Below are 123,526 nucleotides of genomic sequence, written 5' to 3' on the forward strand. Positions count from 1 at the left end.
TTGCGTAGAGTTGCGTAGAGTTGCGTACCGACTACGCGGATCGTACGCAACCCTACGCCGATCGTACGTAACCCTACGTAACTGTACGCGGAGGGACGCGAAACGGTACGCGAGATGAACGCAAAAAATTAAACATGTTTAATTTTTTTTTTTTTTTAAACATGTTAATTTTTTTTCGCGTACCTTCTGCGTAGACATTTTACGCAGACAGTGCGCAATTTGTACGCAAGTCTACGCAACACTACGCAACTGTGCGCCTAGCCTACGCAACAATACGCTACCCTACGCCAGTCCGACGAAGCATTAAAAACGTATAAAGATTTTTTTGTGTATATACCTTGATGTAAACTTGGCAGGTATTGATCATTATTTTTAAGGGAAATGATATTTTTGTTTACATGTGTGCGTTCTCACATTTATTCTGTTTATGAAGAAAAATGTTTCTTTGACTTTATTTTGTATTCTTGCTTGTAATTCTGTTTTTACTACTACAAGATATTTCAGACTTACATGTTTTGTTTTGTTATGGTTTATTCAATTTGTGATGTTGACATCTCAGGCTATTGATATAATAAACAGAGATAACATTCACAAACTGATGCCTCATGCGAAATGTTATTATGTTTTGTGGAAATCTGTAGGTATTTGTGTCGGTTTGTTTGCTTGTGTGTACATTTGTGGCCCTGTTTGTATGTTTGTAATATAATTTTGTTTAATTGAAATGAGCAAAGAAATAATTTTGTCTCACTCTGTTGGTGAGACTGAGTGAGTGTGTATGTCAGAAGTAATAGATGACTAACATTTATATCATTACATTGTCACACACACGCTGCGGACAAAGGAAAACAGCTATCGTCTTCAAACTTTCAGGAAACTGTTATGGAATGATATTTAACAAATGAGTAAAAAAAGGGACAACAAATATCAGACTTCTGTCTACATTTATTCACAAATCAAAATAAACGCTCTTTTGTAGGCGTTTTGAGGTATCGAATCACATCACGTGACCTTGCAATGTACATACAAAAAAAGTTCATTTATTACCCTTTTGAATGATACATAGTACAATAATGTAGTACATCCACAAAAATGTCTGCATTTTTTGGAAAATAATATCTTGAACAAATTAACATTACTGCAAAATAGCCTCAGCAGTTGTTAATACCTACTAAAAAATTGAAAATAAAACGGTCAAAAACGTGTACCAAATGCCACTTTTTACTATTAAAACTTATGGCAGGTTTATAAATGTTATTTTCTTCACTCACTATTTTACGCAAATTGGCGTTTCAGCCCTATTTCACGCATGCAAAAGAGACCCACTGCCCCTTGGATGTCACAGTTTTTTATAACGCTATTATTATACTAAGATCAAGTTATGTTCACGTGAAATAACATGTACAATTCTTTGTACACTGCACAGTTCGTTTATACAATAAATTGAACTGTCTTTTTAACATATTTTTTTAATATATGGTTTATAAAGCGCCAATGGCTACACTCGCGGCTCCTACGAGCGTCTATTGTATTTTTACATGGCGTTTTCGCACACAGTAAGCAACCCTATGCCAGGCCTACGCAAGCGTACGTAACCCTACGCCAATTGCCTACGCCGTAGGTACGCGGTGCCTACGCACAGGGTACGTAACTATACGCCATCGTACGCAAGCCTACGCATAACCTACACAGGGACTACGCCGAAGCATCAATTTATTCATGAGTACGCAGCTTCACTTCGGCGTAGTCGGTACGCAACACTACGCAACTCTACGCAGATCAGGTGTGAAAGGGGCTTTAGCTCAAGTTCTCAAGTTCCTACCATCTTTAAATTTAGGTAAAACGTACACGTACCTTTTAATGAAAAAATTGCTGTTCACTACACTTCCTCTCGACATTAACTCATGTATGAAACCAAGAAATTGAAAATGTGAAACAAAGCGAGAGAAGAGTTCATAAATAAACATTTATGAACGGCTTGCTAAGTTTTAAGTGAATCAGACGAGAACACCGGTAACTGGTTAGTAGATATATTATATTTCTTGAAAGAAAACGGTGACGATGATGATGATGATGATGATTAGGAGAAGGAGGAGGTTTTTTGTTTTTATTTTGTTTGTTGAGTTGTTGGTGGTAGTGGTGTTGATGATGATGATGTTGATTATGTTAATGATAATCAACGAAACTGATTATGCTTATACGTTGTTGTCGCTGATTCTGAAAATGATGATGAAAATAATGAAAGCAAACTTTGATAGCAAACTGCACTAGAGGAAACAAAAACATCAGAAAAGTAGACAGGTAAACGTTGTGAGTCTTTCAAAGTTGTAGTCACTACAGGTATAATTTTATGTGCAATTCAAAATGGCTGAATCGGTAATGTAACCGTGATGTATGTGCTGTACAACTTTTGTTCCAACACCAAAATGATTCAAACAAAAATTGTGGAAAATATGAAATGTATGCCTATTTAGAGGACCTTTAATTATATGCTGTCTATAATACATTTTGACGAGTGCCCCAAGCGCTAGGGCATCCAGGAGGAAAAAAATAAATTACTAACATTTTATGTACAAGACAAACGGCAGAAATATCTGCGACTACGTCACAATCCACTGACAAAATTGCCAATTTGAGATTTGCATAGAATAGTGATCTCATATTTCAAACATTCGTACCTTTGTTATTATTCTATTCATCTTATTTATCTGCTTTCATAAAAATTGACTTATCACAAACTTTGGAATGCCCTTTAAAGAAAGAAATATTTTCCACAAAGAGGAAAGGAAATATATAAATATATGGGAAAATACCACAACATTAAAAATATCCAACCCAAATCCTTAAGGGATGAACAACATGTCAAGGATTTCTAGCAAAAAAAAAAGGTCCAACTTAATTCTTCCATCTTTTACTGAATCGCATGGGATCAGCCATAAAGTCAGTAGAGACCATATTATAACATTCTTCTTGAATACATTCTACGGATCGATGCGTTTTTCAACAAGCAACGAAGTAAGAGTGATTCATTCATTCATTCAGTCATTCTTGCAATGGCGTAGTTACCAGGGGTATGGGGAGGGGGGGGGAGTGCTATCAAATGAATGATGACAAAAATGAACAGAAAGACAAGCGGGAAAAGAGAGAAAACGAAAGGGAGAAGGGAAAAGGATTTAGAAAAGAAGTAATATGAACTACCACCGCTCTCTTTCCCCCTCCCTCTCTTTTTCTCCGCGATCAGTAGCCTTCGAAGAGTCAAAATTCATTTTTCACTTTCCAAATAAGACATTGCCCCCCAATCGTGCCAGAGCCCCCAGTGTCAGTGCCCCCATCGTTCCAGTGCCTTCCCCACCATGTCAGTGCCCCTCCCCTTCATGTCAGTGCCCCTCAATGTATATCTCACTCTATGCCCCTTTATTCATGCATTATCGAAAAAGCCCATGAGGGGTAACAAATCAAAACTGTATTGACTTATTATTATTGTATTGACTTATTACAATCATTATTCGAGATTCTTTGACTTTGAAAATGCATGTTTGTTAAATAAAATGAAGAAATGTTCATGATGGTAAGCCCAACATTTACAAACGAATCCTTCATGTTAGACATTTTAAATGGAGCGTTGCTTGATATTTGTTTTTTAACAGAAATCGAGGGATGAACGACAGATCGGACAAGGATAACATCATGTATGACGTAAAACACAAACGAGCAAATGCATAATCAAAATGACAGAACTTAACTCGTGCTGTGCCAGAGAACTTTTTATAAGTGGTTAGTATATTAAATAATTATTTCATACTTGAAACATAAGTCACAGGTTGTCAACTCTTGATGTTTTTACCAAGCGACTCTATACACTTCATAAACAAAAATAGTAATTAAATGAATAACAGTATTCATTTCATAGAAGAAAATGCAAGAACAAGACTGTGTCTCTAACTTCTATAGCTACTACGTTACAATGTGCTATTTCTATAGATAGAGAAAAACAAAACTAATTTTAATGTGCAACACATATCCTTGACAAGGACTACCCACGGAAATGCCAATTTATGAGGTGTCTTCACAACTTGTTATAATCATAAGCATATTATGCATTATCGGATGACACTGTCAGTGATTCAACACATTTACTTTCTGCGTATATTTCTATCTACTTGAGATGCGAGGGTGACTTCCCTTTTTTTTTAACCCAACGTTAGTTCCTCCAGATGAATGGAGAACGTAGCCAGTGAATTGTTATAAGAGAACGACGAAAAAGGGCGAGGAAAGCCGATTCGCTTCCATCAAAACTCCATCTTCTTATTCAAATAATAAAGTTCTTCTCAAATCTCCGATGACGAATAAGACCTTTTCTATTCTGACGTGCACTTTCATCATTTTCTTTTTTGGTCACTAACCATTGATCATTCATGAAAAAGCACAATCATTTTCCGCTTTACCGAAACTGTAGTTGTAAAATGATAAGCGACTGTACATCAGAGGTCCATAATCATATTTGAGCAACGCGTTCATATTTTCTTGAAAGTGTACTAGTCGGGCTATTTGAGAATCTCATTTAAAATCTCATACACTTTAAACTCCGCACCCCTTAAAGGTTATGTGGGTAGATGAGGAACGTAAAAAGGTAATGTGTCTGTAAAAGTTCAAGTCATAGACCTCCTAAACCTGCTAAACATGTAAACAAAAATAAGGGGGAATGTCCAAAAAAGACCTACAATATATGTAATGTTGGGGAAAATATAAATCATCGAATATTTTGGAGTGGATTTTTTTTTAAATGAAGTCCAATATTTTTGAGATATCAGTAGTGACCAGAATTCATAGTAGGTTGAAATCAAATTCACCTTTGTCTTTATACTCCTGTGACTACAGTAAATTGTACCAAATAGAACGACGTAAAAGCCGTTAGGCAAAGTGTTGAAAAAATATTGCCCAACCTTCTCACAGTGTATCTCTCTCTCTCCCTGAATAAATTTAAATAAAACAGGCGATTCCAATCACTCAATCTACTCAACATCTCTCTTTCTCCCTCCCCGCTCTCTTTCCTCCTATTTCTCCGTTGCTCCCTTTATCTCAATCTCTCTCTATCTTTATCTTTCTCTCACTCCTTTGAAACAAAAACACTACTGACAAAAAATAAACTTACGCAAAGAATCCAACCGCCACTAAGACTGTGACGTTGATATTGATTCATAACGGTAATAAATCACGATATAGGATTCATTTTAATCTTCTTAGTCCTGCCCATTTAACCTGGGATGAGAGATCTAAAACAGCTTTACAGAGTGATCCTAAAATGACACTGGCCCGAATGGCAGAGGGTCGGTCGCGTTTGGAGTCGGTATGCAGTCGGTTTTCCAGTGTAATACATCGGTTACACCAACGAAACCAACACACCAGACCGACACTAGAACGTACAACCGAGGACCTTATCCCGAATGGCCCAACATTGATCGGCGTGGAGTCGATTTTCCGTGTGACTGGGTACATTAGATCATTCTGAGAGCATTTTCTTTCATAACAGAAGACTCCGTGGGCGGGAAGATACATGTCAGGAAAGAGCGGAAAGAGGGTAGATGAAGTACATGTATACGAAGCAAACGTCCAATGTTTGCTTCCAAACAAGGGACGTTACATTAAACAGAGAGAAAAACCTCTGATTTAATCGGAATGGAGGGCAATTCCACTGCTAATCATACCTCATAATGACTTTTATCTGGTTTATGATTTATATTCTAATGAAGAAGCCCATCTGCCGTCACTTCTTTTTAGAGCCCGAATTCGATCTTGTTCCAGAGTTAGGGAATAATAATATTGCTATGTTTGATCAGATCTGCTGTTTTACCCTGTCTCACTTTCCTCTCTTCGTCTGTCTCCTTTATCTTTTATAAATATTATTTGTTATACCTTCCTATCTATCTACATATATCTATATATCTATCCATCTTTATACATATCTATCTATCTATCCAGATATCTAGAAATATAGTTATGTTTCTCGCTCTCTCTCTTCCCCTTCTTTCTTTGTTTTTGGCTATCTGCCCCTTCTCTATTTCTGTCTTTCACTTCTTCTCTATCTATCTCCTCTTCTCTCTACTATTTATCGGCTTCTCCTCCCCACAACCCCCTCTCTCTGTCTGTCTCTCTCTCTCTCTCTCTTCTGTCCGCTCCCCTGCTCTCTCCTCCCAACTTTTTTTTAACCCGTCCTTTTTCTCATCATCAATATCCAAAGCTAGGTATGTATTCATATATCTATACCCCTCTCCCGCATCCAAGCAAAGCTATCTCAGTATCGAATCTGAATGACATTATCAGTCCCGACATCATAAATTGAAAGTGACTTGATCTTGATTAAAAGGGCATAAAATGAGAGATTATTCATTTATCGTTGTAATTGTCTAAAGTGGGTAGAATCTCTTTCTGGTTTGTTTTCATCATGGTCGAGTAGACGTACTCTTCTACATCTCATTAAAATATTTTTTTATTTTTTTCGTTCCGCACCTTTGAAGGAAGAGAAGAATGGATAACAAGTTGGTGGATGTTCCATTCAACATCATGGATACATAATTATCATGACTGATGATGATGATGAAACTACTTCAAATACTCCTACTACTACTACTAATACTTCTACTACTACTACTACTACTAGTACTTCTACTACTACTACTACTACTACTACTCCTACTCCTACTACTACAACTTCTACTACTTCTACTACTACTCCTACTACTACAACTTATACTACTACTTCTACTACTACTACTACTACTACTACTACTACTACTACTAATAATAATAATATTAATAATAATAATAATACAAATAATTATTATGATGATAAATAAAAGTAGTAATCTAAAAGATGATGAAAATAATGATAACAATAAGAAAAAGAAGAAGAAGAAGAAGGAAAAGAAGAAGAAGCAGAAGAGATGGTTTTTAGGCAACATGTTAGCCCAAAGTGGGCTTCAAATTACCTAGAAGTTAAGCGGGCATATCATTACCCTGATAGAAATCTATGGTTCAACCTTTTGTTTTATACTGTATAGTATTTGAAGAAGTTTGTTCCATTCATATTAACTCATTGCATACTTGAACCGGGTGACCTTTATGTGAACCCTATGGCAATGAGAGAACTCAGTAGTCAGAGGGTTAAGAACTCCAAGCAGGAAAATAAGTCATATCTAACGCAAGCTTGCAACATTGCAACTTTGGATGGCCGTTGGATCATATAGCGTCCGCCGGGCTTTGATTTGTCAATACCGAGACCGACTTCGCCTTCGTAATCATTGCGATCACCGCCAGTTTACCATCATCATGAAACTTAATACTTAGAAAAGCGCGAATATATGGAACACGCATTTCCGCTTTCTAGACAGGCTAACGATATGTAAGTATTTCAGTCAAGTCTTACATATCAGCACTTATTGATCTTTTTCTTACCCGTTTTTGAGACAATCAAAAAGAGAATCGTTTCACCATCTGCTATACCTTGATTGCTCCGGTGTCATGTAACCAGAAAAATATTCCTCTTTAAATATTTCTCTCTATTATAAAACAAGAAATGAAAGGCCTTGATTTGGGAGACATACAAAGGACGCGGTTTTCATCAAGCATCTATTTCACGCACATTACATCGAATGATGCGTGCTTCATAAATAGAAGGGCGCTTTTATATGAAAGGATAATATCGCTTTCATTTGAATGATAAAAAATAAAGAATTGAAGGATATGATGGACTGGTATTAATTCTAACAATCAAAAAGGAATTCTGAGCAACGGTATATCATGCCATGCTATAAATACGGGACGGTCCAGAGGCAGGAAGGTGTGGGGGGGGGGGCATTACCCCTCCCCTGGCAAAATCTGGTACATCCTTTTTTAGTACAAAACAGTGAAAATACCCGAATTTCGTTCTCGAAATAATTGTGAACGTATAAGTGACCTATTATTCTACTCATTTATGTAATAACTTATTCTTTCTTTCAATTTTTTCTTAAATTGTATGTGTTTAAAAAAAAGGGTTGTCTGTCGGATATTTCTGGACAAAAAAACCCTCACAGGCCCGGCAAAAGAAACATGTATACCCACTCTATTAATCTCACTTTCATGTCAACCTAGAGTTTTAAAACAATCTGTCTATATGCCTCCATCTCTGCTTTACTCACTTCATCACTTTTTATTCAGATATGCTTTTTCTCTTTCATTTCCCCTATAATATATATATATCTCCGACCTCCTTCTCTTCTCTGTCTTTCACAGACACTCTTTCATTCAAAAGAGATATGCACTTCATTTTAATGTCGTAGTGCAAGAAAATGACATAAATTCAATTAAAAATGATCTCATTAGTGCACTATTTAGCAATAAGCTGGCGCTCATTCAAGAAATAAGTTGTTCAAAAAATTAAAAATATAGAAATGAATACCGAGGAATATAGGCCTTAATTCATCACATTCCATCTCTCCTCCACTCTCTCTTTTTTTTTTTCTCTCTCTCTCACTTTCCCCCTCATTTTCTCTCCTTTCTTCTCTTGCTTCCTTTCAAATCCCCCCTTTCACCATAGACGTAATGCTTTCACCCCCTCACTCCCCTTCTCTCTCCCCCTCTCTCTCTCTCTTTCTTTTTCTACCTCCATCCGGTCCATTTTCGTCCGTAGTTATTCTTCAATAAACATGATACTTTTCACCTTTTGATTAGGTATCTTAATTTTGTTAAGCCTCTTTCTATCCTTCTTCCTCACATCGCATGTATCGTGACCATGGATTACGAAACACTCTCCACCAAACCTTTTCTCGATTCAAGATGGCTTCTCCGTCGGAGCATGAAAACATATCTCAGCTAATGATTCAAACCGGTGATTACCTGAAGACCTTGTCATATAATAGTTTATATCGTGTAGCAACGGAGGTTACCGAATGTAATATTTTTCTCGAAATGCGTTAAGTTTAACAACTTTATAATCATGCCCGAAGGTCTTGCCCCCCAAAAAACTGCGCTTTACATGAAATGCTATGAATGTTATTTAACGCACGAAATTATGCATTATTTTTCTTTTACTAATAATGGGAAGAAATCAACCCCCCCACCCCTCTCTCTCTCTCTGTCTTCGGTATTCATAGGCTCACCCCTAATTTTTGTTTAAATCTCTGTTCTCTTTGTTTCTGACGCGTTGCCTGTCCCGCCCTTTCTCTCTCCTTCTCTATGCTCATCTATCCAGTCAAAACAATCAAGGTCCTTTGTTGTATCATTGTGTCTTACTTTAAAAAAAAAAAACCCGGAAATTAGAGAGGTACTAAAATTATAAACTACACCTATCGAGTTATTATACCCTGCTGTGAAAAATAAACGATGTATGAACTGATATATAATACACTTCCCCTTAATGCAGACTTTTGGGTTCTATCAACTAACGATTTCAGTTAACACAGGTTGAGGGAAAAGAGTAATTCCGAGGTTAAAGATATTAACATTTCCTAATATTTGAACAAGAATCTGTAACTTTGTAAATTGTGCAGGATATCTATGTCTCTAAAGATTGAATTGATTAGACACTTGATTAGTATCTTACATGTTATGATGTCTATACCGTCAGACTAAGTTTACTCATTCTATTCATTGTTTTATCAAATGACATGTTTTGGCAATTATTTTAAATGGAAGATTAGTTTAACGATATACCGAAAATCTTTTGCGAGATTTTTATTCCACAAAAGATAAATGGCTTCAGCGTCCTTAAACCCATACGGGGATTATGATATTAAGCCTTACCATGGGCTACTATATAGTATGCGCTTTAGATCTATGACGTCATTGGAGTAAATGAGACTTCGGGAGCCATGCATCGATCGTCAGCGGCCCTCTCTTAAATCATAAAAATGATGAAGAACTAAGAGTATGATTACCCTGCATCAGCCTAATGAAAAGGGTCGATTTATCCGGAGAATAAATCTACCCTGGAAGTCGAATAACTCTCGAAAAGTCAACAACGTTATTTATGTCGCATGCACAGATTGATAGGGATGGAAAGATAAACATCTTTGGGTCAATTAATCCCGACTTCACCTGGGTGTTAAATCAACAAGTGACACGTTTATGCACCGTGCATCTAAATCAAACGTGACACCAAATAGAATGTGTGGGGAAGGTAGATGATAAAAGAACGATTTTGCCCCCCACCCCCGTTCCCATCCGCCCCCCCCCCCTAAAAAAAAAAAAGTAGAAGAAGACTGGACCATAAAAAGAGACCATTGTAGCGGATTTATGATACTAATATTTGAGTTCTAATTATTGCTACTATTCTTGCATGCCATCTTCCCGATAATAAATTTGTCGATTCTCTGATCATTGGGAGTGATATATTTTAAAATCAAAAAGAAAATTATGCAAGCCAATAAACATGCGTATTGTAATGCTAAACTCACGTTCATCAAACGCGTAAGCCCTGCGTCAAGTTACATTTTTAGTAGAATACTAGTTTTCAATGGTAGCTTCAAACACTTCTTTTGGACGTGTTCACCTGATTTATATTTCAATTTGGTTGAATTGTTTTTCAAAAATTAATGTCATAAACTTATTAGACATCTGCATCGACCCAGACATAAAGCAAGTGAAGCAATAAAGGTTAGAATCATTATATTTAAAAGGCAAACAATATCAACAGAAAATAGGTGGAAAATATGAAAGGACCTCATTTAAATTGAATTGTGTTCTGGAGACCACGAACACTGGAGTAAATCATGTAACATTGGAATAAATCATGTAAAATTGGAAGAAATCATGTAAAATTGGAAGAAATCATGTGAGTGATGTATGTTGGTAGAGCTTTAAAGGGATCTGGTATCTTTGCTTCAGGATAAATCATGTAAAATTGGAATAAATCATGTTTAATGATGTATGATGGTAGAGCTTTAAAGGGATTGGGTATCTTTGCTTCAGAATAAATCATGTAAAATTGGAAGAAATCATGTGAATGATGTATGTTGGTAGAGCTTTAAAGGGATTGGGTATCTTTGCTTCAGAATAAATCATGTAAAATTGGAATAAATCATGTTTAATGATGTATGTTGGTAGAGCTTTAAAGGGATTGGGTATCTTTTGTCTCAGATTCTAAAAAGAATCCTGGATTTAGCTCATGCTGCAATCATAATTTAAAACCTTTAGGTCAGTCAGGAATCCCATGACTTTTACAAGCCGATTGTCTGTCTGATTATCAAGATAGGCCTATTTATGATTGAAATTAGAAATACCAAAAACCGTTTTCCCCAACGGTTTTATAACACTACAATCTATGGGGGGAAATGAGTATGGTAAAACCGGTCACTCAAAGATTTTTTGGAGCACTTCATGATCATTTTGAAGCGTAATTACGTTTAGGACTTTAATATTACACCATTTCACAGACACTGATAAGACGTATCTCAAATTTTTAACACTGGAAACATTGTTAAACAATGCCTTTAAAACTGACGAACGGAGAAGAAGGGCGTGGTCATCAATAAAGAAGAATAAAAACTTTCTCATGGAGTGGGACCGGTTCAGATGTAAACAAATAATGAAACGTTTGCCAGAGGTTTAGCCCGATATATGTCGACTGATTATAGGTAAGAGAAAAACAAAAAGCGAGCTCGAGATGGTTGGTGTATATCGCCGCTATCACATTTCGTATGCACTTGCAGAACATGAATCTGTGGATTTCAACATAGATTGACAGATTCTGTTAAGCTGATTGGAATTATGTTTGCTTTCATGTCTCCTTTGGTGCAGGTTTAAGCTATCTACAGCATGTAATTTCCGTTTGAAATCTAAAACTTATCTCCGAATTTACAGACTCGACATCTTTTCCCTTTACTCCGTCTCTTTATTTCGTGCTAATGTCAACCCTCCTGAATGTTTTCTCCTTGTTTTCCAGCGATGAAGACAAAATATTAGAGGTAGTATTAGCCTATACGTGTGTGATATGGGTTAAAGGCCTTATTATGCACAAATTATGGAGTCACGGTTCAGCGTGAGAAAAAGAAGTTTTTAATTATTGAGGAAGATCAACGCGCACATCGATAATGGGGTGACTTAAATAAATATATCTTTATCAAATCAACCGGGTTTTAACCAGAGCTGTCACGCAAGGCTAATACATCTCAGAAAAATTAAGGAAGGAGCATTTTTTATTAAGCAGACCCTTATCAAACATACTATGAAAGCGTAATTCTGCGATGTGCTAGTCTATCGTATGACTATAAAATCTAGAGCATTATAATTGTTAGTCTCATTACATGCATAAAAACGTTTGAGTTCTGTAGGACGAGCAAGGATCACGACCTACGAGACCGAAAGCACACGAGACCAGCCATGGTGATCTCCCGAAAATCTGTTCATGACCTATAAAAACGTTCTCGAGACGTCTCGCTGTCTTGCGAGTTGCAAGTCTCGAGGGATGTCGGTAGAGTGGAATAATCCACCTCCCCTCTCTCCTTCCCCTACCTTCTACCCATTCCGCCCTACTCCCCCTTAGATCTCTTCTCCCTTTCCTCTCTCTGCCTTTCTCCCCTTCTATATATGTCTCTCTCTCTCTCTCTTACACATACGAAATACACGCACACGCTCACACAAACACACTCCGCACACACACGCATATTTCATCAGACTGTCTCTTTCCCGTGTTCCTCCTCCTCTCACCAAATCACGTCATACCCCCTTTCCCTTTCCTCTCCTCCCATCCCCTCTTCCCCTCTCCTTCTCCCGGTGTTACCCTCTTCCCCTCCCCCTGTCTCACATCATGTTATACCCCTTTCTGCCTTTTCACTCTTTTCACCCCCCCCCTCCATTTCTCTCCCTCCCTCCTCATCTCCCGATATTTTCCTCACGACGGTTAATATGCTCATGTCATCATCAATGAACCATGCATGCGATGGTCATGTGATGATACACTATTCAATTAGTTTCTTATCAAACATCTCCTTCGAAGCTATTACGGAGGAGGTTATATTTTAGGAAACAAAATAGGTCCAGAAAACTTCTTCAAGGTATCAATTTCCGCAAGGATAATTTAACAACCCGTTCTGTTATTTGAGATCTTGCGGCCATGATGCTGTTCCTTAATAGTCAACGGCATGCGAGGTTTGTTATAATCTGTTCAATAAACCGAGAAATAAAATGTTGTTGCATAGCGACGTATCCTCGTTTTAAGTGTACGTATATAGCGGATGAAACTAGAAAGAGAGAAGGTTACGATAAACAAGGAGACATTCACTCACTACCACACTCAAATGACGCAACATCAAAAGTACAAAACCACCTTTATTAATACGAGACAAATATACTGTATCGTCAATTCTTTCATGCACGGATCGAAGGTTACATATGATTACATTATTGTTTCAGTTCAGGTCAGTTTCAGTTCAGACCAAATAAAAATAGAACATTTGTACATCATCCTCTTTTTATTTTTACCCAGCTCCCAGTCTTCTGAAAACTAATCATATAAATCAAACTTTATTTTTGTCTCTATCATTAAACGAAGTCTCTCATTTCTCTCTAATAGTCAATACATATAAGTACCAATGCATAAATAATTAGTGATTCATGTCTGCCGCTAACCTCGATTGGTTGGAAAGCAATATGTAATAATTCTTAAAAGCATCTAAAACAATAGCTTCAGAGCAATCTGTAGGGTTTCACCTTCAAGTATTGTATCGCTGTCCTTTACATCACAATGCTTATCACTATTGTGAAGCTGAGGTTTAAAGGCATCCTTTAACAATGTTAAATTGGAGATGCATGGCTCTACGTGTCACCAGTGTCTGTGATATGGTGTAATATTGAAGCCCTAAAGAAGTCGCGCTTCAAAATGAACATGAAGTGCTTCAAAACGAACACGAAGTTACTCAAAGAGTAGAAATCTTTGCGTGACTGGTTTTTACCATACTCTTTTCTTAATGTGTTATGAAAACCGTTAGGAAAACGCAAAATTTGATTTCGATTTCCCATCATAAATATCTTGAAAATCAGACAAGCGATCGGCTTATAAAAGTCACGGGGTTCCTAAAGGTCTATTATCATTGCAGCATGAGCTAAATCCACGATTTTGTTTCAGAATCTGAGACAAAGTTACCCAATCCCTTTAATTTAGCTACGTCTACTCTCATCAACATCTTCTTTTCCAAACGAGTGTGCGACCAGACACTTTTTTTTTCAATAGTTTTTTTTATCGATTCCAAACAATACAAATTAATTTTTAGAAATATAATACAGTCGTTTTTCCTTGACATGAATTCAAAACATTTTCATTACATGAATTGCAATTGATGAAAACAAAAATAAAATCAGTTGTAACATAAAACAAATAACCCCAGACACACAAAACATGAACACACGCATGCACACACACGCACACACACACACACGCACACACGCACACACGCGCGCACGTACACGCGCGCACGCACACACACTTACATGTCCCTCACCATACGTCACTTGCCTCTGGTGTGCGAGTTGTACAGTAAGTCTGAAAAGGCTATGACTAATGTTACAATGTTAGAGAGCCAGGAGTGCCATGACGTGACGGAAATGACTTGTGCACTACGCCCCCTTTATTTATACGAGACAAATACAAATCGAAGGTTAAAAATGATTACATTAATGTTTTTAGGCCTAATAAAAATAGAACATTAGTTTTTGTTGTACATCATCCTATTTTTATTTTTTATCCAGCTCCCATTCTTCTGAAAACTAATCATATAAGTTATACTTTTTTTTGTCTCTATCATTAAACGTAGTTCCTTGCACACACGCACAAGTCCCTCACCATAAGTTACTTGCCTCTGGTGTGCTAGTTAGTCGAATAATCGCTAACTTTATTCATATCGAGGTTCATTTTGATCTTGTTCTATAACTTGGAGATGACTAATGGACACGATGCCTCTGCACATTGGGTATTCTTTCTTTTTTCAACATGAATTGTTATGACATTTACATAAAGTGATGATTGATGACAAAGACAAATAGCCGGAAGAACAAACTTTAAAAAGCACTTGTCTTTTGTTGGAAACATGCAGCAACAATGCATAGGAAAGACCGGAAGAGGAAGGGGAGTAAAAGGAAAAAGAGAAAGAGCAAGAGAAAACTGGGATATCATATGAAAACAGTTACTGAGAGAAGGGAGACGAACACTTAAAGCAAAAGATAGAAACTGATCTAGAAAACGATCAACGGAGAGATTGATTTTGAAAATAAAGAGGCATGTCAAACCGATGGCAAAATTCATATTCAAACAACAAAAAGTTGTTGGGAAGTTAAATAGAAAAAAGCGTCGCAACCGTAATAAAAACAAGTATTCAGTAAGCGAATGTAAACTTCATCGACAAAAGAAACAAACCCACACACTTTTAAATTAGTCGTTAGCAATGATTTCCGGGCAGATGCAATCTCTAAAATCCATTATCTAAATCCTCAAGATTATGGTGCTTATTTAAATGAAGATTTGCAAACCCAATTCAAAAGTAGAGTACATAACTGTGGGCAATATGATTTCAATGTTAAATATGTTTTCTTTATTCCTCGACCTATTTCGCTCTAATGATAGATAGTTGCGATAGTTTTTATTTTTCATGAATACATTATTCGGTCTTCGAGTTTCAGCTCGTATCCTGCCGATTTCAGTTTGGCAATCTTGCAGATTAATGTCTCAAGTACTAAGATTTACAGCAGTGCATATGACCTCCAGCTTCCAGTGAGAACTAATGCATCTTGAATCTCTCTCTCATCCAGGTACTAAAATTGATCCCTCTACGAATATTTGGTAAAGAAGTGATTTTTTGCCCCTCCCACCAGCGTAGATATTCTGGATTTTACTTTCACTCTATTTCCTTGTTTCCTTAATCTATTTCTCTTTCCCCTCTCCCATCGTCAGCATATTCACTCCCTTCACTTTATTCCTCTTCTCTCTCTCTCTCTCTCTCTCTCTCTCTCTCTCTCTCTCTCTCTCTCTCCGTGTGTGTATATATGTGTCTCTCTCTCTGTCTCTCTCTCTCATCCTCAATACAAAAATTAATGTTATCATCATCGTCTTCTTCTGCTACGTCTTCAGCGTCATGGTTATTCTTTCATCACATACACAGGAATGCAGGTTTAATACTTAATGCATGCATTCGTAGCAAGAATGAATTTCTGTAATTTAGATTTCAATTCAGAGTATAATTTAATTAGGCAAATACGAATCGAAAGTAAGCCTATAAATTGAATTTTTATGACATCTATATCATTATCACATGTCTCTATATCTTTACTAGTTGTGCTTTCCAGCTGTGATTACCTACTCTACTATTCTATCTTGATATTTTGATAAGTAATATTTATTTACGGGCAATACGCATCCAAATAATATGAAAAGGTGCGAACGTACATGTGAGTATTGGTTTTGTCATTAATTGCATTGGCAAATGTGCTGGTGTCAGTGTAGGCTTGTGGCCGGACTTTTTCTAACATAGTATAATGGTTTCGATTTTTTTCCTCTTTTCTGTGTCTGTTTCTTTATTCTTTATATTTTCTTTTTCCTTTGGGGGCGAATTCCTACATCTTGTTCATGTTTAAGTGTATTTACAAGGTACATTGAATTGAATTATCTTCCTTTCATTTTTGTAACAAAATGTGAATTTTACATCGCACATTGTGTGTGATCCTTCGTCGTCGTAAAGCTAACATAACGATAAAAGATCAACATTGAAAACCTAAATGCTTTATCACTTTTCCTTCCCCTTTAAGTTATGATGAGATACGAATATGATAATGCCACCAAATGTAGCATGGCTTTTTTGTTGAAAATGATTGGTATATATCACAAGGAATACGGTCATTAGCATTCTATCTTTTACTTTTTGTGTCAGTATGAATAAATCAAGCCATTCATGTCCTACGTTTGCATGTCGTTGTGGGACTGATGCAAAAACATGCGGGTTTTTTTTAATCGGAAAAATAACACGGAGAGTCTCTTTTTTTAAATAAATAAAACATTTTTAGTAAAATGACTCTTTATCGCTTAGAGACATTTCTATCAAGCGTTATATAAAAATTAAATGTTATTATTATTATTATCTAATAAACATGAAGCAAAGAAAAGAATGCGAGAATGAAAGTCTCAATTTTACTCACAAGAAGGACCATTAGCCTTTGGAAATATTACACGGTCGTAAAGGCTTTCTAGAAATCAACTACGCAATTTAAAAAGTATCGTGCCTCATCTATCTTTGTATTCATGCTTCCGCATCCTTCTATGAACATTCAATTATAATAAGCATAATAACTTACCAATGAGCGTTTCGTATATCAATAATCGCACAAAATGAATGATGACCTTTTATTTAAGATAAACAAGGCCGTTATGAAAAGCAATATCACTTCCAAACAAGTGCGGTTTTCAATAATATGGTTTTGATAATCCGAGGTATATTGTAAAGATGATAGTGTTTAATAAAAGTTTCTCTGAATTTCGCAATGTACACATGCACCTATCTCTCACAGTCCGTCATCCTTACGCATTTGTGGCAGTAACGACCCTCTTGCTGGCACCCGACGATTTGGTATTTTGACCGCATGGAATATATAATATGTTTGCCTTTTTGTATCGGGGAAAAATCATCAGCTAATAATGTAGGCCTATGCATTGCGCAATAATGTGGGCAAATCACTTGAAATGTCCATTGTTTCATTTTATTTTCGTATAATTTGACAAGTATACGTGTTTCAAAAAATGTTAAACGATCAACCAAAGAATGCTAAACATCGTGAGCAGAAGGAAGTCTACCGAAGCAAGCAACTTCTGATCATTGAAAAAGAGAGAGGAACAAATTATGATACATAGTAGTAACATATCGTTGCTATATATAGAGACATAGGGAGTGTTTCACAAAGATTATAAGGTCGGCTTTAATTTGGACTTAACTATGGCAGGCCGTTCATGCCACCGTTTGCTCTCACCATTATGATCTGAAGTTAATTTTTTTCGTTCAATAATTAATTATCAAAAAATGTAAATTCTGTATATTTGTTACCATGATTTGTATTCTCTTGAGACCAATGCTAGTAAATGGTGAGAGTAAACAGTGGCATGAATGCTTTCCATAGTTAAGTCCAGCTTAAAGTCGATCTTAGTTTTTGTGAAACACCCCCATGGTCAGATAAGAAGCATTTCAGATCGAGCCAAGGATCCGTCTGTTTTCATCGCATGGATAATGATCCATTCTAGGTCAAGAACCATCGATGGGAATAAGAAAGATATATAGAAGTGAAAGTAATCGAGACTATGATTAAAATGCTCACTCTCAGAACTGATTCGGTATAATATTTTATCTTACCCAAAAGAGACGAGTAATAAACCCATCGCTTTATTGTAGATTTACAGTCTCTATAAAGAAGGATTTTCTTCCGTCCCGCAGAGAGTCACTGAAAGGGAATCTGCATAATTGGTCGAGAGGATTAGGAGCGTTATCCAATCAAATTGGAATATGCAATGAATATGGGAAGGTGAGACGGCAAAGGGCATTGCGTGAAATTCCCTAAACCCTCACTTTTTATGAAGATGTGTAGGAATGTCTGCCTTATTTTGTTGTGTGTGTGTGTGCGTGAGTGTGGTTGTGACGGCAAATGGGGGTGTTTTTTCCCCCTTTATTTCAGAGAATATTGAACGAAAGAGATACATCCCTAAGGATATTTTGTAGAAAGAAGTGATTATCTCTTAAAGCCAGACTATTTAGGTTTCATTCGTTTAGAGCGCCTTTTGTGAGGCAAGACGCACAACGCAAAATAAAGAACATTTTCCAAGATGTTAAAGAGCAGGATATTAACAATTCTAAGCTGCTGTCAAGTTTTTCTCCTCTCAATTCTGAATAATAAAAAATGATTAACCGACCCGAATGTAAATGCCCACTTGCGCCCGGCATGGGTAAAAAATAATGAACGATCTTTTTGGATTCGCACAATTGCCGTAAAATTGAAGTGCTAAATGCGCTTTAAGAGCTTAACGATAGCATTGATTTGGAGTTCCTGACAATTCCCAAAAACATTCGACTATTCAATATGAATTGACTAGTTTCATTCCATTACATAGCTACTAATCAAAGGGTAACATGACCACCCCCATCATTATGAAAATTATGTTATTATAACTCGATTGCTTCGCTATCTCGCAAATGAACCATTTAACCAGTACACGCAATACTTAGAAACACGTCAATATTAAGCATTTATTAGGAGGGAGCCCTGGCTTTACAAATATTTCAAATTATATTTTAACTATCTGCTTTGAATCCACACCTTGCGAGTGTTTTATGGTACCTCACAATGGCCCTCTTTTTTGTATCCCCCCCCCCACGAATGACAGGGAAAAAACTGCCCTTCATTTAACAACTGTCTCTTGTTCGTTTTCTCCTTCTTCTCCTTCTTCTTCTTCTTCTCCTTCTTCTTCTTCTTTTTCTTCTACTTCTTCTTCTCCTTCTTCTCCTTCTTCTTCTTCTTCTTCTTCTTCTTCTTCTTCTTCTTCTCCTCCTTCTTCTTCTTCTTCTTCTTCTTCTTCTTCTTCTTCTTCTTCTTCTTCTTCTTCTTCTTCTTCTCCCTCTTCTTCTTCTTCTTATCACTATTATTATTGGTACAGTGTACGTCCCAGGATTATCATTGGGAAGTTTGTGGAGGTTCTTGAATAATTTAAACGTCTCCTATGCATTAGCCGACTAATATCATTAAATGTAAATCTTGAAAGCTCCAAACTTCATCAGCAAAATTCCTCAATTACATTTAAATGATGACATTATGAGTGTGTATTATATTAATTCGTGTGGGTTAACTTGTCTCCTGGCAAGATTAGTGTTTTATTTCACTTTTGTGTAACCCGTGCCGTTTTGTTGCATGTTCTTTTTTTCTAATGCTTTCAACGTATTTATTTATATACTTATCTCTTGCCACACTAATTGTCAATTAAATGGTGATAATAATGATATCGCTAAACGTAACATCCCATCGCACATACTCGAGGAGCTTTTAACTAGAACTGTTCAATGATACATTATGATTATCATTGTTATGGGGATTAGTTCACCATGTACGTTGTGCAGATATTACACATTGTGCGGCGTCTTTGTTTAAAATTTTTTTTTTTTGGAAAACGAAGCTGAAAATAGATAAATGATGCAGTGTTTTAAAAAAAAAATGTCGAGCGCTAAACGATCTTTTCTTTTTTGAACGGTAGTGCAGTTTACAAACATTCTGACTTAAAGCTGATTTCTCTTTCTTTTATAAAGAAGGGGAAGAAACAAAAAGAAAAAGAAAGATGATCTAGGATAATTATTCACTTGCTATTTTGATACCTAAGGCATCCAAATATGTAATCCGTACCCGGTTTGATATCATATCAGATGATATATTCGGGTTTGCATTTTCTTTTTTTCTCCAGGAATACATGAGATTACACCATTCTGTATAACTATTAAAAAAATCATTACGTTCTAATCCAAGAATTGGCTTACTCATAATGTTTACTGATCTTGGTACGATATCGGGATAGGATTTTAAAAGTGCTATTAAAGAAGAGTTTGATTTGACAGCTTTCCAAAAGCATGAAACCATAAGCAGGAATGTAAGCTCATCGAGAAATCTGTTAATACCCCAATATCTCGCACTCTCTCTCTCTCCTTCTCCCCCTCTCTCTCTACCTCTTCATTTGTAGTCTTGACAAATGCAGTTTTTGTCGTTTATTTTTTCTTAGGCTCAATGGGAGAACTTTCTTCCTATCATTGTGAGGATTTAAATCAAAATAACCTTCAAATGATTAAACTCGATTATCTCTTCGTAGCGTCATCTTAGACACAAATGATTCCACATCACCCAAAAGTATATGAAAGTTTGATCCTTAATTATTAAGGAATAGGCCTTTCCCATTTGTTTAAAAAAATACAGGTGAGCTTTTCACGGTTTTATATTTTTCGCTGCTGTATGCCTACAACCCTTATTTCGTATCAAAAATGTTTGTTCGCTCCAATATATGAGAAAACACTGAAAGTAGATTTTCCGGGTGAAAGATGTCACCCCGTGAAATTGTGCCCGAAGGAACCTGCCAAACCCCCTCCCCGAAGCTTCCACTACCTCCTCATGTTATATCTATCCGACTGTCAAAACTTTTGCTCGCTCCGTTTACTTACTTCCAATATTTGGAAAACTCTTAAAGCTTATTTTCGGTCAACAAACGTAAGCCCCCGGTGATTTTTGGCCTTAGACCCATGCTAGACCCTTCCTGGATCCTTTGACCTTGTTTTCATATTATATCTATCCAGGATACTCGAATGAGATGTGTTTGTTATGCTGAATCGGAGCGATTTGGGAGTGACGCCACCTCAACGTCACCCCGGCTCCGCAATCTTTGACACGTGTGGTATAGTGTCGCCTTTCCAGCCACTTCCAACTGTTCCAGGCAATATACCCTCTTCTTACAGTCTCACCTTACACCAACGAGACACTTCACCTACTAACGAATCACAGGAGAGACAGCAACAGAAAGAAGGAACTGGAGAAGAAAAAAGAAGAGAAAGAGACAGCACCGCTGGAGGATGGGCGGAGGCGAAGAGAGAGAGAGAGAGATGAATGGTTAGCGGCACTTGCGAATTTTACGATGCTTTTTAGAGCACTTCAAGCAAGGCGCTTCAAATTTCAAGTCGCCTCTTGAAAAACATATTCATGGCGAAGACCTTGCCGGGCGACCCGTCGCAGGCTGCCACTGAGGTGTTCGTATCAGCCAACCAAGCCGAATTGTATGCAACGGTATGGATGGACTGAAGAACAGCGGCCCTGCAAACGTAACCTCCGCCGAGACTTGGCGGGGATCGCATACGCGTGAAATGCCCCTCGGTGCAGACAGGTCACTCGAGTTTCTTCCCCGCTACATTATCGCGCCAAAAATCCATAAGACGACGAAAGGAAGAAAAAAGAAAAAGCGTCGATGAGGAGTAAGGATGTCTGGAGAAGGTAAGTGGCAAGCATGTCACTTCGACCAGAATTCTTGCCATTGAATTTCGACTGGAGTGAATTAATTTGAATATAAAATATTGAATGCAAAGAGACAGAACGAGATGAAAGATCATTGAAATCACCGCCTATGAATAAAGACTTCGTTACTTAATAAGTATGGTTATTGGTATCTACAAGCGCCAATATGACAAGAGTAACCTACTTTAGAGAATGATGCAATGGTTTTTCCTAGCTGGTAATTTGCTTTTATTTCCATCTTTAAAAAATGAACAACGATGCAGGAATTCCAAGTGCAAAACAAAATAAAATTTGACAACTGAACGATTATTCTCATTCAATCATCAGTAAGTAAATCATAGATCTCTATTTAAACAATTTGCAGGGCGTTTGATAACTATTGCATCATTTTGAAGTCTCGTTTAAAAATAAATGCGATAATCGAGCATTTACCAACAGACAAGGTTTGATATTAAATATATACTAATCAATTTCAATAGATCGATTTAAAAAAAAATCTCCGGTAGATGAAAGTGTCTGAAACCATGGAGTAGATTTTCCCGTCTCCAAATGCACCTGGGTCGAAACAGTTGAATGGAAGTAAAATGCCTCGTCCGAGGATATAGGCTAAACCCTATGCAAGAGGCAAATGCACAAAGTTATTATCCAAAGTCCCCTTGATTTGACAATGTCTGTTTATATCTGTTTTTGTTCTTCGCCAAAATAACAAGTTTATTAGATATATAGTATCGCAAAATTATCATCTAGAATTACATATTTATAAATCAAAGGTATCTAACAATATTACATTTATAATGTACATTTTAAAGAGATGATTATTTTATTTTAATCAGAATCTTTGAATGTTATAACAATTTTTTCAGGTAAAAATGGTTTTCATACATGCCTTAGCAATATTGAAGCAAACTTTACACAAGCTAAACAGGTGAATTTGTGTATAGCATTGTTAGGGAGGAGTAGGCGGATATAATAAATGTTATTTCCGTGTACATCGTATAATTAATATCCGGTTGTTCGTATTCTGTCCGAAATGATATTCATAACTACACTTTGCATCGGATTGTGCAATGAATCCAGTACAATTGAGGGTTGAAAGAAAATAAGAAATCATACTAACTGTGACTCATAATCTTTGAGTAATTCTTGGAATTTTTCAACAGGATTAATCCATGTACTGATTAATCTATGCATTCTTTATTTTCTTCTTATTGGCACATTTATTTGTGTTTATCAAAATCATATTGTCTGTTTTTATTCATGAATTCTAAGAATTACTTTTACATAAACAATTAATACATGAAGCAAAATGACATCTAAAAAACTATTTATACTAAAGTATACTACATGTATAGAGAAAAGGAAGTTCGTTTAAAAACGAATGTTAATCATTTTTTAGTCACCCACGTGACAGATTTGTCTAATAACAATAACTTGCGCTCTTGAACGTTGTGTACATCGACAATAGGGTACACCTAAGTAGGGGATAATTTGTCCGCTCTCAGTAAAGGGTCATATATATAATTGATCTTGACGTACTGATTATCAATGACGAAATGGGTGTGTAGCTGATTATAATTTAATCACATTAGATTGATATTGCTCAGCGGAGTCAATTTTGTTTCAGTATTAGAATTGACATATGAAAATGTAAAAGTTAAAGGAGCGTACCAACCATATTGAGATACCTGTATGCAGGAATATAAAGTAATCACATTGTGTTGATACTTTTATTTACATTTAGTTAAAATGGTATGAAAATGATTTTAAAAAATGTGCAGTTTTATCTTTTATTCAAGCAATACTTTAAGTATTTGTACATTATCAATTCTGAGCCATATCGTGAGCACACAAAAAAGTGTCCTCTGAATTGCATGATCCGTTATTTGAGTTTGAGCTTTTATTAAATTAAATAACAAGTAAACATCATGTATCATGCATGATTACAAATATAACAGAAGATAAATAACATTACACATGAATAAGATAAACATTGTTTTACAAAGTATGTTATATACGGATGAAATAAAAGTTTTGATGTTGTTGTTTTTAGTTCGGAAATCAGTGGGGTCGATTAGGACATGGTTTCTTATAAATTGGTTTACCGAGTATACAGAGGCCACCGCTGATGACATCCGGACCTCCTTAAACCAAAGGTCCAAGATAATTAAGAAAGAAGGTTGTCATCGTATGGCAGTGTTAAGAGTTGAACGACATTGCATCACATTACGGTATCGTTTTCAAGGAAAGGACACGACTTTACCAAACAAAGTAATTCCACGAAGGTAAACAACATGCCTCAATTTGGAGGCCTAGCCGAAATTGGATTGTACCAGACAAATTACTCGCGTAATTGGAAAGCTATATATCAAAATTTACCCTTAACACGATTGAAGGTCTACAATTATGTAATAATCATGTACAATGTCTGGATGGAAATATTTGATTTATTCATGAAATGAAATTACGGGATAGTAATGCAATTGCGTTCTTTCTCGATATTGTAATCAATGCTTCATATTAGTTGGTGTCAAACCCGCTCTTGCCGATATCCTTTCAGACAGTGCTTCTCACACTGGCGCTATACAGTGCACTGACTTGAGCCACGCCTTGTCTCGCCAAAACCTTATCACATACAATATGTATAGACATACTTTACGGATGTGTATCACTCCAGATTCTTGGTCATTCACTCCAAACTTCTTACACGGCGCCAGCCACGATCCGCACCTTAGCCAACAGAAATGTTCCTTAAAGTCCAAAATGCGCCACCTGTGACCCTAAAGTCATGTCTTTGCAGTCAATAATAATTCTGATACTAGCTCGACATTCAGCCAAAACTCAAGCTATCTTTCCACCCAGTGCTTCTTTAATATAAGGGTGTCAACACCAAACTAGACTTTTGCCACGCCCTGTATTTTTACTGGTGCCATCAACAGTCTAGACATTAGCCACCCCTTGTAATACCCACACCCTTTCAACCCACCCACCATGCCCACTCAATGCTTCTCATACGCTCTACCTACAGTTTAGACATTAGCCAAGCCCTGTACGCCATCAAAATCTAGCTCCATTCAGTGCTCCACAATACTGGCGCCATTTGTTATCCTAACACCATATCGTTCCAATGCAATAATTCTTAATATAATAGCACCCCTTGTCATCCTGTTGGATATCATTCTTTATAATTATAAGTATTGATTCTTTTAATAGTACACCTTGTCGTCCAACACCATATCACTCCAATCGATGAGTTTTATACTGGCGCTAACGATAATCTACACACCAGCCACACCCAGTCATGCAAACACCCTTTCGCTCCAATATTTGTATCATATCGGCACCATCTCCACCCCAAATTATACCCCTGTCATGCCAACATCCAACGTCTAAAACCAGTGTATCTTATGCTAGCATCGTCGAAACTTCTGAGCTTCTTCTTGGAACGATCCATAACACGGGATGGCTTTAATAACCACACCCTTTATCGCCTATACGCCTGCTCTGTAGTGGAGTGTACGCTTAATGGCGCCATTTCCTGTCTAGTTTTTTAGCTCCGCCCTGCTACGATAAAGTAGCTCAAGTCCGAGCAATGTTTCTTTAAAAAATATTCCAAACAAGTTTCCTATGAGGTAGCCGCGCAATCACACCCCAAAAACCTTTCATTTCCACTCTCCAGACGGTCATGTCTCCTTACAATTTCCACCATAAATTATTTATGCAATGATTCAATATGAATGTGTCGAGTATCGCGGGGAAAGTGAAAATGCCATCGCACTGATCTTTTACGGTAAGTGGTGGATTTACATCTAAGCGTATAATAGCCGCCTAAAGTTTAGCGATATTACCTTCCATCAAGTGTTTTATTGCCATAATTGATTAAATAGGCTTTTTGATGATGCTAATAAACACCCAGGAAATTGGCATGATAGTGTTTTATCACAGTTGAGGAAACATCTATATTGGCATTACCAAACAGTCTGACGACTGACGATTGAAATACAAATAGAAAGATATACATATTTTTTTCTTCACTGTATCGAATCTTGTAAATCATTATGTGATTTCCACGATTTGTTTTTTAAATAAAATATACAAAGAAAAAAAAGTCTTTCTATAGGTGTTTCGTATTACGCTTTTGTTTACATCATATCATTCCCAATGCAGACTTCCCCAAGACACACATATTTTAATAATTTTTTTATATCAGGAGAATATTTATTTTCAAAAGAAATAGAAATCTTGGCTAAAGATCCAAGACAGGCGTGGAACTAATAAGACGACGAGGAGTATTCGATCGCGAAATGGCTTTATATATTTCCATTTAGTTGCTGAACAATCGCCGAGACTATTAAGGAAATTAAATCCGCTGAGGGATAATTATATCTTTGCGCAAGTCCAACCTTGGGCCAGCTCATTTAGAGATAGAATCCGCGCACTTCCCCCCAAAGACCTTATATAATTGCCACTAGTATCACGTGAGAAATCTAAGCCCTGATATTGACGTTGATGATTAGATCCTAGAGAGTAATTATTGCTCAATTTTACCTTCGGCAACGAGGATATTTTTGTCGCTAATGCTGGTGGGGAATATATACTTGTGTCAATGTTGCGGACAAACTTTGCTAACTAAGAAAGTAAAATGTAAGACCTTCTTTGTTTTCATGACACTGCTTCAAATGGATGAGGAGGTGGAGTTAAATTTAAAAAAATAAAAGAAAAAATTCTTCTCATCTATGAGACCAATTGATTTCGTTTTATTTATGTATTTACATTATGTATACAATACTTTACCAATCATGTCCATGGGAGTGAAACTCAAATAGTTATTTTAAAAATCTGTTTCTCGGATTTTTTGCCTTTCTCCTTTCCTAACTTTGACAAAAGAATTACGTCCAGCAAAGATTGATTCGGTAAATGCATGATAAACTCGCAATATAGGAATGGTTACAAGATACTAGAAACTGTTCGCATTAAAAACCAATAAAGTCTTCCAAAGTACGTATGATATTTCCTTAATCCAGCTTCCGCAAAGAAAGTGGCTCCGTTATAAAATATAAAGTTCGTAGGATTGTCGCATAATGGACTATTACTTTTATTTAAACAATTCCATTTCAGGGGGGGGGGGGGGGGGGGGTAAGAGGACAATTTTTTTTTGGTCTCGAAATTTGAAACTTTGACATTTTGCTCCGTTGGGGGGGGGGTAAGGTCATCTTTTTTAGGTCAGCCATTGGTATAATTTTTTTCTTTTCTTTTCTTAAAAAAAAAAAAAAAAAAAAAAAATACCAAGGGGGGGGGGGTTTCCTTAAAAATACACACATAAAAAATACCAAAGGGGGAACCCCCCCTGTGTTCGCGCCTGAGAAGGATGAATGTGGAGGGGGGGGGGGGGTAAATAAAAAACAATTGGTAATTTCAATGATGTAATCACGGCTCGGTGTAAAAAATGTCAGTGGTAAAAATGTCAGAGGTAAAAATGTCAGTGGTAAAAATATCAAAGGTAAAGATGTCAGAAGTAAAGATGTCATAGGCAATAATGTCAGAGGTACAACAAAAATGTCAGCTCTCTGACATTATTATTACCTCTGACATTTTTACCACTGACATTTTTACCTCTGACAATTTTACCCCTGACATTTTTACCTGGCACCGTAAGCACCGAGAACGGACTGAACCCAAATGTCAGAAGTAAAAAAGTCAGAGGTAATAATGTCAGAGGTACAACAAAAATGTCAGCTCTCTGACATTACTATTACCTCTGACATTTTTACCACTGACATTTTTACCTCTGTCAATTTTACCCCTGACATTTTTACTTGGGCTCCGTAAGCACCGAGAACGGACTGAACCCAAATGTCAGAAGTAAAAATGTCAGAGGTAATAATGTCAGAAGTACAACAAAAATCTCAGCTCTCTGACATTATTATTACCTCTGACATTTTTACCACTGACATTTTTACCACTGACATTTTTACCCCTGACATGTTTACCTCTGACATTTTTACCTGGCACCGTAAGCACCGAGAACGGACTGAACCCCGGTGCTTCTCGTATGAGAGTCAAGAGGCTTCTCCAAAATCACAATGCTCCCACAATTATTAATGTAACGTTTCGTCTTCCAAAGCTTCCTGTCTTGGAAGTTTCCATAATCAGCTCTCTTTGAATGCATTTAAATTGTCATGGATCTTTGGGAACTGGAAGTGATGACTTCGATCTTTCTCAGGTCGTCATTATAAGATCACCCGATGACGGCAAGCTTATACGTTGAAGTTCATTGTTGTCTTTTAAATGAGGGGCAATATACGTAGCACGGGTGGATTGATGGAGTGGAAACGGGGATGAACTTGTACATGCTGTAGAATTTAACACGCTGCAAACCATAACAGGATGTAATTGGGAAGGTCATGCAGTTTGTCAGTTCTCTACCACGGGTGTGTCACAACGCAATTATTAATTTGAAGAAAAAATAAATAAAATAGAATTATATATTGAAATTCGTGTCAGATATAGAATAAAAAACAACAGCAACACAATTAAAGCAACAACATTTAAATTATAGAAATGTACAGAAATTTAATAAACTTATTGATGACAGAATCGATTTTTTTCCCCCTTTTCTTACAGGGTTTGTATAAAAACATAAATGAATACGTCACAGAGTTGCAAATTTGTCTTCGATTGATCGCACCTTCGCAAATTCATAACTTTCTTATTTTTATTGGTTTTTGCTGAAACTTTCACTGACATGTTCCTCTCATTTTTCTGCTTTCATTATAATCGACTTAATATGAGGGTGGACTTTCCCTTGACTCCATATAGGGTTTACATTTGAACAGATGTTTCGCAATGAGTTTAGAAAGTAATCAGGTTAAAGCTATCAGGTTTTAAAAAACATCTTTAATTTTTTTTTTGATTTCATTTTATTATTAGGCCAAACTAAAGAAACCGAAACTGCGACGAAAAAACTAAAGGCGCGTGGATATGAGAAGCCAACTTACCTTCGGGCTATCCAAGTTAATCTGCCGCAAGAAAATAGTCCCGGGGGACAAAATAGCTTTACGCGAAGACAGTATAATATGCGATATATCGTTACAATTCTAGCGCAAAAGGCTTCAAAACAAAATATCATGAAGATAATTTGTTCACTAGGGAAGTAATATTCATTTCTTACACCATCGGTTGTTCCTAAATAATGGATTATAAACGTCACAATATAATTCGTATCATCCAAACAATATTCGTTTCATCTTGCATTGCGTCTTCAGTACAATAACAGTCACTTACAAAGGGATTGTGTTGTTTTTGTCATTTTTGATTGTTGTTTGTTTTTATGTTTTGTTTCTAAAAAGAGCGACAGTCACTAAAGGTTCGTTCAGATATGGAGTGGTAAACCTCCGCGAGAAAAATAACCGCGGTTAGTGGTATAAAGGAACGGCAAATGTCATCTTAAACACAACGCGGTTTCGTTAAATGGCAAATTTCCCTAAGCTAAGGATACCCCTTCCAAACATCGGTCCACTACAAATTCCCATTCTATACAATTATAAACACGTCAGTGAATTATTCATTTATTTTTTGTACAAATTATTCTATATGGCAATAATGGCGCATAAAACTTGACGCAATGTTTATATACTTCGAATCACCAACTCTCTATTTTTCTGTGTATTTAATACATTTCTACTCTCTCGCTCTCTCCCACTTTCTTCATAAATACATTTATTCTACTGTATTTTATGAAAATGCATGCTCTTCCTACAAGGCATCGCTTTTCTGGCTCAAAAGCTCAGTATCCTTGTAATAATGATACATAATACCAATCACTTTTCTAATCAACTCATGTGAGTCCCTACGGGTAGATGTGTCCCAAAACACTGAACAAAGCGAAATATAATACGAAACATTTACATTTCCTAAGACTCTCTCTCATACAATCATTCCTAAGGGCTATGTTTGATATATCAATTTCATCTTTTTTTTTAAGAATTAATATTTCGTTAAATAGCTTAACATTTCTTCTCTGATTCAAGGCATTTGATCTAGCCTTGAGGTTCCACACTGTGAGCATTCATTGCCATCAACAGCCTTAAGATGCATGAAAGCATGTGAAATGTTATTAACATCCAGCACCACTTTAAGAAATGTTTGCCGGTGATCTGAAAGATTATCTCAGTGGCGGATCCAGGGGGGGGGGGCCCGGGCCCCCCCCCCCCCCCTTGAAAAAAAATCATGTAAAATCACGTGATTTTTACCTTTTTGGGGGTTTGGGCCCCCCCCCCCCCCCCTGGCGCTCAAGGGGGGGGGGGGGGGTGCAAATTGAAATTTTTTTGAGGATCAAAAAAAAAAGTGCTCACTACACCCCCCCCCCCCCCCCCCCCCCCCCCCCCCCCCCCCCCCCCCCCTCCCCCCCAATGAGCGAATTTTTGGCCGGCGCGTTTTTCAAATTTTCGGGAGCAAAAAAAAAAAAAAAAAAAAAAAAAAAAAAAAAATGTGCTCTGTACCCCCCCCCCCCCCCCCCCCCACTGAGCGACTTTTCGGCCGGCGCGATTTTCAAATTTTCGGGAGCAAAAAAAAAAAAAGTTGGGCCCCCTCCCCCTAAGAAATCCTGGATCCGCGCCTGGATTATCTGTTCAGGATTTGTGACGTACTCTTCTTGAAGTTAAACGCAGTCACCCAACCAAACAAACATGAATAATATATAAAATAAGACAGGGGAGTATGAATATATTATGAAATTGCATCTATCTACTTCACACCAGTGGAAAGTTTTACACGGTGGGTCTCTCAATAATCCTACAATCACGTTGGAGAGATACTAGTTTGATCTGTCGACCGTTTCATTTCAATTCTCGGTTGCAGCCGACTTATAACTTTGTGTTTTCTTTTATAAAGTAGGACCTACTTTCGTAAATGTGTTAACTGGCGTAGCCTACACATTGCATTGTTAATGTTTACATCAATTTGAATTTGCTTGACCTATGACCGATGGAGCAAATTAATCCGTTCGTCTTTTCTTTTTCTTTTAATGTCTAAAATATTACGCTAACTTATACCTGATAATGAATTTGTTTTTAAATGCAGCGATTTAATGTGCTTCATAAGAGTGAGACGAACAAAAAGTGACAAATGTATCAAGAAGATAACCAATTTAAGGCCATTCCAGCCATTTTTCACGAATATGATTTAAAAAAACTATATATGAGGAATAAAACACAAGAATTAGCTTTTAATAAATAATTTTCATCCTTTTGAAGCCTTCAGTTTTGTGATTGTACCAATAATCTCATTTTGTAAGATACAGTCTAAACTTTTATTTTATTTTGTTGGTCTGGGCAATCAAAATAAGTAGGTTTAATCATCTATTGAATTAGTAGACCCGGGGGTGTTTCACAAAGATCATATTAAAGTTGAACTTATCTCTAAGTTGGACCTAACAGTTTTGGAAAGCCGATAGCATTCTCTGAACATATTTTGTACAAGTTTTTTTAAAGGCATAAAATGTTGATTCAAATCATTCATATTTTCGATTATCTAGAAGATTTCATGTTCTTGATGCGGAATTAATAAAAAGTCTAAAATACTAGTTGTTTTGCCTTTGATAGATATATTTTTCTTAAGGCTACAAATGGCTCTCCATAACTTTTAAGTCCAACTTAGAGTTAAGTTCGACTTAGGATCTGTGTTAAACACCCCCCCCCCCGGTTGTCATCCAGTGATTCTTTACTTAGTGTCTTGATGTCTGGAGAGTCACTTAAATTTTTCTCTTGACGAATATCTTGAATATATATTTCACGATAAAAAATAAATAGTCATTTTTCCCATTAGTCATCATTTGAAAATCCTGCATCCTCAGTTTACTGTTGCTAACAAGTCATACTTCATGATCTAGCCCTATCGAAAAGACAAGTGGAACCCTCTTTATTATCCCGAAGAGCTTTTAATTTAAATATTCGGGAATATGTCATGATATATCATTGAAATTTATCCTATTCTCATATCGTATTCGTGCCCTAAAAAGTACAAGTTAGTTCCGGTTTAAGATTCCCCAGCCCTCCTAATTGAGAGGGCAGCTGCTGCGTTAACCAGGAGATATGGGGAAATGTCAAAACTCTTCATTTATCTTAACCAAATCAAGCAACCAAATATGATTCCGCTTTTCGCGGAATAGCTCGTTTAATAATTGATACTCTTAAAAGACCTTCTGCCCTTTTACCGACGGTAGGTTCTAGTTTACGCGGTCGATGTGCTTCCTGGCAATTCACAGGTATTGGTTACACTCGATCAATTATATCTTGTCAAATATCCCACCTACCACTCTCATCGCATTACCCTCGCGCTATACCTGAGGGAGAGAGGGGGTCGACATCGCACCCCTTACGCAGGTATTCGACCCGTTAAAGTATTGAGCTGTCTGATACCAGGCGATTCACCGCTTATCCCTGCTAATTAGATCACCCGGATTCTCTTTCCTGCACTCTTCCTCCGCGCCCCCACTCTCTCCCTCTTTCTCTCTCTTTCTTTCTTTCTCTTTCTGTCTCTCTCTTTTCTTTCTCTCTCTTTCTGTCTCTCTCTTTCTTTCTCTCTCTTTTTTTCTCTCTCTTTTCTTTCTCACTCTTTCTTTCTCTCTCTTTTCTTTCTCTCTATTTTCTTTGGCTTCATTTATCAGTCACCTTATCTTGATATGTCTGTCTGTCTCTCTCTCTCTTTAATTATTCTGACTTTGTCTAAATGTTTTATATTATCATTTTCTACTCCCCTTCCCCCCCCTCTCTCTCTCTCTCTCTCTCTCTCTCTTTTTCTCTTTTTTTTCTCTCTTTCTCTCCATCTCTTTATTCTCTTTCTCTTCCTTCTTCTTGGCCTTTCTCCTCTCTCCCTCTCTCTCTTTCTCTCTCTCTCTCTCTCACACACATACACACACACACACACTGTCTGCAATCTCCCCCTCCCACCTCTCGCCCTCTTCTCACCCACCAAACTCTCAGCGCCAATTCTGTTGCCTCTCATCTCTTAACCTTTTCGCTGTGTCCCGATAGACACCATGGTTTGTCTGCAAAGCACACATAGACTCGAGCAAATCAGCTGCCGAGCGAAAGTACCCGTAATCGTTTAAACCAACACTCACGGGTGTATTAATGAAGTGTAAATATATGTTCAGCTTGCATGATAGGCGCGCCTTTTCTCCGGTAGAGAGCGCGCCAAGAGTTTGGAGGAGGGTTTCTTTAGAGGAGCTCAACCCCATTGGTTGGTTTAGCCCGTTATCGAGATGGATGGGGCCTTCCTCTCCTCACTACTAATATTTGTTTGTCCGTCTCCTCCACACCTACTAATTCACTTTAGATTAGAAATATAATCCTTGTCAGCAACCCTTGTTTTGATACTCAATCCTTTTCCATTTAAATACATTTTCCCATCATTTTCTTTAGATTTCTTTTTAATTTTTTGTTCATTTTGACTTCTTCTTCTTACTATCCTCACTCACAGTTCATGTTCATCTTGAATTGCTCTTGCTTTATTCACTAAACGTAAAACATCTTTCTATAAAAAAAAAAATCTATCCGATACGTGCGTAGGGGTATTTCAAGGAGGGGGAGTGGGTAACCATTAAGAATTAATATCGTAACATCAATAATGACAATGATTGACAAATTTACGTTTGGCCTTTACACATACCTGTATCTATAAACAAATACTGTGGCAGGGGCAAGTTTTGTTTATCGATCTTGGTATTAATAAATGTATTAGAACGGTTAATCTGGTTTGATTAGGACCCCGGTGATGTCACTCATCTAATTCCACATCTACCGAAGACGAAAACAAACATTTTGGCCCGAAATATAGATCAAATTTGATTGTTCTGTGACAGAAGATTGGATAGCATCCCATTGTATCCATCGTGTCCATCTGCTCCTCGACAAATATTATTACCACTCATCAATCCGGTCGGTTTTGTTTATATTACGTAATGATTTCCCTAGCAAATAGTGCTAAAATTAGAAGAGCGGAGTAGCATCTTGAGAAGCAGTTTGATTGGAGGAGGTGGAAGACTTCGCTATATGATATGTTTAGCTATTGACCCCTTCTTGAGAAGATGTTTAACTTGCAATTGAGCTTGGCAGTTGAAGTGCAACCACTTGGCTCAGCCATGACGAAAACAGTTCCTCTTTCTCTAGACCTTAACGTCCGTCAAAAAGCTGGGCGGAAACGACGATGGATACGGAATTCATTTACTGCTTCTTGTCTCCCGTAGGTCATAAATGATTTACCCCTGCCATATTCAATCTTCGTGGAAGGCTATTTCTGTAACGAATTGAGATGAATATTGACTGTCTGAGTCAATATCCATCTATATGTTTTTTTCTTTTACGTCGTCGTCTTCTTCTTATTATTTGTATTATTTCTCAGTCTTCTTCTTCTTCTTCTTCTTCATCTTCTTCTTCTTCTTCTTCTTCTTCTTCTTCTTCTTCTTCTTCATCATCTTCTTCTTCTTCTTCTTCTTCTTCTTCTTCTTCGTCTTCTTCGTCTTCTTCCTCTAGTCCGTCTTCTACCTTTTTTCTTCTTCTTCCACTTCTTCTCCTCCTCTTCCTTTTCACCATCATCTTCTTCTCCTTTATCTTCTTCTTCTCCTTCTTCTTTTAAAAAATGTTTACCATTCCTCTTATTATTATCCTTCTTCTTTTCCTTGTTGTTGTTTTTCTTTTCTTTTTTTTTTTTTTTTTTGGGGGGGGGGGGGGGTCTTTTCTTCCCTTTGTGTTTTTCCCTCACACTGTTCTTGATGTATTTCTTCACCGTCCCATAATCATGTGTATTCTCCGTCTCTTTCTTATTAATGATTTCCGCATAACCTTTACTTCTAAAATGATTGTGCTCCCTATTGTTCATTTCGTCTCATGGTTCGTGATATATTCCGACCGATATATTTTACCACGTCCTTGACATATTATCTATATAGTGTTTTTTTTCTTCCTTTTGTCATGCTTTTCTTCAAATTGAATTCCTCTCACCATTGTTCTCAATAGATATCTTAGCTAGTACTTCAATTCTTCTTGTTTTTCTAAATCTTACTCTGAATCATTCTGTTCTGCTTTTTCGTCTCTTTGTCGGTTTCCTCCTCTGTTTCTTTGTGTTATTGTATTTTCTTTTTTGAACTATGAAGAACAAAATCAAAATCAGAAAATTGATTTACTTCATCATAGAGAAGAAAAAATGGAATAACATTATGGCGAGGATAAGACTTACAATACTTAGTATTTGTATTTGCATTTTATTCATTAAACTTCTTCTCAAAATTCTTCGTGTCCAGAAATGTCATGGGAAATTACCATGAAACAAGATAAAGGACAGTTAATCGGATTAACCTTTTCAATTTCATTTAAAAAGCTGAGAAGTCAACTGTGAAATAAAACCAAAAGACGGGATACGACCTGAAAAAGACCCATTAGAATGTGTCAATTTGTTTCATGATATCACCTCCACTTGTTTATGTGTGTAATAGGTTTGTGTGTAAATATAATAATTATAGTGTTGTAATTTGTTCTATTTTACTGCGTTATCATCTAGAAATATCAATAAGAGTGTGTCACTGAATGTCAGCGATATAACACAATTCATAACATCATACAGCTTCTGTCTACTTCAAATATCTTCTTTAATTTTCCTCCCTGCGTTAAAAAAAAAATCCTTTATCAATCATCTTCATTGTCAATGTCCTTAATATTAATAAGGCCCACTTCGGAGAGACCTGAAAACCCGCTCATGGCGTATTTCTACGTGTCCTGCTTTCCTGTATCATTTATTCGTTCGATTTCACTGCCATTTTTCTTCTCTCCAACTGCTATCAATATCTAGACTTACAAAGTCTCGGTGGATACCTTCTCATTTGCTTCATTTTCTTTCCCCATATTCTTGACAAGTAAAGATGATCGGATTACCTTTGCCACTAACTATTCTTTCAAGAATTGCCTAGAGACTGAAACAATAATCGACTTGTAATGACTTCTTAAAATCATAGTTCTGATAGGCATAATGATAGGGCATGTGAATAACACAAGACTCTTGTCTAGGACATTTTGCGAAGGCTCCGAAAAAGTCGTCTGTACTGAGAATCTGAATATTCCAATGAAATAAACACATTGCAGTATTCGAGTAAAAAACAAGGTTATTTATATTTCCATTTCTCGTCGTAAACTCGAAGCAATGTAAGTCGAGCCGTTAGCAATCGAAGAACTCCTAGTTTGATTTCTTAACACATAAAATTCCCTCGAAAAATGAGGATTAATCATGGTAATGAAACGGAACAAAAATTAATTTAAAAAGCACAGTTTCATAAACAATTTACAATTTTTTTTTTGAGAATGAAACATCACACATTATGTTCCGAAATCTAGATGTTAAATGGCTGCGTCACACTAGATAATGCGTTCACACTGAATACTTCTTAAAATATGATTTCTAAATATTCTATCCTCGAGTGACGAAAGGATTAAAATGTGGTCCATCGCTCATGTTACTGGTATAGTCGTGTAATGATCGTGGTGATAATCGGGTAGACATGTTGGAGTCGTGGGAACAATATTTTCAAGACTTTTGATGCGCCCTCGAATATGTTGAGTTCTTCATGACATCGGGGGTGTGAACTTCTTCGTCATCACAATCTTGGAATAAGTAGATACCCTTTTTGTCGGCCTATGTTTTACCGACTAATTTTTTTATTTTTGAAGAATATTTTTTTTGTGATGATACCTTTCAAAGTTTCTCATCGACAAACAAACATATTATGATGGCAATTCCAATGAATTATGAATACCAATTATAGTAAAAAGAATTTCCCTTCCAGCATTTGTGAGCCAGGTAAATGTAGCCGTTATTCATTACGTTTATGATCTCGAGTGGGAGTATTCTACGTCATCTCTTACGTTAAATACCATCCTAAATTATCAAAGTATAGATTTATACTTTCATGTAAATGTAACTGCCTCCATGACATTCATAAAAAAGCAAATTATCTTCCGCAATTTATACTCAATATCAATTTCACTCATTAAAGCATAAAAAAAAAACGACAAGCATATATCAAAATACACACTTTGAAGATAAAGTTGAAATAATAATACGAAAATTAATGATAATACAATGATATCTACACCCAATGCAGTACGACTGTATTTTGTCGGACATCCGTAAGACATGGCGGATGTACTTAATATGCAGGTATTTTGGAGTTTGAGAATAGGGGTGGGTGTAGGGGCTGGCCTTGGACAGTTTTCAGGAAATCGCTGGAAGCGCGAAACCCAATCACATCCATGAACGTATCTAACGTTCAACTTTCTAAGAGTGCTTGCCTGAATGCCCGGGACACACTTAAAGTTGACAAAAATAATCTACACCAATTCATGCAGTACAGGGACATCTTTACCTGGCGTATCGTTCACTGCCCACACACCCTATCCTCGGCCATCCTTTGGGGTACCCGAGCGGGCGTGCGTGAATAAGCATTGAGGTTCCGGATAATTAAGGTTCCAACATGTCCATTTTAATAAGAGAAAATGTGTAAACTATTTTATAGGTTTTAAAGCCGATTCCACCTGCATGATTATTAATTGAATACGTCGGGAAAAGCCAACAAAATTGTTTTACTGACAGTCAATTTTCGTACGGCCATATATCTCAACATTCCAGTAAACAGTAATCATAATGAATTGTCAAGCTTTGAATAGGAGAGATTGTTTTGCTTCTGTTACATTTTCCACACCTTGTAAGAAGCATTAATTTGAAACACTACAAGTAATTAATGCCATATTGTGGCTGTATTTAATTGCTCGTGAATACATAATAGTACATAATCAATTGTCATACTGCTTGCAATTATTAACACTCTGTACAAGACTCAATCTTCTCTTTAAGTCTTTTTTTTCCTTCGACCGTTACTAAGTTTGCTCGCGGATGGCCTTCAAGACATTACCTTAACAACCATCGAAACATGAAAGATGATATGTACTTCAGATTCTGTGTACCAACTACATCTGAAGTGTTTTTCTAGAGGAAAGAACCTTCTCCCCAAACCAATGCTTTATCTGATACAGAGTGTTACTCTGAACAGATCTAATGCTTATGTCGCGAGAAATAATCAAGATATTTTGTTACCTCAACACACTTTAATAAGAAAATGTTATTATCATTATCATGATTCATTATTCCCCCCCCCCCTCTCTCTCTCTCTCACTCACTCTGACTTTTCTTTTTTCTTCTATCTTTATCATCTCTGAATTTTTCATTCTCTGTCTGCCTCTGGCGCTGTCTCTGTATGTGCATGGTTTGAGATTTTGTTTTCTCTTCCTTTTGCTACCTCCCTATTAGCTTCGTTTATTTCCCTTTTTCTTCTTTTTTAGATGTCTCCATCTCTCTAATTGCGTCGCCCTTTGTGTCCCCTGACAGATTAGAATCGGATATTCCAGGCCTTCCGCTGAATCCTTCCATCATTACTAAGCGCATATTGACCTATGATTGCCACAACTAATTGGCGAGTTAGGTAAATGTTAAAGAAGGGTAATAATATGCGCTCTTTGACCGGGAGAGTGGTAGATACAATTGATCTTGAATGAATACAAGAACACTGGTGTCAATGGGGTCACTTTTGGCTAGCGAGAGGGGGTATTAAATGTCGCCAAAACATTTCTTAAGTTTTGTCACTGCATCTTCAATCCCCTTATATTAGAAAAATACTCACATTCCCCCACATCACACTAGCCCACACACGCACACACGTTAAAGCCTGGTTCAAACACACACAAACACACACATTCACGCACAAACGCACACGCACACGCGCACACATACACACACACGCACACGCACGCTAACGCACACGCAACACACACAATCAAACGCCATCGCACAGCCACACCTTTTCTCTCTTTTTTTTCTCTCTCTCTCTCTCTCTTTCTCACCCTCCTTTACCTTTCTTTCTATCTCATAAACAGGTATATATAAAGATATCTAGATTTAGATTTACTTTGATCCTGTGTTGATGATGGGCATATATGAATATCTTTTCACTGTAGATCGTTTCTCTTCATGCATTTTTGTTGATGTCAATTTCTCATAATTTTAACCTGTCTCTTATCTTTACAACGTTACGTTGAGCGGCGGAGGTTTCCCAACTCAGTTTTGCATCCCCTTTCCTCTAATTTTTCTTCCTGAATGAAAAAAAAATGCATCTGACTAGACGGTAGGTTGTGTATAGGTCAAAGTATATAATGCAATCGATATTGGAGTTCTCTTCCGGCCATGGATCAAGTGTAAATCCATCCATCTCCTCCTAACCCCACCTCCACGGCAACCCGTCCCGCCTTCCCGGCTCATTATCAACTTCAATAACCTGGATAAACCTGCTATCAGTGGTATAATTTTCTGTATGGTCAAAATCCATCGTCCTACTGGTATTCCTGGCATGACTGGTAATTCATTCATAACTTCATTCGTTTTTGTTGGTTATATATAATTTAACGAATTATGCATTTCTGAATTTCAGTTTTCATCCCTTCCCTTTTTGTGTATTCTGATATACCTCTGAAATTTTATTTTTGTTTAACACTCATCCTCCGTGTTCCTTGGTGTTATAAAAGGCAAAGTACATATTGGCATGTATTTTGATTTCGAAAGCTATAATTTCAAGAGAAATAATTGGAGGGTATATGCTCTATGGATGAGATAACAATATATAGACAGGGAGACCATGGAGAGAGAGAGAGAGAGAGAGAGGAAGAGAGAGAGAAAGAGAGAGAGAAAGGAAGGATGGGAGTATAAAGGAAGACTTGAAGGAGTAGTAAATTGGTTGTTTGTGTTTGCGTGTGTGTGTGAGTGAGGGTGTGTGTGTGCGTGAATGACAACAAAAGAAAAAAAGAAAGAGGGTTGTGGGGGAGAAGAAATGGGAGAGATATGGAACGATGGAGATGGACGTAGAAGAGAGGAAGAGAGATATACACACAGACAAAGAGAAAGACGAGACGATGAATAAAAATAACTTGAGAGGTACCTTCTTTTCATTTGAAGGGGCGGTCGTTTTTTCAGGAAAAATATATATGCTAATTAAGAGACATCCATGAGATGCTTCTCAAATAGATATTCAATATGAGACAAGCTTATCTTCTACTTCACACCCGTAGAAGACCAATAATCCATGCCATCATACGTACTCCATCTTGTCATAAGTAATCAGAACACCCGCTGCCTCAATTTCGTAACATTTTGCCTCGAACCTATAGCAACGCAAACAAAACACTCATGGAGCACTTAGTTTCGTTGAAACATTCGATCGGGGGAGACATGAAACTCGTCGTATCATGTAAGGAGGTATGCGTTGAACAAGTGTATATCTAAAAACATCAATAAGTATCGAAATGAGTGTTGGAAAAAACTCCACTCAAAAGGAATTTAAATCGAGATATTGACGAATCATGATTGCTGAAAATATTTATAATGAATATTAAATGATTATTAAATGATTATTACATGTAACAAAAGAGGAGAAATGGTAGTGGGCTATAGCATTCGGTTGGAATTGTATACGTAATATCGCTGAAGAAAGATAGGGTGTGGCATTTGAGGGCATACAAAAATACATTTTAGTCTTTGTGAAAAGGTAAAATAATCATTCACCCTTTTTTGTTATAAACCCACCGCATAAAATCGGACACTCTTCTAGTCTTGGTCACTTGAGGGCGATATTAAATCAAACATCGCAAGAGAGGGAACTTTTTTTTTCTTTTTCGAATGCTTGCACCGAGCTCCTTTTTGCTGCCCCAAATGTAAATGTCAGTCCCCCAATGGCCGTATTCCGATAATAATTTTACACGTATCGTTGACTACAAGGGCGTCAATCTTAGGGGGTGATCTAAAGTGCACCCTCCCCTCCCACTACACACACCGTGGGAGATCAAACAATCCTCCCACTGACTCACCCCCTCATCGTCTCCCACATTCAAAGTTAAATCAATGGGTTGTTTCACGAAACCGTCACAGGTAATAGCTCGACAAACATCCCACTAAAAAGATTGTTAATTGTAATGCACGGGTTTCCTGTGTTGTCGGCGAACTTGGACGTGATGTTGTTTTCATGAAACAATAAGGACTTTTAGATTTGCACGACGAGAACGTGGACTGCAAGGTGTGACATCCTTTTAAGGCAATGTGACGTTCTTCGTTCCTTAAAAGGACGTCACATTGCCTTGAAAGGATGTCACACGTAGCAGTCCACGTTATCGTCGTGCAAATCTAAATGTCCCTAATACCCAGTCTATGGAGGACTTGCCTTCAAGAGTACTGTAAGGGAATCCGGGACACTTTATTCTTTGTCGTTAAAAAAAATATATATTTCAGATCAGGAGCATGCAGTCAACTGAATCTAAGACTAAAACAATATCTTAAGGCAAAGAAATATCAATAATCCATGGTCATCAGGTTCATGTGCTTGTGATGTGCGCATATCATTTTGAATTCCTACACGAAATTAGACATTCAATCACTGTAATGGAATTGTATTACATTGTATTATATGCAGTAGCCGGTCTATATGGGGCTTGGGGGCTTGGGGGCTCACACTCCCCGCTGCTCCGCCCAAACAGTATTATTCAAGCCTCTTCCAAAAAGTCTTGATTGCAAATGAAGTTAAACGAAGGACATGAGGAAATATATGTCAGAACCCCCCCCCCCCCACTTCAACAAAATTAAAATAATAATAATAATAACAATAATAATAATAATAATAATCTTTTTTTATATTTAAATGTATATTCAACTTTGCCTGGCAATTCTATTTCTCACTATAACTAAGGAAATATATTATAGCAACTCTGATACCCTTTGCCTTTGATATTATATATCTCCTCACCTTGCCTAAACTATCCGACGTCATTATGAAATATTTTGAAATGCATCATCCAAAGAAAAATTCCAGGTTTTTATCTCGTTGTGATTAGACTTCTCAAACTACAATATTCCATTATTCCGGAACAAGTGCCTGAAACCTGCAATTTAATACTGCCCTAAATATTTATCCTTCACACCTCGGGATTGACGGGCAAAAGAGAGAACATTCCCAGGGTTTGATTTACAGCAACTGGTGTGAAAAACGGAAGAGTTTCCGGCAAGGAAATATCAGAGAATGATCATATAACTTTAAAAATAGAAACAAATGCTTATTTTTTTTTTTTAAATGGTATGTTATATCATCTCCTCAGATGTCATAGTTAAAAATATTTACTTTGCTCAATAAATATTCAACATTTAGATCACCAACTGCAGCCTTAGGTAATTTTTTGCTTTATTTCACATAGATTGATATCTTGGGAATTTGATATTAGTGGAGATTGTAATAATATTTCAGATTTAGATCAAATATTGGCATGAATTTAGAACAAATTTGAAGAAAAGAAAGTTGTCTACCAAGACGCCTTCAAGTTACAAATGAATAATTAGTTCCATTCGCATCATCTTTTGAATCTACCCTTAAGGGCTTGGCTTTTAGTGAGGATCTTTAAAAAAACTTCTTAACTTGGTTAAACTTATACTCGCTTTCTAGAAGCTTCCAAGTGTACACCTATCATGCTGCAGTCACATCAATCTTAATTACTAAACTGTAACATTTTCTTTCTTAATAGAGTTTGTTTTTTTCCTTGTTTTATATTACAGTAGAGTTAAATATTGCTGATGATAGTTATATTGCATATGGTACTTTCAACATATTAAAAACGTTTTTATATAGATATTGAATTGCTTCCTACCGAAAATAAAAGCAAATATCAAAAAAAAATATTACAAAATTACTTATATCAGTTTTGGTAAAGAAAAAAACTAAATGTCATTGATTGTGTATTCTTTTAAAATACATCTTGTTTTGTTTTGTTTCATTTTATTTTCTTGTATGGTTGTTTGTTTATTTTGAATTGTTTGTTTGTTTGCAGGTACACCGACATACATCCTTATCTTCTCCCGCTTTTACCCCTGTATCACCCCCTCTCTCTTCATCATTATACTCTCTCCTCTACTCTCTCTCTCTCTTCCTCTCTCTCTCTCCTATCTAACGTCTTTCTCTCTTCTTCTTCTCCTTTTTTGAATAGCTTGTTTCTCTTATATTTCTATCCATTTTTATCTTTCTCTGTTTGTTCTTTCTCTGTTACTCTTTTTGTTTGTTCTCGATCTCTCCCTTTCTCATCCGCTTTCTCTTTACCGGTTTCCATTTTATTTCAATATCCATTGGACAAACTATCGACGTTTGATATAATTTGTTGCATTCTTTCTATTCCTTTATTGTAACTGACTTCACAGACTCTTGCAATATTCACCTCCTACTTTATTAAATTAATTATATACCACACGCATTCTTGCACACACGCTGTTCGGTTTTAATTAGTAATATTTTGATCATGAACAAACGCAAAAAGAAAAACAGAACAAAATGTTGAATTGCACAACGTTTGTTAGCGTTCTGTGTCTTTTCTTTTCCTATGACCCTAGTTTCTTTTGCTCATGCTTCAATCACTCTCCTAATTCTTATGTGTAAAAAAATGATAAAAATAACTAATTAAATAAGGCTTTTGGACCGAGAGGAAAGCTATTTGTTTTTAACTGAATAACAATTTCTCAATTCAGTATCATGAGATATCATTCACCGTCGGCTCACTCAATTGTTTTTGTTAGACTCGTTGTTTCAGAGTTAAATGTCTCCTAATTAGAGGGTCACTGGGAAGAAACAACCTTTCCGTTACGCGTTATACACACTTTAACGAGAATGTTGCATTTCAGAAGTTGTAAAAACAATTTGATTAATCAATGAAACCATGTTTCGTTTACTATTCACAATTGTCCTTGTTGGTATTAAAAGTGCTTAAATATTTTTAAAATATATTCATCAGAGTCAGAGAAAGTGAGTTAATGAAAAACATAATGAAAAAAAAAATGTTTATAAAATTCGAGCATTTTCCATTACTATCATTTAATTTTCGGGTTTGCCATTTTGCTCCCTGATTTTTTTCCCTGCGGAAATTTATTTTTAATAACGCTTTGGCAAGACATTGATCTACATTTGCCACTCTCCACCCAGGTGTTAAATGGGTACCTGGTAGAATGCGAAAGCTAATGAGCTTAGATTAACAAGTGTGCGCTTGTAAAAATGACGCCTGGCTGGAATGCTCCCCAGGGAGTGGAGAATGTGCATACTTTGTGTGCGGATAAGCCTGAATCCTATGTTCGGGGTAATAATATATATATATCTGTAACGCTTTGAGAGGGCCCTCGGTCCTGAAAAGCGCTATATAAGAACTAGCTATTATTATTAGTATTATTATTATTATAACGTGATTATTCCTATCGTTTTTCATCAGATTAAATTTATGATTATCACCATACGTTTTCAGTATGAAAGAATTACATTTAATATGTTTTGAACAAAATGAATGGTAAACAGAAGAGTATTACCAAGCAGTTATTAGGTATTGTAACACCACAAGTCGATGCGTCGTTGTTATAATTAGTTTGCTTTATCATTTTCGAAGCTGAATGCTGATCAATCATTCGTTATTCATTCAAATCAGTCAAATCGTTAATTTCCTACATCATGAATTGTCAAATATATATCTTATCCTGGTCTCTACCTCTCCAGTGACCCCATTGCTTTTGCTTGTTTATGTAAATATGAAAAGTGTATTGCCCTTTACCTTGGTCACACCGGAAGACTGACTCAATACCATTTAAAAATCGACCATTTGTTTTTGCCTTGAATTGATTTTTAATTTTAATTTTTAATTTGACATGCCCACATGTATACAAAAACAAACGATATTATAAGAAAATAGAGGATAATACATTATTTTTTTAACGATTGCAATAGTTAAGTAACATTGACCATTGAACATATTTGACGGTTTGAACATTTATGAAGGTTGGACTATTTTCAGTTTTCAGTTTTTTTTTCGTATTTCACATTCCCATTCATTACATAAATCAAAAGCAATAAACAATAAGAATAAAAGAATAGTTCTTTCGCTGGGTGTAAAAAGAAACCATAGATTAATATCAGGCCGTAGAAAATTAAAAAATATAGTCCAATTTACATACGGAGATATGAATACAATTTGAGGGTATTTTAATTGAAATTAGACAAATAAATTTGAGGTGAAATATGGGGGAATCTAGAAAAAAGCTAAGCTTGTACAATGCATGTTTCCTTTTATAAATAAGAACGGTTTATTGAGCATGAGATTATGTTGGCATGTGATTTAATCAGAGTAGTTTATGAGACGTATGAAAATGAGGGGTTTATTGAAAAGCGTGGTTAAAATTGTTAATCTCCTCTAAAACGTAAGTGCGTCTTAATATATGTGGGCTATCATAAGTAAATATTTATAATCATCAATAAAGTATGAAGCCGTGTGGGTTTTAAATGTTTTTAACAATATGGTAATGTAATTTTATTACATTTTCTTATGGTATCGATCTCGTTGGTGTGACTGATATATTACTATAAAATAACAACAAGTCTATGCATTTATATCAACCCTATTGTCGAACAACTCCGATAACACACTTTTTGAAAAAAAATGTAGAAATTCTTTTTCTTAGAACTTTCCACAAAATGATAACAAGACTTGTATGCGCTAAAAATGAACGACGATGTCGTAACAAGTGGATGGTTTAAAACGACCCACTTTATTGGTTCTCCTCGGGAGTTTAGAGGATAGACTGTCATCTCCACTGGCGCCTACGAGATGATATTTTTTCGTTGAAAGGTACTCAGCACTCCCGGCTTTAGAAGCCCGCCAGAAATATGACATCATGAGAAGACGTTACTATGTTGGCACATGATTAAATCAGAGTAGTCAAGAAACATAACACACCTCGTCGTAGTAACTTCGGAGAATTTCATTCTTGCTTTCATTTTTCTTTTTGGTCATTACATTTCTTCATTGATATCAGTTCTGTAAAATAACAATAAAGTTTCTAGACAATCCCCTTTTTATGTCGATTTCTCCTATTTTGTTTGGGGTCTCATTTAAATGATGAAGAAATATCAGTAAGCTTTATTGACTGTAACTCTATCAAAAACAAAAGTGACAAAGGGAGGTGAACTCATTTTTAGAAATAATGCATGCATGATTGCGAATGACTCTGAAAGAGGGAGACTTAGAAGGAAAAAGGGTAACAGGTATTTCAGGTACTGGTGATCGTACAATGCAGCTCAGCCGGTCGATGGGTCGAAAGATCGGACAACTTTCAGCGCCGAGCATCGCCAGCTGAGCACATACAATGAAAATGCGATCCGTGATATCTTGGTAGAATTTGGGGTGTTTTGGGAGGATGGAGCTGTTCTGGGTATTTCTCAAGAGAGTTAGTTAGCAAGGCGGTGGCGGGTCCAGGATTATCTATCAGTGGGACGGGTGATATAAGTTTTAAAAAATGCGATATTGTGCAATTCATTATACATCCCTTTCCCTGTTTTACCTTTTGATATCCCCCTGTAATTCCATATTTTTTCCATTCGGCCTTCGTGTCCCTTTGTGTAAAAAAAGAGAAGAGTACAAACTGGCATGAATTTCGATGTGGATAGCTATCATTTCAAGAAAAGTGATTGGAGGGTACATGCACTATGGATGAGATGACGATATAAAGACAGAGGGGACAATGGCGATAGAGAAAAAAGAGAGAGAGAGAGAGAGAGAGAAAAACAGTGGTGGATCCAAGATTACCTATCAGTGGTAGGGGGGCAATAAGTCTGACAATTCTGTGACTAATACAAATAAAATAAAAGAAACAAAATAAAAGAGAGAGGGGGGGGGGAAGAGAGTAAGCAACAGCGGGTGTCACATTTTATTTTGTACTTTCTCTGTACTTAAGCTAACCTAGAGGACTGAGTGGGTTTTGTTTTGTCGTGGGGGGGGGGGGCACGTTTCTCAATATCCGCCGCTAAGAGATGAGTTCTTTTAATCCTAATTCTGACTTCAATATATTCCAGCACTTTTCTCGTCGCTGCAAAATCAGTTGCTATCATTAAGACGTTGCTACTCGCTCTATCAAAGAGATCACTGTACAGGATCTCTTTTTAGAAAGAGTTATGACATGGACATCCAATAAAAATCGACATGGACTTTGAATTATTTCATATTCATGTGCTCATAGTACTTGAATAGAAATGCTACGTAATATTGGATACAAGAGTTAAAATCAAGGGTTGTAGTAACTCTTCTCTTAAAAGACTCAAAAACACTTCGTTGAACAGCGCCAATATAAAGTACGTTGTAGGTGCACAGTCGATGGCGCCGCGTTTGTGGCTCCTTAGTTGTGGCGCCTTATCTGTTGTGCCTTGTTGATGGCACCATGTTTATATTTGTATACCGTTGTGTTTTTGACACCATATTTTTTAGCGCCATGTTTATATCTCTATACCGTTGTGTTTGTGTCGCCTTGTGTGTTTTTTGGCGCCCTGTTCGTGTCGCCATGTTACGTGGCACAGTGATGGTGACTCCCTGCTGCATGGTGGTGCCGTGTTTATGGTATCGTATTCGTGGCGCCTTGATCGTGGCGCCTTAGTTGTGGCGCCTTATCTGTTGTGCCTTGTGGATGGTGCCATGTTTATACCGTTATGTTTATGTCGCCCTGTTTTTTTTTCTTTGACACCCTGTTCGTGTCACCAGGTTAGTGGCACAGTGTAGGTGACTCTCTGCTGCTGGCACCGTGTTTATGATATCGTATTCGTGGCGCCTTGATGGTGGCGACAAAGCGGCTCTCCTTCGGGAGATTGCCCACCTGATTTTGGTCCGATTTACTTTCTTCTGAATTCACTTTTCTCTCCAAAACATATATGATAAAATATAATATGATATAATAACATGTAATATAATGTTATACAATACATATAGTATGATATAATATAATAAAATATAATATATATCAGCGTACATTAAAACAGACAACTCCTGTACCTGACAAAGGTTTTCCCATGATAGACACTTAGCACTGTGTATGGACATAGCCATAGCACCTAACTATATAACATAAGTACACCTGTAGCTGAACTATGACTACATGTACATTCAAATTATTACATAACATAAAATGAATTAGATAGTTGAAATAAAGCAATCTTGAGGATTGTTCACAACATACGTGACTTGTATTTTAATCAATTTTTTCGTTATACACGCCTTTCATCAAATAAGTTGATCTGTTGAAGGGCCATATGAATTCGATTTCTTGGCTAATATCACATAGTTCTCACAGACAACTTTGATACCTGTGTAATCCTATTATTAAAAGATATCTATTCCTCGGCAGGTGACGATCCTTTGTGATAATTATACAGAGTAGATAATTAATATCGAGTGGGGTCGACCCGTTATTAACAAAATAAAGAGAGCTACCTTCCATCGCTCTAATAAACTTCCCTTGTTGAGCGGTTACTTCAGGCCACCCGGCCAGTGTAGTATGTCATCTCAGACGCTTTTCCGTTGCAATAAACTTTTGCATCGATCTGTTATCATACTCATTTGCATTTTCAACTGTTATGTACCTTTCATAGCCTATTTTCTCTTTTTTTCCTTCATTTTCTTTTCTTCATTTGTGTTTTCTTCTCCTTATTTTCTCTTTTTTGTTGTTTTTTGTTGTTGGTTGTATGGCTTAATTAATTACCTGATCTTTATTATTAATATCTGCATAGCAGTTTTCCCATTCTTTGTTTTTCTTCGGGGTACTTGTAAATTTATTTAAAACTTTTTTCTATCCTCCTTTTTTTCTCTCTTTTCGTACATATTGTGATTTCTTTTCACCTATTATTTGACTTTCTTTCATTAATTCCTATCTTTTATTGAATATAACATATCCTTTATATATGATTTCTTTTTTAATGTAAAGTCCTTTTTTCATTCTGCCGATCAAGCATATACAACATTTTAAAATATATATTACAACCATTTAATTCATCCTGTTTGTTTTCATATATTGCTATGATAATTTTTGTGATTTTTTTCTATATAATTGTTGTATTCGTTTACTTGTTGAGTTCAATTGTTGTTCACGGCCTTGCTGAAAAGCATATTCTAGCTGGTAGCAGGCTTTTTAACCGTGAATACATAAATAAAATACTAAATACAAATAGTCGTCAACTCTCGAGTCTTTTTGAGAGTTAAGGTCTGCGAACACCAGACTAATTTGACCCTCATGGATCCTTGGAGAAAAAAGTTCAAGTTTGCACCTGCGTGCTTCGGGCTCGTTCGCTGAAAATGAAAATGAATAAATATCAATGATTCACCATCCTCCTCTACTTGTTATTCTAGGCGATATCTTCCTGTTTAGTTTGGGCCGAAAAGAAATTAGTTATTGCTACCGAGGAAAGTGAATTAAATGAAGGAGGAAATAACAGAAATCTATTCACTTTACAACTAGTAGATAAGCACCTGCACATCAAAGTCGGATAAGATTTTTGTTCAACCAATCAGTTTTAAGGGTGGAAGAAATGATACTTTAACTTTACGCAAGGTCAAGAGAAATACATCAGATTACAACAAGTTTTATCTATTTTAATTTTGATTCGGTTTAAACTTAATTAGAAGTGTTCTTATCTGTGTTTAAGGTGTTTTTACAACACAGTTTTGTCTTGTCCTTCTTCGTTTGCCTCTTATTTTTGATCTTCTTCCTCCACTTCTTCTTCTCCTTCTTTACTATCTTTATATTCTTATACAGAATAATATGATCTACATACAGTTTCAAATTGGTAATACACCTCTTTACCTAGATTCTGAGCTCAAGTTTTGTTTTATTCTACGAAACGTATCAGAACGAATACAAAAAGAAGCTTCCCGGTAGCTGTGGAACTCTATAATGGTCTGACATTCACCATACCCTTTTAGAGTCTGTAAACACATTTTATATGTGGGTCATACCTTCCGCAAATGTCTCCATCATGTTTAGAGAGAAAGAGCAAGGGAAAGGGGGAGAGAATGGGATGAGAAGAGACAACGAAATGGAAAGATGTGCAGATAGGCCTTGAATTTGCCTCTTTATGGCCCTAATTCACAAAGGAGGTTTGTTGACAAACCTCCTTTTGTTTCGACAAACCTCCTTTTGTTTTTTACAAACCAGGTTTGTAAAAAATGCGTCAAAACGCGTCAAAACGCGTCATAATCTTATGACGTACATAAACCTCGGTTTGTCGATAAACCTCCTTTGTGGATTCGGGCCTATGTGTTTGTCAGCCCATTTTCATGATCTTATTTCTTTCTCGTTCATTTATCTTCAACATACCAATTATTTATTGTTCAAATTACTTATATTAGTTTTGTTTGTTTATATTCTAATCAAAACCGAAGTAGTACCAATGATTTGGAAGTCACTGTATATGATAATGCAAATATGTATTTTACCATTTATAACGGCGTATTACATCCGTAACATTGCGGGAACCTACGCACTATAATTGCAGTCTTCTTGTAGGTTCGACCACTTTCTTTCCAATTTTGATGTAATTGAATATGGACTCGTATATGTATTTTTCATATAAGTACCTCTTTTGGATAAAAAAAATGATATTAATATCTTATTTCTTGCTATTATATGAGAAACCTCACAATTTGTCCTTTCTTTTGTCTTTCCCCCTCTCTCTTTTTCTTTTCTGCTTCTTTTCTCTTGTTTTTATTAGTCGTAGAATTATCAGACTTTTAGGCTTTTAGCAGCCCCGATAGTGTTCCTTTGATTTCAATGTTTGAATCAAGGAATCGTTATCCCTCATTGTGTTTTTAACAGACGGAACTTATGTATCAAATTAACAATAGAAATTTAAACTTTCCTTCTATTCTCCTTCTTCATTCGCTATTCCAACTATCTATCCGCCTTTCTTTCCAGACGCCCTTGTCCTTTCAAGAGCCCCTAATGGAGAGGAATCCAATGAAGGGTCCAATGATGGATAAATCGTTTCGTTAAATTGTTCTCAGATCACAGAATGTTGAACTTCAATTTAGAGGAACTATCCCCTTTACCTTTTACCATTTCCGAGGCGAATGACATTGATTTCGTGACATTCATTTTCGTCTGTTTTCGGCGCCTCCGTCTGCCCAAACTCCAATGTTCTAAGAACGTGGCACCGAATGCATTTACGAAATGTGTACGTGGAGGGCGGAAGCATGCCTATTAAACATGGTTGTGCTCCATTTAATGCTCTTTTTAGAGGCCTAGAATGTCTTTTATGTTTATATTTCTATTGATCAATACATTTTTCTTCATTTCTGCCCTTTCTATGTTTGTCATTGAACCGTCGTGTTCCTCTTTGACGAAAGGATTCAACCAATGATAAAGCCAGTCCATTCTTGTTTCATTCTCCAAACTTTTCATTTCTTTGTTTTAATTTGTCTTCGATTTCATGACATTTCTCCTGTTTCATTCTTTCCTCCTTTACTAAGCTGACCTCTTTTTCATTTCTGTTTTCATTCACTACGTTATTTATTATATAATATACATATTGGTGTCTTGATCGTCAGTGTGTCTTGATTGTTTTAATTTGTCTTCGATTTCATAAAATTTCTCCTCTTTAATAACTCTTTTTCATTCATTTTTTCATTCAATACGTTTTATATACATATACATTGGTGCCTTGATCGCCTCTTTTGTCTTGATTGCCTTATTTCTGTAATATATATCACCCCAGCACTGTCCGGTATCAAGTTGAGATTCCAATGTCGAGAGTGAAAATTTGGGTAAAACACCTTAATATCCAAGGAGGTAACCACCGATCAAGATTCGAACTCAGGACCTCTCGAACGAGAGTCAAGAGCCTTTACCATCTTTCACAGTGCACCCAGCTTTTAAACCCTTTTCATGAAGCCTTTTCCCCTCCATGTTCTGTTTTCCCTTCTGTCTCCAGCTACGCGCTATTTTCCTGTTCCTTTTCCTGTTCCTGTAACTAAAGCCCCTCTTTACGGATGGAGGGTTTAAGTGGGGGTCCTAAACTCTACCCAAACCCCGTCAAAATCACTTCAACCACCTTACGTGCTTTACCCTGGTAGCACGCCCCGTGACGCCTGAAATAGTGACTACCTAAAAAGAATAGTGTCCCAGGGTGAACGCTGGAACTTTGGCGTATTCAGAGAAGAAATTAAAGTAGAACGTCAATCGAAAAATGGCAACGAAATCACTAAAGCTTTTCGTATGTCCGTTTTCGTTGCTTTTATTCGATTTTGTAGTACCAATCATCTCCTTAGAGCGTTCATCTGCTACATTCAATGTTTTTATTGAAAATATTGTGATCTGAATCACTTCGCGTTGTTCTTAAAAAGGAATTTTGATCGTATCATACCTTAAAAAAGACGGCAATGAGGCCTGAGGCGCTCAAAGCATTCAAGGAATAAATTCCTACCAGGTAACCATTTACTACACCTGTGTGGAGAGTAGTAAATGTACATTAACGTCTTGCTAAAAGACATTAATGTCGCGGCGGCACTCAAGCTACGAACCACGTGTGATCTATAGGCCTACAGTCCGGTGATGTATACACTATGACGACAAATTTATAATGACCTATAGTGCACTGACATGGTCTCGAAGCAGGGACATTCTTTTCTAAGACCATTGCTAACCTCTGAGCCTCTCCGAGCAGGGTCAAGAAAATCCAGGAGGTAAGGGGGGGGGGGGGTCATTTCTCAATTCTAGGACATGATTTGTCACGACACTGGACGCACCAGAAGGTGTCCATAGGTATGTTAAGTACATTCACCCCGTGATAAGTTTGTGAGGACATCAGAAAACGTTAAGAACACCCTCTCCAACGTATCGTTCCCCTTGACTCGTTACTCTCCACGTGTCTACAGTGTAGGTTTAGACAGTCGGACAAGATATCAAGAAAATCTCGTTTCCATGCCATGCATAGAATAATTTACATTGATTTAGAATGCATCTCTCGGATTAGACAACAGTTCTAAACATTCGTTTTACTTTCAAAACCGTCATTAATAGAGTTCACCTCTTTATAAAGGCCACCTGCCCATAGTGGCCATGTATTTTGTCTCCCTCCAGAATGAAACATAATGCTGTAGAATCTGTCTAGACAGACCACCTGTCTACAGTGGACACTTTGTCCGTTTCCTTCATGCAGTGGCCTCAATAGACAGCTTGACTGTACGTGATACCCTTTTAAAGGTACTATGTCCCTTTTGCAGCCAACCTCAAATGCTGTAGAACTTTGCAGGAATTATGAATATGTCATGTATGTCCTATCTGTGAAATGTAAACGTTAGCAGTGTCCTCATATTCAAATTATGCAAGGAAACCCGTTTACTTGCTAGACTTCACTGTCAGACACTATTGAGTGACTGACTAGCTTTTTTTTCTTCTTTGGTATAACATACCGGTACATGAAAAGAGTTGTAAAGGGTACATGAGCATTTGTCTACATCAATAACCCACTTCTTGTGATGGCCAAGATTAAACTAATTGAATCTTTGCGCAGCATAAAACGTATGACCATTCGGTACAATTGTCTGAAAATCAAGACTATTACTTTTGGGCTCTATAGCCCTAAAGTCGATTTGACAACTAATAGTCGTTATTTTCCCACTTGAAGACATGTTCAAGCCCCACCTTTTTTAGGGAAGTTCTAAATAAGTAATATCTTTCAAATGCAGTTGGAATTTAACTTTTTCATTTTTTGGGCCTGCAAATGGGACATAGTACCTTTAAAAGATAATATTTTTGCCAATGAATTAACACATCGCTGTCGAAAACCGTATGGTTCATTGTGATGAGCATAGGGGTATAAGGGGATAGATTGGGGCAGTGTTTCACGAAACTGTTATAAGTACAAGTTGGCCAACAACCCAGTAAAATTCGTGCATTAGATTACGTCTTTCAATGGCGTGTCGGTGAATTTGTAGTGATGGCGGTTTTGTGAAACGATGCCCAGGGCCCCGTCTTTAATATCAGAAAATTTGATTGGTCCTAATCAATCGCAAGTCCTCTAATCAGTCGCAAGTTTGCAGTCTCCTACCTCTTATGTACATAGTTGCGATTGACATTAATCACACTTGAGTTGCGATTAATCGCAACTGTTTAAAAGACGGGGCCCAATAGTCAACAGTTGAACATCATGTGACTGACATAATTATTTGCACACTCCTAGACTCTGGCAGGGGGTACGTGCCCCTAGCGAAACTTCAAGGAAAAAAAAACGCAAATAGAGCGGGGAGAGGGGGAGAGAGAGATAGGGGAGAGAGAGAGAGAGAGAGAGAGAGAAAGAGAGAGAGAGAGAGAGGGAGAGAGAGAGAGGGGGGGGGGGGAGGAGGAGGGGAGAAAAAACTGTATCCTTCGCTTACGTTTCACATATATTTTACACGCCCTCATCCAGGGTAAAGATCAAAGGAACTTGTGATCTAAATATGCTAAAGCTCGTTTCGCTCTGCTTTCTCGCATAATTTTATAGTGGATAAACTACTATTTAAATGGCCATTTTACATGGTTGAACAGTTGAAGGAATTTCTAATTTTCTGGTGGCTTGCTTCTTGAAATATCATTTCGTCACGATTTTGTTTAGTTTCCCGCCCCGAATATAGGAAGATGTGAATAGAAAACGCTTTTTATAATGAAAAATGTGAGAAATATTTAAAGCTTGATTACCTTTCTTCCTCACATTATGTCCATTAAGTACATTAACAATAATGTTCATGTAGTGTCAACATTTCTGAGTTCAAAGCAAACGCAATATGGTTGTGCAAGTTGTTGTTGTTTGAAGTGATATCAAATTCTAAATATGTTGTTATACTAGGAGAGCTCTATTAACAATAAACTAGAAAAAGGTGGCATTGTAAAGAAAAATATACGTCTGACTTTTCATTTGTCATTTCGCATCCCGTCCGGACTAACTAACTGATTATGCTAAACTTAATTAAACAAAATTTGCGCCTTCTTGTTGGAAATAAAGTGTTCTAAAACATCTCCTAATGATATGGTAATGATATAATAATCCGAGAGACATTTCAATCAGGCACGACTTTCTAATCCCTTCGACAGGTATGTTTCGTTTACTTTGTATAGTTTCATGCATAATGCATTTTCCATTTTAACTTCTATCTGTTATTTTATTCATTGATTTCTGATAGCTTCAATTAAATAGCTTAAACTAGGTTCTGATAACGATCCGATAAACCTATATGCTATACTGATACTACGTTGAGTGGAGAGAGTATATACCTAGGACCTAAGGTGAGGGTTGGGTTAAGTCCAATCGCTTAGATGGATTTCATCTCGTCTGAACACGCCCTGTCACTTTCCCGCGTTAATGGCATCCCATCAAACATCACATCTCGATCTAATGGAGAAGTTTTTATCGATAAAGACGTGACAAAGAATCTATTGACAACCCTTAAAACTGATCTTGGTTCTTTTTTTCTTTTTCTCTTTCTCATATTTTACCCTTTCTCGAAAGGAGCAGCAGCAGACATCTGTGATCGTCGGGTCAGTGTTACATATGGATATAAAAAGAAAATCAGGACATGGCTATTGTCACACAAAAACATTCATTGCAAACTCATTACACAAATTACCCAGCCCCTCCCCCCCCCCCTCTCTCTCTCTTTCTCTCTCTCTTCTCTCTCTCTCTCTTTCTCTCTCTCTTTCTCTCTCTCTCTCTTTTTCTCTCTCTCTTCTCTCTCTCTCTCTCTATCCCCTTCTCTCGTTCTATGTCTGTCTTTCTGTCTGTATCTCTCTGTCTCTCTGTACCCCTCTCTCTCTCTCTCTCTCTCTCTTCCTCTCAACCCCCTTCTATCTTTCTATGTCTGTCTTTCTGTCTGCAGTCTCTCTGTCTCTCTGTCTCTTGTCCCTCTCTCTGCTCTCTCTAGTCTTTTTCCGAGACTCTCTCGACTCTCTCTTGCAAGTGCCAAAAACAAACAAGAAAGGATGCAATGCAAAGAGAAGGCACATTGAATAATTCAGACAAAGCTAATGATAGCAATGATGATGAATTAAAAAGTATTTACATCTTGGGAATCATAGTTTTTTTTCTTCTTCCAATCTCAGGCAAGCAAACCACAAACAAAACTTTTTCACAATTAAGGAGTCTCTGTACGTCTACGTCTTGAGGCCAGTTTGTGTTTTTCAAAGGTAGCAGCCCATCTTCCCGCTATACGCCATTGCGAGACGTGCTTACGTACCACGGTACCGGTATCCTCCTTGTCAAAACTTCGGGTCCGCTACCACCTTGCCTGATAAACTAAAAAATATCCTATACTAGCTGATACAGATAAAAACGAGAAATGGCTTCAAGATACCTTTCATTTATGAGAAAATATAAAATTAGATATTCGTATTCGGTTTTAATCCCCTAAATATCAACAGATCTGGCAACACCAAATGTGTCAAATATTTAACCTACATGCAAACACGCTAAAAATCTAACTAGCCCTATGTCTGAGGATAGAATAAATATTCATCTGTTATTATTTTGTCTGGTATCAGTAGTCTCTTAATCATTATGTCCCCCATTTTAAATGTCAGTCTCATAAATTTTGTTTTTGTTATATTGCACTCCCAGAGAGTGTTAGATCTTCTTTTCTGCCTAGTATTAAGCCACTAATTCGATGGGCTTAAGGAATCTTATATCCCTGGGAAATAATAATAATGTTTCTCCTTTATCGCGATGTTCATAATGATTGAGATGCAGGGTTAACTCGAACGGCGAACGAAGAAAGAATATGAAATATATGATTATAGACGTACCCCCCCCCCTCCCAGGGAACATTGCTTCATCAACATCTGGACCTAAATCTATCTAAATAATAATTTAAAAAACAACACTAATTTCACTTTCACATTATCAAACGTACACATCAGCATTTTATTCTGAAATAAATTTCTCAATATCATCACTATAATGTTATTATGGGAGATGGAACTAACTTTTGTGGAGATTAATCTTTTGAAATTGATATATTAAGCGGCAACTCTTCTTATACATCAATATAATGACGATACTGAAAATGACACTGTAACATAAAAAAAAGCATTTGCCATGTCTGCTGTCGAGCTGAAAATGATACCAAAAAGGACCACTTTTCATGTCCAGAAGGGCACTTCAGCCACTTTCCTGTTGTATCACATCACTTTCACGATGCAATCACGGATCGGGAGGGGCGTCGCATTCGACTGGTTAGGAGAGGTGCACTTTATTTATTGTTATATTATGATAGAGAACGTATCTTAATTAGGGTGGTTTGGTTTCCTATAAAAATGGCTTTACTGGGAGGACGGGTCGTTAGTCCAAGTTCAGTGAGACCAGCAACACAATCCTTCCTCTTACACTTACCTAATCATTACCCCCACCCCTGATTTCCTTTCTTTTCTCAGAATAGAAAATGACGAATAAATTGGAATAATTTGTACTTATAATACCGATATTATGATAATTATTTGATTAATTATGATACAATGTAAATTGCTAATATGTGAAAAATAGGCGGCAGGATTTACTTAAAAACTTTACTAAGAACATTGAGTCAGGACCATGACCGCAAGACCCTGCAAGAGAACGTTATAAAAATTACTCTTATCATTCCTAAAAATATGTTTCAGCGTTAGAATATTTTATTCACCTATCTTTTCTCTAACTCCTGGATTCCTTTGGTTTTAATCATTTTCCCCTGGTGTTGATGGTTGATAATACATCACAATACTCCCCCCCCCCCCTCTCTCTCTCTCTCTCTCGTCCAGTCTCTTCTAAGGAATAGAGACATTACCAACGAACAGTTGAATGAAAAGAGTGTTGTTCAGTTTGCTTGTTGAATTCGTTTCGTGATTTACCACATTCCCACTTTTTCCCAATCGTATACTAAAGGCATTTACTCCCGGTCTGCGCACATTATTATGTCATAATACTGTGAGTGCCGATGTGCGAACGATAAAATGTATTTGCAAACATTTATATCCCCCATTGGCCTCTGGTTGAATGAGCAATTCGTTACATAGTGAATGATTAATCGTACAGGTAACGCGTGACTTGAAATGCATTTTCCCAAACGATAAAGCGTAAAGTTCGTACAAAAGTCTCGAGACTTGAAAAGTATTGGTTCTCTCCGCCAAGGTGTTACAGAGGTGCCTGGATGCTGACTGAAATTGGCGCCTTTTCTAATGCTCCCAGGTAGTTGAGAACGTGCACACAACATAAGACGTACAATTATCATCATTGATTTGTATTAATTGAAAGAATTTAATGGTGATAAATGGTTTACAATTTTTTTCTTTAGAAAACTAAGATCATAAAAAAATGACTTAACTTGACTTAAGTGCTCAGGACGGAGTGTCCCCTTGCGCTCCTACGGGTGGTCTGCCTCCATTCATTTCTGTCCTGGGCTAGGTGTTGGGCAGCCTCCAGGCTTAATCCAGAGTCTTGACGGATTTGGTCTTTCCACCTCAGGGGAGGACGTCCTGGTGGCCGTGGCACCAGGGGCGTACGGGGGGGGGGGGGGGGGGGGGTGGGGGTTCAAACCCCCCTTTGGTATTTTTATGTATGTAAACCCCCCTAAAAAACCTAAAACCCCCCCCCCTTTGGTTTTTTTTTTTTTTAATATTTAAAAAAAAAAAAAAAAAAAAAATTATACCCACGGCTAACCTAAATAAGGTGACCTTACCCCCCCCCCCCCCCCAACGACAAAAAAATGTCAAATTATGAAATTCGAGACAAAAAAAAAAAAAAAATGTGTCCGCTTACCCCCCCCCCCCCCCCCCCCCCCCCCCCCCCCCCCCCCCCCCCCCCCCCCCCCCCCCCCCCCCCCCCCCCCCCCCACCCCCCCCCCCCCCCCCCCCCCCCCCCCCCCCCCCCCCCCCCCCCCCCCCCCCCCCCCCACCCCCCCCCCCCCCCCCCCCCCCCCCCCACTGAGCGACTTTTCGGCCGGCGCGATTTTCAAATTTTCGGGAGCAAAATATTTAAAACCCCCCCCCCCCCCTTGAAAAAATCCTGCGTACGCCCCTGCGTGGCACAGTAAAGTCATTGGTGTGGACTTGTATTGGTAGGCGTTCCTGTGGCATACGTACCACATGTCCAAACCATTTCAGGCGGCCTTTGGAAAAAAAAAATATATATATACATGGAATATGTCGTAATAGTACATCAACTCAAATAATCTCTCAAACTTTAGCAATAAACCTAATACATCAGTAATCATTTTAAATGAGTACGGTCTCGATATCAAAGAAGGTCGTTTATTTAACATACATCCAGTAAATACAGATTCAAATTTTGATCAAGATAAAAAGTATTTTCAGCTTATCTTATTTAACTAAACTGTGACAAAATTTAATAGATGTAAACAAAAAATACACACAAGCATGTAAATAGAAAATAAGCAATACTTTCATTTTACTTTTTTCAAACATGAAAACATAATGCATACATTTTGGACTTCCCTTCACCGTTTTTTGGCTTTAGAATTTCTGTTATCCCTGGTTATAACATCCATTATGGTAACATAGCCTGTAGTAGAATAAAAGCATTCGGACAAAATTAAAATGAGAGTAAACAAGATTTCGGACCCCGCCCCCCCCTGAAAAATAACATTCTTTCAAGAATTTCACGAATTCCGAGTGATGTAAGATACTATGATACTAGCTGTCCCACTGAAACGGCTTTCTAATGCTTCACCTTTTGATCTATCCTACTTAAAGATGAGCATGAAGGCTGAAAAGATTTCCCTCGTGTAGAATCGGATTTCGTTGCCATGGAGTGTAAGATGAATATCTGCATATCGTGCGATTGCTTTTATACTTCAAACTTATAATTCATAATCCAAAATGAAAGGAGAAACGTGTATACTCTATGCAATGTATTCACTGGACAGATATTAGTTAGGGTGAGATGTAGTTGGAATAATACTTTAATCCAGGGTATAATTTCAGCCCGGGGGATGTTTTGTAAACAAGTATCTGTCTTTGATTATGAAAACGTTTATTAATGAGCCTATAAGATAGTTATTTTCATTTAAGAGAGGTATGTAATATCTTTATGGATTATAATCACCCGATCGTTTACTTTCTGTAATGTATTATTTTTGTCTTCTTCTTCTACTTCTTCTTCTTCGTTTATGTTTTGTTGAAGATGTTGTTGTTGTTGTTGTTCCTCTTCTTTATCATCATTTCCTACTTGCTCTTGCTCTTGTTCTTGTTCTTGTTCTTGTTCTTGTTCTTCATCATCATCATCTCGTTCTTCACATCCTCTTAATGGGAAAAGAGAATAATTATCTCTCCCTTGAAAAGTGTGCGATAATAATATAATTGAAGCTGCCTAACCCTCCGGTTAGACCAGAGTGCTCAAACTAAACTGAATGCAAACTCTGTTGCTTGGTCACTTCGCTCTCTCGCATATAAAACAGTGTCAAACATTTTATCAAAGCCTGGCCTTGTCGGTAGACTACAAATTTTAATCTTCTCCTTCAGTCGCTATAATTATCTTCCCTCGAAATTTGCGCTCCGTGAGTCCTGACCCCCGTCGAAAAGACAGAAAGAAAAGAAGAATATAGTTGGCCCTACTTGCAAAAGAAGCCATCGGAGCACCCTGAAGACCCCACCCTTTCCTCTCCACCATCATCACCCTCAAAATGTCTCCCATGCAGAACTGAGCCTGCTCAGACCTCATATCCTTCACTTACGAAAACGAACCATGGACCCTGCTAGAAGTTGGTCTTATAGGGTAACTGGTATATTTTAAGGTACTATGTCCCTTTTGCAGCCAACCTCAAATTCTGAAGAACTTTGCAGGAATTATGAATACGTCATATAATTATGTCCTATTTGTGAAATTTAAATGTTAGCAGTGTCCTAATATTCAAATTATGCAAGAAAACCTGTTTACTTACTAGACTTCACCGTCAGGAACTAATGAGTGACTGACTGGCTTTTTCTTCTTGATAATAACATACATAAAATGAGCTGTAAAGAGTACATGAGCACTTGTCTACATCAATAACCCAATTCTTGTGATGGCCAAAATTAAACTGATTGAATCTTTTCGCAGCATAAAACGTATGACCATTCAGTACAATGGTCTGAAAATCAAGACTATTACTTATTGGCTCTATAGCTCCTAAGTCGATTTGACAACTAATAGTCGTTGTTTTCCTACTTGAAGACATTTTCAAGCCCCTCCTTTTCTAGGGAAGTTCTAAATTAGTATTATCTTTCAAATGCCGTTAGAATTTAACCTTTTCATTTGTGTTGGCCTGCAAATGGGACATAGTACCTTTAAAGGGGTAATTGTTCAGGATATTATTTATCCAAGGTTGATGATCCGGCGAAGGAGGTTGGAGGAGTCGTCCTCATAAGGTACAACTCTTTTCTTTTTTTCACGACCAATGACTGTTCCCGTCAATGCCACTGCATGTCTTCTCGGTTTTCGGCCCAGTTTTATTTTTGTTTTCTTCCAACTCTTATCATCTGATGGCGCTCTTCTCAAAAGGTTCGGAGCAAGATAAAATTTACATCACAGTCTTTGATCATAATCAAGTATTCATTTTATGGCGTTATTACCCAGGCGCGGATTCAGGGGGAGGGGGGGGGGGGGGGGGGGACGAGCGGGCCTTGGCCCCCCCCCACCTGCGGGGTCCAACAAAAAAAAATAATTAGTATTCACTATGCACCCCCCTCCCCCACTGAGCGAGATATCGGCCAACACGATTTTCAGATTTTCGAGGTAAAAAACTAAAACTAAAAAATAAGTAGCGCTCACTACCCCCCCCCCCCACCTGCCCCCCCCTCCAACCAATAAAATCTCTAAAAAGATTAGTGTATACATTGTATGTCATAGTTTTTATGTGCTTGCTGTGGTACAAGAGATAAAAGGGACTTTTACTGATTTGCACGTCGACATAGTGAACTGCTACGTGTGACGTCTTTGTAAGGCACTGCAATTGGCTTTAAAAGTACGCCACGCGTAGCAGTCCACTATGTCGACGAGCAAATCTGAGAGTCCCTATTGTACAGACACGTAGCCACGGGGGGGGGGGGCACGTGCCCCCCCTAAAATTTCCAAGATCGGTTGAACTTTTTTAGACCCCTTTTTTACCTCGATCGATTACATGTATGTGCCCCCCCCCAAAAAAAAAAAAAAAAAAAACAACAAAAAAACATCGAACTCTGGCTACGTGCCTGCTATTGAAGCATGTTTGTAGTTGTCTAACCTTTCGTTTAACAGACTCCGAGACATGTGCTAGTTGGGGGGGCTAGTTCTTTTCCCTGTATTATACTCGTTCCTTTTGAGCGGGACCCGATTGGAGTAAAATGGTGCAATATAGAACCAAAATGAACAGAATATGTTATTCTATATAGGATCTAGTGGTAAGCCATGTTCAGAAGTTAATTGTGGATTAGATTTATCAATGCCCAATCGATCTACTATACGGGGGGGGGGGGGTCAAGGAGTCGGAGAAGAAAAAAATCATTTTCCAGACCTCGATGATATACATGTACGCTCAAGGGTGTCGATTTGTATCCGTGCTTGGGGGGGGGGGGATGATAGGTGTCAAAATATTTTCGGCAATGGATCAAAGCAACCAAGAGGTAGAAGCGTGTGGCAGGTTGCACCCTTCCCCAAGCGTGTAGCCAGGATTTAATTTTAGGGGGTGGTAGTAAGCAAGCGAAGCGCGATCCCTAGGGGGTTGGAATAGGGAGGGGGAGTCCCCCCCCCTCCCCCGCGAAGCGCAGAAGCTTTGACGTTTCATTAAATTATTAGAGCAAGAAGACGATTCGTTGGACCGTTCTCGACTCTTTATCCTTATTTGAATCAAGTTCCCCTTCCTCCGCGCGTAGCGCGGAAGCTCTGGCGTTTCATTCGATGATTAAAGAAAGAAGGCGATTCGATGTACCATTCTCGACTCTTAATCCTTAATGTTTGAATCAAGTCCCCCTTCCTCCGCGCGTACCTCGGAAGCTCTGACGTTACATTAGATTATTAAAGAAAGACGACGATTCGATGTACCATTCTCGACTCTTAATCTTAATGTTTGAATCAAGTCCCCCTTCCTCTGCGCGTACCGCGGAAGCTTTGACTTTTCATTAAATTATAGAGAAAGAAGACGATTCGTTGTATCGTGTCCTTGTCTGAGTTCAATTTGCCCCCGCCCTCCCGCGCGAAGCGCGGATGCTTTGACGTTTTAATGAATTATTACTCTTAATCCTTCTGTATTCATTTTCGCCTATCCAGCGCCAAGCGCAGAAGCTTTACCGTTTCATTAAATTATTAGAAAGAGAAGATGATACTTTGTATCGTGTACTTTGACGTTTCATTTAATTATACCTCTTAATCCTAGTCTGAATTCAGTTGCCCCCCTCCCGCGCAAAGCGCGGAAGCTTTACCGTTTCATTAAATTATTAGAAAGTCAAGATGATACGTTGTATCGTGTACTTTGACGTTTCATTTAATTATAACTCTTAATCCTAGTCTGAATTCAGTTGCCCCCCTCCCGCGCAAAGCGCGGAAGCTTTGCCGTTTCACTTAATTATTAGAGAAAGAAGACGATTCGTTGTACTCTTCTCTATATTAATTGATTGATTGATTGATTTTTATTCGACAAGCTTCCAACATACAACAATATACAATAATAACAGATCAAAAAAAGTCAGCTTGAACAGGATAACCCACGAAAGCTCGAGAGCTTATTTCCAGTGGGGTCCCTTAAATTTCCAGTGGGGTCCCTTAATTAATCCTAATGCATGCACAGCCCAAGTGATGGGTAGCATGTTATCTCCCGGCAGTGCTTGTCGCAATAGCTTCTGGAAATGAATTGTATACTACTGTTAGTGTTAACGGCCACTAATTAGGCCCGTTAGTGACTATACAAAATATATGCTTTTCCTGGCTATTTGGGATTGTGTCAGTTTCCAACAGAAATGGAGAAAACGCGAATTTTGTTGAAAATAATGTGATATTACGAACATTTATAAATCACTTGTATGAAATTGAAAATAAGTCATGGTTGGATTTTATTGGGGGATTGAACAGTACGCGAGTGACATAGGCCTACATCAGCTTTTCAATTATCAGCTTTTCAATTATAACAAAAATAAGTTGTGACATAATAATCTTTCTCCAAAAATGAAAAATGTTTTAGGAAATATCAGGAAATAAAATGAGTGAAAAAAAATAAAAATAAAGATACAATGACGTGAATTTTAAAAAGGGTGAACGGAAACAACATAACAACTAGTGAACTATCTTATAAGTCATACTAATGTCCGAAAATCTTTCTCCTTGTCTCCGATCTCATCACGGATTCGTGACAGAGTTTATCTATGTTTACACTGTCCAGGATTGTCTGATGTTGCAGATTGCTACTTTTGCGCTTCGCGCTTGTAACATTTAGCTCGTTGCTTTTTAACGCTGCGTCTTTGCATTTGGCGCACTGCATTTCTATGATGCTGTTGATTGAACAAATTGAATAAATTCATCAATCCTGATGAAGCCGTATGATCGAGAATTCAATTTATCCTTGTCTCATATACGGTTGCCTCATTTACTTCGTATAATTGTAATACGTAGAGAGTCTATTATGAAAATGAGATAGCAAAATGTGTATATTGATGGTCAATTGCGAGTAATAACCATTAACTACTCTCATCGGGCTCTCATCATTAATTTTTCACTTATTTTTTTTTTTTTTTGAGGGTGAATTATTGGGGGGGGGGGGATGATTGTACAGGCCATCCCCCCCACCTGAAATGTTGGGGGGATATATCCCTCCATCCGCCCCCCCCCCCCCCCCCCTCCGTGATCGACACCCATGTGTACGCTATCGAACTTGAAAGCTATAGGCCTACCCCATACGATTTCGATGATGATGATGATGATGATGATGATGATGATGGTGGCGATGATGATATTGATAATGATGTTGATAAAGATGATGATATCATGCTAGCCCCCACCCCATTTTTCCTGGTAGGGGAAAGTCCCATCCGAATTTACCAAAATCCTGATGCATAATTATGCAGGCAGTGCATCCGAGGCGCGCGCGGTCGGGTGGCGCGCGGCGCGTTCGTTCGTACGTATATCACTATCACATGAACACTGACACTGCATCGCTCGGGAACTCGTCTGTGATACTCCACTAAAACCTTCCCAAATCCACCATGGCTGAACCAGTGTAAGTCTTCATTTTTATTAATTTCAAGAAGTATAACATAAATTGGGTCGTTTATCACAATGTGACGGAGAATTAACGTATAACGAATCATTTTTCGCTGTGAACATGATGATTGTGTTACCCGAGGCCGAGTCGCAGTCGCCGCGCCGACGCATGTCCATGGGTGCCCATCCCACCCTTGGAATCCCCAGGCCAGTGGATCCGGCTGGCAGAATGCCGCAGCTCTGTTGATGCGGCGATTTTGTCCCTCACGCATGGATACGTCCATTCAATTTTCAGACACTCAACAATAGTACTTTTATACTGTACATTTAGATCTAGACTAGTCACTGTGACTATGCAAGTTTATTTAGCCAACACCTATTTCAGATGTTAACTGTTTATCATGAAAACTGCTTACATGTAGTTATCCCTCATTGCATTCTTACTTAGATAATGACCAGCTCAAATAAATAGTGCCTAGATTAGAAATAGAATCTTGATCTAACTTAGATCTACAACTTACAAACTTGTACAATCATAAAAATTGCTGAGTAATGCCAACCACAGCCAAAGGGCATAGCATTAGCAATAAACGAGTTGTTATCACAACTTTGATTGCAAACTTTCACATGAATTGTATCATAATGTGAATGAAGATGTAATTTTAGACACATTTCTGCAAGGATTTTAGAAAAACAGATGTGTTTGAAGATGAATGTGATGAAAGAATACCTCATTTAGGTTTTCTGCGTACAACGTTGTGCATGCCTCCGTTGATCGTTGATTGTGTGTGTTTGTACTTTATTATCTGACAGTAATCACAATAATTTATCACGATCTTCTAGCGATTTCAAGAGTGGATCATTACAAAAGTCATAAAATTATTGTTAAATAAAACCTTTCCCTGTATTTTATTGTATACAATATTTGATTTTGAACAGGGACCACCTTGTTTAAACAGAACTGTTTCTGTGTCGCGTGCCCATTCAGATGAGAAATTAAAGCACCCTCCATGCTAAGCTGGTGACAGCCCTTGCCTTTTCAAATCTTTGGGTGATCTATGCAGGATGTGTTTATGGGAGGAGGACGTACATTTGTTCATATACAATTGTACATTTGGTGATTAAAGAATATAAACATATAGAAATGTATACAGAGTATTCTGGACTATAGACCCTTACACGTATGCCCAACGATCATAAACTACTTTTCTGTTCGTATCTTGACTACATCTATTTCTGGAACAGTGTAATTGCTGAGAAACTAGATTTCCCTAATTCTGCTTTTGAGAACATTACTTCCTTGTTTTTGTTAGGCCAGTATTGGGAGGAGGGTGAGAATTGAGAAATCTCAAATCTGCTTTCGTTTTGGATTTATACGTGTACAATGGCCCTGACTACTGGCCTGTGAAACTTACAGGAAATAGTGATCTACATTTCCTAACAATAGGATCTATAGATACAGGTCACAAATGCTCAAGTACTGCACTGTAATATTTAGTTGTGGTGCAATTTATGCAAATGAGTTGAAAAGCGTGTTTATTGTCCAAGGCTTAGTTTGGATATGGGGAGTGTTGCACTGTTAGCTGAGCTGTACTGGTACTGAATTAGAGTTTCATTCTTTTCATAATTCACTGTTAAAGGCTAGGGTGCACAGTCACACCCCCAATTCATTCTTAAATGGCAGTGCATGACTTCTATTAGTATAATTATTATTTTCATTCATAGTCTACTGTACAAATGCATAATTGAAATCTTTTCAGTTTATTCCTCTTTTTCCCTCTTCAAAAATTCTTTTCTGTTTACTTTTCACCAGTCTTCATAGTTCATTCATGCTAAATGGAAGAATCTTATCAAGTGTTTTTAAAATACTATACTTGCATTTATCCCTAACTCATTGCTCATAGGAGCTGGGTGTTCTTGTATTATGCCCCATGGGAACCAGAGAATTCAGTAGTCCAAGGGTTAATGTCCTATACATGTAGTTTAACCAAGTATACCAACTCATCATCATCATCAGAAGGAGTTGGTGCATGTAGTGTTTTACCTACTAATTGCTGCAAAATCACTTTTGTTAAGATGTGAAATGGCAAACCATACATACATTTGTTGACTAATTAGCAATCTCAAAACAGTTTCAAAGTGAAAATGGTCCTTTTCCATTTCATCCCATTTCTTGCTGGAGAGTCAAACCAGGAAGTTAAAGCCTTATTCTCTGTAATCGCTGCCTGTATCCTGTTTCAAAGTCCCATTCCCCAAATTTTAGCTACTGTTTTGTTGTGGTTTCCTTTGTGAAAATAGTTTGATGGATATTTGCATCCATTTGTTTGGTATTAAATCATTCAGGAAATAAAGTGTGCAACAACTGTTTGCTTCGGCAAGAAGGGTGCTGACTCATTGTGAGATGATCTCGGCCCATTGCAATTAGTTTCAAGTACATGTAGGGGCCACAATAGGCCATTTTCATAATGCAACCAAATGTAAATGTAATGCATACTGTAACTCTCAGTGTATAAGGCGCACCTGTGTATAAGGCGCACCCCTATTTTAGGGGCAAAAAAAGAAAGAAAAGAAAACCCACGCGGGGGAAGGACTTTCATTTAACATCGAGGTGCAGTTGAAGGCATCGATTTGTGCTTATGAACTTGTCACAAATGATAGTAACAATGTCGTTTTTAGAAGAGGTGTATAAGATCATTAATGTAAATTAAAAACAGTAGAGTACCTAGGATAGAACCTTGTGGTACGCCATGTGTAATGTAATTGAAGACAAATTTGAGGAATTATTATTATAAACTACATATTGAGATCTATTAGAAAGATTACTTTCAAACCAAGATGACAGACAAATTTGAGTGTTGTTGTACATGTAGTTCCCGAGTGGTGAGTCAACACACAGATTACTGAGCTTTTTTTTTTTTTTTTTTTTTTTTTGTATCTGTGTATAAGATGCACCCCTGACTTGCAATTTTTTTTCAGCGGCAAAAAAGTGCGCCTTATACACAGAGATTTACAAGGTAAGTCTTTGTGAAGTGCCTCAATACAAATTATTCCATTCACCTGATAAGAATATAATAGTATTTCAGTAGACAGAATGTGAACCACATACATTAATTGTTGCCAGGTAAGACAAACATTATGGCTTGACCAACCTAGCAAACACTTAATATATGTAGTTTGCATTGTTACTATTGAAATACTATTATTCTTATCAGGTGAATGAAATAATTTGTATTGGGGCACTTCACAAAGACTTATACATTAAATTTGGTTTCATTACGAAAATGGCCTATTACCCAGTCCCAGACTCATGCCAACATGACCTGGTTGACATGATGTAAATTAGCAGCTTAACAAACTTACCAGGTAGAACTTTATGGGAACAAACATTGCTTTGGGATTGTAAGATGAATATATATCAGGTCCCTCTACACAGTCAAATAAAATGTCAATTTTCAACCTTATCACTAAAGAGTTTTATACAGCAATTGAGAAAAGTGAAAAGGGAGTCACATTTACCCCAGTCTTACCTACATGTTAGGTATAATGGAAATATTGTCTGAGGAATGAAGAGGAACAAAGTGCTTTGCATAGATGTACATGTACATATACAGTTGTACAAATTTAGAATGGCTTACCGTATACCGACATGTTTCGAATCCCCTCACATAATAATATGATTAGAACTTGCATCAGCTGTATTAACTTAGAGTAAGAAGGGTACAGGCTGTACGTCCAGTGTGTGTTAATGGAGACTGTAATCTAATTTCTAGAGGGCATTCTTGCAATTTCAAAGTCACCATGAATTTCAGACTCGAGTGAACAGCCACCTTACTACCCACCGGTACATTGATTTGTACACATACTGTACAACTGGTAATATCTAATACAGGTTGCAAGTTTAATGTATGATTTAATAACTGGGCTATCAATTAAGTACATTGTAAAAATAGTTAAACTTATTCATTTTTAAAATGCCCAGTGAGAGAATGTGACTTTTCATTTTTGATTAGGTCTGATTTTCCTCAGTAATAATTGCCAGGATATTAAATTTTATACCAAATGCTGGACTACATGATCTTTTTTTATGAAGAAGACTATATGGAACGGGTGGCAACAATTTGTTAAATGTTGTGAAATAAATTCAAATGCTAAAGTGGAAGCGCTCTGTACACCTCAGGCTTGAGACTTTTGATTTATAATAAAGATAACATTCACACTTACTGGAATACAAATAGTGAGCACTATCAATGGATGATTATGTGTGGACTGCATCACCCCCACATTGCCATAGCAACCCCTTTATCATCCTCTCCTGTCCAGTAGATGTTCTGTATACATACATGTACAGTGTACATGTTCAGTATTCTACAACCTGCAAGCAAATCACAGTCATGCATCCTGCATAGCCCAGTGGCCAAGTTAGATATTGCGGCTGAAATTGAAAACGGGTTGTGATTTCTTTTTGATGGATTGCTCTGATTAAGGTAGCGCCTTCCTTTCTGAAGCCTCATTCATGCACCTTGCACGGGCAATGTACATGTAAATAAGGGCACTACTTGCAGCTGGGCATTCTGAAAGTGGTTAAAAATAAATACTATCTCTGTTTAACAATGGAGGTATCCCATTGCAAGGTGACTTTGATAAAAAAGTGTTTTATTAATGATTTAGGGTTCGTGGTATGTTTTTTGTTGAGATGACATGTTAAAGGGCTGATTGATTAAATGATATGCACCAAAAAAGAAAAAATCCATAGCAAAAGTTAATCTGGATACATACACACAATTCAATTATTGATTGCATAAATATACGTGTATATTACACTGTTTGTCTGGAAAATTTGTAATTTTACTAAGTTGTGCTGTATGATACCAGTGTGTGATTTCTGTCAACCAAAGATATCTTAATCCAATGGAATCATTGATTTACTGATATTCATAAGCAAATTTATTTTCATAGAACAATTTTTTGATGATTATCATACAACCATCATGAATTCAGCTGAGGAATATTACCAGTTAATCCTTAACTCTCATGTACATGTTGAGATTGGCTTTAGATATATTGTCTCTAGGCAAATGATGCTTGGTGAACTTTAAACCCTCAGCATGAGAACCAACAAATCTTTTGAAATCAAATTATGAAATCAATTACAATGTGGAGTCAAATATTTGTTTTCTAGTTAATTTGTATTTAATTGAGATATACGTCATGTTTTTTGTTTTTTTCCTTCTCTTCAGTGAAAAAAATACATGGGGGCTCGGGACGAAGTAGCTCCCGAAATGCCAAAAAGAGCCGCCGAAAGTCATAAAAGAGCCCCCAAAAATTTGCATTGAGTTCAATGCAAAACAAATTAAAGAGTGGTATTTTCATGCAAGCAAGCTTGAAAAGTAGCCCCCCAATTTTTTCAGTATTTTTCCCCTGCTTCTCTTATCAATCATTGTTATTTTTCTCCTTCTCTTTTCCAGTGCTGATATTGCCCTTATTGGGTTGGCCGTTATGGTGAGTGGTTTAGATAAAGTTGATAAATTAAATTAATTTTTTTTAAATTAAATTAGTTAATGAATTACCCTTGTGTTAACATTTATTTTAATTACATGCAGGACAGAACTCCTGCTTCTATCACAGAAGTGCAAGTTTTTTGGTTTGTCTAAAGAATTTGTATTCAGAGCTCTAGAAAATATCCCAGATGCATGATCAAAGAAAGAGCAAATAATTATACTGTATATGCTTTACCCAATTTTATTAATAGAGCATCTCAGAATAACAGAAATAAATGTTTCAAATCCCTGCGAAGAATTCGCTACTAAAATCATACAGTGTAATGTACCATTCTTATGGTAGGTCTACTTATAATGTTATATAACACACATCCCTGTGTGATCTCTGAGTCTTAAAATGACATCAATAAATTTTGAATTATTTTTTCATTAAAAAATACCGGTAATAGAAAATCACGCTTCAGGTTCTTTAATAGTGCATTTAATCTTTTAAACTTCTGGTTAAAGACATACCGGTACATGTACTTGCATGTGATTATGAATTTAATCTATTTTCTGTATTCTCAAATTTCTAGGGCCAAAACCTCATCCTGAACATGAACGATCATGGCTTTGTGGTAAGTTGAAATAAATCTGGTGATTAGAATTTCATGGTGACTTTTCATGCGTTACAGTTTATAAACTTATTTTCTTTTTGCCATGTTTATATTGCTACATCGTAAAATGTGATGTTTGATCACTGCTATATGATTACGAAAGTATTTGTGCCCATATTAGATGCTAAGATGTTGTTTAATTTAGTACGATAGACATGTAATATACATGTAGACGTTGTTGCTTCATATGTTAAATATTATTTTATGGGGAAACAAATTACCAAAATATATATTATCTCTTTTTTCTTTTTCTTTTATTTACTCTATGAATAACTGGGTTCCATTATTTAGGTTAGAAATGAATTTGAAATCTTATTAGATATATATTCATATGCTATTTTGAACATTACAATGGCCCCAAACCATGACAACCTGAAATCATGCCTGACTGCAAGATGGCTAACTGTACAATCGATTGATAGTACATGGCCATAATGGACTTCCTGGAAACTGATAAAATGATATGTTTTTCTAGGAGAAATTTTAGATGATTACCTAAATATTTAACTTCTTCTAAATAACCATATTTTTGTTGTACACTTATAAATGAGTGTGTCCAAAGACCCCTAGAGATACATGTATGCAAGGAACAGTATCTATTACAAGTTGACAAATTATTTGTAGAGGTGTCGTGGTCGAGTGGATAAGTCACCGGAGTGTAGATCACAAGGTCCGCGGTTCGAGTCCCGCCGCGGCACTAATGTCCTTTGGCAAGATATTAATCTACATTTGCCACACTCAACCCAGGTGAGGTAAATGGGTGCGCTGATTATGGCTGCCGAAGCTAAAGCTGGGCTAATAATATCCAAAGCTCTTTGGAAGCGCATAGAGATGTTATTTCATAACGTATTATGCGTTATACAAGAACTGAATATTATTATTAGTACCGGTATTCTCTTTCATCTGTTGTATGTAGGTATGTGCTTACAACCGTACTGTAGAGAAGGTTGACCGTTTCCTGGAGAATGAGGCCAAGGGGACCAAGGTGGTCGGAGCTAAGTCCCTGGAAGAGATGGTCAGCAAACTCAAGAAACCTCGTCGTGTCATGATGCTGGTCAAGGCGGTAGCGCTGTGGACGCCTTCATCGACAAACTGGTAAGGCTAATCATTCTAGTTTTAGTAGTTTTATGACTGAGTTGTTACTACAGTACTTCTATTACTACGTCGATACTTGACAGGATCCATAAGTCAGGATATGACGCCAAGGTTACTGGGGTGTGCAGGTGGACCACTACACCAGGGTTTCCCCCTACTTTTATACGAATAGTGCAGTGGGTTCTTATCGGCGGTGACTCTCCAGTACCTGGGGCCTCCATTTAACGTCCTATCCGAGGATTGGAGTGTCTATGAAAAAAGGGGAGGGGCACCTTAAAGGTACTATGTCCCTTTTGCAGCCAACCTCAAATGCTGTAGAACTTTGCAGGAATTATGAATATATCATGTATGTCCTATATGTGAAATTTAAACGTTAGCAGTGTCCTCATATTCAAATTATGCAAGGAAAACCGTTTACTTGCTAGACTTCACTGTCAGACACTATTGAGTGACTGACTGGCTTTTTTTCTTCTTTGGTAATAACATACATGAAAAGAGTTGTAAAGGGTACATGAGTATTTGTCTACATCAATAACCCACTTCTTGTGATGGCCAAAATTAAACTGATTGAATCTTTGCGCAGCATAAAACGTATGACCATTCGGTACAATTGTCTGAAAATCAAGACTATTACTTTTGGGCTCTATAGCCCTAAGTCGATTTGACAACTAATATTCATTATTTTCCCACTTGAAGACATTTTCAAGCCCCACCTTTTTTAGGGAAGTTCTAAATTAGTATTATCTTTCAAATGCAGTTGGAATTTAACTTTTTCATTTTTTTGACCTGCAAATGGGACATAGTCCCTTTAACACACAACGCAGGCTTCAGTGCAGTTGTTATTAGTTTACTTGACTGAGAAGAGGTACAGTACGTGCTTTTGTATAATTTATAAGGGGGGGGGGGGCTGTAGCTTGAAACATCATATACACAAAGTTTGAAGATGGTGATCCAACATTTGCTCTGGCAATAATTGCTCCACGCTTTTTTTTTGAGAAAAAATACAGGGCTTAGGGTTGAGGTTAGGGTTGCCATTTGGTTGTACTTTGTAAAGTGTTGTAAGGTTGAAATTAGAAAGTTAGTTACTGTAGACTGTAGAAAATTCACCAGAGAGCAATTGTCGCTGAAGCGCCTGTTTTACAACCTTGTACATGTAGACACAATAGAAAAGTGAGTGTTGACAGTTGAGCAAATAATCACAATTAAGTCTAAAATTATAGTTTTGAGCAAAATGCCTGAGTAAACCCTTGAAGAGCATTACATGCCGATGCGCTACATGTATTACTGTATGCTGTCTATAGCATAACCTATTTACAAATAATACATGTAGGCCATTAAATGTACTTTACAAAGAACAGTGGGGGGAGGGGCATGGAGAAATTGTATCACATTCACTGTAATCACTACTGTTCCCATCCTACCATACCCATCCACCCGGTCTTCTGTAAAACATTGTTCACACATAATGTAACTTGATGAACACCACCTAGAAATCCTCCATGTACAACTTACATGTGCATGTTTATAGGGAGCTTTGTTGCATCCAGATATTTTCTTTCTTTTCACTCTACTTGCCGTTCTTGTATAAAAAATAGTCTCAACAATTTTACAGTGTACATCCTTATGTGTGAATGATACCTAAAGAGAAAAAAAATATATAAATATTATCATGCCACAATTTCCAATTCATTATGGTTTTGTTGACATTGTCTGTCAATGTCAGATGTCTCTTCAAAGTTCAGACTTTCTTTTATTGTTGTTTTTACTCCGAGAGTGTTGTCCATGCTATCATGGGCAAGGTCATCATATCACGACCTAGCTTCACAGAATGATTTCTTTGTTAAAAATCACTGGCTTGTGTTTGTGGCAACACAAACTATATTAAATAGGATGATAACTGGGAACAAGTCAAATTTTAGAATAAACAGTGCTCAAGGATGCACAACCCTGGGTAACTGCGTAACTACATGTACAATGTACATGTAGATGTGGCACAAGTGATATGGAATATATTTGAATGTACATAGATATGGTCATACATGTACTTGTAGATGATATGTATAGATTCATGTAAATCCCTTTGGCCTGGGAAATTGTTAAAGGTAAAGACCAGTTCTGGAAACGCACCCCTCCCGAAAAATGAAATGGAAGCTTTTATTACCAATCATGTGAAAGAATATCTGTTTTGACTAATACTTAATGATACAAATTTTGCAGAGAAACAGCCCACTAATTGATATATTTGGCAAAATATTATATCTATTTGGACCTGATAGATATAACGCATGTGTCGCGCAGGTGTCGCGTAGTCCCATATACATGTACATCTTTCTGTGTATAGTGCTTGTAACTTTACCAAGACTGGGCCAAATTTCTTATCATTTTGATGATTCCAGAACCTTGCAGTACACACCAATACTTATGCTAGATGATCAACCTTTTCTGATCAATTCCACAACCGCATGACCATAACTGGTCTTTATCTTTAAAGTATGATCAGTTTGGTTTCCTTCGTATCAGCATGCTACATGTAAATGTATGCTTGTACATGTTCACAGAATTTTGTGAAATGTGCCTGTACCAGCAGCTTAAATTCAATATACCGGTATGCTAACTTTGTAAATTGTACACCATTTCAATTTTAGTCATTCAAAAATGGTGAAACTCAATCGGACTGAGTTCTTTATGTTGTGTAGCATTGGACATGATTAGTCTTTACACAGAATATTTGCTCAATAGCTTTGTGCAAATACTTAGACTTCATCTTATTTACATGCAGTCTAGTCTAATTTAAATTGCTTCATGTGCCGTTTGTAGATCTTTTATTTGCATTTGAATAGAGGTCAATGTCCGTAAGAGTTGCTTTGTCATTTCTTCACCTGGTTCACACGTTTATCGGTGATTATATTATTGCTGAGTCATGTAATTCACGATATTTTACTTCCTGGACATACATGTACAGTTACATGTACATCCCTCCCTTTGAATGTCATATTAATTTCTAGCTGCCAAAATTTGAGCATAATCGGACCATATATTTTGTGGACTTGAAAAGATGTTTTTCTTGAGTTTCTTCTTACAATTTGATTCAAAATGAGGTTCAATATATTGAAGTTTGATACAGAAAAAATGAACTTTGACAAACTCTGTTGCCTGTTACAGCAAACCGTACAAAAAACAGGTGGATTTTGATTAACCTAAGAGTAATCCTAATGATGATTTCTTTTCATGTCCATTATGACAACGCTTTAAAAAAAACCCTAGCCTCATTAAAATGCAATCTAGTCTTTTAAAGTTATATCATATACTCTGTATATATCTTTTATTTGCATGTAGAGAGAGGTCAATGTCCTTAAGAGTTGCATTGTCATTAACATGCTTCATACATTAATCAGTGATTTTATTATTGCTGTGTCATTCCCAATATATTTCTCGACTTCCTTGTGGACTTGTGGACTTGAAAGAAAAAGAAAAAAAAAAATCTTTCCCCCCCCCTTCTTCTTTCAATGGTTAATTAAAAATGAAGCTTACTATTGTGAAGTTTGATAGAGATACAATATAAATTTGAAACTGTGTTGCCTAAGGAGATTGCGAACCATGAATGAAAAACAGGTGGATTTTGATTAACCTAAGAAAAAATGGGTGGATTTTTTATTAACCAAGTAAAGAATAATAATCCTCGTGACAAATCCTTTTCATGTCTCTTGTAACAATCTTTAAAATAAATACAACGTCACTCATCTCACGTGTACATGTGCAAAATGGATGAGGATTTTCATGCTTAAAGTTGGCAACTTTTTATTCACCCAGAATATAATCTCAAGTCATGAAATTTATTTTGTATACCCTATATCTCATCTGGTGATGATAAAAAGATTTTGTGTATACACTCTATTGTTTCTTGGTATATTTCACCAAATAGAATTATGAAATCCATTTTAATACAGACGGTGCAATGTTAGTTATAATTGTTTCAATGTGTTTTGATTTTTATAAAATTGTGTGTTTATTTCTTTTTAGGTTCCTCTCATGGAGAAAGGTGATATCATCATTGACGGTGGAAACTCTGAGTTTCAAGACAGTCAGGTACGTTTCGGATTTTACCCCATTGACTACATACTCAATGTTCTCATCCTCATAGGCTATATACAGTCAAACCTGTCTATAGTGACCGCCCAAGGGAAACACTAAACGTGGCCTTTGTAGACGGGTTTCTTCAGTACATGATTCAATGAGAAACCATTCAATGAGAAACCAATTAAGGGAAACAACAAATGTGGCCTTTGAAGACAGGTGGTCTTTGTAGACATGTGGTCACTAAAGCAGGTTTGACTGTATAGGTGCCACTTGATTCCATGTAGGCAATGGATGTAAGAGAGGTTCTTATGATGGTAGTATCAAAGTGCTTGGAACTATTGCCATTTTTCCTCTTTTCACACACATACCAAGGACTTTGTTTACTAAATTACTTTTCTTTCCCCTCCCTATCTATGCCTGCAATAGATACTCATCATCCTTGTGCTTGTGATTGACCCTTATTGGTGATAAGCTCAGATTAAATGTATGAATTGTGCTAAAATATTTTATAATTCTAAATAATTGACAAAAGATTTTCTCGATCCAATTCATGTTTGCTGGTTCCATTAAACCTGAAGTGAGGACTAAAGTCATGTTAGACAAGGTGAAAACTTCAAACCCTCAAGCATTGTCAGGTTTAAACTTCTAATCAGGGAGCCGTTTCACAAAGCCCTTTTTCCATAACAAATGACGAAAATCAGTGACAAATCTGCTGATAACCAATCAGAAGCAAGGATTTCACTAGTTTATAACAAAAAACTGTCATTTGTCACTGATGACAAGTTTTGTGAAATGGGGCCCTGGTAACTCTTTGTAGACCTTTCTGTCAGTAATTTTGATGGTGATATTACTTTTTTTTAAAACTTCTTCCAGAGGAGGGTGAAGGCTTTGGAAGAGAAGGGCTTGCTCTTTGTCGGTAGTGGTGTTAGCGGGGGTGAGGATGGTGCCCGCTATGGCCCCTCCCTCATGCCAGGGGGTTCCCCTAAGGCGTGGCCTTTCATCAAGGATATCTTCCAGGGAATCTCAGCCAAAGTTGGGTCTGAGCCTTGCTGTGATTGGGTAAGTACAGGGTGCTGATTGTCGGTAGTGACTTTAGTGCTTTACAGGAAAAGACCAGAAGTATGCTTTCTGGGAAGTGGGAGATGATAAGTTTCTTTAAAGCCTGTCTGTCCTAGTTTGGCCAGGATGGATTAGACCACCCAGTGTGGTCACTGACAGATGGTTATCTCATCAACTCAGCTCTCAATTAACATAGGGGACCAACAGGCACCTAAGCCATGTTTTCTATATAGAGGGAGCAAGTAGCTACAAGTAGTGAAGTAGGGCTTTAATTTGCATAAACAGAGTCAAGAATGTTTTGGATGATATCAGGGGGTGGGGGGGGGGGGGGGGTCCTTGATACATAGGATAGGGAGAGATGAGAATTGTGATCTTGTATACCGGTAATGCAGCCCTGTCAAAGTACTTATATTGATGTACAGGGAGGGGGGTCGGGTCGGGAATCTTTCTTATTCTCTACTACACTTATAGACAGTTCATGTTTCTTTAGATATGATTATTTTGAATAATGTTTGTTTCTATCCTTTAGGTCGGTGAGGATGGAGCAGGTCACTTTGTGAAGATGGTGCACAACGGTATCGAGTACGGTGACATGCAGCTGATCTGTGAGGCCTATAACCTCATGAAGGACGTGCTCGGCATGACATGTGATGAAATGAGTCAGGTGAGAATTGTTCTTTAGATCTCTCTTGCTCTTACTCTCTCCTTTCTCTTTAATTTCCTTTCTCTCATGCTCCCCCTCTCTCTCCCTCTCTCTCTCCATCTCTCTTTCTCCATCTCTCCTACCTTTTCTCTTCTATTTTATAGTTTCATTTGTGTTTCAATTTTATTTTCAATATATTTTTTGTCTTCAAATTTAATCTCTGTAACTGTTTCTTTTAGCTTGTTTGGACCTCTTTCGGCCAATCTTTATCTCTCCCCTCTCTCTCTCTTTCCTTTTTTCTCTCTGCCCCCACTCTTTGCCTTCTTTCATTTCTCTCTATCTCTCTTTTCATTCTAATTCTACTTCCTCTTTTGTTTTTAATCTGCTGTTATTTTTTATCGTACTTCTCTGCATTTATTGAATTATTTCAGTTTGGACATATATTCTAATTTTCATCATAAGCCTTGTTTAGACATGCCGTGGTAAAACGCTGCGGTTTTTGCTATGTTGACGTAAAATTCAATACGTTTCACATATCTGCATCTTTAATACGACACAGAGCTAAGTGAATATGCACAGGACTTTTTTCACACATACTCCAGAAAGAAAGATTACAATGAGTCCTTTTCAGGACTCCCCAATCCTCCCCCTCTCTTACATGGTGCAACAGCAAGCCTACTGTACTGTATAGCAATTTTGTTGTGCGCAGTTGCCAATAATTTACACATAATACAACCGCAGCAGTTTGTTTTTGGGGCAGTTACTGTTTACCGCAACATAATAATTATAATAATACATAAGATTTATAAGGGGCCAAATCCACTTGATAATCAAATGCTCAAGGTGCAGCTGGTGCAAAAGATGAAATACATGATAAATTTATACAAAAGTGACATATCTGAACATACTTTTATTCTTTGTCCTTACCAGGTGTTTGTTGAGTGGAACAAGGGAGAGCTTGATTCCTTCCTGATTGAGATCACCAAGGACATCCTGGCCTTCAAGGATACAGATGGATCCCTCTTGTTGAGAAGATCAGGGATAGAGCAGGGCAGGTAGGTGACCTTTAACCTCTCACCTTTAACCTCTGACCTTCATATTAGTACTTTAACAGGATCTGTTATATGCACATATCCATCCCAGAGGATGTGCAAACGCCTCATGGCTTACCCTTACTTTGTCATTGTGATTATGTTCCAGGGCTCCGTCTTATAAAGAGTTATGTGCGATTGATTAGAATCAATTGCAAGTCCTCTAATCATTCTCAGGTTTGCAGGCTCCTATCTCTTATGTCCATAGTTGCGATTAATCACAACTGTTTATAAGACGGGGCCCTGATATTGCATTTTTATTGTGAGAAATCGTAGTCTAAATGATGAAACAAGTAAGTTTAGTTAAGATCAATTACATTTTAGTTCTCCTCCTTGTCACTTTTTTAAAGTGGCCATATAAGGGACTACCTGAACTCGGTTTCATTTCTTCTTTTTTTTTTCTTCCTCCCTTGACCTTGTAGAAAGGCACAGGAAAGTGGACGGCTATCTCTGCCCTGGATTATGGCATGCCAGTCACGCTCATTGGTAAGTCTTAAAGAGTTGAGTTCTGGTCAGGCAATTGCATTGTGAAAGAAACGTTGTGGAGTCGATCAGAAACGGTTGATCATCTAGCATTTAAGTATTGGTGTGTACTGCAAGGTTCTGGAATCATCAAAAGGATAAGAAATTTGGCCCAGTCTTCGTGAAGTTACAAGCACTGTACACAGAAAGATATATATATGGGACTACGCACACGTGCGCGACACGTGTGTTTATCTCTCACACACCAATAGATGAACTAATTTACCAAATATATCAATTAGTAGGCGATTTCCTGGCAAAATTTTTATCATTGTGTATTAGTCAAAACATACTCTTTCACATGATTGGTAAGAAGAGCTTCCATTTAATTTTTTGAAATTGGGGCATTTCCAATACTGGTCTTTACCTTTAAAGAGTTGAGTTCTGGTCAGGCAATTGCATTGTGAAAGAAACGTGGAATCGATCAGATAAAGTTGATGATGTAGAACCTGATGTAGAAAGTTATCAGGTATTTGTTATATGATTTGTTTCAGGTGAGGCTGTGTTTGCCCGCTGTCATCCTCCTTCTTCTTAGTTTTATTATCATCATAATTTTCATCTCCCTCCTTCCCCCCTTCTTCTCCTCTTACTCCTCCTCATCTGCAAAGTAACATTCTTTTTATGCCTCCGGTACGAAGTAGCCGGAGGCATTATGTTTTCGGGTTTTCCGTCCGTACGTATGTCTGTACGTACGTACGTCCCGTTCTCGTGATCGCGTTATCTGAAGAACCGATAAATGGATTCCTGCCAAACTTTGGTCATGTATTTATCTTGCAGAGCCGATGAACTGATTAGATTTTGGGGTCACGAGGTCAAAGGTCAAAGGTCACAGGGCTCATTATGTATGCAAAAACAGCTTGTGATCGCATTATCTGAAGAACCGATTAATGGATTCCTGCCAAACCTTGGTCATGTATGTATCTTGCAGAGCTGATGAACTGATAAGATTTTGGGGTCACGAGGTCAAAGGTCACAGCGCACATTATGTATGCAAAAACAGCTTGTGATCGCGTTATCTCAAGAACCGATTGATGGATTCCTGCCAAACTTAGGTCATGTATGTTACTTGCAGAGCCGATGAACTGATAAGATTTTGGGGTCACAAGGTCAAAGGTCACAGCGCACATTATGTATGCAAAAACAGCTCGTGATCACGTTATCTCAAGAACCGATTGATGGATTCCTGCCAAACTTAGGTCATGTATGTTACTTGCAGAGCTGATGAACTGATTAGATTTTGGGGTCATGAGGTAAAGGTCAAGGTCATGCGGCTCATTATGTATGCAAAAATAACGTGTGATCGTATTATCATTAGAACAGATTGATGGATTCCTGCCAAACTTAGATCATTTATGAATCTTGCAGAGCCAATGAACTGAGTAGATTCTTGGTTCATAAGATCAAAGGTCATGGGCTCATTACATGTATGTATGCAAAAATAGCTTGTGAAAGCATTCTCATTAGAACTGACAGATGGATTACTATTTAACTCAGGACATCTTGCAGAGCCAATGAACTGAGTAGATTTTAGGGTCATTAGGTCAAAGATCAAAGGGTCATATATGTATATGGGAAATTGCTTGTAATCACGATATTCTGAGAACATGTTAATGGATTACAATTGAACTTGAATTTGAAAAATTTCTTCCGTTTTGGTTTGTAAAATTGCTCTATGAAGGAGGCATCATTTTCGACTGCGCGCAGTCGAATTCCATCTAGTTTTATTATTTCTACAAACCTCCTCATCCTTATAATCCTAATAATGATTTTAATCATCCGTATTATCATCCTCCTCCTCCTCCCCCTCCTCTTCCCTTCCTCCCCCCTCCTCTTCCCCCTCTCTCCTCCCCCTCCTCCTCCTCCCCCTCCTCCTCCTCCTCCTCCTCCCCCTCCTCCCCTCCTCCCCCTCCTCCCCCTCCTCCTCCTCCTCCTCCTCCTCCTCCTCCTCCTCCTCCTCCTCCTCCTCCTCTCCTCCTCCTCCTCCTCCTCCTCATCCTTCCCCTCCCCCTCCTCCTCCCCCTCCTCATCCTCATATCCTCCTCCTCCCCTCCTCCTCCACCTTCCCCTCCTCCTCCTCCTCATCGGCATCTTCACCACTATTTCCATACTGAATGATTTGATTTGTTTCAGGTGAGGCTGTGTTTGCCCGCTGTCTGTCATCCATCAAGGATGAGCGAGTGGAAGCCAGCAAGCAGTTGAAGGGACCTGATGCACCAGCATTCTCAGGAGATAAGAAGCAATTCATTGAAGATATCAGACAGGTATAAGAGTCCTTTATTTATTTATTTATCTATCTATGTATCTATCTTGTTATGTATGCATGTATTCATTAATTTATTTATTTGTTTTTAATTGTATATTTTTAAAATTCATTTATTTATTTGTATTCATTTATTTTCCTCTCTTTACCTTTGTGTAATACTTGAAAGATTTTCTCTATTCTCATTCACTTTTAAACATTCAATTATTCTGTCCTATTCTGTCTGACTATTTGTACAATGTTTGTACCCTAGATTAACATCTTGTTATATTTCCCTTTATCCTTCTGATTTTTGTTCTGATTTTGGTCAGACTGAGGCCGAGGCTGTCATAGATTTGGTTTATTGTATTTTCCCGCAGGCCCTGTATGCTTCAAAGATCGTATCCTATGCTCAGGGATTCATGTTGTTGAGGGAAGCAGCCAAGCAATTCAACTGGAATCTCAACTACGGAGGAATCGCTCTGATGTGGAGGGGTGGATGTATCATCCGTAGGTAAGGTCATCCATCTCACCAACAAGATAAGCCTCTTGCATAACAATAAGGGAGTTTTTAGATAGCACATGGTACAAATGACCCCAAATATCCACAGATCTTTTACACATGGAGAAGTTCCACTTTGTACACTTTGAAATAATCACTCCTACAGCGATGAAGGTGCTACATAAATTTCCTTAGTTTGTTCCCCTTTTCAAAGAATACTTCCACCTGTGTATCATGATTGGCCTTTGTTGTTCCCACCACATTATGAGTAGTACATGTTTATTTTATATCTTTGTTATATATATGTAGATTACACATGTTGATTGTACTACAGTCAAACCTGTCTATAGCGACCACCCAAGGGAAACACAAAAAGTGGCCTTTGTAGACAGGTTCCATTAGTACATGATTCAACGAGAAACCATTTTCAAGGGAAACAACAAATGTGGCCTTTGTAGACAGGTGGTCACTAAAGCAGGTCTGACTGTACTTTGTTTTTAATCAAATGTGGAAATAAATTTGAATTGAATTGAATTGAATTGAATTTAATCCTTTCTTTCTAGTGCATTCTTGGGTAACATCAAGGCAGCCTTTGAGAAGGACCCCAACCTCACCAATCTCTTACTCGATGACTTCTTCAAGAATGCTATCCATAAATGCCAGGTCAGTGACAAATATTTATAATCCTTGTACAGTGTATTGCTTACTTTTAAAGCGAAGGGCCAATGTAAAAAAGAGGGGTTTGCCTGCCGCTACCACACAAACTTAATATACAGAGATACTGGCAAAAAATTAGATGAAAAAGATATTTCCAAAAAAAAAACACCTTTTTGGCTCAAAAACTTTATTTATATTTCACATACTCAATGACTCAATGAAATTGATATTAACCTAAAAGGTATTTTTATTATTCATCTTTTGACACCTGCGTGCACTGTTGAAAAAATATGTTTTTCAAATTTATTGTGTTTTGTCTATAACCAACCAATGTTTTATATTGTTGAAGAAGAATAACCCACTGAAGAAGCAGTGAGGCAGGCATGCCCGCCAATTACTTATATTATATACATGCAGGCGCGTACGTGGGGGGGGGGGGGGGGGGGGGGGGGGGTCAAACCTCCCCCCTCAATTTTTTTTAGTGTGTGTGTGTGTTTGGAGGAACCCCCCCCTCCAATTTTTGTCTCGCCTGCGTAGCAAAAAGCGAGACATAGGCGCCGCTTTTCCGGTGACGGCGGCGTCAACATCAAAAACTTAACCTGGGGTTAAGTTTTTGAATTTTTGATATAATTAGTCAATGAAACTTTGACTACAGGGTAATCAAGTATCCCCAATTATGTGAGTAGAAGTTCAGATCACAAAGTCAAGGTCAAAGGTCATTTCAGGTCAACAGACTTAGACTATGTTGTAGCATCATCATCGAAAAGTTAACTTAAGGTTAAGTTTTGTGAATTTTTGATATAATTTTGAAAGTATAAGTTCTTAGTCAATGAAACTTGGACTATAGGGTTATCAAGTCTCCCCAATCATGTGAGTAGAATTTCAGGTCACTAAGTTAAGGTCAAATGTCATTTAAGGTCAACAAACTTAGACTTTGTTGTGGCATCAACATCAAGATTTTCAAAATGCTTTTTCTTCGTTATTTTTCAACCAATTTTGATTCTGATTGTTTCATATGATAGGGCTAGGAGGGGGATTTAAAACTTCTACACAGAATCGTGAAATTCATTATCTATGCTAATTTATGCAAATTTATTCGAAATCACAAAAAATGCTTCTTCTTCATTTCTCGACCGATTTTGATTTAGTTTGCTTTATCTGGTAGAGCTAACTTTGGTACACACTAAACTACTACACCAAATTTTGAAATTGTTCTCCATTAATTAATTATGGTAATTAATGCAAATTTATTCCAAAAATAATAAAAATTGCTTCTTCTCCCTCATTTCTTGACCAATTTTGATTTGGATTGCCTTATCTGGTAGAGCTAAGTTTGGAACACTAGACTTCTACACAGAATTTTGAGATTTTGCTCCATTGATTAATTATGGTAATTTATTATGGTAAAGTTATTCCAAAAATCACAAAAAATGCTTCTTCTCCTTCATATTTCGACCGATTTTGATTTGGTTTGCTTGATATTGTAGAACTAACTTTGGTACACTAAAATTCTACACAGAATTTTGAAATTGTTCTCCATTAATTAATTATGGTAATTTATGCAAATTTATTCCAAAAATAACAAAAATTGCTTCTTCTCCCTCATTTCTTGACCAATTTTGGTTTGGTTTGCCTTATCTGGTAGAGCTAAATTTGGAACACTAAACTTCTACACAGAATTTTGAGATTTTGCTCCATTGATTATTTATGGTACTTTATGCAAATGAAATGAAATTATGTCCCTTCCAGGGCATCAATTTTTTATTTTTTGACCAGATCAAAAGTGTACCACATAAAATTTACGATATTTGTTGTTGCGAGATGCGGATGAGTACTACGTCATTGACGTTCTGGTTTATCCTATTGAATTGCGTTATGCAGGCAAGACTGCCGAGAGCGTTTCCCTTGTTTTTTAATATGATGCTAACGTGTGACTAAAAAAATGTGCTCTCCCCTCCCCCCATGTATATATCTTTAAGGGATAAAGGATTTTAGTTTGATTTCACATTAAGTAAACCTTCCTGTAGTGAACAAACTTTAATAATTGTTTTATGAATCTGTTCAACTAAATTATCAATCCTAACATTGATTATCCTTGTATTCTGAATCCTTTCACCAGGCATCATGGCGAAAGGTCCTAGCTGCGGCTGTCATGCAAGGAGTCCCTACTCCAGCTTTCAGCACCGCATTGGCCTTCTACGATGGCTACCGTTCAGCTCGCCTTCCAGCCAATCTCATCCAGGTTAGTGTTTGTACCTATAAAAACGTTTTGCAGTAGCTGCATCAAAGACTTGGAACAGCATCCCTCTTTCCATAAGGGAAATTACCTGTCTTGCCACCAATCAAAAGATCCCTCAAAACTCACCCTTTTCCCCAATGATCTATGCTGTTTATTTTGAAGCTCAAAATTGAAGTATTATAAGTTGAGCATTGGCTGTTTGCTTTGAATTACTCAACATTTTGTGTATTTTATTATTTTTTTCTTCAGGCTCAGCGTGACTACTTTGGTGCACACACCTACGAGCTTCTCTCTGCACCCGGCAAGTTTGTCCACACCAACTGGACAGGCCACGGAGGAAACGTCTCCTCTTCTACTTACGACGCTTAGAGTCCTTCTTCCACTCTTATCGGCACATCTCCAACAAGCACACTGCCCTCAAGACCATAAGGGAGCATCTCCAAATAGAAGAATTTAAGTTGAAAAGGGTAGAGTGAGATGTTGTATTCCTCGTACACAGAGGAGTATAATAACAATACAAAATCTTATTCCTATAGCCCTAGGTGTTCATACACCCATGTTTTGTTGTTGTTGTGTTGTGTTTTTTTGGGGGGATAGGGTTCATATAATATGCTTATGATGTTTGTAACATGTAAGTCAGCATACAAAAATGACTTCACCTGGAAAGGAGAAAAGAGTTGTGCTTGTTGGATGTACTCTAGCTGATGTAGCTGTAATGTCGATATCATGTAAATGGTGATATATAATTTTATACTACAGAGATATTAAAAGATTAGTTGATATGTAATATTTTCACAAGATTTTGTATCAGATTGCAAAGCAAAACTTTTGTCAGAGATGACCTAGGAACGGTGCATTAATGTTGTTAGCTTTAAGTTGGTATATGCATAGCTTGGTTTAACCATAACTTATTTGATGTCTCTGATTGTTTTTTATCGTTTAGCTCACAAACTTACGGGAACAAGGTTCACTTAGAAGTAAATGTCGAAAGATTTCAATTTGTATGGCACACTATTTTTTCTCATTTTATGATATTTCTTTGAAGTAGATAGAGAGCACACTATTTAGTCAATGAGGTATTTTTGTATAAATTTGCTCCGTCTCGATGCAAATGTAGTCAGGCTTTGTATGCATTAAATGTTATGCTGACTTTAAAGATAGTTGAAAACAGCCGAGTACTTGCACAATCTAATTTAGTACTCAATGAATGTGATACATTAGGATTTGAAGTTCATTTATTCCTCTTCGCATCATACAATCAAAAATGAGTTTCATGTTTGAAATAATGTCTGTTTAATTATATGGAAATTTCTCATAATCAAATTATGTTTGGGGTGGGGCAGGAGGACTTTTTTTCCCCAGCTTTATTTCAAAATACCATTGTCATACCTTGGATATCAGTCCTTGGAAGTAGGCATAAAGTTATACAAAACTTATTTGCCCCTCGGTGTCCGCATTGTGTTTTGTGAAATTTTGGTATTTTAAAAGTGCTTTTCCTTGGTGAATAACGTGTGCATGTCAGCATTGGCATTGTAGATTAACATTCCACTGTATGATTAGACCAGGGGCCTGTTGCACAAAACTTACCATTGATGGTAACTACCATGGAAACCTTGATTTTGATTGGCTGTTGAGCCCTGTTACCATGGTAGTTGCCATTGATGGCAAAGTTACCATCAATGGTAAGTTTTATGCAACAGAGCCCACTAGAAATGTTGTAACTGATCAGGTATCAATTCTTTGAGTTATTGCTGTAATAATTTTTTTTAGAGCTGAGTAGAGAGATCTGACTAATACATGTAAGTCATGTTTGCTATATCAAATACAGGATTGGAAAATGGGATTGGTTTTAAGCAGAGAAGTGAGTTTCTGGTACAGGTAAATTGTCATTACACATGCCAGGCAAACCTACTTGTATAACGGAATGGAAAATTGGCTTTTCAACTTATACCTATGTTCATGCCAGGAATGCACAGTTCAGTTATGCAATGTATGAATCAAATATTTGTGTAAATGCCAGGAATGTATGTTGTGTTCAAGTGATCATGATGGTATGGCCACTATCGAGAGTCTGACTGAAAATTCAAGAACAAATTGACTGGTGGTTATAAAAAAGACATGTCCTCAATGATTTACGATTTGTTATGAAAAGCTTTGGGTAAACATCATAAGGAAGTACACTAAGATTTTTAGATAAAACAACTCTGGAAGTCCATTAGGACATGTCCCTTATGGGAAGCAAGGAAGACAGAAAATACATTCTGAGCATTGACGAGAACTGATATACACTGTACACTGTAGGGAATATCTCAACTTCAGTTTCAGTTCATGCTTCCTTTTCAAGTCTAAATATTTTGGTTTTGATGGCAGATTTTAGTCTGCCAACAATCAATGCTGTATCAACATTGCTCTACATATATACATGTACTTATAATAAGCCTGCAGAACACTTTGAGTGCTGTATCCTTTTCATGCTGAAAATCCTCTTTGTATTGAGGCTTAGAAAATATATGTTTCCTCTTCAATTTCTTGATAAGTATCCCAGAACTCATCTTGAAAAGCCAACTCAGATCATGGAAAAATCTATAATTTTGTCATTTTTGTCATCAGAACATCAAAATGTTAGTGTCTTTGCTGTAAGCGAAATGAACCTTGAATGTTGCTTAGGAATGTAATGAGACAATAAACTATTTCCCACTTGATTAAGCAAGTTACTAATTACTTCTTTACTTTTCTTTTTTTGAACATTCATTTAGGTTGTGTAACTAGATCAGTACTAAACATTGTATTGTCCTATGCAAATCATAGTGGATTTGAATGTGTATAATGAATTACGGACTCTGATAATTTGCTTCACAGCCAACTCTATTGTACCCATACTCACATGTACAAGAGTTTCTCTAGACCAACTTTTCTAATTGGTTCTGGTGCCGTGTATTTTGTGTAACGCTGCAAGCTTATCATGAAAAATAAAAGAGAAATTGAATCAATATGATAATCTAGAATTGATGATTTTTGTGTGTACATGTACATTTGTGTGTGAAATATCCCCCATACCTTCCTCAAACATTTGAAGTTGTATTAGATGCAAAAGCTTGACAAGTACTAAAGCTGTGGCTTCATGAAAATCTATTTTCAGAATTTCTCAATTATTTCTTCGTAAGTATTGGCTAGATAAAATAGATTTCCTATAGGGACTCGGTGTTATTTTGCTCTGATTCGTAATGTTATGAATCAGAGCAAAATAGCACCGAGTTCCTACAGGAAAACTAATCAGATGGTCATATCTCGGCCAATACTTAACATATTCAACATATTTCAGAAAATGAAGAACAAATTGAGAAATTCTAAAAATAGATTTTTGATGACGTCACACTTCGTAGAGTGGGGAAGTGTGACGTCATCAAAAATCTAGCTAGTAATGTAGTAATCTGCATGGTACCTGAAAGAAACGTATTAAAGGAATGAAATGAGTGACATGTTGATATATATATATATCCTTTCATCCAACATTGTTTTTTATTGAAAAGAGAATGTACAATTACAACATTATTTCATACTACAGATATAACAATAATCTGACAGATAGGTGGACAGAATATCATCATCAAAAATATATATAACTGTGAAAATTGAAAGGTAATGATTCTGATAATCTGACTACAATTTTTTGAGGCTACTAATCATCTTTAAAAAAACAAAAATCATTTGAGCACAGCGAGTACGTATAAAATCAACTAGAACAAACTTTCTGTGGATTCACATTCAAAGGAATACATGCATTTAGAAAATAAAGGATAGCATAAGAATCCCCCACACAGACCCTAAATCAAACTTCAAATCCATGCATGCCCCTTTCTAAGAGCGTGTATTAAAGAGAGGGCAAAGACAAAACAAAGCCAGGCATTGATTTTACCCCCCCCCCAACTGTTCAGTTGAAGATGTATTTATACATCATAATGCTAGCTATACACAGAAGTGCCTACATGTATATACATGTATCACACTTTTTACTGTTATTTGCCATTAAAATGTTCACATGATGAACACAAAATCATCAGCAAAGCTTTAAACAGTTCTGTTTTTTTGTATCATACTTCCCTTCGCTATCTTATGAAATGCACTTTTATACCATTCTGACTTAAGTATTTTGTAGCCAGTTTTCTATAAAGCGTGTTCCCAACAAGGAAAACAACAAAAATATATTAATTCAACTTTCTAAAAAAAAATCTTAAAAACAACAAAGCATGACTTCACAGTACAAATGGTTTATAAAACTTGTAAACACATATATAAAAATAAGCTGAACTGAACTATAATAACTGTGAAGGTGTTTTTCTAAATTTGATCTGACTGCTAGTACCAGTAGTATTGTTCTTTACAACTTTGATTCAAAGTATATATATTCCTTTGTAGCACTACAACCGAAGAGGATGAATTCAACGTTCGGTGCTTGACTATTGCCAAAGTATGTCTTTGTTTGTATACATGCTACTGTGCCAAGATGGGTTTTCTGCATCAAACAATTTTTAAAATCTAAACGGCATGTTCAAGGGAATGAACTTGATACAAGACAAAATAGTTGAAACATTTATCTACATGTACAAGTGCAGTATGCTATAAATCTGAAAATTGTAATATATATGACTTCTTTCATATAGAATTTGTTCATAAATCATATTTGATCAGCCAATGATTATTAAAAATAATCTGCTCTATAGGCATTTAAGTTGACACATAATTAAAATACATTTAAGAAAGGAAACATTCATAAGATAATCATACAAACGAACATATTCTAATTCAATTACTTACATGATATAACTTATAAATTATTTCATACTAAGTTCGATTGCATATTAGTATTCTAATTTTACTCTGACTCCCACAGTTAGTATATAACACATACCCCAAGTCTATAAACCCTAACAAGAATTATGAGACGTTAGTATTTCCCCTACATCTCCCAAACATTTATGACATTGAAATAAATCAAACTTCAGCCAAATTGTGCCTAAAACGACTTTAAGCTGGAAATCCATTTTAACAAAAGTAGCCAACTCGGCTGCAACAAGGCATAGGCAGTTCCCAAATTTGAAGAGGAAAAAAAAAAAACCCAGCGTGACAATTTATACCAGAGAGAGTGAAAGGGATACAGATAAACATCTGTAAATACATGTAAATAAACGATGAAATAGATAGATAGAGAGAGAGAGAGAGAGAGAGAGAGAGAAGTCTGTGATGTGGGTGCAATCATAAGAAGTACACATAACATACATGTATGGCACACAGCACCATAATTTTTTGCAAGCCTTTTCTACAATTTCATACCAATTTACAACCATTTTGAAAATTTTTACCATCTTAACATAATTTTTTAGTAGAAATTCTAACCTTCTTTTTTACTATCCTGTTTCCGATAAGTTTGTTTCATCCACTGATTTGAGGTGCATGAACCTGTTCACATAGAAATGTACTTGTATGAGAGGTAGTAAACGTCTTGAGTCATAATGGTAGGTGGATAGAAAGATTGCAAATAAGCCAATCACAGACCCTCTATGATTTTATATACAGTCAAACCTGTCTTAGGGGCCACCTCTCTACACAGGCTACCTATCTATAGTGGCCAGCTATATTGTTTCTCTCTATGAAGAAATGTGTGTTGTAGAAGCTGTCTAGAAAGGCCGCCCAGTGTCTACAGCGGCCAGTTTTTCCCCGTTTCTCTATGGCGGCCTTTGCGGACATACATAAATGTTATACAGGCATGGAGCTTAGATTTTGATATACATGCTGGGAAAGATAGCCCCTTGGATGAAAAGACAAGTCTTTGTTTTGATATGAAAAGCATAAGAATAATTATATCATTAAAAAAAAAGAACTTTGAAAGCTGTGGAACGATAGAGACCTAAGTAGAACAATTTTCTGCACTGAACCTGTGTACACTACAATAACATAGACTCAAACAATTTCCACACTATTAAGCACAAAATTAAAGTTTCTAAAAGAAAATGAGAGGTGGAAAGTGTATCAGTACTTATAAATACAAGTACATAATGTAAAAATAGACACCATCTACAAGAACATGAACATAATATGATGATAAATCATTTAGCAAAGCGCTGGTAGCCTAAATCTAAAATAAAAAATTGATCTGGGGGGTGTTTCATAAAGATTCTAAGTCGAACTTGACTCCAAGTTGGACTTAAAAGTTATGAAGAGCCAATTGTAAATTTAAAATAAAATATATTAAAAAGTGAAAAATTCAAGTATTTTAGATTTTTTATAAATTCCACATCAAGAACATAAAATCTCCTAGATTATGGAAAATATGAATGATTGGAATCAAAATTGTATGCCTTTTAAAATAAATTTTTCTAAATATTTTCATAGATGCTAACGGGTTTCCATAAATTTTAAATCCAACTTAGAGATAAGTTCTCGACTTAGGATCTTTGTGAAACACCCCCCTGAAAGCATTGGCTCGATATAAAACACTACTTGCAGTAAAAAAAAAAAATTTGGACAGCAGTAAGGCACAATTTACTCTACTAAAAAGCAGGTAGCAGTTGGCATGATTTGTATCCTTTGGCTAAATGGAACATTAAAAAGATTGGCTGGGGTTCTACGAATATACAATGCTGGGAATAACATTGGGAACTTCAATCCCATAAATATTCTCACCCAAACTTCAATTCACGTATCAAGTTATCAATCCCATTCACTTTATGTTGCCTATTTGCCTAATTTTCTACATAACACAAGAAATGCTGTTTCTCGTATACAAATAATAAATGCTTGCGAGTGCATTGGACAGTATGCACTGCAAGTAGGTTAAGTCACGATCAGATAATAAACAAGACTTGTCGCGTGCATTATCCTGCTTATTACATGAATTATTTGTTTCATAAAATGGATCGGCAATACAAAGTCGAGAAATAAGCAAAAAATTCCCGATCAAGATGACAAGTAATGGAGTCATGGAGGCCGCCATTTGCTTTATAGCATGACATTACATAAGCGCAGCCAATCAGTACACTATGCGTCTCAGTGCGTGCATCAATGTCCTTGCCATATAAAACTGCGTGGCTTCAGTGCATCTTACTCTTGTATGTCCTAGAGAAACACATATGGGCATCTCAGCCCTTGGGGGTGCTTCACAAAGCCGTTCGTAAGTCATTCGTAAAGTCATGCGTAACTTTACGAACAGCATTATGAAACACCCCCCCCTGCATTATCCTTGCTAGCCGTTCGTTATCACTTTTTGATAGGAACTTTTTTTGCACTGTAGGTGAGGGAGGTAAGAATGATGCACGGTCATGTGTTGTCATTTGACGAATCAGATCGCCTACATTCTAGAAGCGTTTTATAAAAACATTTTAATAATCCATGATATTTCTCTTCAGCATTTTGGTCTTTCTCCTGCGATATATAGAATGTACTCCATATGAATTTGCCCACCAAGCCGACATGTATTACCACATCTACCCCTCATTATAGAATGAAGTACATGTAAACGTATAAAACTAATAATGCTACATATACAAAACATTTTATGAAACAACAGTTTTCATCTAATGATGTATGGAGAAGATATGATCGCCATACTTATTTCAGAAGGAAATATGTCAGGCCATAAAAACTACAAACAAACAAAAAGAATATTGATACATGCAAATTGTTTCTCCTTACGTCCGTTAATCATAGCAAACGAGTAGATAAATCACTGTAATTTGAAGTGCACAAAACTTTCAGGTTATTGTAGATTATCAACATCTCTTTTCAGTATGTTTCTTTCCCTTCACAATCTCACACACTTTGGCTCTGCAGATTTTATTTTCAGTTTTCTAAAAGAACCCATAAACTGTTATAGAGTCAATTAATTCACTTTCAGGGCTGTTAAAAGGAAGATCTCTCAGAATTAAACACAGAAATTTTTGAGCAATATCCAAATTATAATTAGGAAAGTTATGAATTTTTGAAGTCGTCATCAGTGAAATACAAATTGGCAACACTGTAACGCATCTTGCGAGCTCCTCACCAATTTGCCTTGTACAGAATATTTCATAAGCTTTCATTTTCAAACTACTGATGACGGAATAGATTTGTTTCATACAGGGGTTGTAAAAAAAGATATTTGCAACAATTATATTCAGGATGAAAGTATGATTTAGAATTTTCTTATGGGAAAACATAACATTTTGGAGATTTTGAGTACAAGGCAAATGAGAGGGGACCTTTTAAGATATGTCGCAGAGTGGTCAATTTGTGTTTTATTGATAAAACCTTCTACACTTACTTATTTTCATCAATTTTTGCTCAAACTTTCACCTACCAGTGTCTCTAATTTTTCTGCTTCTATTAGTAGAACCAACTTAATATCAGGGTGGACTTCCCCTTTAACTATTCCCTCTATTCAAAAGCAACATGCTCATCTCATAATTCATCTTTAATACCTGATCTAAAAGGGCCATTATCAGCTTAAAGGGTCATTCAGATAAGCTTACTAAACTGCGGCAGATTTTTTTCTTCTAAATGACGCATTAGCATAATGCCCTTCTCATTGCTGCATCTTCTAACACAGAGCTAAGTGAATACTGGTAGGACCTATATTAAGCACAGTATCCATTTGATTACACATTTTAAAACATGAAAACCACCACGGTTTAACCATTCTTATCTGAACTAGCCTTAACTGTACACTTGATTCATAGAACCTCCATCACATCATGCGTAGGCAACATCACCATTTCGTATTTTGTGTACCTGGGGGGTGTTTCACAAAGATCCTAAGTTGAACTTCTCTCAAAGTTGGATTAATGAAAATATTTTGTAAAAGTTATTTTAAAAGGTATAAAATGTTGATTCAAATCATTCATATTTTCTATTATCATTGAAGATTTCATGTTCTTGAGGTGGAATTTATGAAAAGTCTAAAAGACTTGAATTTTTGCTTTTGAATATTTTTATTTTAAGGCTACAAATGGCTCTCCATAATTTTTAAGTCCAACTTAGAGTTAAGTTCAACTTAGGATCTTTGTGAAACACCCCCCTGATCTAAAGAGCAACGAAACAGCTCCATTGAAGAGGTTTCAATAGAACCTCCATCCCTTCATGAGCTGCATGTAAAGTACAGGTAACTTTTCATTCAATACACTTCAGTGACATCTACTCTATGTCTATTCAATGCACGGCATATCGCTTCAAGGGAAAGCTGATCAATACAATGCAGGTCCATTCAACAGGTCATCCATTCACTAGAATTTCGCTGAACAGGAAATCCTTCAACAGAAATCCATCGAACAGAGTATATCTTCTTCAGGCGTCTATTGAACGGGAGTCCACTCGAGTTCAAGCGTAACATCGGAGATTCTTCTCTTTCTCAGTCACATGTTCAGTCGAAAGAGACCTTCAAAGTGGACCAAGACTCCAACATCAGGTTCAAGGCCTTAGGCTTGGTCTTGGGTTTGGCCTTGTCGTGCAGGGTCTTGTTTAGAAAAGGTCTCGTATATAAAATTTCATAACTTATGGCAGCAGAAGAAAGGTAGGAAGATCAAATAGATAAAACTCTTTTTAGCTTGAAGTATTGTTCATAAAGTCTAGTTGCTTGAAAGCACTGAAGGTCATTCAAGGTCACATATCTCCTTCCCTCTTATCAGCGGCTCTTTCTACAGGGTTGACGTTGTTGTCATAGTCTTTACCCTGTATACAGAGAGAGAGACACACAACAGAATGAGAGTGAGAGAGAGAGAGAGAGAGAACAAAGAGAGAGAGAGAGAGAGAGAGAGAGAGAGAACAAAGAGAGAGAGAGAGAGAGAGGCAACAGAGAACAAGAGAAAGACACAAGAGAGAGAGAGGGGGAAGGGGAGAGACAATCGAGAGAGAGAGAGAGAGAGAGAGGGAGGAGGGGGAGAGATCGTAGAGATTCAGAGAGAGAAAGAGAGAACATAGAGAGAGGTAAGTAGAGAGGGGGAGAGACACACAGAGAAAAGGGAGAGTGAGCTTTTTATAAAAAATCTGATATTTCAATTACATTGTAATGTGAATTACACCCTTTACTTCTTACAGTATAGGACTCCAATTTAACTTTTTTTTTCAATACAAAAAAAATAAGTGAAATAAATGCAAAGTGCAAGTAGACTTCATTACTGCCTGTGCCAAGATGTGTTAACAAAATGAACTACTCTAATAACAATAATATATGAAATTTGTCAGGCCTAACATGAAAAGTGCTTTATTACAACCAACTGGGAGAATAAAGAATTCTATGAAGGAAAATCTTACCTCATCTTCATCGTCTCCAGGATTTTGTAAAACAGGATTTACCTGTAAAGAAGAAGAAAGCAGTATCCATGAAGAAAAAAATGAAAAAATTGCACGTCCTTGTTCATTCAGATTCAATGCTGAAGCATTCTAGCATGGAAATTGTAAAGACTTCTGCCAGACTATCATGAAGCTCAAAATCATTAGCCAACTGATATAATGAGACCCCTATGACTTTAACAACATCTGCAATGTACTAAAATATGTAAGTGATTATTTAGTGCTTAGTTATCAGTCTCAAAAAGAATCGTGTATAAGCATTTACTCATTACTTACAAAACACTTCTTCATTCTTCACCCCATTACTTGTATCAGATTTTGAAACCGTACACCCCACAACGGAATTTACGTTCTCATTTACAGCTCCAGTTATGTACACCCAAAACCAATAACAAATGGGGGGACAGGGCTTTTGCTAACGTTGCAATCAAATTATGGAACACTTTACCATTAGAAATAAGACAATCGACATAAATTGAAATATCTAAGAAGAAAGTTAAGCACCATTTGTTTATGTCATAGTTTTAATATAGTATAATTATTTTGATGTTGTACAGAGTGCCTTGAGCAGTCTTTTAGAATTGATATGTGCGCTTTATAAGTTGACATTATTATTATTATTATTATTACCTATGTGTGCTTGTGTGAATATTTTATGCAAATAATGTACCTTGCCAATAATGACTGACATTACCAAAGAAAAGAGTTGTCTTCGCACTACAGATCATACACCATGTGTTAATGTTACAATGTTTACAACAACAAAAAATGATTCCATATTTCTTCTTCATAACATCTGGAAAGAGGTCAAGACTTGCATCACAGCTGGCTCAAGTGCTGCCAATTCAAGGAGTAAATGTTACATCTAAATTGTAGGTCTGTTACTGGAAACTAGAATTGGCAGGATATTCCCGGTGAATTGATAAACCACAAAACAGTTCATGACTTTACATCAAGGGAGAACTTGTGTTTAAAAAAAAAATAAAATAAAATAAAAATATATATGATTAAACACTATACTAAAAACAAATGAAGGCATTTTCACACACAAAAATCACAGGTGCGTTTCAGTTAAATTTCTCTCATATGCTTGTATGAGAACAAGAGCTAACTTATATACAGTAGACTTGCAGGTGCACCATGTGAGAGAGAGGGAGGAGCTAACTTGAAATGAGAATAACTTACTATATTGATATTTTGTTGATTATTATTGTCTTCTTCATTCCTTTCATCTCCTTCGTCTTCCTCATCGTTTGCCTCCTCATCATCCTCTTCAGGAGCACCTTCACCAATATCTGTCAAAAATGGGAACAAGAAAAAAAATGCTCAGTACAAGTAGCAATCGCAGCTTCATCAAAACTAAGGAAATAACAGTTTCTTAAGAAAACACAACTTGTAACATAATCTCTCCAATCAAACTTTTGATCATAATCTTCTTTCATTCGCATTGCATACATTTGTATTATGAATCTATATCATCATTACCACTCCTGGAATAAAAAGAATTTTTTTGTTTTTTGTTTGTTTATGTATTTATGTTTTTCATCGAAAGCCCTGAACAGAAACATAAAAATACACAAGGGGCCTGTTCACACCGCAAGGGGGAACCCTGGGCGCGACCCATGGTCGGCCCATTGGCATTCGCCGGATCCACACTGCAGTGAGATCCTGTTGCCATGACGCGTGACGTCATGAGGTCAGAGCGGTCAAAGATTTTGCGCGCTATTACGAACCCGTAGTTGAGTTGTACCGATTCAGATCGCACCAAAATAGAATGAGTAATAAAATTCCCCGCGTGTAGAACGATGACTTCCGGCGTGCTATCGTAGCTCGGGTTCACTCGCGGTCTAGTGCGTGCTAGACCGCGCTATCTATCGTGGACCACCCCCAGTGGCTCCAGCGGCACACGTTTTGGCTCGACGTGGCTCGCTGTTGGGCGGACCGAAACGACCTTGTACCTTCCACACCGCAAAGATAGCGCGAGACCGCGCTATCTCTGCCGGTGTGAACAGCCTCAAGGATTACAAATATATATGTACATAATATTGAATACAATGGTTAAAGTCCAGTTACATGTAACATCATGAGTAGGGTCTATCCACATGTCTATCTACATTTAAAAAAAAAGTTATTCAGAGGAAAATAAATAGGTTTCCAAATTAAAAGACAATTTCTTACCGATAGCATTTGGCATTTGAACTTGGGCATCGCCTCCATTCTCTCCGTTTCCTATATTATTATCTGCTTCTTGAAGGCCAAAATTACTGTAAAATAACAAGGAAACAATAAAAAAATCTACGGTGAATGCTGTGCAGCCAAGAACCATATCTTGCTGAAAATGTATACTGCTTGTAAAGGAAGACAAGATAAGGAATTACATGTAGAGTGCATAGCAAAATATTCTAAAGCCCCACTGCACTACTTATAGCTACTTGCGCCCTCTATATAGCAAACAATGCCTAAGTGGTACCCGTTGGTTCCCCATGATCCCCTTTTTCTTATGTTAAGCTTATCAACACTAGTGTGGCTAGGAGGGAATAGACCACACAGCGAGGTCACTGACAGGTGGCTATCTCATCAACTCAACTCTCAAATAACATTAGAAATAGAGGATCATGGGGGACCAACAGGCACTGATTGGGGAAGTTTTCTTTATAGAGGGAGCAAGTAGCTACAAGTAGGACAGTGGGGCTTTAATTGAGAGCTTATTTGATGAGATAACCACCTGTCAGTGATCATGCAGGGAGGTCTATCCCTCCTGGCCAAACTAGTGCAGACAGGCTTTAAAAGAAGACAAGACAAGTAATTGCATGTAGAGTGTACAGCAAAGTATTTTAAAGCAAAAACCGAATGAGAGGAATTCGCATTCTGACATTTTTGAGCCTACTAAAATTGCAAGTAATTAATGAAAGGTTTGCTTAAGCAATTAATTATTCTGAGCTTCACATTACTAAAAACTTGTTTAAATATGAGGAGGCAAAACCGCTGCATTTTTTTTTTTGATGACGTGGAGTGTAATACCCTTCGCATTTCTGTATCTTATAATACAGAGCTCCATGAATACACGCAGGACCTTTGTTGCGCGCAGTTGCCATTTATTTTACACTTTAATCAAAAGAAAACATAGTGGGATTTTTTTTTACGGCAGTTTATTGTGTCATATCTGAACAAGTGTTGAGTTGTCACTTGGAGAGATTGAATACTTTGGAGTGAAGACAAATGATGATTCTGCATATGCCATACAGAGACAGCTGTGTGTCCAAGATGACATATGATAAAGTGTATGATTTGTTTCACATAACATTGAAAGATCACTCAAAATGATCACTCACAAATTAATTTTCTGTGAAGACTTTTGGGTGGTTTAAAACTCATTTTCATTAGATAATTAATTAAACTGATTAAATAAAATCATTCATATCATCAAAATTGAAAAGGAGCATTATGCTATCATTTATTTGTATGTGTAGTGTTTGCCTTCTTGAGCAATACCAAGTTATCCATTCTGTTCAGAGTTTATTGAACAGTTTATTGTCTGAATATTGTTAGACATGCACATTTATCGACAAAACTATTAGTTGTATTTTCTTCTTTTTACCCATTTTCTCTATTTTGTTCTTCTCTATGGCCTTCCTGTTCCATTCTGAATTTATCACCCTGCAAAGAAGAAAACAATATAGAAGAGAATAGTAGAATGTTAATAGAAATTGCATATGAAGTCATGTAGTACTCATTCAAAGAATATTGCTTACATACAAACAGTTCATGTAGAATGCTAATACAACAAAGAAAGATGATTTTTTTTTTTTTAAAGATGGATATCAATCTTTACAAGAGGCTTTAATTCCATCTGGGTGCAAAAACACTGCAAATTCATAAGCCTCTTTCTGTAGTGTACATGGAATAAAAAAAAATGTGCATAACACAGATAACTTCATTATTATGGTGTCTTGGTCAAGGTACATAGACCACTAAAGTACTGTTCAACTACTCAGAAATAAATTTTCTATATGTAGCCAAAGAGTAGAACTGAATATATACAGTAAAACCTGTATATAAAGACTGCTCAAGAGAAACATGAAAAGTGGTCTTTATAGGCAGGTCTTTATGTACAGGTTCCTTTACAACATGTCTCAATGAGAAACCATGTTAAAAGGGGGGGATGTGGTCTTTTTAGACAGTTGGTCTTTCTATACAGGTGGTCGCTAAAGCATGTTCGACTGTTCATGTGCATCATCTCACTTATTTAGTAAAATAACTTAGTTTAAAAAAAAAATTATTTAAAAATAAAAATATGTATTATCAAGTGTTACAACTAGAGAGATTTCTTACCTGTTCTTCTTTATGTTTTCTCTCTTGCTCTTGTATTTGTCTTTCGGGATCGTTTCCTATAAACATTCCTCCGTCTGTATGGGAAAGGAGTACAATCAATGTCATAGATGCACGTTCCAAACAGTCTTCATATGAATATCTGACTTTTGTTTTATGTTAGTTTCTCATGAATACAGGCAAGTTACATCTAAATTATTCATACCCTTACCAAGTTTGGAATTTGTTTAAGTTTGTGAAAAATTGATTTGTCCCAATTTATGTTTCTTGAGAATGTTACATATTAAAACTTACATCTACAAGACTTCAAAGATGGCCCTAATCCAACCGGTTCACTTTTCATTCTTGAAAAAGAAATCAAATCTACAAGGAGTATAAATGACTCAGCTGTTAAATGTAAATACATGTACAAATACAGTGTATACCAATGCTTTCTTTTTCTCACATTCTTTACCAGTTTACTGCTTTATTTTTGTTGCTCCTCTTTTTCTGCTAATACCCCTTTGTCTAATAATAACTATTATTTGTATCTGAATTCGCCCATCAAATGTTTCTGTCCAATTGTCGGTCTCTTTGAATGTCTGTGTGTATGTCTGTCTGATGGTTGCCAGACTGTGTCTCTCTATTTCTCATTCTCTCTCTCTTGTTTTTGCCCCTTATTTTCTATTTCTCTCCCACTTTCTGAATCTCTTTTGCTCCCCGGTTTCACTTTTACTCTCTTACATGTACCTTTCTCTCTACCCATCTATCTCTCTCTCTCTCCCTCTCTCTCTGTCACTCTCTCTAACTGTACCTCTCCTTTTCTCATCCCCTCTCTCTCTCTCTGTAACTCTCTTGCTCTCGCTCTCTCTCTCTCTTGCTCTCTGTCACTCTCTCTCTTCCCTTCTCTCTCTCACTGTCACTCTGTCTCTCTTTGTAACTCTCTGTCTCTCTCTCTCTCTCTCTGTCACTCTCCTCCCCCCCCCCCTGCTCTATCTCTGTAACTCTCTCTTTCTCTGTCACTCTCTCTTTCCCTCTCTCTCTCTCTTTCTCTCTATCTATCCCCCTCCCATTGTGTACCGTGTGCTTGAGCAAACTGATTTGCTCCTCCCATCTCCTCGTCTCTCTCCAACTGGCCTTTCTCCTCCTCCTCTTCTGGTTCTTCTATCCTCTCCCTGTTAAGGTCCCCACCGGCGGCTTGATTGATCCTTCTAAGCTCCGCCTCCTCTGCTACCTGCTCCTGCCGTAACCTCCTTCCCTCAATCTCTTCTGCTTGTGCGTTTCTATCCAATCTGTACCACAAGGATAATTATATTGGATGGCCTTGAGTGTGATACAAGAAAATATTGCTCGAGCTATGACAATATTGAACGAGTCGGAGACGAGTCCAAAATTGTCATATATAAGCCTCATATAATAATAATAAAATATGTTCAACAAGATAGAGTACAGTATATTCAAAACTATTTATTCACCTATATTTGTCTACAAAGGCCACACTCTTTGTTTCCTTTGAAAATGGTTTCTCATTGAACATGTACTAAAGGAACCTGTCTACGAAGACCACCTGTCTACAAAGACCACTTTTTGTGTTTCCCTTGGGCGGTCACTATAGACATGTTTGACTGTATTCACCTATATTTGTAATATGAACAAAAGGGTAATAATGTATACATACATTGACTTAAGGAAAATATACCATATAGTACAATTTATCAAAAGCTATCCATTCGTCCACATTGTTATATTGATAAAACTAGATGATTGCGACTGTCTCCAAAATGTTTCCAACCATATTCATTTCAATAATGACTGTGACCTTTGACATCTGCTTTACCTTCACTTGAGAAGATCGAGGTACTTTTCAAATCCTACCTTCTTTCCATCCCCAATCCTTCTCCTTTTTCCTCTTCTTCTAATTTCTATGACTGTGACCTTTGACATCTGTCTAACCTTCACTTGAGAAGGTCGAGGTACTTTTCAAATCCTACCTTCTTTCCATCCCCAATCCTTCTCCTTTTTCCTCTTCTTCTAATTTCTATGACTGTGACCTTTGACATCTGCCTAACCTTCACTTGAGGAGGTCGAGGTACTTTTCAAATCCTACCTTCTTTACATCTCCAATCCTTCTCCTTTCTCCTCTTCTTCTAATTATTGGTTGATTCTTCTCATCTCCTGTTGTTCCTGAGCTCAAGTGAAGGTAAAGCAGATGTCAAAGGTTACAGTCATTATTTAAGTCAATAACTTGAGGAGGTCAAGGTACTTTTCAAATCCTACCTTCTTTCCATTTCCAATCCTTCTCCTTTCTCCTCTTCTTCTAATTTCTGGTTGATTCTTCTCATTTCCTGCTGTTCCTGAGCTCTCTGCATCTGCTCTGCGGGGTTGTCCTGGTCTCTGCGAGGGAAGGGTGGCAATCGCTGCTGGGGCTGAAGAGGCTGGAATTGATCACCTCCAGCTCCTCTCCCGTCATCGTTATTTCTACATGGAATACAACAAAACATAATCATAATAACACGATAGGATAGTTTTATAGTGCTCATATCAATCATTGAAGGTGCTCAAAGCACTCCAATATGATTGGGTTATCCTGGAGGGTGTTTCACAAAGCCTCTTATCAATGACAAATGACAAAAATCAGTGACAAATCTGCTGATAACCAATCAGAAGCAAGGATTTCAGTAGCTTATAGCAACAACTGTCATTTGTCACTGATGACAAGTTTTGTGAAACACCTCCCTGGTCTCTGCGGCGCACAGGTGGCAGCGGTGGGATGCGCTGCTGAGGATGAAGAGGCTGGAATTTATCCCCTCCAGCTTCTCTCTTGTCGTTTTTAAGTAATAATAATAAAAATAATAATATGTCTTGTTTACCCATGGTGGCCTCATCAGTATTCATACTGTTCTCCCTGAGGGCCCTGCAATCATTTCATTACCCCGGCTTTAACCGAGCTACCATGAGGTGCTCAAGCATTCAAGGAATTTCTTCCTACCTGGTACCCATTTACCTCACCTGGGTGGAGTATGGCAAATTTAGATTCATGTCTTGCCAAAGGACATGCCATATCATGATGCCGGCCCAACATAATGTTAATAATAACATTAAAGGATAGTTTCATAGTGCTCATATCAATCAATAAAGGTGGTCACAGCACTCTAATTTTACCCGTTCTAGCGGGACGACCAATTTTAGTGCTAACAGCATTCAAGGAGTTCCTTCCCCCTAAGTTCCATTTAACAACCGGATGGAGAGTGAAAAAGTTAAATTAATGTCTTGCCACATTTTGTCAGAGTGTCTGTACACTATTAAATTTACACCACCTCTTTCCTTCACATAACAAATGTACTAGCTCAAAGATTTTCAGCAATATATACGAACCCTTGTCTTTGTCCTCGTAGAAATCCATTTGGTCCTCGAAGCTGCTCTCTGTCGCCCACTGGTTCAACTCGACCCTGGTGTTCAAGAGGAAAAGGAAATTACAGAATTATAATTATCATTTTCATGTTAAGGCTAGATCATTAACATAAGAAAAAGAGGATCATGGGGGGACCAACGGGCACTGCTTAGGCATTGTTTTCTATATAGAGGGAGCAAGTAGCTACAAGTAGTACAGTGGGGCTTTAAAGTCCATTTTTACACTCGGCCTATCATGACCCTGAATGAATGTTGCCTATGCATGTATTGTTGTTACCTTGAGACGTTGTTGTAGCTGGTTTTGTTGCTGTTGGTTTTGTTGCCTCCTCTCTTGGAGCGCTTTCTGGTATTGCTCATTCGCTGCATTCTCATCATCTGATTCATCGCCCTCGTTATTCAGCTCCTTCTCTTGTTGCTATGGTTACAAAGTGGGTAAATGATAAAGATGTGTCATTCGATTACAAGATTAACTGTGCTAATAAAGTCTATGGATTCTCATCATCTGATTCGTCGCCTTTGTTTTTCTGTTCCTTCTTGTGCTGCTATGGTTACAAATAGATGAATGATAAAGATGTGTCATTTGATTACAGTATGATCTGTGCTAATAAAGTCTATGCAGGCAATCTGTACTAACTCCTGTAGGATAATTTGTTTTTGTTTGCTTTTTTCCCCGATTACCTTAGGTAGTCTAATCCGTATTAATACTGTTGTTCCTGAGGGTCCTGCAATGATATTAATACTACGGATGTATCGTTGTAATTTGGATTGTGTTGAGGGTTGGGTGTAGTGTATGGTCCAGGGATGAAGTTTGGAGTTCATTTGGTGTACTAGGATATTTGATGCGGATCAATTATCCCCATAGCATGTGTCCCCAGAGCATGTGTCAAACAACCTATCCCTTAATATACTAAAAATAAAACGATGCTTATAAAGCGCTTTCCACCAATGTCTCAATGCACTATTATTATTATTATTATCTATTATTATAAGATGATGACGTGGATCCTAATCAAATGATTGGTTGAGAGCGTACACGTGACCAGGCATTTATTTTGCCTAACACATAATTTTGATAATGACCGGTCATTAGTAAAATCATGTTATAAAACATCATTTTATAAAACAAATAATACATAATCTAATAAGACTAATCATACACATCATTTTTTTCGGGCAATAGGAAAATTACCCACACCCGGTACCTTCAAAACAGTCCAAACACCCTCGGCTATCGCCCTCGGGCGTGTTAGACTGTTCCAAAGGTACCTTGAGTGGGTAATTCTTACTAATGCCCTCACTGCAGTGTATTATTTGTATACTATACCTCATGAGCTTGATAATCCACTGCTCTTTGTTCAGTTTCATCACCCGGGTCTGGTACTGCTTGCTGACCCTAGAAACATGAAAGGAAAATAAACATTCTAATGAAAAAAGGGCCTATCAAATCTCTATCTCTAATAAGTATCTTCTCCCTGTTCAGAGGTTGATTGCAACATCTCTCCATTTCACTCTTTCTTCTGCCATTCTGGTGCACTCTTGAAGTTTTAGTCCACTCCAGTGCTTGACATTTTCTTCCCGGTTGATCCTGGGTCTCCCTCTCGGTCTAGTTCCTTCCACTCTTCCCTCCAACACATCAGAGGCTATGGTGCTTTTTAAGTATCTGTTGTCACCTGCGCCTGGGAGGCGAAAAATGAACTAAATCACTGTAACCCTCAGGTCTCTCCTCACAGTATAACTGTTTGGGGGTGTGCAGGTGGATTTTTTTTTTATCAGTTGGCAGTCTATTTCTATTCTTGACTAACTTTTAAATGAATATAATAAGCATTACCTGATCGTTCTCACTGCTACTTTCTTGATTAGGATTTTCTCCTTCACCTTCTGGCTTTTCCAATCCTATATCTCCTCTCCCTTTATCTGGTATTGGATTAACTAATCCCTGGAAAAAAAACAAGAAAAAGAAAACAGATAATACATTACACTAATTCTGTTAATAAAATAGTTGCCAGGGTCCTGACAGGGTTGTGACTGATTTGGATTGATTACAAGTCCCCAAATCCATTATTACAAACTTCTATAGCTTTAATAAAGAATTGCCATGAATCGACACCAAACATCACAGTCATAAGACGGCTCTGGACCCCTTTGCATAAGCTTAGCAATGATGGTATGTTTATCATTAACAGTTCCATGGAACAGTGATTTGTTTGGCCGTTGATTGATGTTGCCATGGTAGTTAATATTGATGACAAAGTTACCATCAGTGGTACCTTTTAAAAAACGGGGCCTAGGTGAGCTGAAGACATCAAGAATATAGTAATCACATTTATAAACATGAAAAGGCACGGATATCAGGTAGCTTTGGAGTTATATCGAGTAAAACTGATAAAATTTTAGGTTGTTTGTACATTTTTTCACAAATTTCACAAATCACTCATTGATTGCGAATTTAACAAGCGAAAATATTTTCAGCAAGTTATGTCGCAAGTTTAAATTAAATCACTAAAGTAAGCCCTATCACATTCCGCACACGGCGTCTACACCATAGCATGAGCCGTCACCAGGTCATGCAGCACAACATAAGACCACACTGAGAATATTGTGGCACTCCAATAGATTATTTTCATTTATTAAAGAAATATTACTAGGAGCTATTGTCACCAGACTAAATCCTGAAAATATACCTGAATAAGAAAGTGAAATATTACCTGGTCTTGAGGCTGCTGTTGCCTTTGTTGTTGATCAGGATCATTTTGCGGAAATCCGTTTCTATTGAAGGTGTTCTGCTGCTGATTCTCCTCTTGATTCTATTTGGAAGAAGAAGAAAAAAAAAAGAGACATAAAGATGCGCTTAGAAGTAAAGTAGTGCATAAAAGAATTTAGATTTGTTGTTGTTGCAAGGTTTAATTTAAACCAGGCGACTACTTTTAAATACCTTCTCTTTCTATCTCTCTCAAGAGTATAATTACGTTGTTGAAAAAGGAATATTCATTCTAGAATTCATGAAGGTAAGTTAAAAATCGTATAATTCTTTATATTTTTTTAAAAGAGGAGTAAAACATTAATAAACTCACAGGGTTAGAGAGAAAGAATGGAAAAGGTAGCCTAGGATAAAAAGCACTCACAGCTTCAACCGGTTTGCCGTTCTGATGGTAGCGTTGTTTCATGAGTTCCTGTTGCCTGAGTTTGTCAAAAATCCTCTGCCCTTGGTCATTACCAACACGTGGTTGCTGCTGTTGCTGTTGTTGTTGCCGAGAATCAAACTGTGCCTGGCCTTGATTGTTGTAGCCACCCGGTTGCTGTTGCTGTTGCAAGTCAAGTTGCTGCTGCTGCTGCCTCAAGTTCTGCAATGCCTGCCTCTGCTGTAGAAGCTGCTGGTTGTTCTCTTGTTGTCTATATGTTGGTTGTTGCTGCTGTTGTTGCTGTTGTTGCTGCTGCTGTTGTTGCATGAACTGGTTTCTCTGGCCACGTTGTGGGAAACCTTCAACACAGGCAAGACAAGATTAGATGTGTCTATTAATCCTATGAAATCTACCCCTCCCCCCCCCCCCCCCCCCCCTCCCCCTAAATGTTGCGATATGTTTGAGGATAGATTGTGGCATCAACAAAAACCTTCAAAACTACAGTCCTACTCATCTTTTGATACCAAATTGAAAACATTTGAACCGACAGTTACTATGCGGTATACAAAATTGCTGCGCTGTGTCACTAAAAATGAGTTTGCCATATATCAGTACAAGTTCACCTACATCTCACTGAAACGCATGTGGAAATTAAAACAAGCGTTTCAATGGGTAGTCAGCGAAATTGTAATTATGATAGTTGCGAGAAATGCTGCCCTGGTTTTTGGTTTTACACTATGTTATGATGAACATTTTCTTTTTATAAATATCATCGTTACCTGGTACTTGTCTATTCAGCTGAATGGGAACTTCTCCTTGTTTTTGCTGTGGTTGTTGTTGTTGTTGTAGCTGCTGCTGTTGCTGCTGCTGTTGCTGAAGTAATATTTGTTGTTGCTGCTGCTGATCCTGTGGATTCTGTTGGTCTTGCTGGTTTCCTTGCGGGTATCCTCTTAGACTATCAATGTGTTGCTGCAACGGAACAAAAGGCGAGCTTATCATAACTAAATTACATCTTTACATAATGTTCGAACTTCACAGGCACCAATTATAAGCTTCAACTGATATATCTGTAATAGAGATACATGAACATGCATATACATATATATCGCAAATTGAATTACACTCCACGGGGAGATGCAAGTTGCGATTAGACTGCCGGTAGATACATGTTACACACTCATATATGCCTTTACATGCACAGCAGGTCAATTCTGCATGGCTTGTGAAAATGCCAGTTGCATACATAAGTCAGTTGCAGCATAACATACTGCCTTTGATGCACAGTTAGCACCTTAAAAAAGTGTCACCATTATTAGTTTCATTCATTTTGAGAAATTCACTGTAAATGACTGTCGACAGTGTATTTTATGATGTAATCGAGTTGATTTATGTTGATTAATGTACTATTATCAGTCTCTTTTTTTTACGTAAAACATTATATCATGTCTTTTGTGGTTTTGAATAAATGAACTTGAACTTGAATGAACTAAACTGGCAACCATAACTATTGCCTAGGTTGCCCAGTTGGCAGCTCAAACGAAATGGAAAGTGAGAGCCCTGTTCTTGCAGACCTTGATATAAATCACCTTTCCGCATTTCCATCTACGCTTAGACATTTTAATGCCTTAAAGTTCTATTATTTTTCAGGTATTGGTACGCGTATGCAGTGTCTATTCAATATTTTACACACATGAGCTGTCTTGTCTCATCAATTGATTTACGTCGTTGTACATCATTCGAGCGCTTTGGCAAACATGACGGAAGTAAAGATGACGGGAGAATTCACTCAACCTAGATCGTCCTGTACTCTGCTCCCATCTTCATTTGTTACCTGTTTCGGTACCCGGAACGGGGATGTTGATGTGTAGTTGTGTACGCTTGTCAGAAATAGTGTAGATGATAATTAACATGTCAAAAGTTGGATAGTCGAGCACAAAGTACAGTTGGTATATACGATCATACGATATCTATATCGCGATTGCACTGCGATACAGCTCTTCCGTCGTGTTTGCGAAAGCGCTCTAATGAAGGATGGCTATGGCTTTGTTACCTTATATTGCAGGTTTTTCTGGGATAGGTCCTCCAGTTGAGCCTGCAACTGGGCATTGTTGGTCTAAAAGAAAGAAAGAAAGAAAGGATACATACAAAATAGCATTAATTTGGGCAAAGAAGTTTGAATTCTGAAAAGGCAACCAAATATTAATGTTATTCTTCCATTCTGTTTTTTTAAAGGGACTTGGTAACATTGTTCAAATGAGAGATAGTGGTGCTAAGGTAGTGACTTCAATGCTAGATGTACAATTAAAGATAATCTGAAATTTTGAGTGAAAACGGACCATTACTCATGGTACAAATTGGAAAAAACTGATCTGATCGATTCCTTAATTCTCCCAATTTAATTACATTTTAGGTGAATGGAAATCTAACAAAGCAATAAAATGGCTCTACGTTCCATTCCAGACATTTAAGTGTTGACAGATTTTTTACAGCCTGTTTTATGTCTTTTTTTCATGGAAAAATGGTTGTGAAAATTCAAAAATAGGAGAATTTAATGTTAATTACTGTTAGAGGGTGTAGTACATCGACGCCTTCAAAGAAAACCATAGATATCTTCTTGGTTTGAGAATTTTTTCAGGATTTTTTGCATGTCAGAGGGTTAGTACAGTAGAAGGAATATAGTAAGAAACATTTTATACAAAAATTGAGTAATTTTTTCATCAACCTTCAACAATGTTACCAAGTCACTTTAAATGTATAGGATTTTTTTTAAATGTGGGCGTTCCAGTTTAACTAACATGACCTTCAGACTTTTTAAAACAAATTCATCAGTTTTCGGCAAAATCAAGTGATCAAACAAATTTCAGTAAGTAAATACCAGGGACACACATGGTAAGTTTCTTATCAAAATAACTGAAGAGAAATTAAACTATTTGTAACTGTAACATACACGACACTAAATGGGCAAGGTTTTTTGTTTGTTTAATGCTTGTAAACAGTTTGAAAATCCTCTACATTTTAGGGTTAGATGAAACAAATTTAGGTATTAAGGGAAGGGTATGATCACACTCTGAACATAGATACATGTACAAATCTACAGGTAGTGCATGTATTAGATAGCAAGTTTCCTATCAGAGCTAAAAAACGGAGTGCTTTGGACATGACAGGTTTTGAATATTATAGACATGACACTTTTGTTAGTATAAACCCCTTTAGCGTTGCTTTAAAATGTTTATTGGGACACGCAAACCTTTTAAAAACCCTTGTTTTATTCACACAATTTACTGCAAAAGATTAATACAAAGTGCTTGTTGAATGAAATAATGAGACCCAAACATACAACGTAAGCTATTTTGACCAAAATCGCCATCATGCCTAAATAAATTTCAATCTTATTGATATTAAGCCATCAAATTTTTAGTCAATGTGACAATGATTTTGGGCGGAATGGTGGTGTAATCATCATGGCTGTACCTGGTGGGTGTTGATCTGCATGGCGTAGGATTCTATTTGTTGTGCTAACTGGTCTCTGTCTGCTTTTGTCTGCCCATAATCATTCTGAAAGAAAAACAAAAGAGGGGCGGGGGAGGGGGGGGGGGGGTAACATTGAGCAATATGAGACATTAAGTTATAGTGTAAATCAGAGGTAACAAAGACGTGTAACTACAAGTAGATGTATTATGTGTATTCTTGCAGTAAGCTGATTCACCATTATCATCAACAGCATTATTATGATCATCGCTATCATCATCATCATCATATCTATCACCATCACCACCATCATTATCACTACTATTATTATCACCATCACTAAAAATTCAGTACAATCATCAGCAGCAGTAGCAGCATCATCATGATCATTATCTTCATCATCATCCTCAATAAAATCAATAAAAAACATTATTGCTCTCATCACCATCGATCATCATCACCCTCAATATCTTCATTATCATCTTTCTTTCACCACCATCATTACCATCATCATCATCATCATCATCATCATCATCATCATCATCATTGCCATCATCATCGCCATCATCATCATCATTATTCCTATCATCATCACCATCAAACCTCTACAAACCTGTAATTGTCTCAAACTGTACACAGTCTGTTGATGCTGGTTGGTTATTTGGTCCAACGACTCTTGTGTTTCACTCAGTTGCGCTGTAAAGGAATTAAATAAAGTCAACGAAACGTCTGTTGATACATGTACGGCAAGCAGCCAGTGAAAACGAATTCGTTTAATCAAATTATGGAAATGCAAATATCACTTTAAACAAACAGAACTTTGTTATTCCTGGCTCAATTTTCCTGATTGAGGTGTCATATGAAAGAGCAGAAAATGAACTTTCTAGAAATGTGAATTTTTCTTCGAAATTCAGATACCGCTCGCCAAATGACTTTTTGGTTTCCTTCCTTCAAATTACTTTTAATCACTCATGCGTGAAATATGCATCATATGAGTTGCATCAAATGAAAGAGGAGGATCTAAGCTTTACAAATATGTGTCATTTATGAATTGTTATTGTGAATAAGTTATGACAAAACATCGATAATTCTCGGTTTCGTTTTTTCTGGGTCGCACTGTATAGTAATAAATAATTACAAGTAGGTGTATGTCTGGAGATCTTTACACACATGGATACAACAGACATATTTTATGCTATGTTTTGTCTCTTGCATTTAAACCTATCATATTACGTCTTTCCCAGTGCGCATCATGACTCTCCCGCTTCATAAATTGAAAATTGCATTGCAACGCATGAAAGTGAAATCAATAATAAAATTGACATTTATATTTCCATCTTCATCACAATACATACAAAGATGTATCATAATAAATAGCAATATAAAAAAAATTGACATAATTACAATGAAAACATAAAGAAGTATCAACCATTACCATAGTACAAATAGAAAATGATGCATCCATAAAAAATAATAAGGCATGACATTTTAATGCACCAGGTACACTAGTAAAAAATAACAGGCTGTAAAAAAAAAAAAAAATGGATTGCATTTCAGTATGAGAGATAAGGTCTTCAAGGAAGTACATGTATATACCTTTTCCAGACAACATCAAATTGTGTAGAACTTTGCAGGAATTATGAATATGTCTTTTACGTCCTATCTGTGAAATCTAAACGTTAGCAGTGTCCTAGTATTCAAATTATGCAAGGAAACCCGTTTACTTGCTAGACAAGTACACATTGTTGTCAGACACTATCGAGTGACTGGCCAACTTTTTTTGAAATTGGTAATAACATACATAAATGAACTGTAAAGGGTACATGAGAATTTGTCTACATCAATAACCCTCTTCTTGTAATGGTCAAAAATTAAGCTGATTGAATCTTTGCGCAGCACTAAACGTACAACCATTCAGTAAAAGGGTCTGAAAATCAGACTATTACAGGTTTCAATGGGAAAGTCAAGAAGTTAGACTCATGACGGTTTCGAGAAACAGGCCCCAGGATCTAGCTGGAAAATGTTACCTTGCAAAACTTGTAACCTTCTGCTTGCATCTTCCTGCACCTTGGCAACATTCTCCTCGTGTTCGTCCTTCTGCTCCTCAAGCTGGTTCTGAAGGTCTCTACTTAAGCTCTTCTGGTGCTCAAGGTCCTCATGAATATCATCGTGTTGAGCCTGGTATTAAACAAAGACCACACTCAGTCATGATAATCATAATACATGTAATAACAAATATAATACTAATACCAGTAATTATAATAATCATAATAATTACAATATTAATAATCATAATTATAATATTAATAATAATAATAATAATAATAATAATAATAAAAAAACAACAACAAATACTACTAACACCAATACCAAAGATAATAATGATAATGATGATATGAAGAAAATGATAATGATAATAATAATAATGTCCTTTGGCAAGGCGTTTATCTTCAATTGCCACACTCGACCCAGGTGAGGTAAATGGGTACCTGGCAGGAATTAATTCCTTGAAATACTAGAGTGCTGTAATGGCAGTTAGGCTAAAGCCAGGGTAATAATAAATGCACCTCGGAATAGCATTCCTAGATAGACAGCGCTATAAAAATGCCTATTATTATTATTATTAATATCACTATACCAGTATCAGACCAAAGCACTTCAGAGTGCTTGTTCGAACCCAACGTCCCTGGTAATTGGATTCAGTTACATGTAAGAGTCTCCAATCAACTTGGCAAGGTTTAGATACATGTACATGTATGTATGAGGCGACAAACTACAGTGGTTTTTTGTATGTTGACATATGAAGGGTCATACGCTTCACATTACTGTATCTTGTAACACAAAGCTACATGTAGGTGAAAGTATGAATACTGTACATATATGTGCAGGAACTATGTTGCCTGGGGGTGTTTCACAAAGATCCTAAGTAGAACTTAACTCTAAGTTGGACTTCAAAATTATGGACAGCCATTGGAGTCTTAAAATGAAATATATTCAAAAGCAGAAATTCAAGTATTTTAGACTTTTTATAAATTCCACATCCAGAACACGAAATCTCCTTGATGATAGAAAATATGAATGATTTGAATAAACAATTAATGCCTTTCAAAATAACTTTTATAAAATATTTTCAAAGATGCTAATGGCTTTCCATAATTTTTAAGTCCAACTTAGAGATAAGTTCAACCAGGGCTCAAATTAATTTTTTGTCCACGGGGGCTCTTCCCCCCAAAAAAGAGCCCCCGTGAGCCTTCTCACGGGGGCTCTTTTATTACTGACGGGGGCTCTTTTTTATACAAATATCCATTGAATTGGTACCTATGATACTCCTCATTTATTCGCTATTTCATCATTATCATTTCAATCAGCATTTTCCCTCTTAAAAATTTACAAGCTACATAGCTGTTACTGGCCTGTGTATATATATATACCCATACAACACTGATCTTTATGATGTCTTTAACGTGACATATCTTCTTCTCCCCTTGCAAACGAAAAAGAAAACATGGTCATTAAAAGGGATTAAGCGACAAATAATGATTGTGATTCAAATTGATGCAAATATTTGTTTGAATAAGCACTATTATTCACCCGAATCATTTTTGTAAAAACAACTTTTACAAATCTCAGCCACGCTTACTGAGTTGAGACGTTCCATTCAATTTAAAATACCCATTACATAATACACTTCTCCTAATCTCAAAGTGATCTTACAGCACAGTGGCAGAATTGCATGGCTGAGATTTGTAAAAGTCATTTTTACAAAGAAGATTCTGGTGAAAAGCATTGCATATTCAAAAAAATCCTTGCATCAATTTGAATCACAATGATTATTTGTCGCATGGTCCTTTAATTAAATAACCTTGTTTTCTGTTTTGTTTGCATAGGGAGAAGAAGCTATGTCTCGTTAAGAAATCATAAAGATCAGTTGTATTATGCGTATATAATGATACCAGAACAAATGTTGATTATCAGAATGTCATTTTGGAATACCTCTATACAAATACCACATTGTCTTTAGCCCGTATTAGTATTAGTATGATCCAATATAAAGCTATTATTCTTTATTTAATTCAGTATAATGCTTTTCCTCAAAAATAGTTTTGCTATTTTTTTAGGATTGAGACGCTAAGAAATGGTTTAAATGTACATTACACGAACCCTGAACCATTGCAAAATGATGGTGGTTCTCTCTCTCTCTCTCTCTTTATTTTAATCATGCATTATCAACTACATATAAAGCAGCAACCAAAAACTTAGGGTTATCTGAGATAGGTGAAAGTAAGAGTTACAAAGAAAGTCATGCTAAAACGGCGCTTCACTTCCCCCCGCCCCCTGAAAAAAATAAAATAGATTAGTAGTCCTCCTCTCCAGAATCCCCCTCCCCCCCCCCCCCCCCCCCCCGCTTAAATATCACATTTTCACTTGGCAGCCCAAGGGGGCCGGGGGGGGGGGGGGGTGGGAGGAGGGGGTTAAACCCCCTACCCCCCCCCCCCCCCCCCCCGCCGTAGATCTGCCCATGTTATCATATCATTCCACGCAGGGGCGGCGATCCCGGGGGGGGGGGGGGGGGGGGGACGGGGGGACATGTCCCCCCCTCAATTTTTTTAGGGGGGGGGGGATTGTCCCCCCCTGGAAATTTGAAAAAGTGCAAAACAAATTGTATAGCATATACTGAATAATGACTGCAACACACTTTTAGGCTCTGGAAGGCCCAAGAGTGCAGCGTTTAGACTAATAAAATTGCAAAAAAAATCTCGCTCGGTTGCTACGCTCCCTCGCATAACATCCTCGTAAAAAAAAATTCGCATTTCGTCCCCCCGGTCATTAACAGAAATCGCCGCCCCTGATTCCACGACATTTTGGTCTTCCTCTTCTCCTCAAAAGGGACTTTTAGATTTGCGTGTTACGTCCTTTTAAGGCACTGGCAATCACATGTGACGTCCTTTTAAGCACTGGCAGTGCCTTAAAAGGAGGTCACACGTTGCAGTCCACGTTCTCATCGTGCAAATCTAAAAGTCCCTAATATTGATTTACTGGTCGAGGTTCATTATTTGCTGACAACGAAAAACTTCTCCAGGCCATGACCATGTTTCTGCCCTTGCCCGATCGCCTCCAGCTCCAGCAGACATGGCGCGGCAGCGTGCACACGCACCGCTACTAACGGCGCAGTAGGCCTATAACCACTGCTGACGGCGGCACTGCACTGCGAGCTGAATCGGTAATAATAGGCCTACTCATAAAACGAGAAATCTTGCACGCTAATCTTAGTTCCATTTCATTGGTTTAAGGTTTGAAAATTGAAACTCAATATTGTGTTAAAGTTATAACAGAAAAGATTATCTTTATTTTATAATTCCACCGGGGCGATTTTTAATTTTGCAATCGCCCCCGTGAGCAACCTGACGGGGGCGATTTTGTAGCTCACGGGGGCGAATCGCCCACCACCCCCGTGTATTTTGAGCGCTGAGTTCAACTTAGGATCTTTGTGAAACACCCCCCTGCAGTTGCCATTCATTAAAGGGATCGTTTAACAATGTGAAATCTGAGATACACGGCCCTACGTGTTATCAGTGTCTGTGATATGGTGTAATATTGAAGCCCTAAACAAATTGCGCTTCAAAATGATCAAGAAGTGCCTCAAAAAAGTAAAAATCTATGAGTGACTGGTTTTACCATACTTGTTTTACCCAATAGACTGTAGTGTTATGAAAACTGTTTGGCAAACGGTTTTCAAAATGTGTAATTCCAATCATAAATATCTTGATAATCAGACAGGCCATCGGCCTTTAAAACTCATAGGGTTCCTGACTGACCTAAAGGTTTATTATTATGATTGCAGCATGAGCTAAATCCAGAATTTTGTTTCAGAATCTAAGAATCTGAGCGGATCCCTTTAAAAGTTGTTAAAAGGTATTAAAAAACGTGGCATTTTACTGTATCATATCTGAACGAGCCTTTACAGAGAAGACTCTTCAGTCTTCACTCCACTGACGTGGCAGCATTCCCAGCCTGGCGGCCATTTTAGAATGGCACATGTGTGATGAATTTTTACATAATGACGATAGTATCTTACAGGGTGCACATTTTTCAGAAAAAAGAAAAAATTAAAATGTTGACAATTGTTTATCTTTATCAAAGCAAGGCGGAATAATAGTCCTCCTTGTTGTTATTGTTATCAATATAATGTATTTGGTTCACCTGTGCCTGGGAAGGGAAAGATAACTTGATCATTAAAACCATCTGGGGCCAGTTTATAAAAACTGTAATAATGCAAGTCTAGGTTCATGGACATCCCCATAGAACATGCTGTAAATTGAACACATGTTTCTTTGGGATATCAATGAATTGAGAGTTATGATGGTTATACAAAATTTGCCCTGGATTCGTCAGGCTGAACCTTTATATATGTTTTTTTTTAATTCCCCAAGCTGTTTAAGATACTACATCTTTTGTTTATTAGTTTAAACAGCACATTAATACCCGACGATATACACATAAATAACACAACTACGTAAGTAATACTTACTCGCAGCATTTTATGTTGAATGTTGATAGCATTGTACCTGTTTTCATGCTCTTGCTGAAATTATAAGAAACAGGAGACAGTGCAAAGTGTTATTGGAAACAAACGTCTTTATTTTAAGTAAAGTTAAAAGTTAATACAGATAATTAAATAGTAAATTCACCTTCATTTATTATCATGATTACTTATCACTGCCTTTATGAATACATTAACCACTGAATAGCAAAAGATGTATCAGATCATGCGTGATGATGAGAGGTAATAAATTCACTAGAACAACTATTTTCACAGTTTGTGTCATGTCTTTCTCCCCCCCCCCCCCCTCTCTATCCCTCGTTCTCTAAAAGCACAATTATTTGGCTGACATCTGTTACACATAGAGTAAACAAAATAATTAATCATACTGTACCCCTTGTAATTTTGATGTTTTTTTTTGTGTGTGTGTGTGTGCTTTTCATACCTCGAGAATGAAAAGTGGATTGGTTGAATTAGGGCTGTTGTTAAATACTTTCATATACACTGTAGTACATGTATGTAAGCCGGTAAGGGTACAAAATTTAATTGCTAACTGTAAGTGCTGAAAATATACATTTAAACAAAGTAAACAGGAATCTCAAAGTGAACAGTGTTAAAAATGAATAATGTAAATGTATACCATGTTTTTTTCAGGGACATAGAAATAATAAATAACAAAAAATGAAATGAAATTTCAACTTACCCTTGCATCATCAAGTTTTTGTTCAAAACCTGTAAGAGATTTTTTTAAAGAAGTGATATAAAGTAAGTGTATACAAATTTCAAAAATTCCCTTCAGCACCACCTTCAATGGGCAGAGGCATAAATATTTTATAATTCCAGTTGTACATATTAAAAATTTCACAAATCTCGAGAAAGCGGGATTGACAGACTGTCAACATTACATAATGCCTCCAGCACCCCCTTCGGTGGGAGGACGCATACAAATATAATGATTCCAGTTGAATTTCACCAATCTCAAGATCTACATGTACATGATGGTTCTTTAAAAATGCAATAAAACAAGGGAACAAGTCTGACAACTGCACAATCAATGGTAGGAACACTTTGGAGCAGGGTAAAGCTAATGCAAATTTGTGAGGAGGTCTAAAGTGTAGCAATCACCTGAAAAATAATTTGTGTATCTATATGTAGAATGTATAAAATCAATTTAAAAAAAACTTTACAAGGCATTCTATAGATAAACGGTTAATAAGGAGTATAGGGCTCACATGGAACCCAACACGAACTTGGGCTCCGTGCAAGTTCTGTTCTACATTTATATGAGTGCGTACACATGCATTATTGAGTCTACTGATCATGATATTCACTTTATAAAGTAGTATTTGAATTACGATATACTGTATCTCTTTGTAAAAGTAATATTTGAAGATTATATTTTGAATACATTATAGCCACATGGAACAGCTTACATCAAGAGCAAAACATGATTTGGTGATTTGGTACAAATTACTAAAGGTAATAATAATTTTAATTGTATTTACCATAAGTACACTGTACTTTATTCACATAAATATATTTACATGTACATGTACATGACATGCTACAATGTATAAATCTTGTGTGTAAAATTACATTACCGGTATCTTATTCTACCAAAGAAATTTTGATTCTGAAAATGCATGACTATTTTTCTCAACTTTTTGTTTGTAAACATCAATAGTCAAGGGATAAAACGTTGATCATGATGAACGATGAGTATGCTGACATCCTTAGTAATTTTCTTACCTTCTTTGGTTTTCTTCTGTTCTCCTTTAGCAACCTGTAAGGCTTTCTCTAATCTTGATCTGTGCTCATAGACAACTGAAATGAAAGAAGAAGAGAATTTGACAATGTATCAAAATAAAAACAATACAACTAAAAAAACAATGAGAAAACTTGTTCATTCAAGGCCCTGTAGGCTAGTTTCTCTCTGTGTAAAAAAAAAGTTAACAAAACCAGGGAGAAAACTAAATAAAAACGCATTTTCGATTAGAAATATCAATATTCCTAAAGATTAGCACAAGATAATTTACCATACTGGTAAATGCTTTTAGGACTATGACCTCACAGGTTTGGTCAGTCTCCTAATAATTTCTAAAGCACTTTGGCATTGCATAGAGAGACCTTTTATCATACGATCACTAAAAGAAAAAGAAGATCATTATTGTCAAATGTCAAGGTCATCCCACATTATCAATTGTGATTTAATTTTAAACTTAAGTAGTGTTTCAAATGATTTCTTGTACATGTATATGGATAGAATAGAGAATGGGCCATTTCTTGTACAATGAACATGTAATCAAATTTAATGCACAAATATTTGTTACAGTAAGTGCCATGTTACAAATTATTTCAATCACCTGTTACAGTAATTGTTTTTCAATACGGTAGTCAGAATGCAAATTCTATACAATCAGAGTTGTTAGGGAGGACAAGCCAAAATATTTGTCCTACCAGTAGCAACAATTATTGTATTGCAATTTGCATTCTGACTATTGAAATGCAATTATTTGAAATGGGTGAATGAAATAATTTGTAACATGGCACTTAACAAAGATTTATGCATTAAATTTGATTACATTACAAAAATGGTCTATTGTTATCAGAGTTAAAGCATTGTGACACCTAACATTGTACAGTGGTGTATCGTATACTGTCACATTCATCAATCAATATAATCAATAAAATCTGTCTGCTCAGTGCTCACAATAAATATGTATTAGATCCACTCTTACAATCTACAGTCATATTCTGAGAGTTAAATTAATTAATACATTTTGTTGGATTATTGGGGAGCAATTATCATGACAACTACACAGATCAATATTTGCACAGCTGAATCTGTTATATTTACATGTATGGTGTATTTTTGTTTGTCTTTTGATTGTTTTGTATTTTTCTCAGATTGTGGAAATAAACTTGAATTGAAAAATTGAATTGAACTGTCTACAACCTTTGACATTACATGTACTTAGCAGTCCATCTGCCTGAAAAGATGTAATTAAATGATCTAGGGAGCAAGATTATATCTCTAAAATATTTCATTAGATCTTAATAATAACATTTATTTATTTTTGATGTTTTAGTTTATTCAGGACCAGGATGTACATGTACACCAGTCCTCTCTGATCTTGTTTTCCTGATGAAATATGTTCAAATAAATAAATTAATAAATAAATTAAAAAAGTACAAAAATACTCAATGTAAGATGCCGGTTCTCAACTGGAAGAAGAAGGACCAACTTCCCCTGTGTTACACCTGATTTTGGACAAAACGTCACAAAAGCTTTTAAAAACGCAACGTCAGGTATAAATTTTAGTAGAATACGGACTCAATAGACTAGATCTAGATCTAATTAAACTTAGATCTAGTACAATTAGTTCTAGACCCTAGAAAGAAATAAACAGTTTTGCAAGTAAAGTTACTAAACTGTCTTAAAAGTTAAAGAAAGAGGACCTGCAAAAGTGCTAGACCGAATTTTCCGTCTCTTTCGTTCGTTAGCCTCTTATTGGGGTAGGGTCGGCCGGCTCTCTCTTTAGAGACGGAAACCGTCTATACACATTCCCTTGATAACGCCACGGCCATTTCAGGTCGTAGCGTTTTGCCCCCAAATTCCCCCAAAATGTCATTTTACCTCGTGCATGTTATATTGTAAATTAGGCCTAGGCTATAATAAATCAGTTCCACTTACCAACTTGACTGAAATAATCAGTTTAATAGTCCCTTTTTAGGAATTTATGGGTCAAAATCGAAATCCATGTTGAAAAAGATTTTCAAATTGGATTTCGATTTTGACCCATAATTTCCTAAAAAGGGACTATTAAACTGATTATTTCAGTCAAGTTGGTAAGTGGAACCGATGTATTATAGCCTAGGCCTTATTTACATGTGGATATGCACGAGGTAAAATGACATTTTGGGGGATTTTGGGGGCAAAACGCTACGACCTGAAATGGCCGTGGCGTTATCAAGGGAATGTGTATAGACGGTTTCCATCTCTAAAGAGAGAGCCGACCCTACCCCAATAAGAGGCTAACGAACGAGAGAGACGGAAAATTCGGTCTACAAAAGTGCAAGCTGAAATCCAAGTCGACGGAACGCGGATTGGAGTAGACCCTACCTGGTTTTAGACAAGCAGATTACAACTGTCAACTCAACTGATTTACGCGAATTCACCAATCTAGTTAGTTTAGGTACACTTTAACACATTTTAAATTCCTAAAAAGTAAACAATATTTAGTTACTCATCAGCTTCTTAAAACAAATATTATTAGTATTTGCAAAGCAGCATCCCCTGATCACATTCTCTCGACTCGATCTAGATCTAGAGTCTAGATCTAGAACTAGAACTTAGAAGTCTACCTCTTTTTAACTTCTTAGTTTTAACTTGTTGCTAGCAAATAATCACCCCAATCACCATATAAATATCAATATTTTATGTACCTTGCAACTGAGATGTCAGTGAATCTTGTTGCTGTTGATATTTCATGGTTCTATTCGTTGCTTCATCCAGCGATTTTTTAATTTGAAAATATGTGTAGACGCCGTACAGACAGGCAAGAAAAGTCAATGCGAAGAAGAGGGTTTGCCCGAATGGACGGCCGCTGCGACGGGAGGAAATCATATTGTTTACGGTCAGTGATAGTGCTGGCTGCTTGCTGAAATCCAAGTCGACGGAACGCGGATTGGAGTACCTGGTTTTAGACATGCAGATTACAAACGAAATTTAGGTTGTCCACTATAATTGCCGTGGATCACATCTCACTCAGGTATTAAGGCTCTCTAGATCAGACATTTGCAGCTGCAAAAATAGATAATCATCTGAAATTGATCTTGAAACTACAATCTCTCCCAGGAATCGGCACACGTAGACGTAATTTGTGTGTACACAATTAATTTTATTCTAGCTCCCTCCGCGGCTGCGAAATGACAGTGTAGGATGAAGGTATGTAAATGTCCCACATAAAAACGAAATGCCAAACATCGTAGAGAACAGTGCATGGCATATACACGACATTGTTAACTTTTCATAAATAATTATAGGGTCATTTGAGCCAGTAAAAAAAAAATGAAAACACATATATAAAAGTATCCAAGTGAAAAAAAGAGGTGTTCAATACGATTTTTTAAGTCTGAATCAGTGAAAAATTAAGCTGTACATATTAATATCCAAATTAACATGAATATAATTCGCACACTGCCTGAACAAGCTTTATCTAAAATTAATAACTCATTCAAGGAAATGTAGTATTTACCAAATGTATTCAAAGTTGGTGAAAAAGTAGGAAACATTTATAATCAATTAGTTTTATTTGGATTTGCATATTATGGAGAAAAAAATTCGATCACTGAAAAAAATATCATGATCACCGTCAGTAACATGATGAAAATTTTTTTAAGACCGCATTAACAAGACAGCCTATTATTCAAGGTTGGTGAGCATAATGGACAATTTTTGTTTAGTTTAGTTAAAAATGTGCTCACATTAATTAATAAGTGGCATTGGCAACATCTATCATAATTATCAATTAAGCTCACATAGATTATTTTGAGAATAATTGTTTTAATCGGGTTCTTTGATGACATGCTGTTATTTTCATATTGCGTTGATGGGTCAAACTCATTTGCATAATTTGCAAACAATCACTTTAACATTGATTCGGAAAAATAATGTGGCCATTTTGTTCAATGATGTGTTAATCGATCTATTCATATACATTCATACTGTATTAAGATAAAATATCAATTTACTTATTAGTATCTTTTATATTTGGTGATGCTATTCATTAAGTTGTAACCTGTGCATTATGTCTAAACTTCTTTCAGTGACCTTAAAAGGTATACGACCAGGTTTGGAAACGCCCCCCCCCCTCAAAAAAATGAAATGGAAGCTCTATACCAATCTTGTGAAAGATTATGTTTTGACTAATACGTGATGATACAAATTTTGCCGGGAAACCACCTACTAATTGATATATTTAGTAAATGATGATATTGATCCGGCCTCGATAGATATCGCAAATGCACTTCAACATTGAACATTTGGGCATATAATATATTTCTGCATTTTTACGAATTTAGGATTAAGTATTGCCATCTAAACCTCTGAAGGCAATATCTAAACAACATTGAAAGGATATTTTGTACCCAAAACCCTTGAACCGCAATTTTACCACTTCCGGTCTTGAACAGTAAGGATTTGTTTCAATTTGGATACTTAGATGCAAATAATGTGGATATAGAATTATGGATACTATATATCTTGTTGACGGATGCCTATAATTCTGTGCACGGAGTTCATAATATAATATCAAAACTTGTCCATCGTCTTTCTTGGCATTAAGAACATAATTTCAAACAAACGAAAGTGTAACATTTTTGTCAACTTTCGCACTAGCTAAAATTTCCATTTTCTGAAGAAAAAAGCCCTTATTATATCATTAGACACATGTATTTTTCAAAGCCTCTTAAGAAAAATATTTTTTTTCATCAAAATCTACAACAAGCATGGACATTTATGTAATCTAATTCCTTTAAATGGGAGGGTTGCTATAAAACCCGTAGAGTTGCCAATTAATTAATTTGTGTTTGATCGAATTCATTTTTTTAGAAAACTTAACTTTCTTTGTGGCATTTTTCTCAAACTTCTAGAGACCTAATTCTTTCTCAACAATCCTCCTCCATCTCCTCCCCCTCGTCTTTAAAAAAAATGATACCATAAATCATGACATTTCTATTCTCCCCAAAAGACTAGTAATAATAATAAAAACATTGCTTAAGGCCCGGTCACACAGCCTTTCGCGTCTGTATCGCGGGTAAAATTTCGCGATTTTTTTTTTGCCCGCGGTTGCCCGTGGTGGAAAAATGTGCAAAATTGGCTTACCCGCGGTTTACCCGTGGTATGCCCGCGGAACAGA

At 36.9% G+C, this 123,526-nt stretch overlaps 2 protein-coding genes across 2 annotated transcripts; one reads left to right on the forward strand and one right to left on the reverse strand.

The window, feature by feature from the left end:
• The first annotated feature begins 65,093 nt into the window (after window positions 1-65,093).
• On the forward strand, window positions 65,094-88,441 carry LOC575941 (6-phosphogluconate dehydrogenase, decarboxylating). The gene is given in 16 exon segments (XM_003727879.3): window positions 65,094-65,177; window positions 70,627-70,660; window positions 71,235-71,276; window positions 72,232-72,373; window positions 72,376-72,410; window positions 76,431-76,496; window positions 77,361-77,546; window positions 78,076-78,210; window positions 79,120-79,215; window positions 79,218-79,244; window positions 79,703-79,766; window positions 81,933-82,063; window positions 82,422-82,555; window positions 83,107-83,206; window positions 85,320-85,442; window positions 85,689-88,441. Coding segments are annotated over 16 exon segments (1,449 nt in total). The 5' UTR covers window positions 65,094-65,163; the 3' UTR covers window positions 85,809-88,441.
• A 6,467-nt stretch (window positions 88,442-94,908) lies between these two features.
• On the reverse strand, window positions 94,909-121,526 carry LOC764481 (putative mediator of RNA polymerase II transcription subunit 26). The gene is made up of 23 exons (XM_030986849.1): window positions 121,053-121,526; window positions 118,356-118,430; window positions 117,310-117,338; window positions 116,595-116,648; window positions 112,093-112,243; window positions 110,679-110,761; window positions 110,069-110,152; window positions 108,648-108,710; window positions 107,377-107,566; window positions 106,601-106,956; window positions 106,184-106,282; window positions 105,307-105,414; window positions 104,803-104,871; window positions 103,756-103,893; window positions 103,443-103,516; window positions 102,345-102,545; window positions 101,148-101,359; window positions 100,092-100,165; window positions 99,358-99,416; window positions 97,938-98,023; window positions 96,945-97,054; window positions 95,721-95,762; window positions 94,909-95,138 (listed from the first exon to the last, which is right to left on the reverse strand). Exons 1-23 carry the CDS (start codon window positions 121,315-121,317, stop codon window positions 95,070-95,072), a joined length of 2,691 nt encoding a protein of 896 aa, XP_030842709.1. The 5' UTR covers window positions 121,318-121,526; the 3' UTR covers window positions 94,909-95,069.
• Window positions 121,527-123,526: the final 2,000 nt, after the last annotated feature.

Source organism: Strongylocentrotus purpuratus, unplaced genomic scaffold, assembly GCF_000002235.5.
Source record: "Strongylocentrotus purpuratus isolate Spur 01 unplaced genomic scaffold, Spur_5.0 spur5_scaffold_16, whole genome shotgun sequence".
Classification (NCBI taxonomy): domain Eukaryota; kingdom Metazoa; phylum Echinodermata; class Echinoidea; order Camarodonta; family Strongylocentrotidae; genus Strongylocentrotus; species Strongylocentrotus purpuratus.

Bases quoted from the DNA above. Each gene is read 5' to 3' on its own strand.
- LOC764481 (XM_030986849.1), bottom strand. From the start codon at position 121,317: ATGTCTAAAACCAGGTACTCCAATCCGCGTTCCGTCGACTTGGATTTC. The intron at 110,153-110,678 runs GTTTGTAGAGGT...TTTTTCTTTCAG, and splicing joins ACAGTTTGAGACAATTACAG to AATGATTATGGGCAGACAAA. The intron at 95,763-96,944 runs GTAAGTTATTCT...TCTTCTTTACAG, and splicing joins ATCAACAAAATATCAATATA to GTAAATCCTGTTTTACAAAA.